This window comes from Pezoporus wallicus, unplaced genomic scaffold (assembly GCF_028554395.1).
Source record: "Pezoporus wallicus isolate ANWC-B61680 ecotype Strahan unplaced genomic scaffold, APGP_CSIRO_Pwel_v1 contig_5069, whole genome shotgun sequence".
NCBI classification, from domain to species: domain Eukaryota; kingdom Metazoa; phylum Chordata; class Aves; order Psittaciformes; family Psittacidae; genus Pezoporus; species Pezoporus wallicus.
In genome coordinates, this window is record NW_026642361.1 from 5,299,445 (window position 1) to 5,443,623 (window position 144,179).

A 144,179-nucleotide genomic window follows, 5' to 3' on the forward strand; every position below is an offset into this window, starting at 1 on the left:
AACTGTTCAGTTCAGGACCAATGCAGAAGTGCTTCTCAGGACCAGAGCACAGATGTGCACTGACGCATGCTCTGTCTGCTGCCTGCCCTGCCCTCTGATACAGCAAATGTAAAGCTTTGTTAACATGATTGTTCTTTTACATCTGTGCCACATGTGTGTACCTGTGTCAGTGAGGGCACTTTGCCTAAGTTGGAGAGTGCAACCCTGAGCTCCCAAGCCCATGGAAGAGCCTTAATCCTGCTGGATTTTTAATCTTTTCTAATGGCTATGCTTTTTCCTGCTTTTTTCAGGTTGCCTGGACTGTACAGACACCTATCCCAATACCTCAGCTGTTGTGACAACAACTCTCCAAGCCCAAATCAACAAGTAAACAATGTTTTACAGTATATAAGTCAGCTTCATTATTTTTCTTGCTGAGTAATTCATGAAGGTTCACAATCATTGATCACTGCCTCAGCTTCAGGTATTTTTTTCCAGAACACTCTGAAAGCAAAAAAGAAAGGATACAGTGATAAGTAAGCTACTGAGAGTATAGAAGATATTTATAAACACAGACAATGCAAACAGTTAATTAGCTGCAGCCACTGAATTAAAATTCAGCAGGCCACACACATTTTTAGTTCCTGAGAAGCTGACTTCCCATCTTAGTTAGGTCTAATGTGCCTTTTATTAAGGTACCAATGTTTGAACAGAAAATAGTTATTGTTTTAATGATTGGTAAAACTTTACATCTTTCCTGACAGAACCCTCAGGTCCCTGCAGATGCACTTTGTTGTATCTGCCTTCCCAGACACTGCCTAGCAGATGTTTTGAGTTCATTGGTAGGAATGTGAAAACAAATATGAGTAATGCTCATAAGACAGTCTGACCTTAAATAACAATTATCAATCACAGTAATTGATTACAGGGATTGAAGGCTGACACTGTTTGGAGCCAGGTGTGGAGAATGCAGAGCTGTAGTACAGCATCAAGTGAAGCCATGTGGGAGCAAGACTTGAGATGGCTTCGGGCCATGACATGCCAGACTAAAAAGCAAGGCAAGCCCATGGCCAGAAGGGCAATACATCAGTATTGCCCAGTTTGGCCCTGGAACAGGAGCTAGCAGGGCTGGGGTCAGACTGGTTATTTAGGAGCAGGAACATGGACAGAAGGCACAGAAGTATGGCTGGTATACGGTATACTCAGCACCTAAGGAGACCCTAAGAGACAAAAAAGCATCCAGGTAGTTGGCTACCACCATCTGCCTTGTGAGATCTGGGAGGAATAGTTGTAGATTTAAATATTTTTGGAGTAAGCAATAGCAGAATCAAAAGGAGGATTCCTCCAGTTCATTCGAACTCAAGAGCATATATTTGCAAAGCAGTATCTCATCAACTCATGTTTTATCATTTAAAAAAAACCTAGAGCTCTGAGCATGCTAGACATTCATAAATATTTGGAGCATCTATGAATATATATCCCATTTACAAATTACTTAATTAGTTTATCACTATCACTCTAATACAAATAATTCCAGCAATTCCACTTTAATGTTATAATTCATTCTGTAATGTGTACGGTATTAAAATGCCATGATATTCTAATGCAAATATTCATGTCTGAACATCTAATAGGGAAGGATGTAAAAGCTTTACTGTTAGATTGCATGATAAAATGTAGTCATTTATAGTAGTAAACATTAATACTAGTATTTTATAGTATCTAATATTTTGATATACAAAATGTCACCACTTAGATAGCTACAGATAATTTTAAAAATAATATGTTAATCTAAATGTAACACCGGCTAGGCAGAGAAATCACAAGAGCTCCAAGGTACAGTTTACTTAAGAAACAGGCAAAACTTCTCTTGAACTTTGTGAATTCTGGAACTCACTGAAGATTTGTCATAAAATATATTTATATAATCCTGAATTTTTATAGGACATCTCACTTTTACAGACCTAATTTCATTACTCCTGTCCCTTCTTAAATTGAAGGTAGGAATAATTTTTAACTACATCTGTATTGCCAGTGATGGCTGGCGCTTATAAATTATTTATGTTGAAATCACATTATTTTTCATTGCACATTAGCAGTGAACACATGACTGGCTGTCAGCTATTAAGGAGTAATCGGAGAATTGGTACTTGGGCCTTTGACACATGGGGAAAGTTTCTTCCAAAATCCCTTCAGTGATTTTGCAGAAAGCCACTTTTCACCACTTCTGAGTTCCTTGTTATTTTGTCTGCTATTAATTGTTCCCCTAGAGATGAAAAAAAGCTATTCCAAAGTGATGTTTTTTCAGGAAGTTGGTTATGTAACACATGCATATTTGGATTAACAAGTCTGCTTTCTGTCTTTTCTCTCTGCCTAGCTTCAGTGTTGGATGAGACTACCTCTTCACCTGTACGGTATCTTGTTTGGATGAATCCCCCCTGCTGAAATGCTACTTCATAACCAGGTACTTCTATCTCACTCCAGATTTGTTCTCCCAAGGGACACATACAGACTATAGCAGCTCTAGACTACCATTTAGACCTTTTAGGAATCTTGACCATCTTTCTCATCCTTCTGGCATTTGCAATAATCCTGAGAATTGTGGCTTCCTGGCACAGCAAATTCATGAGAAAAGGTATTCTGAGGTCAAGGATGATATCTGTCCCAAAACAGCAAAGCTGTGCTAATGGAAAGGAGCAACCCATGCGATAAGATCTGCACATCTGCCCACTCCTGGAATTTTGCAGCCACTATCAAGTCCCAGCAAGTAATTCCAGAGCATATGAGGAAGAAGGGACCTAGGCAGCCACTGAGGGCAGTCAGGTGACCATGGGAGGAGATATCACCCTTGCAGCCCCAAGCCAAGCAACCAGACCCTACGTATCTTCTCTGCATTTCGGACCCAGATACCACTATGGAAAGCAGAAAAGAAAACCAGCACTAAATATGCAAAATAAATATACTGAGCAATTCATGTTCCAGGTGCTCTATGGCACCACCAGCTTTGGCAGATACAAGGTGCATAAACCACTTCTGTTTCCTTTTCTTCACTTTAGGTGCTCAAAATAGTGCTAGAGAATTTAGGTTGATTCAGTAAATGCACCTGCTTACATTTGAGCTCATCCTCTAGGCTTTCTGTTGTCATTAGACAGAAAGAGGCATTTCTAGGGCACAATTCATCCCACCTTCAAGCAGACAATTAAATCAGCCCAGGTGAATGACACTGTACAACAGCTTATCTTTCTCCACTATTAAGACAACCCATGAAAGTGGAAATATTGAAGCTGAGAACATGTGGAATTAATTTCACCCCTTATTTTTATAGGCTTTTCTTACTTCATGTAGCAAATCACACTTCCTTTCCTTTGCTCTTCTCCTGTCCCTTGTAACTTCGCTTTATTGTTCTGCCTAGTTTCTGCCCTTCATCCTTTTTCAGCTAGTGTAGATGAAATGCCACAGAGTTCTTGAGAATGGCAGGTCTGTTTATTGCAGTGGGAGAGAGAAGAAGATGAAAAGTAAAAGCATCAAAATAAAGCAACAAAACAAAATGACAAGCAAAAACTCCAAAGCAGTTTTATCAGTATTTTCTGCTTTTTAAATAGTTATATTTCATAAGGAAACAGCCTAAATTAGGGTACAGATATGATTTGAAATACATAGAGATTATAAGACTAAATGATGCAGAAGCAGTCTGCTCTTCTGCAGAACACTAAAATGCTATATTTATAACCAGGACCCAGCATGGCCTTATAGAAAGAGACCCAATAAACAGCAGAGAACTTCCAGTTCTCCATGTAGGAAGGCTCTCTTTCCCTATGCGAATTGGTCATGTAAATCATGGAGAACAATTCTGATTTGCCTTCTACATGAATATTTTGGAATTAATCAGACAGACACGTCTGATGTCAGACAAAGTATTTTGTGTGTTAGATGTGCTACTCTTCTGGTGGTTTTAAGTTAATAGTATTGCATTGCATTTTTCATTATTTAGCTGAGGTTTATTTTCACAGCTTTTCAAACTCACATCCTTTAACATCATATGTCAACAAGGCTTTTATGTAAGTATCACAGGATCACAGAATAGTTGAGGCTGGAAGGCACCTCTGGTGATCACCTAGTCCAAACCCCTGCTCAAAGCAAGAACAACTAAAGCAGATTGCTGGGGACTATATCCAGTTGGGGTTTGAATATCTGCAAGGATTCAACCTGGCAAATTGTGCCAGCATTTGATCACCCTCAAAGTGAAAAAGGTTTTTCATATGTTTAAATGGAATTTCCCATATCTCAATTTGTGCCCATTGTGCACCAGCCACGTGAGCTAACGCTGTATGTCTCTGTGATGCCAATGAGATTGTAGCAGCACATAGAGCTCAAATTCCTTCTCCTTGCTCCCTGTACTGCATGTGTTAATGTACAGGCATTTTAAAAAGGCACACACTTGTGCTGATTTCCCAGGAAAAAAATGTGAGAGCTTCCCACATAATGTTGTGCTCTTTGGCACTTCCTTATTTGAGTCTATATGCTTGAGGTCCCCTTCAGTCCTGTACTACTGGTTTCAATGTCTCTCTTGTCCACCCTGTATCTTTTGCTTGCCAGTCCAGTCCACCACTTTCTCACTTGGCTGTAGGTTGCAATTTCCCCCTGCCCCCCATCATTCCCAGTTTCAGATTTTCTTTACCGGGTTGGCCAGCCTGTTGGCAAAGATGTTTTTGCCCTGCCTAGTCAGGTGGGATCCTGTCTTTTCCCTAACAGTCTTTGACCCTCACAAAAGACCTGTGATCATAAAAACCAAATCACTGTAATTGACACCAGCTGCACAAACAGTTGTTGATTCATAGCATTTATTCACCTCTTAGCAGCAGAATCAAGGACAAAACCATTTGGGCCCCCATGCCTTCACCCAGAGTCATGTAGCCATGTTCAATATGTTCCAGGTCTCCCCTGAGCAGCACTGGCATCCACCTGGAAGAGCAGCAGGGGTTAACAGTCCGAGGATGGGACAAGCCACATCAATGTCTCCACGGTGTCCCAGATCCAAGCCCACAGCAAGCAGCAAACCTCCCTAAACAGCAGTTCAGGTTGGTAGATAGAGGCCTTGCAGCAATATTAATATCCAGCATGATCTTCTGACCAAAAGTTTGCTTTGGTTATTGCAGTAAACAGGATTGGAACATCTTAGAATCCCATCAGGACAAACTCATCCAGAAGCCTTATGTGACAGAGCAGGTGTCAGTCCTTGACAGGCTGTCCTGAGAAAATGTGTCTGGGAATGTGCAGTGGTGATGTAAGATACCGCAGCCATTGAGCTAAACTCAACAGATCTTCAGCTGAATATCCTTTCCTTTCCTTTTTAAATCCTCTCAATTTAGCCCCAAGCCAAAGCTACAGAGGAAGCTATATAGGAGTAAAGAGAGAAAACAATCATTACAAAAAAGTTTCAAATATGCACCTTTTCTTACAAATTTAATAGAGCTTGTTCAGATCCATATGTTGACATTCTTCAGACAGCTTCTGCTATGCAGCTGATCAGCCTTTGAATGCCATCCACTTGACGTGCTGTGTTTTCAACTATAATTTTGAGACAGTTACATAAAGCCTTACATTACAACTGACTGAAGTTGGGTAGCTGGAGCTCTTTCCACCCATAATCTTCACTGCTATGTGATGCCAAGGCACCTGTCTTCAGCAAAAGTGTTGTCCATCCATGTTGCTGAAAAGAACAAAGTTTTAGAAAAATGTATGGAGAAAAGCAATTGGTTTGTATCTGTGTCTGTGCTTATTGAGGGTTTACAGTTTTCTGAGAAATGAGGCTGCAAGGGAGGAAGGAACAAGCTTTCCTGTGCCAGGTCATACTCCGACTAGAGCTGCTGAGAATTATTTTTAAAGGGCAAGGTCAGAGATGAAATTGATAATTGTCAATTCACTGAAAATTAAATTGCTCATCCGAAAGGGCTAGTCTTAGCAAATGTTTTGAGTCAAGAAGTATACGGGACAAAAAGTTCTAAAATCATTCGCGGTTCATTCTGACATTTTTTAATAATAGAATGTAAGATTTGAGATTTGTTGTGATTTTTAATTGGAAATATACTAGTAAGGACACAGAAATTGTAAATATAAAACAAAATGATTGAAGATGATCTAAATGGAATTTCTGGATTTGCTCCATCTGTGATTTTTGGGGTGAACAAGGAGGGAGGGATTACAGTCCATGAGAACGGGTTATTGTCTTTTCCTCCCTGTGTTTGGGATGCTATTTTTTTCATATGGCTCAGAACCTTTTCCTGCCCAGTTCTGGGGCTGAATATATTTCCTGTCCCTAAGAGGGGTGCTTCCGTGGGCATTTTTAGCAGTAGCAGGTATACTCTGTATATAATTTTACTGTAGTGTTAAGAGTTAGATACATTAGGACCAACCACAGGCACTACAAGAGATGTAGCTCCTTCTATTTAATGTCATTTTTTTTTCTTATGACTTAAGTAATTTATATGCATAATAAAAAGACTTGTTTTCATGTAATAAATTAATAATTTATCAGTTTCCACATCCAGCTTCTTTAAAAAATCTGTTCTACAGGGATACTTGTTAGCATAGTTGCTTTTTAGATAGATTTATTTCACAATAAGTGTAATATTTAAAAAAACAATCTGCAGTGAGTTCTAGCTCCCAGGAATGACCCTAAAAAACACTGACTGCAAGTACTTGAGATTTTAACTGCTGTACCACCTCTAAAGTACTTGCACATCCATTTCTTCAGCAATTTCAATGCACCTATATCATTTACCTTTCCCCCCCAGCTTACCACTCCACACTGTAACCCTGTTTTCTTCATCTCTTCCCTAAGTCAGGTTGTTTCGGGCTTTTTTTCTTGTTATTTTTGGTTTATACCTTCTGTATCTATGAGCAGTTCCTATAGTGGAAGAGAAGAGTCATGATTTAGTCCATGATTTAGTCCTCTGGAGAGTTAAAAATATTGAGAAATGAAAGAAGTTGAAGGTTTATTATGTCAAAAAGTGTATAATCACATTTCAGCACTTCACTTTTTCCAAGCCATGTCATTTTTCTTTGCCTTTTGTTACATTATCTCAAAGGTTACCCACACTGTATTCCCTTAGTTTGCTGCTACCCCTGACTACAAATGTGTTCCCTGAGGGAAAATTTGCTCTCATTGCACAAAAGCAAAAGCAAGTGCAAACCAGAAATCTGTGAGAAGTGTTCATTCAGCTCCACGCAGGGATTTGCATGATTTGCCATGTGATAGTTCAGCAGAACTTTCTGTGCTGTCTGTGGCTCTGTTTATAAACCATGACTTGTTTTCTGGGATGATGTACTTTCCTTTAGAAAACAAGTAGTTCCTCAAAAAGTAAACAATACGTGGAAGAACTAACAACAGCTCTGCACTGTATCATTCATTGGCTAGCCATGTAATTTGGAATAATCATTCAGTAAGAGCTGAAAGAATTGCTTTTTGCCACAGGAAAGCAATTCAGTCTTTTAAAAGGAATACTCTGGATTCACTGTTTTCATTGTGTACTGGTAAACCTAGTACTTCCGCACAGGAATTCATTGCAGTTTTAAACTGTACCAAGGAAAAGGCATCTCTTTGTGGCACTTGGGGAACCTTGGGGTTTTTTTACTCTGTAAATAGCTCAGTGAGGGTGCTCTCATTTTCGGTGACTGATGATAACTTCCATGGTGATTGTAACTCAGCCAGCTACCGCAGACAGAAGCAGACAAGGAGTGTTCATATCATCCCTCATTGTAACTCGGTGCTCACACAAGGAGCACTGCCAAGAGATTTCAGGAGAGGGTAACCTTGGGCAATCAGTACTTCGGAAAACAGTCAGGGGCAAGCTGATCTGAAACAGCTATGTGTAGAAAAGAACGTGTGGTCATAGTTTTTTGTACATTGCAGGTCTGCAGTGCTGAGCAGGTCCCAGAGATGAGTCCTGTAAAACTGAGCCTTTGGTAAGTGCCAAGCATGCCTAGTACTCTGAAGGGGTGTCTAGGTGTTCATGTAATCATATCCAGGTCCACATAAGGACCTTTTGCTTTTTTCTGTTAGTACAAAAGGGAAAAAGCAGCTTAAATCTTCAGTGAATCACCTGCCACAGAGGAGCTCTTGATCCAAAATAAGCATACAAACTCCATGACCAACACATTTCCCCAAGGTAAAGCACTGTCACTTTGGCTTAGCTGTAGTCTGAATGCAGCCCAAGCACACAGGGTGCATGCTGTGCTCAGGAAGATTCAGCCTGGATATGAGTACCAATGAGAGCCAACATGAGTGTAACAGGCTGTTACAGAAATACTGGCTTAACATTCTGCAACAGCTTCAGTGGTTGCCCTCTGTCAGGCCCTTGCATGCACGAAGCAAGGCCTGTGCTCCATCTCCGAGTACCCTCATGGTCTCTGCCTGGAGACAGCCCCTGCCTCAGCCTCTCTCTACAGTCAACGTGCCAGTCAGTTCTGCAGGCTGTGGGACTCAAAGGACTCAAAGGCGAGCATGGCTGATAAGGCCTGCACTCAGGGGGCGAGGTCAGATCCTCTGATAGTCCATAGTTCCCACTCAACTATCATGGGAGGGACCTGGTGCAAACTCTTCTGCTAATCTTGAGCAGCAATCTGACCTCAAGCCACCGTCCCCAGGAGACCTGCCCCTTCTATACCATACAGCAGTTCTTGTGTCTCTTACCAAAGCTCTTCCAGCTTGGAGAAAACTCTGTCTCTGCCCATTTAGTGATCACATCTCCACATTTCTTACATGCATGTTTTAAGGCTTTAAAAAAGCTTCAAGATGTGATATTTTGAAAAATAATGAGGAAAATATGTGAGGAAAATATATGAGATATGAGGAAAATAATCCCGAATATAAACTGACGCCAGTATCTAATGTGCTCTCAGGTGATCTGATTCCCATTATTGAAGAAATGTAACACCATTTTGACCATCTGCCATACCAAGGCAGTACTCCAACTATCCAGCCAGGTTGAAACTAAAAGTTGCAGAGGATGCTCCAGAGCATGGGAGACACACAGCAGATGAAAATTCAAAGCAAAGAAAAATATATAGGCCATTAAAACTCAAGTATAGGTTTAACTTCAACTCAAGTCTAACTTTAAAGTTTCTTTAGTCTCATTGTCACAACTGCACAGATGTCAAAACCAACCCAAACCAGAAAGCTTGCGTGTACGTACAATTCAGGTATTGTAAGAAGTAGGCTTGTCTTTTCCTCTTTCAATACAGGCGTGATGGCAGGTACCATGTGGAAGCAGGAGTGATGTCCGTATGTCCTCTCCCTTAGGACATACGGTTTTCCCGTATGTCCTAAGGGAGACATACTTAGTTTTCCCCCCAGTCTAGGGACACTCTTCCCACTTAGGCCTGCTTAGACGTGTCGGCACATCATGTCCCCTGCTGCTGGTGACCTTACTCTTTACTGCACTCTGCCAGCGTCTGCACATCTCACTGCTGCACACCGTTTCTCTACAGTGGTCACCAGGCCTCACCCTGGAGTTCTGCATGTCACGAGGCAGCAGGTCTCTCCAAGACAAGCAAGGCTAGCTGCTGCCTTGTGAATCACTTGTTTACAGAGGATTGCCACTTCAGCTGATTGAATAAAGGGAACGCCTGCAATAGCATGCAATTGGTGTTGCAATAAATACCAGTCCATTGTCTGTTTTTATCAAATGCCTTCTGTACACCTCTGCTTTCTTCATATTCCCAAGCACTGGACATCTCGGATAAATAAATAATCAGCACTTAGTACAATTTTAAGATCTGAAGGTTGCAAGGGGCCTACAGGCACTTTCATTTTAGAATCATGTAACATCTCCATCCTGTTTCTCTCTAATTCTTATGACTTGGACTATGCTGTGCAACCTTTTGCTGGGATCTTTTTTTTGCCTGCTTACCTTTCACCATTTCTAGCTATTTGAAATGGCAAGTTATAAAAAAGCCCACTTCCCAGAATTCATTGTGCTGGGAAACTGTGCATCCTTAAGCTCTCCATAAACTCCTGTCTTGCAGATGGGATTTCTTTACCACAAAAGACATCTGCCATATACTGGAATAAAACGTGTGGCACTGTAGTCAAGAATAAGGTCCTTTATCTTGTTCTTAATGTAGGTTGTGTTGCAGATACTAGACAGATCCACCACTTTTCCTTCCTCTTTTGCTTTCTGTGGTCATTTGCATTATATAAATAGCTACATTTGGACTGCAGATTGTTTTAGACAAGTAGATGCAAGAATTTAGCAAAATATAAAGAATACACGTTAAATAGGAGGTGATACAGCCCCAGCAAACAGCTCTTCTGCCATCCTGCCATATGTCTTGTCCATCCCAACTGTCTCTAATTGCATTTGAAATCACCGGCTCATTCCAGCCAAGAGGAGCTAAAAGTCTCAAAGACATTTATATTTATCTAAGTTTGCTGTGGATCACAGATGTCTTCTCCAAGTGTGCTCCGTGCTGTTACTCAAGACCACGTGCATGGGAGGGAAACCCTAGAAAGGAATCACTCTTAGGAAAGACTTCGCTTGGAGCTTGCAGACAGGCATGAGAGGTGTTTGCAGGAAACCAGGCTGCTTAGGTGACTGGCAGGCAAGCACAGCAGGTTAAAATGGGAGGGCTGAAGTTGTTGCTGCCTCAGGCTGTCCACCCTGGCTGAGGCAGGAACCATCGAAACTCACGAGACAGCGTTTGAACCACCATGGTTTTCAGCCTGGTCGTTTAAGGTAAGTAGTGCCGACTGTGGTTTTGTGGTAGCCTGTGTTAATGGGGTTTACCCGTTTCAGTAACTTCTGTTTTTGCTCAGGCCCCTTCAGAAACCCTCCCCGTTGAGGTTTACAGCAGCACTAAATGGCCGGGGCAGCACTGTACTTCGAGCGCTATGCCGTGGCCCACCATGCGGGGCAGCACCTCTGGGTGCCTCCGATCCGCGCGGGCCGGGCGGGCAGGGTGCCAGGCAGGCCAGGGGACCGGCGCGGCCGCCCGCTCCGCTCGGGTGCGTGGCGGGTACGTGCGAGGACACACGTCCCGCCCGGCGCGGCGGTTAGGGCCCGAACCGGCCCCGGCCAACGGCCGCCGCGCGCGCCCGAGGCGTGGCGGGAGGGCGGCGGGAGAGGGAGGGGAAAGCGCGCTCGCTCGCGCGTTGCCAGGAGACCCGTGGCGCGCGGGGGAGGGGGAGGGGGTTTGCGTGGTGACGTTAATTCTATATGAGCGCGAGCGGCGGGAGCTCGGGTCTTTTTACCGCCAGCCGCGCGGGCGCCTCCTCCTCGCTCCTGAGTCACCGCCAGACCCGGCCCGTGCAGGTATCGGGCGGGGCCCCGCCGCGGGGCCGTGGCCGCACCGGGCGCCGGGGGGTGTGCGCGGGCGGTGGGGGTGGCGAGGGCGGGTGGCTGGACCCTGCTCCCGCTCGGGGAGGCCGCGGGTGCCGGCCTGGCCTAGCACGGCCCCGCGGGCGGCGGTGCCCGAGCCTCCCCCCGGCGGCCCGCGGGGTGGCAGCGCGGGGGCTCGCCCGTCCCCTCGGCGGTGTGCGCTGCCCGCCGCGCCCTGCCCCCCTCTCGCGGGTCTCCCCGCCGCGCCCCGCGGAGGTGCCAGAACGGGCCGCGCGGCTCGGGCCGGCGCTGGGAAGCGGCGGGGGGGGGGGGGGGGGCAGGGTCAGCGCGGCAACACGTGGGGCCGGAGCGTGGCCGGCGTTGCCGAGGAGGGGGTGGGCAGCGAGGCCGGAAAGGGGCACAGGGAGAAGCGGGTGCGTGTCTGTGTGTGTCCGTCCGGCGGCAGGCAGGGACGCGGGAGGTGTTTTGGGGTGACGGTGGATGCGCACATGGCGGAGGGTTGGGGGGGCGATGGCAGCGCGCTGTGGCCTTGTGCTGGCTCCCGCGCCTTATTCGCGCTCCCGTGCGGGCAGCCGCGGCCGGGGCGTGCTGTGCTGTGCTGCTGCTGGCAGGGGGACCCAGAGATTCAGGCAGGGGACAGGCAACTCGTGCTTCCTGCTTCACGGTTTTTCTGGGTTCGACGCGCCTCTTCTTCGGTCTGCTAGCTGGTGTCATCCGAAATAAGGCATTTGCTTTCCGCCTTTGTAGGTGGTTGTAGATGTGTCTGTTGTCCACGGTTGCAAATGCAAGAGGTGCATGATGACTGTCACTAAGGAAGGCTAAGAAACTACCTGGCAGATCTAGTAACTACGACTTGCTTGCATTTAGCATTCATATAGATCTATCTACGTATAAAAACATATTCAGTCTACTCTGTCCTATGTGTGTAGGGGCCCTATGCTGCCAGTATTACAAGGCTTTCAATGTTTAATACAAAACCTTCCACATTTGCTTGCAGAAGGGGACACAAACCTTCCTGCAAGTGACTGTGCTATGGTACTAATGTGTTATCAGCTTCTAGAGTTTTAACTCCAAGCACACTTCAGTTTTGTGCATGTCCTCTTGTTTGAAGCCCCATGGAGATACACTTAGATTTCATGCTTTAACTCCTTTGAGGTAAGGTAAGAGAAGCAGGCATTGGGTGTTCAAGGTATGACAAATACTTTCCTCTCCTCCCCCTTTCTATTGGTATTTTGGTGTCTGCTGGTGGACGTTACACTGACAAGGCAGGAGAATAGTGCCTGGTTATTTTCAATCATGAAATAAAATTTGAGTGGAGAGCTAAGGCCTAAGGCTGTGTACAGCTGTAGGTAGTTCCTGACAAAAATGCTAGTGGTCATCCTGCTGTGCCCGTTTTCCACTGGTAAGCTCTTCAAAGAATGATAAAAGCACTGTGCTTGGACTGGAGAAAGATGAGTGGCTTCCAGTCTCTTGTAAATCCAGAAATTATCTGAATTCTTATGGCAAAACAGAGCTTGAAATCTTCATACACTGAAATATGAGTGGCTGAGGTGCTTCTCTACCAGGCAGAAGTTTAGGCTGCTCAGGCTTCAGGTATGTGAAACCTTGACGCAAGTGCTTAGAATAGGTCATCAATACCCAAACTTAAACTTGTGTGACCCACTTACTCCTGCAAGATACATATATTAGCAAGCTCCTCTCCATTTTTTCTGTATTTTCTGGCAGACCTTGCATATCATGTGTTTTGGTTTCTGAGGACAGAGGTTTGTAGAATGAGTGTCTTGTGCACAGGTGGTAGGTCTGGTGTTTTTCAGAGACCCTGGTCCTTCCCTGACATTCACAGGACTGGGAAGTGAGTGTTGGGATTGCTGGGAGTGCACAGAAGTACTGCCCTATACCTGTGCAGCCAGCACCGGAAGTGCCCAGAGTGCTGGATCTGCTGCAGCACTGTGTGTACAGTCTTGTGTTTCACCTAGCCCTGACCTCACTCAGAAACTGTTCTTGGGAGCAGGCAGAGGACTTGTTATGGTGGTCTGCTTTCTTAGCACCCTGGAAATGCTTGGTCTGTTTTTGTATGTTTGTTTGTTTGTTTTTTTTTTTGAAATTTTGCTGCTTTCATAATTGATAATCAACACGTGTGCACAAGTGAAACCGAAAGCAAGTTATTGTGGGCATGTATGTTATGAAGTTAACAGTCTTGAAGTTTAACAGAATTTTCACAACCCTGAGTGAGACCTGGGTCTTCCAGGCTGAGACCATGTACTTTAATACAGAACTCCAAATCTTCAAGGCTTACTGTATTGTTGCATTGCTATAAATCTGTTTATTCACTTAGCTTCTAGAAGTTGAAGTAATTGTAACATGGAGAGCTCAGTTTATTGGGGCAGAAGTTGTATTTCTCTGGGGAATAAAATAACTTCAGGATTTGAATTTCAGTAGTGAGAAATCTCAGGGGATGTAAGACAAATATCTGTTACGAATTTTTGATTGAATCCTTTGGTGAAAGCCAGTTTGTTCTAGTAGACCAGGGGGTGTAGTGATAATATCTGTAGTATCTACACTTTTTTGTTAATATGGTTGTAACCCAATTTGTCTTCAGGTTCTTGTGATGCAGCTGTAAAACATGCTGTATCAAACTGAATGTTTGTTTCTTATTTCTTTGGGCTGCTTTAGGAATTGGACAGATAGCAGAGAATGGAGATGCAGGTGTTCTTTCAATGCCTGCTTGGTTTTCTGTGTTTGTATACATATTCAGTGGGACTTCAGCTCTGGGTTTTTCCATGAGTTGATAGTGCTTTGGTATTTATGTGGTACAGAAGGTAGTACTTTGCAGACAGAAGTAAGACTTTTAATACCAGTTGCATTTTACTAGATTTGGGGTTTTTTCCAAGTTAGCTTCTCCTCTGGGCGACTGCATGCCATCTAACTTATTAGGAAAGCCGCTAGTAAATAATAGGGCAGAACTGAGTTGTACAAGTATTGTACGGTTGTGATGATGGGTTTAGTGCTTATGGGTCAATTTTAATTTGTAAATTACTTCGAGCTCAAAAGTGATTATAATTAAAGTTAATTCAATCTAGCTGATTCTCAATCATCTCTGAGGTTAGTGAAGTTCCTCATCACCTAGCATAGTTGATCTGGGGAGTAGGTCTGGTGTTATAATGTCATAATTTGTCTAGAAAACCAGATGTGCCTGGAAGGCATCACAGAAGTTGCTTGGGGATTCACGTCATGACCTTCTGAAAAATTAAGCTACTTAGAAACAATACATGAAGCTTCTGAGGACTTCCTACACTCAACAATGTTAATGCAAAGAAAAAATTTTCATGATGAATCTCACTTATCTAATGGTAACTTTGATCTTTTCAGGAAAGCTGCAGACTAAAACTTCTCTTGCATTAAAAAAAAACAAACAACAAAACTTTGCTAATTTACTTTTGTAACTTCATACTTAGTTTTAATATATACATAATGTAAGGTTTGAAATAATTTACGTTCTCCCTAAAGATTAATATTTTAAATGAATTTATGTATGACCAAAACACAGTCTGCATCTTAACTACTGTCAGACATTAGACGGAGATCCTTCTTGGACGCAGAGCTGTTAAGATTTTAGTATTGGAAAATACAGATGCTTTTGGGGGCTGGATGTTTGCTTAAATGTACATTTGCACAGATACACTTTAGCAGTGTCTCAGTTTAAAGCTTAACTTGTGCTAATGAGTAGGCAGTTGAACATCAGCAGTTTCAGCTGGTCTTTGTAGACTTCAGAATAAAATACCAGTTGATCCTTAGTAGTTTTTTATGATTAAAAGGTGAAAGCAACTTTTTAGAAGACTTCAGTTTCTAGGTGTACCTGCAGCTGTGAAGTATTCAGTTGCTGATTTGACATTTATTCTTTAAAAACATACCTAAATTGCAAACAGTTAGTCTTAGAGATAGTAGAATTATTTTAATTTTTAAAAGTTATAAATTCTGGTTAAGAGATTTGACTAAGCAGGTGCCTAAAATCTAGAATGGACCAAACACTCAGGCTTTGAAGACCCAGGTTAGAATCATAAATATTGGTGGCTTTTCTGACCATCTGTGGTAAGAGTAGTTCAGTCCACTACTTTATCATAGAATCATAGAGTAGTTAGGGTTCGAAAGGACCTTAAGATCATCTAGTGCCGTGAGGAGGGACACTTCCCACTAAACCATGTCACCCAAGGCTCTGTCCAACCTGGCCTTGAGCACTGCTGTATCTAGATATGTTGTTTCATATGAGATGTTTCAAAGGAAGGAGGGGTAGTTTTCACTTTTTTGTGGAATGACTTGCCCATGATGAAAAGTTTCCTGGCCTTTTAACTAGAGCCTAGTTCTAGCCTAGTTCTGGCTCTAGTTAAAAACCTGTCTTAAGCATTGTAAGGTTAGGCTGGAGGGAGGGGGAGCATGGAAGGGGACATGAAATGAAACAGTTGTTTACATACAAGCTAATTTTTAATTGGTTCTTCTTGAACTTCCTTTTAACTTGGGTATTTTTTTGTTACTTCTCATTGTTCACCTCTCAGATACTATTAATCTCAGATTTAAACTGCTCTTGTTCCTCAAGTATTCATGTTGCTAGGCCCCGAGTTGATCCGTTTCCTCTCTTCTTCAGTGTTCAGCAGTGAATACAGTATTTCTATTAAGGATATTTTACTGAAGTACAGAATGATCATGTTTTGCATTGTGCATTTTAGTCATCACATTCATTTCAGGTCCTGATTACTTATGCATGTTGAGTAGCAGTCTTCAGTGGACTGCATGCAGTTGTATCTGTGTCTTTACACAGTGATTTTTTGGCCTTTTAGCTTTAGTTGCTTCTTTTAATATATGTTACTTTAGATTTTAGTACTGTCTATTTTGCCTCATTTGGGTCACCTTTTTAAGCACTCCAGTTTTGGATGTTACTCGTCTTGACTTTGGATGGTTAAGTATAAGCTGGTATTAAGTGCTTTATTCTGTTCTTTGTGTGTGCAAGTGACATCATCAGAAATGAGATTGCTGTTTTTTAACTGATGAGATCTTCATGATATGGCCTCTTGATTCTCTCATCACCTTCACTGCCACAGAGGTATTGGGTACTTCTGCTGGTGCCAAAAACATGATTGATTGAAACTGAAAAAAAAAAATGTTTATGAAGATCAGTTTGAAGTAAAGCTCAATTTCCTTGGCTTAAGTTCTTCTCTATAGGTGTAGTATATGTTTACAGATGCTTTTTAAACTCTGCACCCGTGTTCATCTGAAAGTGAGTTACTGAAAACCATAACCATGCATATATGCATATACTTCTGTTCGGTCTTCCTACCAATTGTGACATCTCACCCCTGACAGACCCCAGAAGGTGTCAAAGTTAGGTTGTTGTGTTCTTTATGTAGCGACTGTTAGATTGTTAGTTGAAATCTGGATGTTTTAAGGTTTGCAGTTTAATAATAGCTTTGTTTCCATGGAAAAAATATTGAGCTGGATCTAACAAAGAAATTGCTAAATATATTTTAGGAATTTCAGTGGCTTCTTGGGGCACAAATGAATTTACAGTATTGCATTTATCAGATATTGCAGCAGAAACACACAGCTGAAACTTGTACAAATTTTTTAGTGGCTTTCTTTAACTTCCTTTTCAGGTAAGGATGTCTAGATGTCTTTAGTCAAATTGTATGAAAACTTTAATGCTGCAGTGTGAGCCTTGCAGGTAGTGTAACTGCCAACACGGTTGTATTTGATTATGTGGCAGTCTCAGTAGTTAACTGATACTCTCCTTCATTTAATATTGTGGCATGAACAAGGTGATCTTTTAAACTGTTAAAATGCACTGTGCTACCTGGAGTACTTCGTTAGAACACAATTTTTGTATTACTTGGACACTTTTTAACAAACTGAATACCTGTGCCAACATGAACTGCAAAGAGAAATACTATCTTACAAAGTTTTAAATATCTTTTGTATGAAGATTCTTATTTTGGCCCTTCAGGATGGCTGCTGTGCTCCCATTATCAGTGATAGAAAATGCAACGAGCTATACTGATTAGCTTTTTTTTTAATAATTCTTGTTTAGATTTTTCAGATTTGAATTTAAGCTTCTGTATTACTTATCTAATAGTGAAAGGTTGTTCTAAATAGAAATTGGTAGGTTTTCTGCTACAGAATCTTGGCATCCAGAACAAAGGCCACATTGTGTGTTAATTACCCTATTTTTAGAACATGATCAAGGAGCTCAGATCAGTATCAGACAAACATGCAGATACAATTCAGTCTAGATTTTAAATTATAGTTCTGTAGTCATTTTACTTATGGAGACTTCTTTGCTGCACAAGTGAACAGGCACTACCTTCAATTCAATGAAAATGTTACAAAAATAGAGGAGTTTAGCATTCATTGACTAAATCTTCATTGCCTGACTTAAAAACAAGTTAAGGGGAAAGCTCTAAGAAGTGTTTCCACATGAATGAAACCAAGCCCTGCAGTTACTAGTAACCGAGTTATATATATGTTTGTGTATATATACGTATCATAACAACTCTGTTTTGCCTTGAAGAATTTGCATTTTTCCCATCATGTAACTGGTGTTCCCATGCAAGTTGTAGAGCACTTCAAAGTTGAAATGTGAAAAAATCTGTGTTTTCATGCCATAACATGTATTTTGCAGAGGCCTGCAAGCACTGTTGTATTGGCAAATGGTTGACATTGGTGCCCTTACCTCAGGAGTAATTAGGAAAAGCAAAAAATACCACTTGAAGAGGAGAGAGCAGATAGTTTGTTTTGTTGCTTGGTTCAGCATTATCATGATTTAGTATTCTTATTCTCTACAGCCAGATTCTCTATTTTGTTACCACAAGATAAGATGTTATAGCATAAAGTAACTTCAAACTTGCCTAGCTCTATTCATGAGTTGTTATAAAAGCTACTTGCCTGTGGTGGCTTCTGCTTCTTTACCCTGCGCTGTACAGGTCCAGCCCTGTACAAAGAAACACCTAGCAATTTCTTTTTAAACTTCCCATCTGTTCAGACATTGTTGATGAAAGGAAGGGGCTACGTGTAATTAAGGAAGAACCATGATAAGCTTTTTTCAGCAGCATTTGCCAGCTATATTGACTTTCTCTACCACATGATGTTCCAGTCAGCTAAACTCTGTGTTCCCTTAATGAAGGAGGCGTTTCTCCCCTATGGTGATGTGAGTGCTTCCGATCTTGGACAGTTCAGCACTTCCATGTTGCTAAAAATTCTCAGTGTTTTCTGAAGCACCACTACTCGTCTGAAATTCTTACCCTTCTCTGCTTGGTTTAGATGACCTTACTTGAGCTTCTACTAAAAATTCCCATATATCCTTGTCCCAGTTAGCGTATCTGCTGTTGGTTTTCCTCTGGATGCATTGGTGCTTGCGCAATAAACTGCAACAAAACAGAGGGGTTTGAATTACTGCAAGGGTCCAATGGCACCTTCTTGTTACTGTGTTGAGGAACCTGGATTCTTTACTTCCACTGACCATTAGTTCCTTAGTCTCTTTATCAGACCTTGATAGTCTTTATTATGTCAACTCTTGTTTTCTGTGCTTGTGTTTGGACAATCTTAATTATCTACTCTGGAATTGAAAACGAATTAATTTTGTCACTTTTTGCTCTCCTACAATAATGGAAGTCTTTTGTTAATGAAAGAACTTTGAGGTGCTAATAAAAGGAAATTGTCTCCGGAGAGTGCAGTGGCTGATAATGTCTTTCATCAAATAAATGGGTATCTTGATGTGGTAGCATAGGAGTACCCTGCTCACTTAGAAACTGCTTTTTGGATATTTTTTGCTGACCTTCAGCTTTTTCAGAAGGCATTTTTTTTTCCATAGTATAAATGATAAAATCTGTTTGTAATGCATTGCCTGTCTGCCTGTGTTGGTGATAGGTGCAGTATCCCTTTGTTTCATTACTATTTCCATACTAATGATAATAGATGTTTCATGATTTTGTTCATGCAAGTAAAAGGGAAACACTTGGTCTTCTGCTTGATTCCTTTTTGAAATGGCGTCTTAAAATCTGATACATTATTCAGTTGCTTCTGTTTGAAGAGGAGATAAATGTTTTCCTAGTTACTGCTTAACTGTATGATCCTTTCACATGTAACAGTTTTCCTATCTGCTGGTTGGTACCATAGCTGCTTCTACCAGTTGTGAAATGATTGAGATGGATATTTTAGGTCTTGTTGCCAAAAAATTTGAAGTGTGTAACTTTATGCCATGTACTGTGCACTTTTGAAACAATTCAGCCAGTTCTGACATGAAACTGCTCTATGGAGAGCATCTGAGATTTTTAAAGCTACAAACCTCTTTTAGCAGTTTCAAGCAAACTAGCCCAATTATTTTGAACATCTACAGGCAAAGATTGTCTTTTGATGGATCTCTGTGTGACTTTTTTTTTCTCTTTTTTTTTTTTTCTTTTTTCTTTTGAGGTTTATTATATAAAGTAAAATGTTACAAGTTGAGCCTGTGGAATGCTAGGCAAGAACATCAGTTTGAAGTTGCTTCCAGTGAATATATTGCTCTTGAGTTTCCCAGTCTGTAGTGAGAGTTGAACTTGGGTGGTATGATGTAATTTGTCTGGCACTTTTGGTTTCTGCTTGCGTTGCAAATAGTTTATAGGACTTAATCCTGATAATTTTTTTTATACAACTAGCTGTCCTCTAGCTGGACCTCTCTCACTGACATCTTATTTAGTCCACTTAGTTTACTATCCTATGTTGCAGCTTATTAATACCATATAGGGGCCACTTGTTTTGGGCATCTTCTGTTAATATATTGCTTTCAGTTGCACAGGGCTTGCCAGAGACAGAGGCTGATACATGTATGTCTGTGAACAGGCTGACTTACTTGCAGTGCTCTGAATTACTGACTATTGAGGGAATTAGTTCAGGCAAGAGGGCAGATTGTTTTCTTTTTTTTTTTAAAGGTGCGTGTAAGAAAGGTTTGCCTGTAGTTTGGGTCAGATACCCTTAAAAAGCCCATCTCTGTCCCTTGAACTACTTGAGAAATTTCTTCTACGTGCTATTATTGCAAGCTAATTGTGTGAGCAGTTCCTCTAGAGAAGGGGAAAGGGTGCTTCCTGAAAGGAAGGGAATGGACACCCTTTGTGGTATCTGCAGTGATGCTGAACAGCTGAGATCTGTTGGCAGCCTTCCAGCCTTAGGGCTTGTGCAAAAACTGTTGTTTTGCTGGAGAAAGGCTGTCTCCGGAATGTCTTGCCTCAGCTGATTCTTGATTCACCTCTCTGACCTGTCTTCCTGAGGCTGGGCAGATGTCAGGGTAATCTAATACTGCCATGCTTACTTGGGACACTTAAAGCTGATCTTCAAAAAGAACAGGCCTCTCACCAGAGTGATTGCTTTCTAGCTGTAACACAGATAGTGCTGTTGTGCAAACTCTGACTGGTTTCTCTGTGGGTAAAGGAAAGGCTGAGGAGGGCTGAAGTTTTACAAGTTGTGCTTCTGTCTTCGCTTAAGCAAAATTACTTAGTGAAGAAACAATAACCCCTGAAAACCGGAAGCTTACTAATGGGTAACTTAAGGCAATAACATTAGTTTCTGCATGTTATTGAACTACATTTCTTAAAAACCAGGACGGGTTATGGAGGTGAACTGTCTTTTGAACATCATGATGATAGCAAATTTTCATACAGTTCTGGTAAAATTTCAGTTTTTAGGGAGTTACGCCAATATCCTCAATTGTGGCTAAGCTTGTGCTAGATTAACCGTCTCCTAACCTTTTTGTTTTGAAAAAGAACACATTTCTTGTGATGGCAGGCAGGCTTGTGATCAAGCTTAAGCTACCTGTATGAAAGAGGTTTTAAACTTTAGCCTCTGGAAAAGTTGCCAGTAGCCTGCTTTTCCGTGGCTTTGATTACTTTTTGTAGCACGAACTTCCTATGTACTCTCTTTAAATCTCTGCAAAGGCAACCATTTTTTTCCTCTGCCTGTTCTTTCAGAGTACACCAAAGCAGCATAAGTGAGGCCTCCGGGTACCTCTGTATTTGACCATAATGCAGTGCCTGCTGGTTGTAGCTGTTTTAAGTAACAGGAAAAGAAAATACTTTATGAATAAGGAGATTATTTATCTGCTGGCTTTTGAGCAGGGAGGGAGGCTACTTTTTATCGGCACTCATAAGCCTGTAATTGCAGTCAGAAGGCATAGATTCTAAGTAGTATCTCAGCCTAGAGCAATCAGACACTGAGGCTCACAGTAAAATACCATCCGTAGCCAGGTCTGTTATGATCCTGCATGGACAACTAGTGAGCTGGTATATCCAAGGAACTGCTTCAAGGACTGAAGCCAGTGAATGCTTCTTGCTGTTCACATGCCAAAGTGCAGCTGCTATTCCCAGTGCTAAATTTACCTCTGAAACAAACTGGCTGCATCTTTCTTGTGTGAAGCAGAGTACTACAAGTACTTGGTTTTGGGGAGCTACTGCAAAGTAAATCCTGCTGTGATATATTTTAGTGTTACTGATTATGGTACATACTGTATCCAAAGCTCTGGATAGTAGACTGGCACCTTGTATCAGGCATTGTGCAAAAATAGTAGATGGAGGCTGTTTGTTCTTAAGGAATGTATTTTCTCAGTGCTCTTAAGTCTACAGGGTTCTTCAGTTGAACTGTGTTTGCAGCGAAGCTTATGGTTGTTTAAGTATGTGACAATAAATTAAATGCGATGCAACTTACATATCCATGATAGTGGGTTGCACAGATTAGTTTAAGTGTCTGCCAACATAGTTTGGTTGGCATAATGCCTTGTATCCTCCTCATGAAAGAACTGTTGTCTAGAGCTGGCAGATGACAGTGTCATGACAGACAGTAGTATCTCCTCAGTTTGCAGAAGAACTTTTCCAACTGCAAACATTCTGATACCGAGTTGTGTAAAATGTAGAGGCAAGATTAAAGGATCAAACATGAAAAAGTGATGCAAGGAGAGCAAGAGAAATGGGATGAAGCAGATAGGAACACACCAGAGGGAGGTTCTGAAGTTGACAGCTGCTTGATAAGTCTGTTTTAATTAAAAAAAAAAATCTTTGAAGAATGTTATTCAAAGTCATTGAATAAATTGGACCATAGTTGGGAAACAGTGTTTTCATGGTTCATTTAAAAGTCAGGAAGCAGAGGATGAGCATCTGCCCTTTGCAGTGAGGAGAAAGCAGGGCAGGTGCTGGACTCCCACAGGAAAAGAGGGGGGAAAACAGTGAAAGGATGAACGTTGCTGATGACAGGTAGTTGTTCAGAATGGTGAAAACCAGGGTCCACTGAGGAATTCAAGAGCACAAAGACTGCTGGTGAGAATTTCTCTGCCACACTACTGCCCAGTGTAGAAAAATCTGACTTGGTTATGATCTCTGAGCTGAATGTTGCAACTCAGAAATAGGATTTTAGTGCTTTGGTGCTTGGGTGATAACATCAGCTTACCTGCATGCTTTCAGGGAAGCTGAGGACTACTTTATGGAGTAAAAAATTATTATGATGTTGTCAAATACCTGCACTTCCTGAGCCAGCATGTTTTTCCTGAATGTGAGTGACAGCTAAAAGTGTTTCTGTGGGAATTCTTGCCATGTCATTACTTTTTCTAATGCGCATCTGTTAATGGCAAGTGTTGGAGATGGGATGAATATTGCTTTTAAGTTTTTAGGGATGACTTGGTCATAGCCCATTTCATAATCTTATTTAGAAAAAAAAAAAGTTTAAATAAACTGGAGGAGTCAGTCTTTTTCAGGAAATACGTGTCTAAGGTGCTTCAGCTGCTGTTTCAAGTAGCCACTGGCTTGGTATGACTGTGGGGTTTGTGTTGTCACTGGTCACACTTTTGAAAGAACTGCCTCTAACTTTATGGAAAGTGAAAGCTGTATTTGCTGGGGAGAATGGAGAGAGGAAATGCTGGTCTCTACAAGGAGCAATAATAGTTACTGAATGTGATCACTGTCACATTTGCATAAAAATGTGTGAACATGGTTTTGAGGGTCAGGTGTCCTTGCCCATGGCAGGGGAGCTAGATGATCTTAACATCCTTTCCAACTCTTACTGTTCTGTGATGATTCTATGAGGATGAAAGACAGGTAAACTGTGCATCTTGTGTTCGTTTGTACAGTGATACTGTCAGTTGAAAAGGGCCTGTGTGAAGAACAAGTTAAAAGGAAATGTGTAAGGAAAAGATTGTGTATTTTGCATGGATAAGAACTTTTGCATATCAGAAATAATGCTAACTGTGTCACTCAAGAAATAGAAGTATCGAAGTTAAGAGTTTTAATTGTACCGTGTTTTCAGTTTCTTTAGGTCTTTGGTCTATGCTGTCTTTTGAGAATGGCATCCAAAGGACACTCTTTGGAATTTCTATATAGGAAGCTTGCATCTGTGTGTAAACCTTAAGTCCCTATACAGGCAAACATGATCTGAGTTTTGAGAAACTTAAAATGAGTAAAAAATATTACTGGAACTCCTCAATTTTTTACTGAATTATTAGATGTCCTTCTGTTTACAGCAGTGCTGCCATTCTATTTGATAGGAAATACTGTATTTTTCTGAAATAAATTGACCACTAGTTGGTTCTCTAATTTTCCTGCATACTGGGGAATTGAACTTTTCTGTTTCTGTGCAGTCTCCTAAAAATACTTCATTGGCAATGTAAAGCTGTGGTTCTAAATGAAGACATCATACTTCCTTCCCATGTAGTTGTTGGGCAGTAGTTATAACACCAGGATAATGTGGTGTTATTATATTCTATTTTATACATGGAATGTTGGTGTTAAATTCTGAAGTTTATATTGTAACATGTCCCTTCATGACTGTTAATGCACTGATCTTACTGGGGCAACACTGACTAAAATTCTCATTGGCATGCATTATAAGGAGTTAAACTTCATGAATTAAACTCAGATCTGTTTAGTCTGCTGGGCAGCAGCTAAAATGGGGATTTAAAGCAGTAATTTATGCTTTCTGGGCCATGGATTATTCTTGGTACTTGTTTTTCCTTGAACCATTAGACCTAAGACAGCATTAATAGGACAATGATTTCTTGTGCATAGTATTGTCTCTGATTTGCAGCTACCCAAAACATCTCTTTGGAGAATAGACTGAAGTATGGTTTTGCTGGTGGAAGATGTTTTTCACCTTGTAATACATTTGTGAACATAGCTACTTAGTAGTATGCAGGGTTTGCAGCAGTCTCAACTTATTTCTCGTTATTGTGTCTGGAATGTGTTTATGATGATACTGAGATACCTATGGAAATTCTGATCATTCAGGACATGGAAATTAGTCTTGTTAAATAGCTTGGCACCTGACATCAGTTCTTTACTTAAACTTTCTTATTATTCTCTGGGTATTCTGAGGAACCTCCTGGATTATGTTTGTGAAGTTGAGATTAAAAGTAAAGCCACAAAAGTCTTCTTTAGTATTAAAATAAACTGGTTTAGCTATATGTATCCTCTGTCTGCAATTACATGCTGGAGTAAACATTTACCAACATGGTTCTGGCACCCCTTTTGCTTCAGTTTTTCTTGGGTTATATTTTGATTTTATACTTGAACAAGACTAGTTTTCAATCTGTGGTACTAGTACAGTCCTATGATAAAAATGCAACGTGGAATTTTGCTGGTACTTAGATTTATATGAGCAGATGTACTGGTTCTAAACCAGAACAGTTTTTCAGTATTTTTGTGTGCTTTAAAGTGAGGGCTCAAAGCGTATAGGAGATAAGCCACTCTTCAGATTATAATATGTATTTATCCTATTTTTTAAAGCTGACATGGTTTGTTTGTTTCTTTTTTTTTTCTTTTTTAGGATTATGGTAGTTGCCTGTAGACCTTGTAAGTGAAGTCTAATGCTTCTGTTCTTTTTTTTTTTTAATCTCCTCTAGGGTTTGAAATCTAGGAGAATGGCAGACATAGACAAGTAAGTAACATCTGCAGGTTACTCTGGCTCTTACTATGTCCTTTGCTGTACTTCAGATGGCTGTGATCTCCAGATAGTGGATAGACAGGGTCTAGGTAATGATCTTCACACTGTGGCAAGATGTGAGGTTTATAATGTGTGGAAGTTTTAAGTTGGGTTTGGGATATTAATTGTAAGTAAATCCAAAACTAATACAAGACACTAGTCAATATACTATGTTAGTTGGAATTCTGGAGGGGAAGACAATGTTAGTACTGCTCATTATTATTGTTTCACTGTATGTAGATTTTTTCCTATACTTGACTCATTTTTTATGGCATTCAAAGTATAGTTGAGGTAAACCTACCCTCAGTTCTCAAGGCCTGCACATCATAACAAAGAGGATGTACAGGCATAAAAAGGCTTTGACTTGTTGGTATGATCAGGAGCTGAATGAATTCTTTCGTAAAAAGGATTCTTCAAAATTCTGGAAAGCTGCTAGCTCTTTAAACAGTTCTGAGATTGCTGATGTAAAACTTGAATCTATGAAGACAAATTTGGCTTTGGCTATTTAGACTTCTAGATTGTCATAGATCAAAACTGATGTAACAGTTTGCTTCTACCCACATGATCTCTAATTTGAGCTCTTTAAGCTCATTATAATATTTTATAAAATTAACTTGATCTGTTACTGAATATTCCCAATAGCAAAGAACAGTCTGAACTTGATCAACAGGATATGGAAGATGTTGAAGAAGTAGAAGAAGAAGAAACTGGTGAAGACGCCAATAGCAAAGGTAACTTTGAAAATTGTAAGCAGTTGCATACATGCTTTCTAATGAATGCGTTGGAAGGATTTTACTACTTAAAATGATAGGAAATGGTAAAACATAACTAGTGATGCACAACTGTATTGCTCTTATTTTTTGATCAGTTGCTCAGTAATTTGCTGATGAATTGACTGCGAACAGAAGAAAAATCATGCTTAATGTTACTCTTAAAATGAATAAAATCAATACATTTTTATTCTCTCTCTCTCCCCCCACTGCCCTCCCAGCAAAAAAACCTGAACATGCATTGGAATGCTTTTGTCTGTCTCAATGGTCTTATTCATGCTTTGTAGTTAATGACTGGGAGCACACATAGAATTTTGAAGAGCAAACAGCCAAAAGAGAAATAACTAATAATCTCTGCAATAAAATGATTTGGACTGCTGATAGTGCCCCATAATGTGATTGCCTGAACAGAATAACACCACTAAGGAAAAGTATGATAATTTTGCTCAAGGTGATGTTAGAGTCTTTGCTATATCTGTTGAAAGAAGTCTTTCCAAAATTGGATTGCAAAATTCTCAGGAACACATTGGTCAGCTGAAGAACAGCTTATAGTAATTAAATGGTAGGTATTCAGCTGTTGCAAAGGAACCTAGAGGTGAATAATGTGGGGTTTTCTAGTGATTATTTCCAGCTATTGTAATGGAATCTGAGGGGAAATTATACTATAGCAATCTTGGAGGGAAATTGGGTTTTGCAAGTCAGAAACGTGTTTCAGTAGCAGGGAAACTTGACACAGTGCTAAGCAGTTTTTGCATCTGTAATTCTTGCTTGTCTAGTTCACTAGTGTATCCTTCATGCGCAATTTTTCCTTAGGTTATACTGATTTACTTTTTTTTTAATCTAGATAATTCTGGTCAGGTATGTCAAAAGTCCTTCTCTGGGCACTAAGTAGTCACACTTTAAGGAGAAAGCTCTTTGAAGAAGTAGTATTCAGAAATCCAAGAACTTGCAAAACAGAATGTGTTTTGGATCTCAGTTTGAGGAGATATGGCTGTTTGCACAGGCATACCATGTGTGATGTGTATATTGATTTGGTAATAAAGAATACCTGGCAACAGACCCAAATGGCACAATTGGGTAGGTTTTCAAGTGTATGTGGAAGACTTACAAATAATAAGACCAGAGAAAATTAGATACCTTGACAAGGAGTGGTAATGACCAATGTGAGGTAGTACCTTTTTAATAAATAATTACAGCTATATATGGTAATGTAAACTCATTGCAATCATTCTGGAGAAACGGGGCTGCTCTTTTGGATGTCACTTGAAACATTTCAGCATGGAATTTCAGTGCTAGGACATAAAAGTGGTTAAAAGAGAATAGAGGTTACTGTAGTGAAGGGCATAGAAATAGAAAATGGTATGCTATTTCTAAAAGCTTTATGCATCAAGAAGGATTCAGAACCTTCACTCTAATTTGAATATGTCAGAAGAATGCTGTATAAACCTAGTATCTTATAAAGAATGCAACTTGCTTGTCTGCCTATCTGTAGATGTGGGGGATAGAGGGAGGAGGGCAAAACAGCATGAGAAGAACTGTCCATAAATTCTTATGATCAGTTATTAGTATTAAATCAGTCATAGATCAGTTATTAATCAATATTAAAAATACAGAGTTGTGAAATTCATTTCTGCAGATTGAGGCACAAATTTTGAGCAGAAGGGTTGATGTTAATATGGATAATGGAATCTTAGGCTAGGAATCCGTGTGTTTTTCATTGTTTGAAACAGTTTTCCCATTTGGACAAAGTGATTTCTAAAGGTGGTGAAGATGGTAGACTTCATGGACTTAGTAGTCAGTAATGTGTCAGACTAATGAATAATTTATTCTTTTGCAGAAAAAATTAGGCAAACATGGATTTACAGATCTAAGTCTGAAATAGTTTTGTTTCTTTCCGTTTACCTAAAATGGAATGAAAATCCCCATGCCAGTTTTTATTCCCTTCTTAAAGTAAAAGCAGTCAAGGCAAAACTGATGCCTTCAGAGGCATTGAGAAACATTCCCTTGTAACAAAAAAAAAAACAAACAAAAAAAACCAACAAAAAAGTCCCCCAAAAACTCATCTTGCTGAGTAGTGGCCATTTTAATCCAGGTGCTGTTTCAGTGTGCAGAATATGATGGATTTGATCCATGCTTCCCAAATGGAAAGGTGTTTGAAATACTACTTTGCCGATTTTCTTTTTACAAGTGTATATATATATAGTAAATGTGCTGCTCTTTTGTAGTATTTAAATATCTTTTCTTTCAAGATCAGTGTAAAAGAAGCACTTAATGTAATTTCTTTTTTATTTAGCTCGGCAGTTGACTGTACAGATGATGCAAAATCCTCAGATTCTCGCAGCCCTTCAGGAAAGACTTGATGGTCTGGTAGGCACATCTACAGGCTATATAGAAAGGTACAGTATTTGTTCAGTTTGAGTAGTGATACAAACAGTTTTGCTTTCTGAACAATATTGTCTGTTCAGTCATAAACTGCTGCTCAGATAGCAGGAAAACTGATATAGTCTGTCTGTAGAATTGTGGAATTTTTATTTGGGGTTTTAGGAACAAAAGAATGTTAATATTTACAATGGCTGACCTTGTCTCCTGCAGTTATGATATGGCACACTATTAAAAGGTATTTTGCTGCTACTTGGAATGTCTTTTGTAGCTTTGCCTTAATCATGAAAAATCAGTTAAGTACAGAAAAATACCTGGGGACCTGCTGTCTCTAATATAGTAATTTTTTTTGTTAGACTGTAACCATTAGCTAATAAAATTAGAAAAGTTGTTAGCAGTACATCATGTGATCTCCTTACTTGGTCTGCATTAGCAGATAGAATTTTTTGGTTCTCATGTGATTTCTGATTGTGTGTGAACATTTCACTACATCTACAGGAATTATAAACCATACAACTGTCTTGCTGTGATACAGTCCAACATTGCTATTGGCTTGAACTGAATAATAGGCCTTGCTTTTGCTGCTACTCCTACTAATACCATTTTTCTGTGATAGATGATAGTGTGGAAGAAAAGCCCGTTTAACTAACAGTCTTTCTTAATAAATACTGGCCAAGTAAGAGCATGGAGTCAAAGGGTACCCACATTCTCTCGCCCAGATACTACACACTACAGGCTTTCTATACACAGTGTTTTCCTTTTTTTTTTTCCTGATCTTAGTTAACGTCTACTAACTTTTCAGATCCTTGACCTAAGAAGTGAACAAAAGTGATAACATTGATTTGCATGGCATTCTTCTAGTCAGCTGCTCTCTGACATACTGTACCATTTTTTCATCAATTCCAAGTACAGTAGTGCATTTTTTAACACAAAAGCATTGCAACTTTGCCACTGTACCGAACACTTACCTAGCTTGCAATATGAAAAGAACTGGAAAATGTGTGTAAATTGATTCTGCTCTTTCTCAGCATATGTGTGCTTACTTAACCAGGCTTTACAGGTGGCTCTTAAATGTCTTCCCAAGTATTATTTTTAGTTTAGTCATCTACAGAGTCTAGACACTGAGATAGCACAGAAGTTGGCAGCAATCTGGGATCCTAAATGCCAGTTATGTGAGCTATTAAGGAACTAGATGCGTAAGCTGGTAGGAAACTAAACAGGTTCCAGGAAAACATCTGTCTGCTCAGGCTTAGAATTTGCTAATTGCTTGGCAGCTATCCAGTAACTTCTTCACCTGTGTCTGGCCACAATAATTCTAATGAAACATACTTTAATAGAGCAGAATTTCCATCAGCTGCTCACAGGAGGTTGTATTCTTGTGTGATGATAACCTTTTCTAGTGGCTTGTAGAGCAACAGCTTTTACTTGCCATTGTTGTACTTGTGAAGTCCTGTTCAGATATCATGGTCTGCTTTGGATTTACTTTAAGAGCCGTCTCTTTCATGAAACTGCCTTTCTTTTTTGTAAAAAAGTACAGTTTGTAAAGGTAGTTGATGTACAAATAGTGATGCACTGGTTGGCATGGAATGTAGCTTTGACACATGCAAAAGACTGTAGATTCTTTAGTAAAGGGGTTAAAATCTTTCCTCTGACATACCTGGAACTGAGCATTCTGAATGTATGGGGCACTACCTCTTAGGAATTTCATCGTTCTTTATATGCAGTTGTTAAGGCCAGTACTCATAGTGTAAATATATGCATGTGGCACTAAGTGGGCGATCATTGTATGACTCAACTGTGTGGTCATACTAATTTTCTTCTTTAGCACCTTTTTCTTGAACTGACAGAACTTTCTACTTAAGTTACTGTTGGATCTGATATTGTACTTGAAGATAAAATTACAGCAAGTGATTAACTTGACTAACTTCTTCAAACATGTCAGAGTAATGAGAATGGTATCAGCCCTTCATGAAAATACATGTCTAAATTTAAGCATTTTGGTAGTTAGTTTAACAGATGTACTTTTGCCCAAATCAGAAGGTTAAGGGAAATCTTGATATAATGCTTATATGCATATTATCTTAGCAACCAGAAATAGTATATTCATGTTGATTATAAAGGTATTGAGGAGGAAGGGTTCTGCGTTTTAACTGAACAAGTATATTGGAAGATGTGCCTGTTCTATCTGGTAGATGTAAAAGAGCTTTAATAATTAGTATGAACCCTCAGTGTGTAACTTAAGCTAATATGTTCTTGGTTACTTCCTCTAACCTGAAGCTGGTCCTAACAGTTAAAAGCAGGTGTTCACTACTGTGTTCTAAACAACACTGCACAACTGCTTAAATAAAACAAATATAGGAAATTAACATAATATTCTGTAACCAATTTGTTCCGCCTCCCAGGCAAGGGAGGCTGTCAGCAATCTACGCCATAAATCTCACTTGTCACCTTGATGTATGTAACTTTGTCCTAACACTGGATCTACATTACCATAGTTTGCTAAAGTGACATTAGTACTCAAAGAGTTGTAGCTGACAAGTATTTATGATGAAGATGGACTTAATTGCTTTGCTTTTACATATATATAATGTAGTGGCTCATTTAGCAAACCAGTTCTGGCTTGCTTTGGGAGTGACAGTTAATATGTTAGAAGGCAGTAGTACCAGCTGCTTGCCTTGGTGAAATAAAAATGTGAATTTTGAAGATCACCTTCTTTAGCAAAGAACAGCTTGATTGTCTTGAACATTCTTTCATAATACAAGCCAATTAGTGATGAGACCTTTTTTAGTCATGCTCAATCACATGGATTTACTGTGCTGTTTGTTGTTAATGTAAAACTTGGGTTTTAGTATGAAGTTATGTTGTACAAGTTTGTCTCATGATTGACAATGATTAAACCCAGGTGTTTGGGATACTCTGGTTCTAACTGAGGTTAAGTCTCAGTTTAAAAGCCTGTGCTAACAGTTTTAATCTGCATGGTTCAGTGGGTGATAGCTTTGATTTTTAGGTCACAGTTTTGATTTGTACAGCTTTCTAAAGCTTAAAATAGAGTGTCAAATCTGTTTTGATGCAAGTTGGTTAATTTGCAAGGGGACTGGGTAAGGAGGGGTCAGAATGTGCTTAGAATACAATGATAGTAACTGTTCTGTCACTGAAATTTTCAGCTTGCCTAAAGTTGTTAAAAGACGTGTGAATGCTCTCAAGAACCTTCAAGTTCAGTGTGCACAGATAGAAGCAAAGTTCTATGAGGAAGTTCATGAGCTGGAAAGAAAGTATGCTGCTCTCTATCAGCCCTTATTTGACAAGGTATTTTAATGCTAATCTGTTTTGTACTTAAAAGCTCTAGCTAAAACACAGGGGAATATAAACTGAAAGCTTACTCATGTTCTGAATTACTTTGGTCTTGTATGTGCCCATGTAATTCAGTTAATACAGCTTTACCATCCATGTGAATATCAGCTAAGATTAATGGGGAGAAAGGTTCAGTTTGTTCTGTGGTTACCAAAATCACCTCAACATGCTAGGTCTCATCTTGTTAATTGAGCAGATACCAGATGATGTGGTAACCTTTGTGGAACTTTGGTGTTTTAGTGCATTAAAAAGCTCTTAATTGCTGAGTTGTCTTCTAGCACTGGAAGAAAAGGTTTTGATACATAGTTAATGTATTGCTAATTCTGTAAGTTTAGGATTAGGAATTTATTGGTTAGGACATTATTGGTTACAGTAACTAGGGAATTTGAACATATTCTTGGTTTAATCTTCCAGCGAAGTGAAATCATCAATGCAATATATGAACCTACAGAGGAAGAATGTGAATGGAAAGCAGATGTTGAAGAGGAAATTTCAGTGAGTATCTTAATCTGTTCTCGTCAGTATTTCAACCTTTAGCATGAAATAAGATTTAATACAGTAACTAAAGTTAAAAATGAAATTGGGCGCATAATGATTACTGATAGTAATTATCATAATTCTTTGATTGCTTAAAGCATGCATGTGACAATATGCTCTGTATCAACATAAAACTGTTAATGAACCTTCTGGTCACTCTCTTAAAATTAAGAAAAACTAAAATTTTTATCAAGGAGGAAATGAAAGAGAAAGCCAAGCTTGAAGAGGAAAAAAAAGATGAGGAAAAAGAAGACCCTAAAGGAATTCCAGAGTTTTGGCTGACGGTATTCAAGAACGTGGACTTGCTAAGTGATATGGTTCAGGTAGGTGGTGGTCCAGGCTTGTTTAAAGTTGTGTTAATATTTAATCAAAGTGTCTTTAAGAAGGGAGTAGCAACAGTACATGATGTGTCTCTAGGAGAGCAAAAATGGAACAAGTACTTGGTTGTCAACTGAGAGCACAGAGCATTCTGAAATACCTTCTTATTGTGTTATTTGTTGAACTTATTTTACCTTACTAATATACCTTCTGTACTTATAAGATTGTGGACATCAAAAGCAGTATTAGATACAGCTAAAACCTGTATTTGGTATTTGCGCGGATTTAGGTTGTGTACTACAGTGTGAAATTTTTTCCATGCAGTCGTTGTTGCCATCTGCTGGTCAAGTTTGTGAAACTGTTTCGGTGCTTTAACAAGGTTCTTGTGCTATGTAAAACTCGTTCTAAAACTGGCTTTTCATCTCTGCAGGGTCTTAAATCTGTGTATAATTTAATATTATGAAAATTGAATAACCTGTATTTTTCTTTGCAGGAGCACGATGAACCTATCCTGAAACACTTAAAAGATATAAAAGTGAAGTTTTCAGAAGTTGGACAGCCTATGGTCAGTTTAACCTGTTAAACAAGATTACTTTTGTGTTATCTAAAGATTTATTTGTATATTAGTAGCATGGTCTGTGATAGCCAGTTGTCTTATGGCAATCATGAGAAATACGCAGCTACTTCTTGTCTTCTGAAGAACAGTACAAAGACTAGTACTAGTCTTGCAGTACCATAGGAATGAATTTATACTTAATTTAACCTTCAAATTCTGATGAGTTAATAACTAGGCCTTAATATCTTGTGACTAAGTTTCACATTTAAATTTTGATACCTTCAGGTACTTTCTGTATAGCTGCTGCATATAATTGGATATAATTCCCTTGCCAGAAATCAGATAGCTTGAGAAGTTTTAATATTTTAAATTTGGAAGTTCTCTCTATAGGTTAATGCCAAGAGAGCTGTACATTAGATCTTGTGTCATTACTGCAAGCAGTATGTGAACTAATAAGTACAAGTAAGCACAAAATCAATACGGTAAACAAAAACATTTGAAGATTTATTGTATAACTTGGGCAGCAAATTCTAGAACAAGTTATGTATATGCACTATTTCAGTATTGGAGGAGGTAGATATATTCCCTCCATGTGTATTTTTGGTTTTAGATTTTAGGTATTTAGAAATTAAAGGTATGTGTTGCTGAAGTTAATGCTCTGCAATTCTTTTTAAGAGTTTCACATTAGAATTTCATTTTGAACCAAATGACTACTTCACAAATGAAGTATTGACAAAGACATACAGAATGAGGTCAGAGCCAGACGATTCTGATCCCTTCTCCTTTGATGGACCAGAAATCATGGGTTGTACAGGGTAAGTGCTAATAAATAACACTAAGGCTATGTAGCATTTTTTTCCTTAGCGTTATCCAGCTGTAGACTTGCAGTTTGGAAAGGTGCTGGAAAGAGACTGTTAACTAATAACAGTTATTAGTTAACATAACTGTTATTATGGCTGGCTTCGACTTAAGTTTTTCAGTGTGGCTTCGACTTAAGTTTTTCAGTGTTTTTCAGTAGCTTCAATACAGTATATAAAATTAGATATTTTATATAATGCATATGTACTATATATGAATATAAATAAAAAGATCTAATCAGTATTTATTTAGAAATAGGCAGGTGCTAGAGCTGGATTGGAAGGGGTTATCTCTTTGTAGGCCTTTAGCTTTTTTCAAAATTTGTTTGATCACTTTTAATCTCTTTTGTGTTTGACACTCAGTGTTTTGGGAAGTCTGTTCCAGTTCTTCTTTCCATACCGCAGTTGTCCAGTTTGTTTTACAAGTGTTGAATGTTTGCCTCTGAGTCTCTTTTCAATTGATCCATTTGAGAAATGAAGAACTGTTATCCCGTTGGATCCAGCTTCCTTGTGATTTTAAAGAGCTGTCATACTCCTTTCTCAGTGATGCCTTTTGTTCCAAATTGGCTGTTACTCCTTACACTAAATAGTCTTTCTCTGTACATGTCCCTTTTCTTGTGAACAGAAGGGTGACAGAAAGCTGAGTTGTATATAATTAGCCTTATGGCTACATCAGGTCTCTGTATATAGCCTGTTAATGTGTCTTGAATGTTCTGACTCCTCTTCTGAGTGTTAGTAACTACTTTAAAGTCTATCGCTTCATACTCCTGGTTGTTTTTTTCTGTATATTATTCTGCAGTTGCTGATACTAACTTCCATTTACCACTGCATTTCTCGTCGCTTAATGTAACATTTCTGCAAATATCCTGTGAGATTTAGTCTTAAGTGCTTGAGTAGCTTTGGTCAAACTGTTTTGTCTTCCTCAGTTTGGACAGTTTTTGAAAAGCATAAATCCTGGCAGAGGTCACTGTAAGATGACACTCTGCTGCTGTGAAAAACACTTATTCTTAGTCCATGTTTTGTCTTTTAACTAAGAGCTTTTTTTTTTTATCCCAAAAGAGCTCACTCGCTTCGAGTCTTTAAAGGAATCTAATCAGGAACTTGCACAAATAAGGACAGTCATGGACATGACTTCATTTACATGTCCCCAGAATGATTTTTGATTGTGAGATGAGTCTGTGGGCATAATTTTGCATAAAGTAAGCAGGATGGAGTTAACAAAAAATGACCAAACAAAAAACCAAACTAAAACAAGGTGGCAAAACCCCAACAAACAGGCAGCTAAAACCAACGCAAAACTACACATCTGTTTCATGCATTATTTTAAGGACTTGTGGATTACAATGGTAGGTGTGGTAAACCTTGGCATATTACTAGTATGACCAAATATGACATTACTTTATAATTGATATGTAGCTCTAAAAATGGGAGTGATCTTCTTTGATAGGAAACTAGGCAGAACTTGGTAGCTAATGAAAATAGCATTTACTAGATTGTGTGGGGAAGGAGAAACTTTTGTATGAAAACACTTCAATCATAAAATGAAACTGTTAGTCTTGGGTTTGATGAATGAAGTAATGAAAATATAGCACTGAATAAATAAGTGGAATGATAATGAGCTGCAGCTGCTTTTTTTTTTCCTTCCCTCTTCAGTTGCCAAATAGACTGGAAAAAAGGAAAAAATGTTACTTTAAAAACCATTAAGAAGAAGCAGAAACATAAGGGTCGTGGAACAGTTAGAACAGTGACAAAAACTGTTTCCAATGATTCTTTCTTCAACTTCTTTAGTCCTCCTGAAGGTAAACTGAACATTAGTTTATCTGCATTAACTTCAGATGTAGTTTGAACTTCACTCACTTGTTTCTTCTCTTTTTTTTCTTATAGTTCCTGAAAGTGGAGACCTGGTAAGTTTGCTTATTTAAAATATGAGGGTGGGGGGCAAACACCAGTGAAAGCACTCATACCTTTATGTGCAAAATGTTTGTTGAAATTGTTTGGATATTTATTAAACAGTTTCAGCTCTAACTTTCTGTATTTAACTGAGAATACTTGTGATGAATAGTGTGCATTTGTTTTCTTTATTAAAATGAGTATTTGAGTTGGATCACAGAGTTTAGCTTAGTAAACTTCAACTTAAATTTCCTGTAAGCTACCTTGGGAGCTGTTAACAGTTGTGTAATTTTAGTGATCTTTGTTATTAGCCTTTGGTCTAATGGCTGGTGTAGGTCTGTTTCTTTGGGCATTATTTGGGTGAGCTTCTCTAATGGCTGCACGTATCCAGTTTGTATTTTATGCTGTTAAAAATTTCCCAAGCTGTTAACTCTTGGAGAAGGTAATAAAGCAAGAACAGAAAACTAAGAGCCCACTCTTCTGTGTGCTCACCAAGAGAAGACTCTGTAGCAATAAGCTATGTTATTGTAAACCACTTTAAAGTGCTGATTACATTGTGTAGCTTGAGTGAGAAATCTGGTTAAAGCTTTCGGAAGCATGCTGTTAAAACTCTTATGTGACATGGACATCAAAAGCTGTATGTTTGTAGTGTTAAAACAAATTAAAAAGAAGCCTTTTGACTTGAAGGTAACTTCTCAGATACAGAGGAACACTTGTGTGTAAACAAAAAGAATGAAAACCTGGAACTGCATCAGAGAGCATTTTTAGGTGTTCATGTGTTTCACAGTGTAATGGGAGTCATGGAGGAGATGCACTGTAATAATCAGAAGTACTTGTAAAATTTTTAATTAGATAGGCTTATCTGGCTAGTAGTTAGTTCTTATGGGTATTGTGCATAAAAAAGAAAGTCTGGGAGGTATCAAACAGTTTTTCTACTTAAAAGCATGTTGGGAGTGGGGAAGAATAAAACTTAAATTCCACAATTTTGTGTAATTAAGCTTACTGAAGAAGCAGTCCCCCCTGCATAATGCAGATAGGCTGTATATAGTATAAAACTTGGCTCCACAATTTAAATCTTATAAAGCAAGTCCTGAATAAAAAAAAAAAGCACAGGAGGTTCGTGTAAATTTGGCCACATCAAAGTCTGTGCAACTTGTGGTTTTGTGTCAAAAATGACTTAGGAAATAATGTTTTATGCAGGATGATGATGCTGAGGCAATCCTTGCTGCAGACTTTGAAATAGGTCATTTCTTGCGTGAACGTATAGTCCCCCGATCAGTATTGTACTTCACAGGAGAAGCTATTGAAGATGACGATGATGATGTAAGTATAGTGTTCTTTTAAAATGCTAAAAACTTTGAAATAAAGCTGCTTAAAGATTTTTGGTAATTTCTGACTTAAAATGTTGGTATCTTTAGAATGGGATGTATCAACATTAGTTTCAGCTGAACTTCCTAAAGAGCAGCACAAAACTAATTCATCCTTGAAGTAGTGACTCCAGAGTTTCATAGTAAAAGGAGTAGTAGAAGCTGAACATTTAGAGGATGTTTTAAGGAGGATTTTGTGTATAAGGCATTCATAGGGTGGCATACCCCATACTTTGGTAGAGCTATAATGAGCTGCCAGACAACAAATCAGTCTTATTTATCTACCTGCCCTTCCTGTTCTTTGTGCTTATAGTGATACTGTGCTACTAAGTTCCTTGAGATTCAAGCCTGATCCTTTTGGAGGGTATTCTTATTAAAAAATTGTAGATAAGCACATTCAGATCATGTGAAAATATTCAAAGTGAGCTTTGTAAAGGCTTGAATTAAGTGTTGTAAAAGAGCTAAGCTTGCAAACAAACCACAAACCCCCAGAACTTTAGGTGGGCAAAATATTTTCTTGCTACTGCACAAACAAGGACAGTTTGACAGTTAAGATAGCTTAAGTAAGTCCTGCCTTAAAATTTATTTTTAGAATGTAAAATGGTAGCTCTTAGTCCAAAGCGTTGGCCTGGGGGATGTAGAAGAGGGAAGTAACTGACTGTACAAATTGCCTTAGGCTTTGAGACACTCCACTGGCCAGAAGGCTTATCGTAGTCTAATAAGCTCTTCCAGTGTTGTATGTAAGGAACTTAAACTAGACGGTTTTCTCTGCTAGAGCATAGCTTAAAAGATTGAGCATTGCTCATGCTGATACAGAAAACACTTTAAAATCTGTCAATAAGAAATTATTTTGGAGAGCACAGTACCGTATGGTCTCTGGCATTTACTTGAGTTATCTGTCTGTACAGCTGCATTTATGACCCTATCAAAACCTTTTTATTTTCTAGTACGATGAAGAAGGTGAAGAGGCAGATGATGAAGTAAGTTGACAAGTAGCCTTGATTTAAATAATTTTCCTTTTGTAGTTTATCTGAAATAAGAGTTCCTTTAGTTTTTTAATACTCTGGACACTAAGTTTAAGCATTACTTAGGAATGTAAGACACAACGTGAAATTTTGTGGATCTAGGGTGAATACTTCAACCTAGCAAAAAGCCCAAACCAAATGAAGACCACCCTAAGTTATCTTACAAATTAAATTGCAACTGATGTCAAAAGATGTGTGCTTTGTGGAGGGCTAACTGATGCAATATGTATAACTTAAAGTGGTAATGTATTTAAGAGCATAATTTAATCTTAATTTTAATGAAAATGGCTCAGGAAGTTGAATGTGTATAAGCTAGAGTAACATAAACAAGTGTTTTCTTTCAGGAGGGGGAAGAAGAAGCAGATGAAGAAAATGATCCTGACTATGACCCCAAAGTAAGGAATTATAAAGACTGTTTGAATTTTGTGTATGCATACTTACACTTACAAATTTATGTAAGTTAAATCTTGATTATTTTTTTGATTAAATACTTAATCAGTAGTTCCAAAGGTGAGTATGTTTTGGCTAAGGCTATTTCTGCCCCAGTTCTGACAGGCTAATAATGATAGCGCGACTTTGAAGTTCTTTCTCCAAGAATCATTTTGTAGAAGTGACTTTGGCTTTGAGCACTGAAATTATTCAGGCTTGGTTTTCTTGCAGCAAGTTGCTGCTAATAGTGAAAATGTTCTGTAATTGTAACTCCACACAGAGAACTCCATGATGCAGGTTCAGTTTTGGGAACCTGTCCCAAGCTGACTCTGGCACAGATTTTTCCAGCAGAGCATAAAACTGAAGCTTCTTCAGGATAAATAATAGCAAGTCTTTCATTGCTTGAGGTAGAAGTGAAGGTTCAGGAATGTGTTTACAGCCAACTACTGAAATGTGAATAGCTGAGAATGACTATCTGCTTTCTTACTCCATGGGAAGGGCAAGTCGCTAGTCCAGCTCAGTTTGCTGGAAAAGTGACTGTGAGCCACTGGGTTCATAGATTCTTCCTAGCTGAAGAAAAGGTACATTTGGCCACCCAAAAGCATCTAATGGTGGTAGGTGAAAGTTGTAGTTGCGAAAATAAAGTCTGGGAATGAAGAATGTCTGCTATGAAATCTGCTTTCAATTTCTGATGAGGAGGCAGCATTTTTTTCAGTAGAAGTGGTTTGAGCCACAGTGAAAGTACTCTTGAAAGAATTACATAATCTCAGTGTTGTACCTAGAAAGATGTAGGGTGTAGAACTGCTAATCAAAGTGTACAGCCTGTTGGTTATGGTCCATCTGCTGTAGTGTATTCAGATTGCTTCCAATTGAAAAAGGTTTTGGAATCAAAATGAAGCTGCTGGAGGATGGGCTTCTTGTGTTATGTTGCCACAATCTGAAGACAGTGGTATTGCTAATACTATGCCATTAGTTTAAGGGAAAAGAGAAAAGAAGAACTTGAATACTGGAACTTAAGAAAGTAGGCTTAGTGGTATTAATAGTTCTTTTAAAACACTGATACCTGTAAACTGTTTTTTCCTTTTTTCTTAACAGAAGGATCAAAACCCAGCAGAATGCAAGCAGCAGTGAAGCAGTGTGTATGTGGCCTTGAGGATTACCTGCACTGTAATAGCCTAAACACAACTATTAGTTACTTACAGCCTTATGTTTTGTATCTTGGTAGAATTAAGTAACCAATTTGTTTAAAAAAAAAGAAATCAAACACATAAGAACCAGTTTAAAATGTAGGTTCAATCTACCTAGCATTTTAACAGTATAATTTTCTGCCAATACGTAGAATGCAGTAAATCCCCTAAAGCATGAATGTTAATTCATTGCTACATAGTTTGGTTCTTGTGAAGTCTTTGTCATGTAGCTATTAGACTGCAGCTGTGAAGATTATCAGAACTGTTAACTGAGACCAATATTTGTTTAGAGAAAACTTCTCTCCTGAAGAACCAACCAAAGTATTTTTCAGCCCAGTAGTCGGAACGGGTTTAAGTCTGCTTGCACTAGCTGTGCCTTCATTACTTTGTTATAGAACTGGCAGTGACTTGTACTAACTAGGAGATGATGCATTTTGAATTTGACTACTTCAGAAGATTGGTATAACTTGTTTAATTTCCAACGAGACCACATTAAACATTCATAACTGTCAGCTTGTTTATGCTATGGGTTTTGTATTTTATGTGACATAGTGATCTACAAAAGAAACCTAGTCATCATATTAAGGTTATTGTTTACCACTGGGGTGTGAATAAAACCTAGTATTTTCAGAAGCTAGTCTTGTTTTATTATGATGTGTGTATCTGCATGTAAGGCATATCTTTCATGCTGCAGTTCACTTTCACTAGAAAAAAATGTTGAGAGTTACTGAGAAGTAAATTATATAGCATTTTAAAACCAAGCACTATAGTTTGGAAAGTTTGAGCCATACTTTCCGCTTGCAGTGTGATACTTGTGAATCTGAGCTAGATGTTTCAGTGATTGGTCAACACTGCCATTTTGGAGAAGACAAGTCTTTTGAAGTGGGGCTAGATCTGATAAAGGACTTCAGTATTGCTGTGCCTGACTCTAGGGCACTGGTCATTAGTATGAATTCTGGAGCCAAGAAAGGTGCCTTGGATTTCTGTGTAGACAGAGCTGGGTTGTCCTGAACAAAACCTGCCCTGCAACCTAAGGGAGTGCTAGAACACTTAGCTGTATTCTACTTTGTACTCACTGTATCAAGCATCTACAGAGGAGAAAACAAATCCGAAGGGAATCAATCCCCTCTTCTCACCCAAAATTTTGTTCACTTTTATATCTGTGTGTTCTGGTTCATACTTTGTCTGTATTGATGTTCATTGTCAGTTAAAACATGGGCTAGATTTTTCTCATGCTAACCTTATCTGTAGTCTAGCAGTGGAGGTGCTGGTGTGATGTGGATTTGAATGCCTTCAGCTTGAAGAAACTATGACCCAATGACTTCCATTTGAGTTTTTCCAGTCAATAAGATGCTACTGTATTCTGTGTCGTCTTGTCATTCATGTAACTGTAGAAGTTCTGATCTTCTAAGCAAGTACCCAGATAACTTTCTGAGGGATGGGAAGGTCCTTGAAGGACTGGAAAGAAGGATCCAGCTAGCATGGATCCATTTTTGCAGTGACTGCTCTTTTCTTTTTCTTGCATTTCTTTTTGTTTGTTTCCTTCCTTGCCACTGGTACATGGACTTAGCTGTAAAGGATTAAAGGGCTGAAAAGAGTAGGGCAAGCAGGAGGCAACAGCTGCATGAGGATAAGGCTGGTGGAAGAGTTTCTTTAGTATGTCTCTTGGTTGGAGCGTAAGTAATGCAGAATAAAGCTTATCCCAAGTGCCCTTCTTGAATCCTCAGCCCCCGTGAAAGGAAGAGGGTTGAATATGCCCTGACTAAACTGATTTTTATCTTCGGTTTAATTCCTTGAAGGCTCAAATACCATACTGCTTCATTTCAGAATCCCTATCAGGCTTCATCTTTCTCCTGTCCATGGACTTGGGAGCAGGAGCTCTTGCCACCTATAGCTGTGTATAGAACAGTACTGTTGAAGTTCTGCTCTTAGGTGTTTGTTTTTTTTAGGTAACGCATAGATCATAGTGTTGAAAAATAGAGAAATGAAAAGTTAACTTCACACTCTATGGTAGTTGTGTTCTTATGGTACAGATCCTGATTCTGCCAGTTTGTGTTTCACTTGGTCTCTTCTCTAAATGTCTCCAGGGTTAAGCTTAATCTTAAAATTCAGGGCATGGGAAGACCAAACTGATGGTATGTTATGAGCTTGAACAGTCATTAATATGGGGCTTTGAGGTTCATACTTTTTGACATGAGAAGTCTCTGAAGTCCTTACTTAGATCTAGCCCATTTTTACTAACAGCATCTGGCAAATGTATCTTAAAAAGAGAAAGCACTGTTGAAAGTTATCCAATGAATTTCAAAAGTCACTGTTAGGAAATTTTCGATGGCTTTCTCATTTAATATCTTCATATCATACAATGGGATGCAGTATTTGAAAAGGGGAGTTTGTAGTTGTCAAAGGTCACCTGCAGCCTGCAAGATCCAGAGCCATGAATCCTTCTCTGTCAACAGATTTTTGGTAAGCTGCTCTCTAGATTGACTTGCTAGTTCTCAATCAGCAGGTCTTGTGCTCTGCAGACTGCAGCAAAAGGAAGGTTATAATCATACAAAATAAGGTGCCAGTTCTTACGGTGTCAGTTAAATAAAAACTGTTTTGGTGCTTAACGTAGTTTTGTGCTCAAAGACATTTGTTTAGCAATTCTGAAAGGCAGTATGTAGCAGGAACATTAAACTTTCAACATTGATTGGAGTATTGTGACTCATTCTTTTCACTTCTGGGGTTATACCAGCAGTAGAGAAACTCTTCATTTAGTATTTGAGGGGGATCAGTTACCTTGTTAACAAGTTCAGGCTAGGAAAATGTGTCAATGAAATAAGATTTCTTGGTCAGTTGTTGCAGTACTGCACCCAAATTTAAGATCTGGGTAAATGATGTCTTCTGTCTAGTTTTGGTCACTGTTTGAAGGGAGAATTAAGGAAAAATGGGGTGATGGTGAGGAAAACGGAGAATTAACGGGGACTTTGGATGACAGCAAAGGGTGCTCAGAGCTTATGCTTGATGGAGACAGATGCTTCTTGGGTAGTTATACACTTTCAGCAAATGTAGGTTAGCTTTCCTTAGCACTGTGTTCCTGCCTGGTATAACTTTGCTAATGTTAAATAATCTCAAAGTTGTCGTGAAATAAAGTAGACCAGACTTAAGCTTAGCATTCTCATGTTTTACTGTCTGGAGAAGGGTGATATCAAGTGTTGTTAGAAATGTTACCTTTGAGGTTTTTTTTTTTTAACAGTAGGCATAGCAATGCTTCTTACCATTGTCCAGTACAATTAACTAGCTTCATAAACTCAGTTTCTAGTTTTACTCATGGAACTGATGTGTCCCAAGCTGCTAGCAGAGATTGTAATTTTGACATGATTTTATTTGTTAAATGAAGACAAACAACAAAACACAAAACCAAAAAACCCACACCAAAAACACCCACAAACAGCAGAGGATTGCAAACTCTGGGAATCAAATGTGTTGATCTTTACCTTCAAACTGGTACTTAAACTTTTGCTGTGTTTTAAGACCTGTTGTAGACCTGATTCAGAAATTGATACAGAACTTGGATGCAAATGGATGATTATTAACTTCTCTACCAGGGATTTCCTTTTGCCTTGTGTTGGGCAGGCGGATTGTTCTGTGGAATTCATGTTAGCATAGAGGAAACAAAACGCTAAGCTCCTCTGTAGAAAGGGGACAGTCTGTTGAAGGCATTTCTCTGTGTAACAGCCTTGATGGCCTGCTGGGCTGGAGATAGAGACACAGATGTTGGCTGTATAGTGCTCCTTCATGCTGTGCAGATAAATCCAATCCAATACTTTCTTGTACAGGTCAGAGAAGTCATCATTACCTGATGCTTACCTAAACTGAACATAAATCTACTGGAAATAGTAAGTCTTACTTCTGTTACAGTATCAGGAGGAGTTGGAAATTTATGTGGCATGTTGGGCAAGACTGTTCATTACTCCTTAAATCCCCCTGTTAGGCCTCTGGTCAGACCTAGTAGCTTCCACGTTTGGACTGTGTCTCAGCTTTTATAGGAAAATTAGAGCAAGTAAAGCAGACAAGACACTACACCAAGCAAAAGATAAGCTACTCCACATTTTGATCTGCTTGGTGTATACCAGAAGTGGGTGCCCAGGGAGTGCGGGGTTGTGGCAGAAGGACAATTGTTCTCGCAAGTATCTACCTAAAGTGTGCAGGGTTGTCAAGAAGAGTTGTCTTTGCAGCTGCAGAGAGGGTGCAGCTCCTGAACTTGGCTGTCACGAGCTTTGCTTTTATAGGCTCAAATGTTGATTATCTGCCTAAGCTTCTGTTTACCCTGCAATTGATGAGAAATGGTATGTTCTGAACTCGGACCATGTGTTATTCTGCTGGTCGAATCTGAGAAACTTCTAAACCCCCTTAGAAACTGGCTTTTGGCTCTACATGTGTTTAAGTACATTTTAATGTTTTTGGAATACCTCTTAACTGAAGAGCAAGGGACTTTGGAAAAGCCAGGCTAGAGCAGCTGCAATGCTAATAGTCTGTGCATTGCACAGTTTCTTTGTTTGGTACTACCATGGGTTACAGGGCATGCTAAGGTCTGGGGCAGTATGGTTGATAGTTAAATCTTGCGTGCATCTCTGCCTGGTTTACTATGGGGTATATACAGGTGCCTGTGAGATTGAGTTCATGAAAGGAAAAATCTTCCCCCAGGATGACAGATTCATTCTTCGGTGTTCAGTCAGCAGCATGTTCCACTGAGATTAGATGGTAGAGGTCAAGAAAAATAAGTAATCACTTACTAATTGCTTTGATCATACATTGCAACACATTCATTTTGTCATGTATTTCTCAGCCCTTGACCCTTCCTTATATCTAGCAATGACCAGCTTGTACTTTCTTTAGGTTTCCCTTTTAACTGTTTTTCTGTTACAGCCAGTTCTCAGTAATGGGAGAAAGGATGATGCTTAAGGATTGTTGCCCAGAAGTTTAGCATCCCTTTGAAACTAATTGCTGATAGTTGGTGTCAAGCAAATTTGTTATCCAGGGAAACACTCGAAAAATTATGGGCTTTTTAGTCTTTCACGGTGGCTTCCCAAAACAGTGTTTAACTTGTCTCAGGATTTAAAAAGAACACTCATTACTTGTTCCGTAGCTACTCTTTCATTAAGGTTATGTGTAGAAAATTTCAGCTGCTTGAGCCTAAGTTAGAGAGCTTCTGATGTAGGAGACAAGTGTATCTAACAACCAAACATTTCTGTTACCAGTATGAACTTTGAACAGGGAGAAGAAAAAACTCTGTAAGGAATACATGCATCTTAGATGTATAGACTTTCAAGGATTAGGTTGTAGTATTTCAAGTTTGACAGTAGGAGGCATCTGCACATCAGATATTTCAGGAGGAACGGATGCAGAACCTGCAAGTCTTCAGTGGAATTTCAATAAAGGTAGCAGACATGGAAAATTTAATATAATTGCATTGGTTTAAATAGATATTTAAAGTCTCAGTGGGATAATGTAGTGTGTTTAACTATGGTGAATGTGGATTTTCAAATTACTAGTGTAAGAAGCATTTCTAGAAGTTTAGTGGTGACTTCCATCTGGGCAAATGAAGTTTATTATCCTTTACTGGCAAATTCTGCATGATTGATTTGGGTTATTTTGTTCTTTTAGCATGAAATCTTGCCCTAGTCTCCTAGCTTTTGACTGATTTGATGATTTTGGCCAAATATGTATTTTTAATGGCTGTTACTACTTGTTGGCTTATAGGGTACAAGTTCAAATAGATGTTTTGCATGCTTACTTCTGATCACATACTTAGGTGAATTTCACCAGGAATGGAGTTGTTGTTGTGGGTCTATACATTAGCAGAGTATGTCCATCAGTGTTTAGAGTTGGGTTAAAAATCTGACATTCAACACTTCTGGGAACTTTATGCCATGCAAGGCCAAAGTAAAATGAATTTATTCCCTTTCTCCTGTATATTTGGAAGTCTTTTGGCTTTCCACACTTATTTTACTTTTTTCCTTTGATTAATTACAAATTGCTGTTAGCACTGAGAACAAGCAAAAAAGCTCGTGTTAAAATATACAGATTATGTGTTAATGTCATTAAGTGTTACAGATCAGTGTTGCAGATGGGAAAAGGTTCTTGAATGCCTGTTACAGACTGATGTGTGGGACTCCTAAGCCTAGTGCAAGTTTTCAGACTGCTGGTTAGTGCGTGTTGAAAACAAACTGCTACTCACCTACTGCAATGGACATGCAACCAAAACTGCAGAATAAAGAGAAATTAAGTCTTCTGTAGGTTTAGTTCAATGCCCTGTGCCTTACATTAACTTTTTTTTTTTAAAAATGAAGTTGCTTAGTCTAGATGAATGCATATTAACCAGTTTGTGTTTTAGTTTGACAACTGCAAAATTAAGTCTCTGTTCATGTGACACAGTCAGGAGCAAAGAGGTAGATGTAAAGTACATTAGATGAAAAAGGCAAGGAGTTCTCCTGTCTTGTTCATGCTGTGCGTGAGGCTCCTATGTGCACCAGCAGCTGAAGGCACAGATATTTCCACTGGGGGATTTAGGCTCAAACGGTGAGGAGCTGCAGATCAAGACAATCATGAATGGTGTTCATATCTTTTGAAAATGAGCAGGGGCCTCTTAAAATAGGTGTAAGATGGTTGTGAAAATGGACTGGATGTCATAGTGTGTATAGTAAGCTTTAAGAATGACTTCTTCAGATAAATGGATGTTTCAGATATTAATCTTTTTTTTTTTTGTTCATCTTGTGGTTAGCAAGCTGTCTTTATTATGATTTGAGTGTCTTCCAGTTACCTCAGGAAAGGTAAACCAGCCAGATAAAATTAATTGCTGTTGCAGGCTTAATTGTTTGCCTCTCAACAACTTTTCAAAATTAACTTTGAACTTCAGGAGGAAAAGATTATAGGCGGAAACTCATTTTAGAATGTTATTGGAGATAAACTCCGTTAAAGCTATCATTAATACTGTTTGTTTTTTTTCTCCTAATGTGCTCCCACTGACCTATGCTGCATGACCTGCTTCTTTGCTGCCAAAGAGGGCTGTGAGGAGGGTTTTTATTTTCATGGCCATGTTAAATAGATGTTTAAAACAAACCAATGCTCTTGGAGTATGAAACTTTAGCCTTCAGTTTACATTGGCATTGCTAGCCAAATTCAGTTACGTAGGCTTTTTGATTTACATCGAATACATCAAAGGACTTAAATATCTTAATGTTAACCTGAAGTCACTTTTCTATTCAAATAAATGAATTCAAAAGCTAATCTCAGGGAAGAATCCAAACAATAATCAAATGTGTGGCAACAAAGCAGAGAGTAACAAGGCAAATTGTCCTAGTTCTTTGCCAGCTTGGTTTTAGTTGTTTGGCGTTTTTTTCCTAGTCGTAAAGCTTCCAAGTACTGAGGTTCTAGTGATTCCTCTGGGAAGTGGTATGGATACTTGCTTTCCTTGGATATTACTCAAACTGCTGCAGCGAGTAAAGATTTATATACAGTTAACGCTGCTTCTCCCCAGCACAGTCGGGAGCCCTGAAAGAATAGGGCTAAAGCTGTTGTGCCAGGTTCTGTGTCAGGCTGTTTCCTTTGTTTAATGGAGCGATGATGGTTTAAATATCAGGGTGCCGCTGGTAACTGGCAACACGGTTTTATTGGACTTGAGTCAAAAGCACCCAGAAGGGGGGGTTCTTGCTGTTGTTCCCCGCGCCGGGGAGGGGGCAGGCTGAGGACATCAGTTCCGAGCACATGCTACTGGCACACGCTGGGGGAAGCACATGAGCGCTGCAGCGCTTCTGAATGGTTACATTAATCCCACTTTGAAGCCACCGGTAGCTAAGTAGAGCGGAACAGCAGTTTCCGCAGCACCTCCGCGCTCTGTCCTAGCCACCGCCCGGGGGACAAAAGGGCGGCTGGGCCGGGACCGCAGCAGGGCAGGGGGCAGCCCCTTGGCTCCGCACCCCTCCGCGGCCGGGCCGGGCTTCCCCGGTGCCGACGGGAGGAGCCGCCTTTTCCGCTGGGTGTCACTCTGGGGAGGGGAAGGCGCGTTCAAAAGCGGCGGGGAGGGAAAAGCCGCTGCCAGAGCCGTCCGCCCGGCACCGCGTCCGCCACGCCGCGGTACGGGCGGCAGCCGCTCCGCTCCCTGCGGGCCGGGGCGCTCCCGGCCCTCCGGCGCGGCGCCGGTGCGGGGCGGCGGGTCATCGGCTGGTGCCGGCTGCCCCCAGAGCACAGCCCCTGCGGGCGGAGGCCCTCGGCCCCGCCGGCTTATGCGAGGAGGATGCTGGAGAGCGGCTGCAAGGCGGTGAAGGAGGGCGTGCTGGAGAAGAGGAGCGACGGGCTCCTGCAGCTCTGGAAGAAGAAGCGCTGCATCCTCACCGAGGAGGGGCTACTCCTCACCCCCCCCAAGCAGCAGCCGCAGCAGCAGCCGCAGCAGCAACAGCCGCCGCTGCCGGCCGAGCCGACGGCCAAGATCAAGGAGCTGCACTTCTCCAACATGAAGACGGTGGACTGCGTGGAGCGGAAAGGCAAGTACGTGTACTTCACGGTGGTGATGGCCGAGGGGAAGGAGATCGACTTTCGGTGCGCGCAGGAGCAGGGCTGGAACGCGGCGATCACGCTGCAGATGGTGCAGTACAAGAACCGCCAGGCCATCCTCGCCGTCCGCTCCACCCGGCAGAAGCAGCAGCACCTGGCGCAGCCCCACGGACCGCGCCTCCGCAGCGCCTCCAACTCCGCCTAGACCAGGTACGGACCCGCAGCCTGCCACCCCTCCGAGCCCCGTGCCCCAGCGCGGTCGCAGCCCCGGCCCTGCAGAGCGGCCCCTGGGGCGGGGGGAGAGACCCAGCTCCCGGCGCCGGTTTTCCTCGGCTGACGGGCTGCCCTTTGCGCTGTGCTGTCTTATTGCAGGTGAAGTTAACGGAGCGCTTCGGGGAAGCGGGGCTGACCGCGTTCGCCGCGGCCATACTTCAGGTGGTCGGAGACTGGGCACACGCCGGAGGTGCAGGTAGACTGGAGAGAGATGAGGCTCAACAACCTGGACCCCAGCTGCTGCTGTGCTGCTGCTTTGCCGCCCTCGGTGCCCAGAAGCATTTCAAATCTATTATTTATGAACCTTGAAAGGGATCCTTCGGTGCGATGGGATTTCTAGGAGACAGGATGTACTGTAACTTTATTTTAATGTATTTTTATTTTATTTATTAGGTTGTTTGGTTTTATTTCTTTTATTTTGTTGTTGTTGTTTCTAAAGGCTTATATTTGCAAGACATTTCTGAATGTAGGCTGTATCTGAAAAGCAAAGGAAAAAAAAATGTGTACGTTAGCACCATAAAAAGTTATGGCTGGTTTGGCCATGTGTAATTTGACAAAAGTTTTTCATTTTTACCTAAAATCCACTGTGTTATGCTAAGGTGGAAAATATGATGTGCGGTTTGGAATTTGGCTGAAACCCACACTGCGTACAGAAACTGTTTTCTGTAATGCAATTAGAGTCTGGGTTTAAAATTATTTTCTTTTAATACACTATGTGTGGCAGAAGATAACATTTATTCACGTTTGGTTATTAAAGAAAAATCATTGCTTGTCATCCCGAGATTAAAACCAATCTGTTTATAACGTATGAGCGGAGAGGAACCTGACCGTCTTCTTTTGTGGTACAGGAATCCCGGTTGGATTCCAGTTACCTGTTCCCTCCTAGGCAGGAGGGCAGGACCCGAGTGACATTTATGAACGTTTCATAGTGTCCATGGCTCTCTTTGCATGGTCGATGTGTAAGCGACCCAAGCTCTTGACCTGTGTTGAATTTTCATGGCGGTTTTTAAGCGTCTTGCATTAAAGTAGCCCCTAGTTTAAACCCCATTTTATGTATGCCTTAGTGTGCAAATGGATTCTTTTGGTCATGGTTTTCACAAGCTGGAAGTTGCTCTGTAGCTGAGATGAACCAGATGAGTTGTAGTGTTTAATGCTGTAGGATGTTGAGAGAGGTGTGCCGTCTTGCCTTGGAAAGTAGTGACGAAGCCATGAAGTTGGAAAACAAAAGGCTAATTGCACAGCTGGTGTGGCTTCCTCCTAACAGTCACTGGGAGCTTGGCTGTGGTGCTGGTGAGACTGGGTTGGTGCTGTTTGCCCAGTGCAGAGGAAGGAGCGGTTGCAGGTCTCTGTGCGTTCCAGGGCCTTCCAGGTGATGATGAGTGGCTTCATGCTGCTGTGTGCTGCTACAGCCCCGGTCCTCAGGAGGTTGGAAGCAGGACAGATCAATGTGGCCCGTTATATCTGGTTCAAGTTGCAGCCATGGGGCTATTTATTTTAACTAGTGTGGTGAGGAAAATGGCTTTTGGCCGCTTTACATGAATGTAAACAAAGTCTTCTGAAGCCACACATCCAGGAGTTTTCTGTTTGTGTAACTGAGGTGTAGCTTGACTGTAAAAGCCCCATATTCTTGGTTCAAGCTGTTTCTGTAAGTGTTTAAAGCAAAAGACTGGAGTGATGCTCAAAGGATGGTATTAGAATTGACTACAGCACGTAACAGTCCCTTCTTCTGCACTCTAAGCTGAAGCTCAGACCTGTAAGGAGGAAGTTGGGATCTCTTTTAGCCCTCTTCTTGTGTTCCTTGTCCCACGTGACCTAGACATGCAGAACACATTACAGTGCAGAATTAAAGCCCAACCTTGGTGGTTCTCAATGGTTGCTCCTAAGCTCTGGTTTTGATATGGCCCACAACAAGGTTGTGTGATGAGCTTGGGGTGGTAGATTACAGCTGTGCTAATGAAGTTGTTATTTTGAGACTAATTGAAATCGAAGGTGCCCCAGCATCCTTCTAGGATTACATTTGCTGTCTTGGCAATCATAATAGCCAATTTCCACGTCTCTGTACATCTGCCATTATCATTCTGCTAATGCTTGGATGTTAGAGCTGCAAGGGGATTCTCTAATGAGCTAGTCAAAGACTCACAAAATAGACTGTAATTTGTAATTTGGCTCCTCTCTTTAGAATCATTAATTACAGTTTGCTGAGTAACTAATCCACCTTTTCAGATACACAGACGTATTGCTGATATCTCACCTACTAAAATGCATTTTAGGCTACTGAAGGATAAATGTAGTTGATGAAAATTAGTTCCTATGTGATCAGGCGGATGTATTTCTCTAAAAGAGGAGGGTATTCCTCTCCTCAGTGGATGCAAGGCCCTGTATGCCACAAAAGTCTATGGGTCTAGTCTAAAGGTGAAATTTTACTGCTCTTCTGGAAGTATTTGTACTTTGAAAGATGACAATTTTCGTGTTATAACTGCCATTAAGGTTTGAGGAAACAGCTTTCACTTTGAGTTTACTGCTCTCTTTCACTGGTTCAAGGTCAATGTCCCACTTTTACCTTATGTTTTGTAAGTTGGTCTGAAGGATGCTCTCAAGACCACTTGGACTGATGTAGTTCAGCAGTATTTTGCTGGAAGTCCTTACCTGCTGTGTTACCTATTTAAAAACATTGGTGTCAGCCATCTGAGAGATGGTCCTGTCACGAAATCCACCTTGAACTGTTCCTATGCCTGCAGCCCAAGTGGAGGGATGGGTGTAAGAATCAACCCACCCTATCTTGTGCCTCCAGACTGTCTCCTGGAAACTGAATGGGAATAAATTGGTTGGGGTGCCCTGGGGACAGCTGGAATGTATGGCTCACGCTGTGTCTGTATAAAGAAGGCTGAATTGTCTGACATGGACAATCTGACAACTCTAAATCCCACCTTTTTTTTTTTTTCTTTTGACTTATAGTAATTTCAGACCACGAAATTGATGTTATAAATGAGGCAACTTTGGGCTTTTTTTTTGGCTTGCCTCTCTACTACGGCATAGTTTTCATTGGAACTACTGGGTTAAATACTGTATGTTACTGCCTTGTAAGCAATGGCTGTGAAAGAAGGTCTAGCAAATCACACTCCACCTTACTGGAGCTTTGCAAGTAGAGAAATCAGGTTGTCCTTCACCTTACAAAAAAAAAAGGGGGGGGGGGGGGAAGAAAAAGCCAACAGCAGGTGATAAATTCATCAGAGAATAAACAAAAATGCCAGCAAAACACACACAGGCAAATGCTTGGTATAAGATAGCACAAAAGTGTGGACATTCAGCTCATAAAGAGGTCAAAATTACATGTCTTAATTAAAAACAAAGTGTTTAAGGGACAAACTCAATAAGGAAATTCAAGCTGTGGTGACCAAGAACATTTCGAAACTGGGGGGAAAGGAAGATTGGGTGGATGTTGTCTCTGTGACATCCTGAAGTAATTCCTCTTTGTATTTAAGTTTCATGATATCAAATGCCAGCTTCTGAATTATAGCTGCAGTGATGTACCAAATGTTTTCTAGCACATCCTATTGTGAGCAGAAATACCAGTGTCGTCAAAAAAAAAAAGTGTGTAAATATGACTCATAAATGATTTCTGAGAGATGTGATTTATTTTTCATATTTTTCAAGATGCATTCCATTTCAAATAAAGAGGTATCTATTGAAAGAGCTCTCGATATGTTGGAGGAATGGTTTTTGGTGGGCTACCTGTTAAAGCCTTATCTAAGCTTTTCCAATGTCTTAAGCTCAATCTAAGAGCCTGAGAGGAACACTTTGAACCTACGTAGATTCCTTCTCAAGGAAAGATCCACTTAGATGCCCCATTAGTCTTTATACATAGCACAACCACGAGGCTCAGAGTCCTCAGTTTGGCTTCTGTGTGTGATGCATGAGCACCCACAGAGTCCTGCTAATGTCAGTAATACTGTGCTTGGCTTCACAGTCCACATACAAAACAGATCACTGGGACACAGACTTCAGGCTCACAATCTTTACCCATGAAGTCTTCCTCTGTGTCACATTAGGAACCTAAAATGAAGCATTAAGTGTGCTCTGTTGCTCTTTTTTTATGTATCTGAAGCACTGTGATTGAATTTCAAGTAACCTGAAAGTAATCCAGAATGAACACTTCCACCATTCAGTGTATCCTCCAACCTGTTCTCTTCTAGCATTGTGGGAAAAGAAATGAGGTATGACAAGAAAACTGTGTGATGACTTCTGCTGCTTTGGGGTCTCTGCAGAACTGCAGCCATTCAATTGCCTTGAACTCCCCTGGGATGAATTTTCATTGCAGCAGGTCCTCATTTTTAAGCATCTTCCAAATGTGTATTAACTTCAGCAGCACAGTGTGCATTGACCTAGACTTACTGGTGCTGCCTGCCTGTGCTGGAGGGATGTCAGTAACCTCTTCCATCAGAAAGCTATTGCTGTGCAAGTTTTCTTTTCAATAGTAAACATGCAAAATGTAGACATTTGAACTTAATATTTGATATGCAAATGATGACTTAAAGAGCTGACCTCTCAGAAGTGCTAGTTCTCAGCAGCTTTGAAAAGCCAATTGAGCATCTGTGGATTTGTCTGTTCAAGGGCCCAATGGTGCTTACAGCTTTTGGAGATGTCCCTTATGAGCTTTTAGTGACAGTGATAAATAACTGTCTCTTTAAGGGCATAAATATAATAGAGCACGAATTAAATAATTTGCAATGTCTGCTCCTGCGTCAATGGTGATATCTTCATAAAGGTGCATTAAAAACATGTTTCTCTGCTTTAATGGCCTTGAATGTCTCCAGGGATGGCGCATCTATCACCTGCCTGGGCAACCCATTCCAGTATTTTGCCACCCTTGTTGTATGAAAGAAGACCAATCTAAATGTCATCTTTCCCCTCTGAAATGAAGTCCAGACCAGAACAGATTCTTTCAGTTTCATGGAATCCACAGCATAGCTGAAATGGAACGATTTTCTTTACAATTGCACCCAAATTGTAACTAAACCAAAGCCTTCGACTGCCTGTTTCTAGCCCAGGAACATCTCAGTCCTTCCTAGAAAACACCTAAATGACTTTCCTCACCTTCCTTTATTTATTTTAAATCAACTGTTAAGTCACTTATAAAAAGCTTATTTCCAGTTTATGAAGTTACAAACTACTGTGGGTGTTTGTGATGATGTTTGTTCTGTCTTTCCACGGGGGGATTGTTGATGTGTGAGGCGTAGGGACCCTGGAAACACCACACTGCTGTTACACATTGCTCACAGTGTTGCTTTGCACCTTGCCTGCTGAAGATGCACAGAGGAAAAGGCGGTGCCTTTGGTCCTGCTAAGAGCTGAACACCCTCAAGGTGTCCTGACACCCAAAGGACCTGGGAGCTGATTGGGACCTCACGATGAGGCTCAGCAACTTGTGGAATCCTGGCCTACTGGTACACACTGAACGTACAAGGAAAGGGGCAGCAGCTCCTGGGAAATGAGGTTGTGTTGCTGGCTAGCGTCCACATGAAGCTTCTGCTCTGTGTCAACAGCCTGGTTTGACTGCAACACCTACAGGTTTTCCTTAGGATACTTGAAGGGAAAGCCAGAGGTGAGGCTTCTGTGCTTAAGTGCTTGGGATTATTTTATGTTAGGTTTTTAGGACAAAGCAGAGGCATTTACCCCAGTATAGACTCATCAAAGTCACTTTAAATAACCCAGTTTTACAGCTCTGCCAAGTAATTCTGTTAGACGTCTCTAGCAATGCCAGCCACCACTGACGGGAAAATGGTTGTTTGGATGGGAGCTTGATTTACCTTTTGTGTGAAATTGTGGTATGACAACAGTGTATTTTGCATAAACAAAGTTTTTATTGACCCTACTTCATAATATTTCTCTTGCAATAGTTTGTAGCCAGTCATAGTAGATTAACCAAGACAGTAAATGCATATAGAATGACTGTTACAGTGAAACATACAGTGCTCTGTGGTCAGCACAGTATTTTACACAAAACAATTTTCCCCATGTTTTGTAAAGCTTCCAGCAAGATGAGGAAATCACTGCTTTTGTTTTTAAGATCTTGTCAGTGTTTTGTAAATAATTCTGATATTTATGACTATACATATGGTTTTGATTATACCTTGCAGAGGCTCAAGGATTGGGTCATAACTCTTAAGGAGGGGATTATTTCATTAACGGTAATTTGTGTTGGGTTTTGTTGCTCAGCCTTCAGGATCTTTTGAACCTACTGCCATTTACAAAGGTAAAAGTACAGCACGTAGTAACAGCAGTGAGCCTGCAACTCAGAGAACAAATCCAGCCTGTTGGCTTGGGTGCCAGTGCCAGGGTCCTTTGAGGGAACGGCTCTCTGTGTTGCTGTGTGCTTTGGACCCAGGCCTGGGGATGATAACTGCCTGTACTGGCGATAGCACCTCTCTACAAGGCTCTCAGCCCACTTGTATATCATATCACTGTTTTGGAGAAGAGGAAACTCAGGAACAGAGAGCCCATGTTGCCTGCCCAAGGTCATGCCCTGGGAGAGGGACAGCAGCATTCCATCCATAGGCAGGGTCCCTGTTCCTGCATGAGAACACTGCCTCTTGCAGGAAAGGCTACTTCATTTTCTGGGTTTGGTACGGACCTCCCTTAGAGCCAACTGCAAATGCAGTGCCCAAGCCCCCTGCCTGTGCCACAGGTCCTTGGATGGAAACCCAAATGAGTGATTGTCCTGCCAGCTAAGTTCCAGCCTTAGATCATCATCATGGTGCAGCTACTTGCCTGGTGGAGATAAGACCAAGAAAAACCGTTTAGGTTTAATGTGCAATTTAGCAGAGTTTTGGGATGATTTAGGATTATTGAAACAGCTTCTGGTTTTTCCCAGCAGTAGGTGTTGTGCAAACAGCATACTAGAAGTGGAGGGATCTGTGAGTTGTCACCCATTTCTGGAACAATTAATCTCCTCTATTTACTGCGGATTACAAGGACAAAGAGAGGTTATCAGCTCTATAGTAACTTGAAAGGACTGTATAGATGTGAATGCGATGTTAATGCAGCTTTTCCAGCCTGCTAACTGCCTTACATGAAACTAAGGGGGAAGAAAAAGGGGAAGGGGGAATAATTTTCATCTACCATTCTGCTACCACTTGAGCAGTTCAGTCAGAAAGAAGGAGTTTTGAGAGAAATCCTTTTAGCCAGAAACACTTATCCCAATCATGGGGTTTTCTACCAGCAGAAAGACATGACTGATTCACAGAGCTTTAGCAGCTCATAGACAACTGGTTTATCCTAACCCGCTGCTGAAAGGAGATGGAGCTGTGTGAGTGTATCACTGTGGGCTTTTGCAACAGCCCCTCTGTGGAGCTGGAAACCCCTCCGTGCTCTTTTCTGTGCCAGCAGTTACTGCAATATGCAGATGACCTTGCTTAGGGGCTTTTCTTGTGCAGAGATGAACAGGAGAAAAATTACTCTGTTGTTTTAGAAGTCAGCCTTGAAGTGGAAAAGCTATTTCTTTATTGTCTTTGTGGGGGCTGCCATTACTCTGAGCCTACTGTAGAGTGTGCTTCCAGCTGAGTTGGACGTGTACTGGCCACTTTTTTCGCTTTTATCATGATTGTTAATGTTTCCTGTTCCACTAAGCCACGTTTCCCTGGTACTCGTCCCGAGTGCTTGGCTCCTAAACAAAGTCACAGCTCTTGTCACAAGGCAGCAGGCTGCATGCTTATCCTTCACGCAAGTGATGACTGAGGGCTCAGCAGTAGGGAAGTAACGCTGACAGCTCTGCTCTTGGAAGGCAGATTGTCAGCATTCCTCACCAGGGCACCCGGCCGGCCTGGGAAAAGGCTATTGTTTGTGGGGGGAGGCTCTAAATTAGACTGACTGTCCTTCCAGAGCCAAGGAAGATGAAGACGGATGGTTGGCCAATATCCTTCTGAGCACAGGTAGAGTCTGCTCAGAAGCTGCAAAGCCTGAAGCAAGTGCTATGCTTCTCCATGTGCAAGCTGAGTGGCTGGGTGCAAAGAGAGAGGGGAATCTAATGGCTGAGAGGGCAGCAAGACATTATAAAATGCTGGTAATTATCAACAACAAGCCATTTCCTCCCCCCATTATTGCTGTTAGAGAAAAGGCAGTAGCTTACATCGAAGGGAGGAAGATGGCTCACTGGGTGGATATGTCTGGGATGAAACTGAGATCATTCCTGCAGCTAGTCTGTGGGCCCACTCCTGTGTTTAAGAATCAGCCCAGGGAGCAGCAGCTGCAGAGCAGCATTGAGCTGCCGCCCCAGGGAAGCTGCTGCAATCACTCCCAAACAATCTGGAAACTGTTCCCCCGTGTTTTCCTGAGGGCTTAAGCAGCTCGCAGTCATGGCCCACTGACATCTCCTGTTGTGAAACTGCAGCCATGGGGCGATCTGTTCCCTGCCATCCTCCCCATCATCCTTACTCACCAGGAGGGAGGCCAAGGAGGTGCCTCTGGAGTGACTCAGGGCAGGCATCAGGGAGGGCTCTGGGCTCGCCTCCCTGCTGCTGGTGCTGGCTATGTCTCTTGGAGAGGCCTTCATGCTCTGAAGGCCTCTGGGCATGCCAAGGAGGAAAGGGCTGTCTCTCATGAACTTGAAGGTGCTTGATAGACCTCCTGAGACGGCACATCCTGGGATATGCCATGCCACTGCCTTGCTGGTGGCTTCACCAGTGCTGCTGTTCCTCTCCACAGTTGTGGAGTGGTAACACCGAGCAGCTGAAGGAAACAGTGGTCTCCAGAACACCTGCAACCCTGCAGTTTTGCTGCTAATAACCTCAGGAATAGCTCTGCTGGCTTGCCTTGAAATGGGGAAGGTGCAGTAAGCTGAACGTGTGAAATAAGCATATCTTGAGAATGGAGGTCCCCTTGCCCTGTGAGCAGGGTGCTAGCAGTGCCAGGTGTGGGAGCACAGCACCCATGCTTGGCACCTTCATTTGCAGGCTGGGGGTCTTCTTTCTTCCTAGGTTTTCCCTAATTCATCTTGTCTCAGCTGCAGAGCCACCTCCCAAAGGGCATTGTCTTTCTCAAAGGAAGTTATAAATGGTTTGGTCGTTTTCCCTGTTAGCCGAAAATCTGCAGCAAACTCTTTTGCTGCCACAGCTCTGTGAGGAACGATAAGTGCTTTACGCAGGTAGCCTGGATGTAGTACTTAATTTTCGTTTGGGACAATGGCAGGGCTCTAACACAATGCAAAGCTTGCATAAAAGTAAAGATTATATGTATCTGCAAAGCTACAGATAATCATGGCTACATAGCTCATTTTGCTGGCTTTGATTTGCTAATGTTTTAATTTAACTGAATCTGGGCAGATTTAAAGTGGCAATTTTCAGAGCATTCACGTAAGGATTTTTTTTATTTTTTTTTATTTTTCCAATGCGTTCACTCAAAATGAAGTTGAAACCTTAAATCAAGCTGAGTTTGGGAGAAGTAATTCAGTTTTGCTGAGCTCTGGATATGTTTAGTCTTTCTCCAGCCCTCTTTTCTTTCCCTCATCTCTGAGTTTAGCATACAGCATTTAGCGGGAGAGTTTTGCAAAGCATAGCAGCTGTTTCACGGTCCATTCTCTGTGCCCTACTGATGAGGCTAGTGCCTTGTAAAGATATGGTAGCCCTGGAGTAGCCACAGCTATGTCCTCTATTCAGTCTATTCCCAGCCATCATCTATTAGGTTTGCCCTTGTAAAATGAAACTGGCATAGCTGGGGCTTGCTCTTAGTTCAGCTGTCACAGCCCTCCCTGAGCTGGCCCAGGGGTTCTTGGTAGGCAAAGCCCTACCATGGCAATCCTGCATAGATGTCCTTCAGCAGGGGCTTTTTCATTGCCACACCTTTATTGCAATCACAGGAAAGTATTCCCAGACATGAAGGAGATGGGATTGTGCTTCCCCTCACAGCTGCTAACGCTGGTCCTGTGTGTGATTGATTAAGGTAAAATCTGGTTTGCCTTTGCTGCTGTCATTGCTGTCTTGCTGCTGCAGGCAAGAGTTAAGGTGAACTGAAAGCAAGGACAGATCTAAAAGCAGGGTTTATTTATGTGATACTTCTAGCAGGTCTTCCACTCCTGTGCCTCGTGGCCTTTCTTTAACCTTGACTTTATGCAGCTGCTGCAAAATCCAGTGGATCCCTGACTTGCAGCCTGGGAGGCAGGATCAGAGTGCCATGGTTTGTATGTACCATTCAGAAAAGGAAAATATTTTAGAACCTTAAGAATTCCTGGTTCTTGGAGAAATGCATGTCAGGAGACCAGGACCTCATTCAGCATGGTCCTTATGCAGGTCCCTAACTCCTAATAGCACGGCTTTCTCTGGAGCTGGCAGGGTTAGCCCAGATTTAGGGGTCCTCATGAGACACCCCTGTTGCTGTGTTCGAAGGCACAAGTATACAGCTGTTTTCAGCTCCCAGCTGTTGACTACATGACACTAGAAAGCTGTATCTGCAATTTACTGCAGTTGGTCTATTTAACAGTGTATCTATAGCTGCTACAATGTCACTGGGTGAGTAGCTCAGAGCTGCTATTTTAATTGCTGTGCTCACTCCCATCCCATAAAAATCCTCTGTTTTTACTAACCCTGTTGCTGTTCTCCCTTCACATCCTTTTTAATGGCTGACTGAAGAGGAAAGCTCAATTTATGTATACTTCCTCTCCTTCCTCCAAGAAACCTTGATCTTAAAGTTTGTCAGCAGCTTCAAAGAGCTCTCCAGCCCCAGGTTTGCACGCCACCTACTCAGGGTGTTCAGATCCTTCATCTTCACAGATATGTGCGCAAGTAAAGTGCCAGGAACGAGGTAAAATAAGTCTTCTGAGCAGCCAGAGATGTTCAATAGCTACCCAGCCTCCAGAAGCTGTCATATTCCTACGCCTTGCAGCTCAGGACATGAGGAGTGTTTGTTAGTAGAATTGCTCATGTTTGAGGATTGCAAAGCCCTGGGGTCTGTTCTGCTTGTGTAATTATGTCTGCGTGCAGTGGAAATGTGTGCAGCCCCAGCACGGTGCATGGAGATGGTGATAGAGACATTGGGGGCTCCCTGGCAGGTAGCAGAGCCCACGAAGGAGGCAAGTCCCTGATGGAGACATCAAGAAGTAGCTCAGATTCCTCCTGTGTGGTGCCCTGGCACCCTGCAAAGGTTTTCAGAGGATAGATTTGCTGTGGGTGGTCATTAGGCATGTCAATGGGAAGAAAGCAAACAGTGGAGAGGGTTGCATAATTCACACTTCTCCCTCTGGTTAACTACGTGACCCCCTTGGCAATATGATCTCCTAATCATGCATGCTACCCCAGAGGGCAGGGCACGACATACCTTAACACTTGCCCTTCAGCCTGAGGGTTACCCAGCAGCATATGGAGAGCCTTCAGTGGGAGCGACACATTGGTGAGATGTCTTGAGGAGCACAGTGACCTCGAAAGCAGCGGCTCCATGGAAAGGTCTCGCGAATATGGGACACGAGGGCCAGTCCCTGCCTCTCCCTGATCTTGCAATCAGATACTGCACCCGTAACTGTGGGAATCTTTCTAATAGGCTTCAAACAGGAATGACTATTGGCCCCGTCTCAGAAACAGTCCAGAAATGACCAAGTTTTAAGAGTATCTTATGATACTGGTAACAAAAATGTGAGGAAAGCAAGCGTGGCAGCACTAGATAGCATGCTAGAAGAGGGCATGTGCTGAAGGGGATGGACAGTCTGCAGCAACAGTCCTAGGCTGCTCCTTCTCAAATGAAACCTGTGCAAATCCTGATGTGCCACCACCTTGCTCGGAATCTGTCCTGAGGGTGGGAATCACTCCCCAGGCTCCTGGCTGCAGCACAGCTTCTTTCCTGCTCAAGCCTATTGGCTTCTGTGTTGCAAAGCTGCCATGTACCTGCACAATGGCATGCATGTATAGGTGAAGCCCAGAGTTGCCCTCGTCATCCCTTCAGGGAAACGTGCTCATGGCTGCCCCAGGCACCATTCCCAAAGGGACTTGTTTGTGCACATCTGGGCTTCCCTGGCTGCTGGTACCCCAGATCCATCCCTGCTGGCCTCCCTCACCCAGCAGGCGCTGGTGGTGCTGCTCTGCCAATGGGATGCTGCAGTTGAGAACATGGTTCTTGAGGGCAGTGGAGGGGAAGGTGAACCACTGCCATGCTGGTGGAGCTGGGTGCTGTATGGCACCCACTGGCTGAAATGCTGCTCTTGGTGGCTGGTTTCCCAGAGCTGCTCTTAAACTGCAAGGTCTGGCTCGTCTTTGTAACTCTGCCTGCCTGCCAGCAGCTGCCTAATAAGTCTTTTATGTGCTCAGTGTAAATAATTACTGAGCTGCCTTCTTCTCTGTAGCTCACTCTGCCTCTAGCCAGCCCCCACTACTAGGGTCATGTTTATGCCATCTATCCCTGAGGCTGCCTGCAAGCCCAGACACACCACTTCCCAGGGAGTGGGGACATGGAGGAGGCAGCACCACACCTCACATGGCTCCCCCAGGAATGCTCTGCCTGGCAGACTGATGCTTTCCCTGTGAGTGCATGTTGGCTGCTATACCTTCCATCTGCAACCACTGTATTCAGCGGTGGAGAGTCTATTATATTGGGTATGTGAGGAGCAACTTGTACCTAGACACTTAGTCATTTGAAGCAACCCTCACTGAAGGAGAGTGAACGGCCTGCCATTACTGTCTTCCTGTGTGGCAGCTTCTCATAGAAGTACAGACTTAGAACTAAGGAACAAGTCTTGTTTGCCAGGTCCTGGTGACATTCCTGCCAGTTTAATTAGCCATTTCTAGTTATAGTTGTATGAGGTGTGCTGCAAGCCCTGGGAGTACCTCTCTGTTGAGCGGTGGTCAAGCCCAACAGGGTGTGTTAAAGAAATAGAAAGCTTGGTTCATTTTGGTTGTCTTTGTATTCAGACTGAAACGAATTCTTGGATGTTTAAAATCGGAGGTTTTGATGAGAGGTTGCCTTGAAGTGGTAAGGACCTCCTAAGTCATACGGGTGGTTCACAAGGGAGACAAAGAGGAATATGTCCTTCTTCTTTGTGTTTGCTTCCATCTGTTGCATCCACCCCTGATGACATGAGTGCAGTGCCCCTTGTCACCTTGTGTCTGTGCAGCATGTCGACAGCAGGCCAGTCACCCAGGACTAGGCATCCCATGTCCTGAGGGTGTTGCTAGTAATAACGGAGCTATATTATTCTTTAATGACTGCTGATCTGCCACTGTGAATCCCACAGACTGAGTATGGCAGGAAGGATATCGGGTTTATTTTAACTCTTAGGCATGTAAAGTTTTCTATGAGATGTTGGCTTCATACTGTCTGCAAAGAGGGGACCAAGGAGTTTCATCCTTCTCTGACACTTCCTTCTTAGTCTTCCCTGGTCTGACTTACCTTCTCGTTGACTCATTTTTCTGTTTTGCCCCAAATCTGTTCTTCTGTGAGTGTACCCGGCTCACAGCAAACATCACCACCACTAGGACAGACAGGGAAGCGATTACGTGATGTTGTTGTCCATGGATGGTTTATCTAGTTGCAATTCCCATGGCTCCAGCTCTATGAGTGCTTATACACAGACCTCGTTTTGCAGGGGTGGCAAGGGGAAAGGTCAGTCTTTATGAATCATTTCCTCCTGGCTGTGGCAATGAGGTTGGTTTGTGGAGTGAGTCATGGAAGAGCAGCTTGGGAGGTGACAATCTCCAAGCCAAAGATCTTCAGGTCCTAAGTGACCTTTGGACATTGCAGCCAAATTATTATCACCATCTCACATCCCTGGTCGCAAACATCTTTGTTTACTTAAAATTGTAGGTTCTGTAGGTATCATATGCCATGTATGTGAGAAACCCTGCTTCTCCTGGAAGTATTGCAAGCTTTCATGAGTATGACTGCCTGAATAGCAAATCAAGTATTGCATAGCAAGGAGGCGGAGGGAAACCTAGCACACCTTCCTCTGTTAGGAAGATGGGCCTGGTTTTGAAATGCCTGTTTGTTATGGAAGGGGAAGGGTTTTCTGAGGAGGTGTAACCTGATATCTGAAGGGGGCCTACACGGATCCTTCATCAGGGACTGTAGCTATAGGACAACGAGTAGTGGGTTCAAACTGAAATAGGTGAAGTTTAGGCTAGATGTAAGGAAGAGGTTCTTTACCGTGAGAATGGTGAGGCACTGGAATGGGTTGCCGAAGGAGGTTGCTGATGTTCCATCCCTGGCTGTGTTCAAGGCCAGGTTGGACAGAGCCTTGGGTGACATGGTTTAGTGTGAGGTGTCCCTGCCCATGGCAGGGGGGTTGGAACTTGATGATCTTAAGGTCCTTTCCAACCCTAACTATTCTATGATAAAATAGAGTAGTTGAGGCTAGACTTAGCGTGTTATTGCAGAGGTGATGCTGCTGTGCTATTTTATCTAAGTATTAACACCAAGGAGCCAATACGGTGCCACTGCGTTATGAGCAGCACGATCATGGAGTAGGCCCATCCCCACAGTACAGAGCATAAAAACTGGAAGGACTAAAATGCTGAGAGAGGTTGTACGTGATCCACCTCAACACTTTCGAAATAGCATCAGCAAATTACCACCCAAAGGGTGCATTCTCTCAAGAGATCCCATTTTAGTGCAAGCTTTCAGGGAAAACATTTAATTCCCTGTATTAAGATATTTCCCAGAAGAGAAAGCTCGCCCAGCTGCAAGCTCTAAAATGTTCAAGACTTCCTCAGAGTAGAGCTATTTATTTTTGCTGCCCTGTTTCCCCCATGCTCTCTGTTACTGCCATTAGGACTATTAGGAGCTATGGTGGTGAATCAGGCTCCTTCTTCACGGGACCCCTTTGAGGTTTCCTGCATGCCCCTTCACCCCAGCACATGTGTGGCTGGCAGCACTGGGATAGGTGGGGAGAGCGGGGCTGGGTTTTCATGGGCACTTGGCAGGATCTGGCCACATGGGCTGAGCAGAACCTGGCCAGCCCTGGCACTGCCATCTTGTGATGCCTGGTCTCTCTCAGCTGTCTGACATCTGCCAGGGAAACAAGCCCCTTCCATCCCATCGGATCCCATCCCCACCATGGTGGGGGAGCTCTCCCTCAGAAGCTGGAGGCACATCTCTCTGCTTGTCGGGAAGGAGGATAGAGGCTTGAGGGGCTAAAAGTAGAAGGGGAATGTGTCAACTGATGATGGTTCCTGGGTAAGTTGCTTCCAAATAGTATTCCTAGCTGTTTCCCTGACAGGGCATCATTTGAGCATCATCCCAGAGCTCAGCCATTTGTGCTACCGCCATGAGGCCACAGCCCTGCAGCAGTAATTGTCAGTGTAAGACAGGAAATCTAATTAAAAGGGAGATGAGCTACAAGGGGATAACATATGGTGCGTTCACTCTGAGGAGGCAGAAAAGGCAGGCAAGGGGAGAGCTCGCTCTGAGTTATGGTAGTGTCTGGAGGCTCAGACCTCCTGCCAAGGCTCCTTCCAAATGTGCTGTGCCTGCTGCAGGGGGCACGGACACTGGCAACCCCCTCTTCTCAGCAGAGGTAGTGACAGCTGAACTGTGCTCTGCCACTGACAAAATGCACCCCCGGATGCCTTAGCATTGCGTAGGAACATTCTCTGTAGGAATAACTAATCTTTGGCCAAAAGCAGCTCCATTTACAGTGACCCTGAAGGCTGCTGGCCAGGGAGAGGACGCAGGAAACAGCAGCCTAGGGATCCCACCTGCCTTAGCAGCCGGTGATGCTGGGCGCTGTATAGGAAAGCATTGTGCTTTCCCACTGTAGCGGGGCTCAGCTGGGCATCTTCTGTGGCATCTCCACACGTGGGGACAGTGCTCACTGATGCAGTGTGGATGCAGAGGCAGCTTGGCTGCTGGCTGGTGTGCAGTTGGTGGTGCAGTCCTAGCTGTGGTTGAGATCAGAGAGGCTGATTATGTAACAGGAAGATGAGGCTTTATTTAACGACAGAAAGCATGAAATGAACTCTCCACCTGTGGCCTCCTGCTAGTGCAGTGGGTGATGCAAGAGTGTCTGAGCGCGTCTCACTGCTGCCCTGTCAATGGTGACTGACACTGCCTTGATTTTAAAATAACCTGCAGCATCAAGCCTCAGTATTTCACACATCTGAAGGCCAGATCGTTTCCACTGAGAGTAATGCACAGCCAGCTCCAACCACTGCAGAAAGACAGAGGTTGTCTTAATGTAACGTCCTGTGCTGGATGCTTTTCGCGCCGAAGGTTGCATCGTGATTAGCAAAGAGAAACCCCAAATTGCAATGGCAGTTGTCACATATGCGAGAAGGTATTGTTCATCCTAAGGGACTTAGAGCTCTGTGGCATGGCATTAACAAATATAATCCCTCCAGTCAGTTTATGACTTTCAGACTTTCTCATATATCTTCAGTATCCTCAGAACAGCTAACTCATTCACAGGAAAAGCTTGAATGTGAAACACATGTTTCAGGAGTTTTAAATCCTCACAGTTGACATTTGGCTGGAGGCGCTTGTTTTTATTTCCCTCAGGAGCTTACCGATACTGTTGTTCATGTGCACCTCTTGGACGTTTTGCTTCCTTTGTGCCTACTGAAAAGCAATGGCTTTATCTTATTGATCAGCAAAACATGAGGAAGGGATATAAGATAATTCCAAAGTTGTACAATGCTTTTCCAGGTTGGACTGTGCCCAGTTTCTCAATGCTCCAATTTTGCACTGGGTACCCACAAATCAGTAACACGAAGTGACAACATATCAGAAATCCTTCCACATTGTAATGTTTTCCCTAGTCACAGCTGTTTGGCATGTTTTAATTCACATGGCTCAAAGGTGAATCCTCTGATTTGGACACAACATTCAAGACTTTGTACTCTAAATATGTTACTAGCATTGCGAACACATATATATGGTCAAGGTCAGCACTGGCTCGTCTTTCCTGCATGATCACTTTTTGGGTCAGCTGCCTTGTGTGTAAGCCAACAGTGATTTTTTTCAGCATTCCTTTTCAGCTTGTCTTCTTCCTTTGCTTGAAATCTCTTGTCATATATCTCTTTGGAGAAGGCAGGGTGAAATGCTCCACCTGTCTTTAAAACCACACAGCTCCCGCAGGACCACGCTCCCACTCCGGAGCGTGAATTAAAGCAATTCAAGCACTTGGCATTAGCTGTGAGGAGAGGCAGAAGATAGGGAGATATGCCCAGGGTGAAAATCCTCTTTGCAAAGGGTTTTGAGCCTTCAAATCTGGTTTTCGTTTAAGTCTGAAAAGCAGGACTCCCTCCCCTCCCCTCATAATTTATGTGCCATTTACTGTACCCTGAGTTTCCCCCATGAAATGGCTGGTTTTGTTGCTGTCCCCACTTTCTGCCTCCCAACACATTGTCAGAGGAAAGCATGCAGATAAGTGCTCAAGCATTTCCTGAGCTCATAACCCTGCCTTCTGAGGGACAGTTAATCTGATCCAGTCAAAAGCTTGAGTACCAAGTGTCAATGTGTCTCTTCTATACATACTGTGTGTCATTTTGAATGCACTAAATAAAACACTGACAGTGCTCCTCTCTCTGCAGCTGCCTGGCAGCAGGGGCATTTTTGCTATAATATTATGTATCACGTGTCTAAATATAATAGCATTCTACATTATATGTAGACTCTGTATATATACATATACTGCATACACACAGCATGTCTTTTAAAACTATTGGTTGCTGTTTTCAGCTTTTGGGGGATGTGAGGAGCTCTCATCACCAATGAGGGTTGCTTGGCTGGAGCACTGGTTTAAACTTGTGGCCTGAAGGTTCTTCAAAAAGGGTCTACAAGACAAAACAAAAGCCAGTAAGTTTAAAAACCTCTACCCAGGGCTCTGCACAATCATGGGCTGGAAAAACCTGACAGGACTGCAAGTTGCAAGAGGAGGAACTGCACTAGTCTTTAGTCTCGTTTCTGTTGCTTTGTAGGTGTCCCTGGACTATTCAATGAAGTGGCATCAGGACAATGGACATGCATATATTTTAAAAGACAATTCTTCCCAATCATCCTCCTTCTCCTAAGCCTTGTCCTGGGGTTGTCACTCCTTTATGCATATTCTGCCTTACCAATTTCACCCAATCACTTCTATGGGAGCTAATTAGGTTTCCTGTAAGAGAAAAAACAAGACTGAGCACTTAAGCTGAAGTTGCTCCAAAACTAATTTCCAGCCAGAAAATGTTTTCTTCTTCTTTTAATTTGATTTATTTTTTTATCCCAGCCCCACGTACTGTTTCATTGCATGGAGAAAACATTAGCACAGAGGGCTGGTAGGACACCTGTTGTGTAAATCTCAGTGATTTTTATAATGTGAACTCCTGCTGGCGCAGACAGCTGTGTCTCACATTTAAACACAGAGTGTAAGGTATCCTAGGAGGAAGGAGAGAAAAAAAAGCCTTAGCATAAGAAAACAATACATCAGTGGCCAGAATCTGTTGTCAAGTGTCAAGATTTATAAGCTAAATGAGTTACAGTTGAAGGGGTTATTAAAAGAAAACCATCCTGTTCCTAGAAGACAAAGCTTGTTTTCTCCTAGGGATTCCCAGAGGACTTTGCATTTCTGACAGAGGACAGAATAGACAGCTGGTCCACATAAAAATGTACGTGCTAATTAACATATCCCTTGCGTTACACCCGGAGGGTATTTAACAAGCGGGGATGCTGCTGAGGAATACTGGCAAAATTTGGGGGCTTCCTTGCATAGCGCCAAATTCTTTTAACTTGTATGCTAGGCCTTCGGTCTTGATAGTTCATCAAGATCCTTAGCACAAGGAAGGAAAGCAAGGACTGTTGTCTTTATCAGTAGAACTTGGCAAAACTTGGGGTATTTTCCACTGCTGTTCAGCTTCTTCCTTCTTCTCTCCACCACAAATGCCACTGCCTGGTGGCAAGAGCGCAGCCACCAAGCCAGATGTCTGCTAGCCCTCCAGAAAACCTCATTCTGCATGAGTTATCCGCCCAACAAGGGTGCTCTTGGTGGCAGTACCTCACCTCACAGCCAGCAATGGTGGAGGTGCTGATGTTGGTCATGTGTTAGTCCTCTCTGGTGGAAGTGGTACATGAAAGCTCTTTTCACCCACATGTTGGTTCATACCTTGCAAGCCCATGGGGCTGCCACCTTGCCTGGACTCTGGGTTGGAGATAAGGACAAGATGCTGAGGAGCAGGTATTTTCCTCCCCGTGCACAGCAGTATGGTGTGACCCCCATGGGGCATCGAAAGCTGAGGAACCAAATTTAAGTTGAAAGAGTTAACCCAGCACAGCGAGCTGCTGTCAGAAACAAACATGTTATAGTAAAAACCAACTCTCTGAGCCACAGTGGAAATTCTGTCTACGCACAAAGGGGAATTGGGCCTTCGGGGAGCTGCCTTACAAACAAATTAGAATAACACTGTTGGAAGGGTGATGTATGAGAGAGGTCAGCCTTTGCAGCCAGATCAGAGTGGACTTTTTCCTCCAGTGTTTGATTATTTGTGCTATTGCTTAGATCATGTCAAGTTTACTCAAACATAGCCATATAGTGTTCTCCAAAAGCTTATCCCAAATATTTTAATTAATTTCTTTCTCTCATCCGCTTCCCTTTCCTCTTCCATTTCACTATTACAGATGTCAGTTCAACAAATAAAGTATGTGGGCAGAACAATGAAACTATTCTCTTGTAAAAAAGAAGAGATTATTTCATTCTCCTGCTATTAAGTTTAAAAGAAAAGGCCTTTTGTACCTTTTATACAAGTGTATGCAGTGATACGATTGTGTACCTCATCTCCTTAACTTCAGAGGAAATGATTCATCAAAGAGAGTACATGGTTGGAAAGACTGTCAGTATACCCTGGAATTCCTTTTACCTAGAAACTTCTTTCAAGTAAGAAAAAGTGGTTCCTGAGCATAATGCAACACAGGTAACCTGGACTGAGCTACTTCTCTTCCCTCTACTCCAAAATCCTAGCTGGCTGTGAAAGGGTCCAAGGAGTTCTCAATATATTTAGATAAATAATCTGATTTTCCTTATTTTCCACATTAAAATTTTTATTATGAGGGTAGGAGAATGCGAGGAAAATGGGGGAAGAAAAAGCTAAGATCAAGTGAAGAAAACAAATAATTTGTTTTTGGAAAAAATTTGTATGATTTTAAGGCTTTGTTGACATGTACCATATATCCAGAGAAATGAGTAAGAATGAATATCCATAGAAATTAATAGGAAAAGAAATAACTTTTTGATGTAAACTATTATTTTTGTTTGACAAAAACATTTCTATTGCTGCTGTCCATGTTGGCTATAAGAACGTGTACTGGAAACATGGATTGTGTCCTTCTATTCAGAGGATGTTGTGGTTTTCTTCATGCCTTGAATTATTTTCTTTCCATAGCATGGGAATTCCATAGCTGCTACAAGTATTTCAGCATCACCCTGACTTCTGTGAAGACATATGTCACATGAGGCCATCTGGGTTTAGTGCCAGACCTTTCAGGTATCTTACCTGGACAAGGACAACAAAACCCTGTTGGATATGGCTTTCACCCTTCCAGCTGTGCTCCCTTTCTCCATATGCCTCTTTCCTCTGACTTCTTTCCCAGCAGCAGCTCATACCGTCTGCTTGGCCACCTTGGCAATGTGGAAGAGCTGACATGTCTCCAAGAGGAAGGGAATTCTGATTTATCACAGAAGTGCCCTCCTGGATCCTGTGCTGATGCCAGCAATAGCTTCTGTGGGGGGACACAGGTTGGGTGCCAGGGGAGCTGGCCCCATGTCTGGGCTGGCAGCACCCCCAGAAGATGTTTGCACCCCAAAACCCTCTTTCCCATGGTGCTTTGCTCAGGGAGAGTTATGAAAACAAGGCCAACATTTAGTTTTCATTCTCAAGGGAGCCAATTCGGGTTTGCATCAGCTAGTGACGGCTGCTCCGTGTAACAGGGCAGGCGCAGCGGCATTGACTGGCATTTGGACACCACTAATGGCTGTGCGACTCCTGGGCATGAATCACCCGGTGCATTGATAAGGATGGACATTACTCATCAGAATGCCATGGACCCGATAGAGCGCCCAAAAGTGTCATGGTCTATTTTGAAAATGTTATCTCACACTCATTTCCTTGTACATCAGGCACTGGGCTCAACAATAGCCCACTAAAATAGTGCATTCATTTTTTCCAGGAAATATCTGCTACTTGCTGCCTTTCAGCTGGTTGGTTGGGGTTTCTTTGTTGTTCATGGGCACCCGTAATAGGGATTGAATTGAATTCAGGGATTGAATAGGGATTGATTGATTGATTGATTGGCTGGTAGGTAGCCAGCCTCTAAAAGTAGAGCTGCTCACTGTATCCAGTGACAAGAGCTTGGTCTGCCCTGCACCCAGCTTTCAAGGGGGTTTAACGTTTCTGCCCAGCTTTTATTCAAAGGATGATCTAACTTGTCACAGTTCTTTTCTTATTTCAGATCTTCGTACCATCCAGGTAATGACTGGTATTCGTATTAGCACAATACTTGGGTTCTAATTAAAAACTGGCCTGTGTGACTGATCATAGCTTTGCAAATAATATCCTAAGATGAGTAAGGGGAAGGAACAGAACCTGCTTTATTTGACATCCTTCTGGTGAACAATAGTGAAGCCTTTGAATAGTCTTGTTACTTTCATTTTATTTATTTCTGTGGATCTAGTTCCAGGTCAAGACTCAGCGCTGCACAATCTGGGCCTTTATGATATGATTTAACATCTTTTGCTGACAAGGAAGCTTTACTGCTTCAGCCCTCCAAGTATTTTGAATATTTCATAGCTTGTCTCTGTCCTGACCTCTCTATCTTCCCTTACAATGTGGCTAGAACAAAATAAAGTTGAATCTATAATTTTTAAGCTTTCTTATGAGTTCTTGAGGAGGTCACTGATCATGTATGATGCATCCTCCAGAGACATTCAGTTTTCGGCCATATGTGCCAATCTTTAAGCATATTCATTGCAGTCTGACGATGAGTTAGTGTTTAGCTTAGAGTTATGATCATATTTGAATTTATTCTGGCCTTTTTTTTTAACTCAGGAAGACATTATCAATGCATTAAACACCACTGCCCATGGGGAAATACTGTGCGGTTTCTGTTGTGTTGAGTAACTGTGAGCCGAATTTAAAGTGAATCTGGTATGGCCAAGAATGTCATCATAGCATTTGGCATGGTCTGTGAGAACCATTTTATGTTCACTTCTCCTGTGTGTATGTGTGTGCAGCCCATGGGGTGCCTTCTGCAAAGAGGGAGAAGGGTGTCAGCACTTCCAAATACCCCAACTTTTAATTTTGCTTGTTAGGTTATTGAGCATAGAATTACCTGGACATGCACATACGTGACTTCCAGAGTCACTTGCTCACTCCTTAAATAATACTGTAAGATCTGAGACAACTGCAGGAATAAGGTGCTAAAGGAAGCGTAAAAGAAACAAGCCCATTTATTATGCAGTCAGGCTAGAAAGACTTGTGGCATAGCAGTATTTTGTAGTATCAGCTACTTTAATATCTTTAGTGCCTCTTATGTTCATCCATGTTTTGTTTCCAAAGAGTGTTGATGAAACCCCATAATCAAGGGTGAAAACCGTACAACCTTCAGGGTTTGTCTGTAGATAAAACTCAAGCAATCTCATGGCAGAGGTGCAAACATGACCCCTCCAGCCCCAGGTATCCTACATCTCTGTGATGGCACCGTGTGACAAAACCTTTCCTGAGAGGCTCCAGCATGCACCATGGTACAGGAGGATTTACAAGTGCCTGAGATCTGACCAGCAGCCAAAGGGGAAAGCAGAGCACACCTGAGTGGGCTGGTGAGGTGTGGGCAGAACAAACAGCAAATACCCAGAAGGAGAAATACAAATGCAAGGAGCTGGAACAGAAGAAATAGAGCTTAGACCCTTGAATACAAACACAGACATATGCTTACATGAACATTGCTGACAGTTTTACCCATATTTTATCTCACAGCTTATGAAGAAGAATTTCCTCAGCTTTTCAAATCCAAATTCTCTGAGAATGATACAAAATGCTGAAGTCTTGCAATAAAATGTATTAGCATTGAAAAAAGGTGCTGGTCAAACCACACGGGAAACATAATTCTGTATCAGCATCCGAAACAGCTGAAAAGCTGTAGTCTTAAGAGCTGACCTCAAAAATTATGTGTGGATGTTTGAAAACAAGCGCCAATTCAGTCCTTGCAAGCAGGGATTTTGCAGGAGAAACTCTTGGCTGTACTTGAGACTGCTCTGTGTATTTGGGAACCTGACTCTTCTGATGTCTTTAAGTAAATTCCCCTTTCCCTTGCTTCCTTATAGGAAGGGGATGAAGCCAAGGAATGATCTGTTGGAAGGTCTGGCTAAGGCAGGGGAGGGGTAAGGGGGGCTTCTATTTCTATTATTCTGTGGAAATACTGTGAATTCAGATTCAGATTGAAATCAGCAGTATTTATCTTTACTCTTCAGATTTCATTTTGTTTTTCCTTTGATCTTCCTTCTCTATCAAATTCCATGATGGGGTAGTGGTGGGAGGGAGTCATCTGTACAAAAAAAAAGCTAAGGGAAATACTTTTTCACCCATGTTTATAAACAAGAAGTTTGCTGTTTTAAATCTACTTCCCCTTAAACAATGCATTTCTGACCATATTCTTCTGAGGCAGAGCGATCAGGGCAGGATTTGATTCAAAATAGACATATGAAGGAAAATTGTTCTTTTGTTTTTCCCAGATGAAGAGCTGGTCATTCTCATTGTCCCTTGGCATCTTTTCACCTCTGTTCTTGCAGATACACCCTGCTTCTTTCCCTCTCTTGTTCTCATTTCACATTCCATGCCCATAGCAGAAGCACTCGGCAGGCTGCAGAGCATTCAGACAATGTGGGCAGATTTGATGCTTTCTTAGCCCAAAGAGACACATTCACCCTTGACTGAATCCCATTAGCTTAATGCGTTATGCCCATTAACTTTTGCTATGCTGTCCTGGGTACTTGACACAGTCCATGACATCAAATCCTATTTCTAGAGCTGTAAATGTAAATCAGTGCTCCTGATGGTAATGTTCCAGTGATATTTGTATAGTTGGACACTACAGTCTGATTTGTGTATCTGCTACTGTAAGCTCTTGAATTTTCCAACACAGGAGTTTGCTGGGCCTGAAAATCAGGTTTACTGGGAATTTAAGAAAACAAGAAAATTGTAGAACGGGCTTATGAAGGAATTAATGCAGTTAATTTTATTCTGTAAGGCAACATATATGTATAGCTTGTCTATATATTTTTCTATTGTAAGCAATACAAAATCTATGCACACATTTCATAGCCACATTTGCCGTGACTTTGCAGCAGCCACCTTGATCATCACAGGAAGATGGTATCTAGCACTCAGCCCATAGCCTGCTTTCTCTTACAGGCAGAAACCAGTATTTCAGAACTTTTACTACTATAAAAGCTGTCAGGCATATGTGAATTGATAAACCACCACTTGGTTTTGGTGACAGGGCAAAGCTGAGCTGCAAAGCAGCGGCTGTTGTGTGCTTTCAGGTGGCAATCCAGCCTTGTTTCTTTGCTCAGTTTCCTGAGTCTGGTAGCCCTTTCCTGCTGTGTCCCAGTGCTATTTCTTCTCTCTCTAGCCTCACTCTTCTGCTGGATTCTCCTGTCCCTGCCACTCTTCTTTGTTTTCAAAATGAGATAATATTTTGTCAGCAATCTTAAACTGGAAGTAATTGCCAAGCAGGTCTTTAATCTAGGAAGAGAGGGCACAGTGAGATGCAGTGGATGAAGGCTGGAGGACCCTTTCAGAGTAGAAATATGGCACACTTGTAACATTTATGGCCCAGGGACAGGAGCCAGGCATGGGGGAGCAAAGCACCCCAGGGTGCTGCAAGACTGCATCATAGGTTCGTGTTGGTGGCCCTGAGATGGGTGCCATGCCCATGTAAAGCTGAAGTGTGTTTACTACCCTATACCGAGAACCAGTTGTGAGTTGCTGAGTGCTGCCCTGATTCTGCAGCAGGAAGCGTTGGAAACAAATCCTTTCTATTTTTTACTAAATAAGCAATACCAAAGAAGAGAAAGCATGTACCAGGTTGCATAAGCAGTCTGTGTAGCAAATGGATACACTTGTATGACAGTGCTGTGTCTCTCTCACACACACACGCTCATCAGCAGAGTCATTCCTAATGCATTACAGAATGTGTTTATATGTCAGCTCTTGTATTTTTAGCATTTATGTTTGCAATACTGATTTTTTGCCCTGCTGTGCAGAGGCGACATTACAACAGCAGCAGCCTTTTGGGGGTGCAGAACTATTTCCCTCTCTTCCTTCTCACATGATAGATACTCTCTTTTGAAAATAATAGCAAACAGATATTTCTTACCTCTCAAACCTACAGCTTGGGTTTCACTGTACACAGGTAACTTACAGGGAACAGAGCTAGGACTCCATACACTCCTCCAGGCTGCAATTATTTCTTTATAATTAAAAAATCACCCCCTTGCTGTTTCTCTCCTTCAGGATAATTATTTAATGTAAATGAGTCCTTTTTGCACAGACACTGCCTCTCTTTCTCAGGCTTTTCATCTTTGCCAGGGCTGATTAAAAAGCCTGTCTATGACTGAGAGCTCAGCTCATGTTTGGGAATAAAACTGAAATCTAATGTTGCAATTGCAGCGGCATAAAGGGCTTCTTTGTGCTCCTCCGCACATGTTTGAATGCCAAAACCTGGCTGCCCTGGAGGCTCACCCCCTCCCGGGTCAGGAGGCCAGGACGTGCCCCTCTCCTGTGGCAGACACAGTCTCTGCTGGGCACCAGCCCTACCCCATGGCACTGAGAGGAAAACCTGGTCCAGCCTGGAGCATCTGCCTGAGCTGACCACCATGTGTCTTATCTACTTTTCCCACTTAAACCAGAGGCTGGAGGAGCCGTTACCTGCTTAACTGTAAGGTTTGGTTTATTTGTTTTCCTTGTCTTGATAGCAGATTGGTGTTACAAGGGAAATCAGAGAGCTACCCTCAGGCAACATTCGATAGACATAGTGTTCACTTTAAAACACAGATTGTGTAGGAGAGGAGGTTAAATAGCAGAGCATCCCCACACCCTCATGTGTGCTGGATAATAGTAGGTATGATCATGTTTTCACAAAACCCATCGTTACCTTCTTACCACATTTCCTCCTGTGCATTGACCCCACTCCTGCGGCACTTCTGGGTTGCCTGTCTTGTAGGCAAGGAACTTTCTGATTCCCACCCTCCTTCCATGGTTTCCATTGAGTTTCCTGTAGATTGCACCAGTATTGCCAGGAGCTTGTGAGAGCTGGTTCCCTGGCTTGATTCCATCTTTGTTTTGGAAGCTCTCCATGTGGGACTGTGCCCCTGGGGACTCAGATCCCCACGACTGTGGGTGATGAAGAGATGTAAGGGAGGGGGAAGGAATGAGGTTTCCTCTGAACCAAGATCTCCCAGATTTGGAGACGAACTCTTCATGCCACTGTACTTCAGGTAGTTCATCACAGGGTAGCCAGACACCAGACTAGTGTGTCAGTAAGGACCTTTGTGCTGCTTTCACAGGGACACTGTCCTGGTGATGCCAACAGAAGGCTGGACCACAGAGATGTAAGACCCGGAATGACAGAAATGCAGAGGCAGAAAGACTTAAAGGGATGTTACCCTTGTCTCAACTGGAGTCAAGCCTAGGTTCATAATTTGGGTTGTTTTGTTTAAATGGGATTATAGTATTAAGAGGTGACTTGTCTCATTCACCCTGATGTCCTCATCATGTACCAAGTTTCCTGTGGACACTTTGAACGGCTGTCTGTGTAAACACAAGTAACAGCATACATCAGTCTCATGTGGGAAAGTAGCCCTGTAAAAAAAGAGGAACAAAAGGATACTATTTCCATTTCTCAATGCTCAGACAACAGTTGCTATGTAGGGACTTCCACGATTAGATTTTGTAGGCAAAAAACCCAAGAGAAGATAAGAGCTTTTCCTTTTTTTTCCGGAATTCCATGTCACAAGACTTTCTTACCAGGAAACAGATTTTAACTGTCCTGTGCCAGAGGAGGGTCTCAGAGGGAGGCTGTAACCAGAGATCTTGTCTGTGAGCAAATGGATGCATTTGGGAAACCTGAGCTGTCCTTATGTTGGGACACTTTTACCACGGAGATGAAATTTCTGAACTTATTGAATTTATGATGGGGCATACACATGTAATTCAGTGAGCATTTGAACAAAAATTCATTATGCAGGGACCATTTGTAATCCAGTTAACTTTTGGAAGTCTTTTGCATTTTACATATCCTGTACTCTGGATGAACTCTAATTCAAGTTAATGAAGGTGAAACTACCATAATTACTTCAAATTGGGCCACAGGTATTAACTAATTAGTTGGTATGATTGCTCAAATTCAAAGGCTTTTAAGGACTATGGAATTTGAAAAGGGCTTTAGCAAAATTTAACCATGTGTTAAGTGCACAAACAATAAGGGACACTTTACAGGAGTCCACAGACTAAGGTTAAGAGCAAATGCTCACACATAACCTAGGAAAAGTGCTTAGCACCTCAAAATGGGATCCTAGGCAGACAACATAGACTTCTTGCAATTTCACTAGGCACATTTTCTCAGCGTGGGGTTCAGGCAGACAAGCGAACAGGAACCTCTTCAGTACCACTGTAGCATCATCAGCCGAGAAGTACAGTCTTCAAAGCCCTTGCTAAAATGTTAATTGATCATAGAGGTGCCTATAATTACAAGGTACTCAGTGGAGTGCCTGCATGGATGTGTGCCAGCAGTGGCATGTCCCCAGCCAGCTGGACCCAAGCCAGCTCTGACCCATGACCTGCCCAGCCGTATGAGTACAATCCTGTGCTGGAACCAGTGGTGCTTCTCATGTCCCTGTGTAACAACAGCTGATGCTGGTCCCTGGAAGGGATGGGGTAAAGAGCTGCCCACTGTTGGGCCATGGTCTTGCTGGGGAATCTAGCTTGTACTGTCCTACCGTACATCCTAGGTACTTCTCCACCTATATATTCCTTAAAGATCCTGCTTGCTGTTTAGGCTTATGACATTGCCTGGTAAAATGAACATCTTCAATTTATGGAAATACATTAGTCTTTCTGTAAAATTTACTGCGCCCATTAAATTATCCTTGGACTTCTCAGCTGTGTTCTACTTCATTAGTGAGTATGTATGGCATTCAGTTGACTCCTGACTGTCAAAGTGTAGGCTGCATAATGCAAAAATTGGTGGTGACCTATTTGCGATCTGCTTTTTACTAATGTTCTTGAAGAATTTCCTAAAACGTGAATGTCTAGGGAATGTTCCCAGCAGAAAGCGAATTCACTGAGTATTTGGGGAAGAGAAGACGAAGAAGACATAACAACAAAAATGATTCCAGCTGCTAGCCTGAGTGAAACATTTAATGCTTTAAAACACTTTGTGTTTTAATTATCTGCCTGGCTTTTAAACTCTTTTCAGGAGATGACTGGAATTGTAGCACACCAGCAGATGGGGATTAACTAATTCTGTATGCAGAAGAGAGCGTCACCTTCTTGCAACTTAAGCTGTCATGCTGTGAACAGTTAGGGTCCAGTTTCTCAAGCTGGTATACAAGTCAATATGCACATATGCTATTGAGTGAGTTTCTAAAACACCTTGGTACGCACACTGTTAAAATCCTTTTGGATTCAGCAGGAGAAAAATCTTATGTTCACAAAAGGACTCGTGTATCTGTGACTATCTTCACAAGGGGACTGTCTTCTTTATGGTCTATACACAGTAATTTTCACTTTACACAATCAAGTTATTTTCTTGCTTTTTTTGTGCCTTGCTTCGTCACCTTCCTGGACCCATCTGCCCAGCGCTCTTGCTTCACAGGAAGGGATGGGAAGGAGTGTTTTCCCCAGGGTCTATGAATATTCTAGCTCCAAGGCCAAAAGCTAGAGGTTACCACATCTTTTGACGTTGATTTCTGAGGCAGCATTTTTATTAGTCATTTGGTCCTACACTTGATTTCCATAGAAGTTCTTTTATAAACAAATAGACAAAATATGTTGTAGAAACATTGCTGAAAGATTGCTGTTTTTATTAATTTGTTTTCCCCTTTGTCTTTCTAACACACTTTAAATCACTCTGAGTTCAACAAGACTGCTAATGTGCTCTGTTTACAGATGAAACGGAGACTTGGCCTTCCATACCCCATGGGACAGCACGTTCCTCCTCAGAAAGGGGTTGTCATTGTGGCTCAGTGGCTCATGGGGTGCTACACCAGCGAAAGCGGAAGGAGGCACCCCTTGCCTTTTAGCATCTTTGCAGGTAGTTATATGTTGTCTGCCTAGGATACCATTTTGAGGTGCTAAACACTTTTCCTAGGTTATGTGTGAGCATTTGCTCTTAACCTTAGTCTGTGGACTCCTGTAAAGCTGAGCATTTCCTTGCTTGGCACAGGGATACAACATTTAAGTTTGTGAGAGTCTGGCAGGAGTCTTAGTAACAACGAAACTGCGTGGAAAATCCCACAAGGCTTTTCCATGGCTTTAGGTCCTTAATTCCCTAGCTATAGCTTTTCCTCAGGTACAATGACAGCTTTGTGTATCTTCTCCAAGCTCAGTGACACAAATGCTTAATACAATGCAGCTTCCTAAGTCTAGAGGACTTAAAGTATTTCATGCTGATATTTTGTCTATGGAGGCTGGCACTTGGCAAACAGGATAGCTGGTGTGTATATACATATATAGGATGTGCTTTGGCAATCCTCCTCATCCATCGTCTTTCCTTGATACTCGGAAACTCTTATGACTCATATTAGTTAGATCCATGAAAAACAACATATGTACTCCTTACTGTGATTTTTTCAAGCATGGCTTTTGTCTGTCCATTACAGTTAACTTTTCCTGTTTGGCTGACTTCTTCTATAAAAATAGATCTGAGGCACAGCTGATCAGATGAAAGCTGTTGGAAATGATCCCCTTTGATTAATTAGTTGGCCGTTTTTTAGCAGTGTTTTTAATCTTACATAGTCAGTGGCAGAACAAATTGTGGTGTAACTTAATACATGTAATTATATTCTGCATAGATTGTGCTTCTTCAAACAGGCTCATATTGAAAAACAAAGGTATGTCATAATTGATCATGTTTTAAGCCTTCTACACTGTGACCTTGTAAATAGACTGTTAGTATACATTTATTACAACATCTGAGAATGCTTCACAAAATTTTAATATTAATTATTTAGGTGGCTCACTAGAAGGAAATCTTCAGGGGGTGATGAATAACATTAATGCAGTCATCAGTTCTGATCGATTTCTTCTCAGCTGACAAAAATGAACTTTAATTGCTAGTAGCCCCAAGCAAAGTGTTCCCAAAACAGTTAATTTGAGCTGAGTACTCAGTGATGGATGTTTAGCAAGAGTACAGATGTGGCCTTATTTTGTGCTGGTGTAGCCAGAGAGAGCAAAATGGAAGATTTTATGGATGTTATTGCACCTCCTGAAGAGGTGTCAGCTCTATCAGCTTCAAATGATCTTTCACTTAACACACTCTCCTCGTTTCCCTTTGCCAAACCTGAGCTGCGTAAATGCTTCCATAACAGTATGTGCCTCTGTCCCTTTCTAGTTCTCCATTACTACCAAGTGCAACCCCTGTGCACAGAATGAGACCTTGCAGTTCTGCATCCTTCCTGAGCCCTGTGCTGGCAGCTCAAATAACAAGGAAGCTATAGAAATGTCTCTGTTCAGTCTTCCCATCCTAAAGGCTTCCTTCAGACAAGTTGCAGAGAATTACACAGGCGAGCAAGTTTTCTTCATGAAGCCTGGGTGATGAGAAAGGAGGAGCATGCTACTCTTTTCCTCTGGGGCAAGGTTAGCATTTACAGTGGAGGATGCCATTTACTCATGAAGAGAGTGCAGAGCAGATCAACCTTTAATAAAGACCGATGTGTAGGAGGGAGCTCTCGGCAGGGCAGATCTATCTGAAAATAGGTTTCTGTCCCTCCCCAGCGAGCTTCAGTTGCAAAAAGCCAGTCTGCTGTTTCTCTGCAGGTACCGTGTGTTGAACAGGGACCCCTTCCAACTGGACCTCAGCCTATGCAAGGGATGCGCCTCTCTGGGATTTGGATTGGGTTCCACAGTGCTAAATTCAGACTTTGCTCTGCTTTCCCACACTTGATTTTATAGCCCTGCAGACATGATTCTCCAAAGTGCAGTTACTGTCAAGAAAGGACACATCCGCTCATTCAGATGTCTTTACTGCAGAGCTCATGGATGCCTATCCCAGCCTGGATGAGCATTTACCAGGGGAAGCAGGTGAGGGAGCTGAAAAATTGCAGCTGTTCCTTCTCGCTCTTGTAAGCAACCCCAGTGCTAATTGGCATCCCTGTCTTTGCTGGTGAGTGATGCAATGTGCACCCCAAGAACAGAAGCCTCTGCTTCCGTTCCAGGCAACAAGGTCTTCTGCACAGGAGAACATGGTAATAATTTATGTGCATATAAATGAAATGATGCACTTCAAGATCTACCAAAATAAGTGGAGTTTTCTTTTTTTCTTCTTAAAAAAAACCCGAAACATTGTAGATCAAAGCTTAATTAATTTGTGAAATCCTGTGGCTTGCATGTGTAGACTCATTTCGATGATCATATTATTCCCTTCTGGCCATATAATCTATGAGTGAGGTTTTCTGCAACGTGCTCCCCTTTCTTGATTACGCAGCTCTTTCAGAAAAGCCCTATTATTTTTTTTTCCATGTAAATAGGACTGGAGGAAGATGGCTTTTGATTTATACACAAATCTATACTCCCTTCTGATTGAACTCAGTGCTATGCTGCTGTAATTATATTCACGGGTTTTGTGTAGGTGTAAGACAGGAAGCAATTATCAGCTGCAGCCATGAACGATTATAAAAGACATTTCACTTTTCTTTGGAACCATAACATTAACAACATTCTCTGTCTAACGTAAGCCCTTTTTCTCGTGACTTCTGCTAACTGCACTGTTGTTCAGCTGAGGAAAAAGTCATGGCAGATAGCTGTGATTAAATAACATCTGCATGAGTTTAGGGTGCTGCAGTGTTTGGAGCTTTGCCTTACTGAAAATCCCAATGCTTTTAATTTGTATCAAAACAGGTGATTGGTTCAAGCATCTTTTTCTATTTAGCTGAAAGTTAATCATGGTTGTAATTCATTCCTTAGTGATTCTCTGCAGTGGCAGGTGTCGCAGGAGCATGTCATCAAGGCAGTTTAACTGGGAAAAGACATGGTAAAATAAATCTGTATTTAAGGATGGTCTGAATCGTTTTAATTACCAGCACTCCATCACCAGTGGGCTCTGGAGGGTATCAGAGTGACAGAGGCATTGCTACTGTCGCCTAGACGCTAATATGTGATGTCTGACATTGAAATGTATAAAAGTCACCAGGAGGCAGTTGTGTGTGCCCAGTTGAGGTCTTAACTTTGTCCCCAAAGTTTATCCACCAATAAGAGTTTTCCCCTTGGATACTCAGTCACAGCTATCCACCTAACAAGGACTATAAGGAAGTAGTTCTTTACAGTGTGGGTGGTGAGGCACTGGCACAAATTGTCCAGAGAAGCTGTGGTTGCCCCATCCCTGGCAGTGTTCAAGGCCAGGCTGTGTAAGGCTTGGAGCAGCCTGGTCTAGTGGAAGGTGTCCCTGCTCATGACAGGGGGTTTGGAACTGGGTAAGCTTTAATGTCCCTTCCAACCCAAACCTTTCTGTGACTCCATGATACTATGATGACTAGCAAAGGCCAACTTGAGGACTAGAAAGATGGTGTTGGATGATGAAAGGACAAAAAGCCACCGGGGGGACTTTGGGGAAACATCATTCCCTTTCAGCTCATGCCTGGAAAACAGGAGGAGAGAAAACTGTGTCAGCCCTCAAGCTGCAGAGGGTTTGTACATGCTTCAGGGAGTTTTCTGTAGTGGCAAAGTTAGACTCACCTATTACTGTTGACTGGAGTCTTGGCGTAGATCAGGCCAGCTTACTGGTCACAGCTTCAGACTTGCACCAGGCCAGGGAGAAAATACCTTAGGTATCAGTGAGAGATCCTGTTGGGTATAGGGGGCCTCGGAGTTCATTGAACTGATTTGCCCCTTCTCTTGTTTTGTAAGGCGCTTTAACAGTGAAATTTTATCACAGACTTTGTATCACATCACACTTATTATATCATAGACTGAAGAGCTTCTATTTATGGCTGTCTGCTGCTTCCACCTCTTAGAGGGCCACTTCCAATCAGCTTTAAAGCTGATGTGCCTGAAGTGGGATTTTTTCTTAATGATAGTAATTAACCTCTGAATTGCCAACTTCACCCTTGCTTATTCCTTTCTGCAAATGCATTTTTGTGTGTGTGCGTAGAAATGCTGTAGAAAATGGGTACCTGTTAATCCATGCATTTGCACTTACTGCATAGCTCATTTAGGGTGTAAAGCTAGGTATATGCTTGCACTAAGGTCACACAAATATTTTTTTTTCCACTCAATCTGAGCTTTTTGCATTAAAATCCCAATTCCATATTTAGGTGTCAAAGTAGGTTGTCAAAATCTTTATTATAATGATAACTATAATGTTCACAGATTGAAAAGCCAATAATTGACTTAGGGCTTAAATAAAGGCTCAGAAGGTTAACTTCTCCCCTTTTTATAAACAGCTGGGAAGAGTGATCTCTGTAGCACGTACTTTAATGTTTTCTGCAGAGGTTCTATATACGTCTCTGCGCCTAAGGGGCAGATCTAACTTAACCTAAAGTCAGAGGTCACCAGTACTGTATCTGCTCACTGGAGTGCCCCATTGTATGAGCATGTTCAGCTCAGAGACGTGCATGTGCGTGCGCTGTCTTTGGCTGTTAAATTTTACAAAACACACGATATGGAGCATATGCAGAGGACGTGGCTTGGTGCTGGCAGAGGGGACTACATCTGACACCTAAGATAACATAAAGCTCATTCAAAAAAAGTTAACAAGATGAATTGTTTTATGGACAGAAACGAAAATAGTGTGTTCGTGTTGACTTGGTGCTTGGCATCTCACAAGCAGACCAGGAATGCTGTCAGTGTGCCAGGAAGCCAAGACCAGAGTGAATGTGATCTGCAGCATTCCTAAATCCCAGAAGAGCTGAGCTGGTCTTGGGGACATAAGAATCATAGAATCATAGAATAGTTAGGGTTGGAAAGGACCTTAAGATCATCTAGTTCCAACCCCCCTGCCATGGGCAGGGACACCTCACACTAAACCATATCACTCAAGGCTACGTCCAACCTGGTCTTGAACACCGCCAGGGATGGAGCATTCACAACCTCCCTGGGCAACCCATTCCAGTGCCTCACCACCCTAACAGGAAAGAATTTCCTCCTTATATCCAATCTAAACTTCCCCTGTTTAAGTTTTAACCCGTTACCCCTTGTCCTGTCACTACAGTCCCCAATGAAGAGTCCCTCCCCAGCATCCTTATAGGCCCCCTTCAGATACTGGAAGGCTGCTATGAGGTCCCCACGCAGCCTTCTCTTCTCCAGGCTGAACAGCCCCAACTTCCTCAGCCTGTCTTCATACGGGAGGTGCTCCAGTCCCCTGATCATCCTCGTGGCCCTTCTCTGGACTTGTTCCAACAGTTCCATGTCCTTTTTATGTTGAGGACACCAGAACTGCACACAATACTCCAGGTGAGGTCTCACAAGAGCAGAGTAGAGGGGCAGGATCACCTCCTTTGACCTGCTGGTCAGGCTCCTTTTGATGCAGCCCAGGATACAGTTGGCTTTCTGGGCTGCAAGTGCACACTGAAGCCGCCTCATGTTCATTTTCTCATCAACCAACCCCAAGTCCTTCTCCGCAGGGCTGCTCTGAATCTCTTCTCTGCCCAACCTGTAGCTGTGCCTGGGATTGCTCCGACCCAGGTGTAGGACCTTGCACTTGGCATGGTTAAACCTCATGAGGTTGGCATCAGCCCACCTCACAAGTGTGTCAAGGTCCCTCTGGACGGCATTCCTTCCCTCCAGCATATCAACCGAACCACACAGCTTGGTGTCATCGGCAGACTTGCTGAGGGTGCACTCAATCCCACTGTCCATGTCAGCAACGAAGATGTTGAACAAGACCTGTCCCAACACTGATCCCTGAGGGACACCACTCGTTACTGGTCTCCAGCTGGACACTGAGCCATTGACCACAACTCTTTGTGTGTGGCCATGCAGCCAGTTCTTTATCCACCGAGTGGTCCATCCATCAAATTGATGTCTCTCCGATTTAGAGACAAGGATGTTGTGTGGGACAGTGTCGAACGCTTTACACAAGTCCAGGTAGATGACATTGAGCCATGTCCAGAGGGGAGGAGGAATCCCCTGGTCTTCTAGCAGATTTGCAGTGGCTGAGCTGATCAGCACTGCCAAGATAAATATGATGCTGCTGAATCCAGGTCAGCCAGCCTGTCACTGTAATAAAACACCTTGCATCTGTGCTGCTTCCACTTGGTCTGAGCGCAGCAGAGGTCATGCCTGGGAATCACTGTGAGCAGATGCTGAGGGACGCTTTGCATTGCTGTGTATTCCAAAATAACCACCATCTTTTCTTTGTACTGCAGAGCAGGCAGCAACGTTAAGAAAATAAATAAATACAGCAGAAGATAGGGTCCTGTTCTGTGAGAGCTAATCCCCCTCACCCCTCCTTTGGCTAGCTGGGCTCTTTGCCTCCTTACACTTTGGATTTACGCTGCTGGCAGGAATGTGCATTCTTCATGATTTCAAACAGCTGGATTCTGTGTTTGAGAGCTCAGGCTCTCAAAGTTCAACCCAGATTCAGGGGAAATTTACATAAACGTCAACACAAATAAATAAATAAATACATAAATAGCATGGCTTTGAAGCACACCCCATTGCTTCCCATCCCTTTCTCCTTGGAGGGACTTGCATTGCTCTCAGTGTCTGGGTATCCCCAGATTAACTACTGAAAGGCCAGAAAAGCTTCAATGCTGCACTGTTTGATTTCTGGGAAGGATCCCAACAGCTGGACTCTCCTCTGCGGGATACCGTGCCTGGCTTTGGAAAGAGCCCCCGGCATTAGGATCCAAAGTGGGCCGGTCAGGGCTTTGTGGGTGTGAGATGCGCATGCACAAACACAGAGGGGTATATCAGCTTGTGAGTGCACAGCTTAATAACCGGGGGTTTGCTGGTGGGTTTTTCCTTCTGTGTTTTGAGAAAGGGGAGGGGGAAGGACATATTTCTCCCCCTCACCCTTAGTTCATGCCTTTCGTCATTCATTGCAATCTTGAGCTTCCTGTATTTGGGTAAATAATGTTATCATCTGTTTCCAGAAATGGTCTGGGACAAATTCTTCTTGGAAGCCCTTCCCACGCAGTTATATTTTGGTGTCCTTTATTTCCCAGGCAGGCAGTGAGACCTCATGGTCAGGCTATATCAGTTTCCCCTCCCCACCCATCAGCTGTCTACCGCACTGAGATAGGACCACCTAATGTGATGTGTTGTAACTGCGGGATAATCGTCAGCAGTGTTTCCCATGCCATGGTTAGGAGGACACGGGTTTTCACTGACAAAGCAGGCTTTGAAAGTGGAAAACAACAGCTAAAATAAAGGTTTCTGAACTAACATCATCAAAAGCAGAGCAAAGTTAACATAAAAGCCCTCAGAATATGCTTTAAGTTGTCCCTCTGTGATACATGGGCAGTCAGTCACATGCCAAGGGCCTGACAAGTTTCTGTGCCACTGCATGAGAAACCATAACGCACTGGAGATGTTTTGCTGCAAGGAGAGGCTGCTGTCTTCGGAGGGCAAGCCTCCTCCCATCCATCTAAACACAGGTGTCTGGCAGGGGCCTGGCTGACCAGAGGGAGAGCGTAAACCCCAGCCTGAAGGGTGTAAGCATGGTAAGAAGGATCGCTGTGAGTCAAACAGATGATTCACTCGCCTCAACCTGTGGTCACTGCCCTGGGGAGCAAGGCTGACTGCCTCCTTTGGGCAGACCATGGCACAAGGATTGGAGACACCTCGCCCACTCTTGCAATACAACATATAGGCATCGGCTCTGGCCAGGGAGAGTGTGGAACTGGTTCATGGCCGAGGCCAAAGAGCAGCTTCTCATCATGGTGGTGTCAAAATGGGCCACCAGTCCATGGGCCATTCCCACCTCCTTCTGCTGGGCTCTGGCCCATCCTGCCAGGCACTGTGTTCACCTCTTCATACTCACCAGTTCCTCTCCACACAGATGACCGTAACACTGCCTGGGAAGCTGTTTGTGCTGTTCCAGTAGTAGTAATTTTCCTCTGAGGTGTTGTTAAATGAGTCACTGAAAAGAAAGCACGCATGCTGCTGTGTTTCTGAGCCAGATGTGTCATAGCATCATAGAATTGCTTAGGTTGGAAAAGACCCTTAAGATCATGGAGTTCAATCATTAACCCAGCACTGCCAAGTCCACCACTAAACCATGCCCCTCAGTGCCACATCTACATGTCTTTTGAACACCTCCAGGGATGCTGACTCAACCACTTCCTTGGGCAGCCTGTTCTAGTGCTTAGCAACATTTTGGAGAAGAAATTTTTCCCAATATCCAATCTAACCCCCCATCCTGGCACAACTCTGAGGCAATTTCCTCTCATCCTATCACCCTGAGCCTTCTCTTCTCCAGACTAAACACCCCCAGTCCCCTCAGCTGCTCCCCATCACACTTGTGCTCCAGACCCTTTACCAGCTTTGCTGCCCTTCTCTGGACCCGCTCCAGCACCTCAATGTGTGTCTTGTAGTGCAGGGCCCAGAACTGAATACAGGATTCAAGGTGTAGTATTCAGGTCACTTGAAACCAGGGACTCTGAGCAGTTGCCTTGCATAGCAGACTGCAAGTCTTACCATTCTAATGTTCTTCCGTTTGATCCAAGCAGAAAAGCTCTGGAATGCAAGTGTGAGGTGCTTAAATGTTTTAGCTTAATTAGTTTAGCCAGGCTATGGGGGAAGTCCAAGAACAAGTAAAGTATTAAAAATATTTTTCTCTAATTTTCTGTGCTGGCTGTTGCCTTCTTGTCATAGCCACAAGAAGGACACCTGCTAAAGGCCTTGGCTTTGTAATGATGATGAACAGACATTGGTCATGGATGAGCAAAGCTCCCTGGTTGAGAGTGCATGAGATCGCACACTTCACACTCATCCTCCTTTGGAAGTCATGAAGAGTTGTGTATGGAGAGCTGGCCTTAGTTGTTTTGGCCACAATCATCTATGGAAGCTTCTATTCACAGTGAACTCTATAATAGGTCCTTAATGACTGTAATTATCACCATTAACAGGATTGCAGGTGATCTTAAGCTCTGTGTCTGCACAAATTGCAGGTACATTGGGAATAGAGGAAATACTTAGATTGATGAACATAGCACACATTGGAAGTGTCAGAATGTGGGGTCGCACAACAGAGAGAAGGAGAAGAGCCTTCAAGACAGGAGAAATATTACTGAAAAAAAAAATTGGTTTTGGTTAGTTTTTGCTAAAAAAAAAACCCAAACAACCCAACCTTAAAAGAGCAGTGGAGAAATCAGTGAGCTGATGCTGTGATTGTGGGCTAGGAAGGATCCTCAAGCTTGTTTTGCAGCAGGATTTTACCATGCAAAGGAGCAGCTTCTCTGTTGCACAGGAACGTTTCTTTCCGGCAGGGATGTTTCTGCTGCCTCTTAGTCAGAAAGGCAGAAGAGAAGGAAGAAGGCTTGGAGAAGAGACATCTCTGCCAACTTGAATCTGCTTTTGATGAGGGTCATACCTCAGTTGGTGTGTTTCAAATCTCCAATAGAAGTGTCCCACTGGTCTCAATACGTGAAGCAGCTATGCCCTCCCAAGGTGCTTCAGCCACAAGCTGTGCAAGATGTGTGTCAATAGGCATGAATGAAAGTTACTTGTCCTTATTTCCTCTCTTTCCTGCCTGTCTGTAATTTTGATTGGATGGCAGTGCTTAGAGAAAGCAACAGCCTCTGCGAGGGATGGGAAGCTTCCGAATAGGGCATAAAACCAGCTGATATTTTAAGACAGATGATTAAAATAGACATCTGCAGGGCTCGAAGAGTACAGCTGCTTAATGCAGCTTTGGGAGTTGAATCAGCAGATTCAGGTACAGACGCTGTCCTAATGCATTTCAACTCTCCATGTTAGTTTGATGCACGCATGGCAATGTGCACTGAGATAGGGTACCGGGGATCACATAAATAACACTGTTGACCAAAGGATACTCAGTGCTTCTTTCAGATATAGATTGTGGAGTCAGAAGTCTGGTGTCATATGCCAGGGGTCTGTCATGCTTTATTTTCATGTCAGAGGAGCTAAAGACACGCATTGGATCCCAGAGTGCCCTCCAGCTCCCAGTGAAGAAGACACCTAGCCTGCCAGGGTGGAAGAGTTTGAATCCTGCCAAGCTGTATTTTTCAAGAGAGGAGTAATGCAAAGTTTTGAAACCAAATGGGAAATGTTAAGGTGTGGAAGCATATGAGAGCGTGATGTTAGCCAGGAGGGGTCCTTTCGTTTGGAGATTTTTGTACCATAAAAGACGAGCAGACTCCTCAGTAGTATCCAGGACTAAATTCATCATCCCCAGAGAGCCATATCCCATGGCTTTTCTCATGTCTATTGACAGAAGACAGGATAATTATTTCTCATATCTTCAGAGAGCTGCAGTGGATTTGTACTGAGGGTTGCCTGGGAGCACCTGTGTCGGGGATATGGTGTTACACTGCACAGAAGTGCTGTGCCTTCAGGCCTTGTAAAACCAGCTCTTTGTTCTGCCCTGGCTGATTGTGGTGGCAGTAGAAAAGGGGACTTAATACATTGTAATGTGAATTCCTAACTCTCTGCTTTGAATCCCTATCAAAGTCAGCATGAAGACTGCCTCCTGTGTCCATTATCTGTGAGGAAGTCCCTCTATTGAGAGCCTCATGCTTTGACCCACATTGTGAAAAGGTAAATTAGGTTCCCTTAAAGTACCATCTTGATAAGCTGGCTGAAAGAAGCCATGTGTATGCTTTGTAAGCCATGCTTATTAGCTTTCCTTTTAAAGTGGAGCCGAGTCCCGAGGGTTGGTCCTATCTAAAATAGGTGGTTATTCAATATGCTAGAAAGTGATTGTCCTGTAATTAAAGTAATTTCAGGGTGTACAGTTACTGACCTCTGCCTGGACATTTGAGTATGGAACTGCCTGCCTGTAGGCTGACTGAATAATTGGAGCTGCCTCTCCATGCTGAAGCATGCAAACCTGCCTGCTGCCTAAGGCAGCATGACTTCATGCTGTCCAACTGCATTATGTCTCGGCAAATCCTTCCTAACAGGATCCTGTCAAGCAGGGTCCTTTCTGCATTGTCCCCTACTCCTTTTGCTTCAGCTTGCTCCAAAGACTGGCTAAAAAGCAATTTATTTCTTTAATAAAGAAAGGTGGTGCAAACCGCTGTTGGTGGAAGTGCAGTGGCTCCAGGATCCTTCACCAAGCAGCTAGAGATGGCTGCAACTCCTATGGACACAGCTGAACTGATTTTTAATCATGCATCATGGGTGCTGCTCACAGCATGGCCACAGCAGCCGGGATTGGGAAGCCTTCCCGGGAGAGGTGAGAAAAAAAACATGCAACTATGGCCACCACCAAGCCCCTGGTGATCTGAAGCTAAGTCCAGCATCCCTGTTGCCAAAAGATGTCTTTTGTCTCCTCAAAGCACCATGATTCCTTGCCAACACTTTGAGTCATATCTTGGCCTCTCTTTAATCTTCAGACATGGTAAAAATCTTTGGGAATTGGCAATTTCCTCCTAAAAATCTGGACTTCACAACCCTGCTGTCTGGTGTCAACAGCTGTATTTGCTCTGGTTTGGAGACCTCTGCCCCACTGGTGACTGCTCTCATGGCTTGCTGACTCCCTTGGATATAACATGTTGGGCATGGGCACTGGCCCCTTGTGGGTAGGGGTATAGCAGCAGGAGCAGGGTGGGTAAACGCCCAGGGCATTGGGATCAGAAGAAGCACATCCACGCACAAGGCAGACCTGGGACATGTGCCACTACAGAAGTTTTCCATGCGTGACCTGGCCTTCTGTGCCACATGTTAAAGGCAGCCTCTCCTCATCTGTCATCTTTTGAAGGTTACCATGCAATATTCTGTCTTGGGTATTCATTTTCACTGCCTTATTTTCGAACTCTACTCTTTTTCCTTTAGAAACAGGCCTTCCGTTAGAGCTTCAGCCACGAGGACTTGAAGGAACTGTTGGACTTTGCCATAACAAATTCCCCCCTTCCCCCCACCCCTTTCTCACTTAAGATCGCTTGCCTTTACCCCAATGAGTATTAACTACAGATTGTACTATAATTGTGCCTATGTCTGTAAATGGCTTTGAACAAAGGGGAATGGTATTCAGTGCTGCAGTTTTATAGGAACATGTATTTCTAAATATTTACTAAATTAGAAAACTAGCCAAAAAAGAAAAAGTCCCCAAGAGAGACAGATTGGCAATAATATCAGCTAAAGCTAGATGTTTTGCTGGAGCAAATGCACTCAGGTGTCCCTGGGGGTAAATCAGCATTTGCAGCAATGTCTGACAAATGCAGTGCTGACATCAGAGGTACCCTAGTTTATATCAGCTACTGCCCAAAACACCAACTTGGGACAGAGCTGAGATCACTGTCATGCAGAAATGCCTGGTAAGGCCTTCTTGCAAGGCAGCTGCAGAGCACTCTACAAATGATAATTGAAGTTAGTTCAGGCCTCCAAAAGATATTGATTTATTCACCCTGATTTGCAGAGGGTAGGCTGGGTAGCTGCTTGGCATTGTTGAGCCAGAAAGACAAAGGAAGCTGCAGGAAGGTCTCCCAGCCCTGGCTGATAGTGCCCTGCAGTAACCATCAGATCAGAGTTTCCTTTCTCTGAAATCTTTACATTTTCCTAACTTACTACCTTATAAACAGGAGCTTTTGTGTAAAATTGAAAAGAGACTGAGCTCACAATAACTGAAATCAAGGTAGCAAACGAAAAACCCAGGAGAAGTGAAAAATGCAATAACGATAAATCAAATCTGTAACAAAAGTCAGTTTTATAACGCTCCAAAGGGAGACAGAGCTGCATGGTTTGATCAAGGTGGTGCAATACATCATCAGCATGGAGGGAAACTCCAGTGAAAAGCTAATGTTATCCACACGTCCTATCCCTTTCCTCCTTCATTGTGATTCCCCAGAGGGAAAGTCCATCCTGCTCTAATGCCAGGGTTGCACAGTGGAATCTGTGGCTAGGGGCTCATGACGGGAATTAGCTGCTCCTGGATATTTCTTAGTTTCTGTTTTACTGTTGCATTGTGTCAGGGGAGGAAGGAGCTCACTCTTTCCTTCTGTCTGGCTCAGAAGAGTCCTGATCTTGGGGCTTATTGCTTGAGAAAGAAAAAATTCAGTGGGAACTGTTGGACCTTGAAATGAACTCGTGCGTGTCCACTCCAGGCAGTGGGTGATGATATCCGGTTTGTAAAAACAGCATTACATGGCATTGCAATGTACTGGGAAAAATCTGACTGTGACCTGCCACTTACAGATTGTCCAACATCAACAGTTACTCTGCCCCATTGCCTCTATTTAGTTGCAGTTGTCACTATATATATATATATAAAATCCAGGATCACAACCTTGCTTTGCTGAAGTCCCAAGAGCTGTAGGAACAACAGCCGTGTTTCCTGAAACTGTGTACATCTGGGGGGAAACTGGTTGATGTCAGGATCTTCTGATGTATTGAACTTTGAAATTTTGCAGACTGACTCTGCCTTCGATCCTTGGATCCATCTTGTACCCTGGCTCCTGCCCCTCTTTGGTGCTAGGCTGCCTGGGGGTTACAAGACTTGGTTCCTTAACTTCATGGGTAAGGGCTGGTGGCTTTGTAGATTGCTTGGACAGTGGCCTTGGTAAAGCGCTGGTTTAGTAGCAAAGCTGGAGGGATGGGTTCACAGCACAGTCATGAGCAAAACAACTCAGTTGAGGTCTACAGTGAACATCTGTACAGGGGAGGGATATTAAATTTCCTTGCTCACCATCTTTTTCCATCTCGTCAGGTGTCTGTGGTTTTGACCACAGTTATGCTTGGAAAATATAGGAAAATATGGCTATATGGTTCATGAGGGTTAGGATAGTCTCTTGAGAAACCACCACGGAAAAGACAGACACAGTGATGGTGCCTGCCTTCTCAGTCCAGGCTAGGCTAGTCAGTCCTCACCCTCCTCACCCTCTCCCAAAATATCCCAAGTCCACAGAGACAATCCCTGCATCTCCGAGACTCATACTTCTTCTGAAGAGTCATTCTTATGTCAGTGAAGTTAATCCTGTAATTATGCTCCTAACCACTTCTGGTATTCCCCTCTTGGCTTTATTGCTTCTTTCTTTTCCAGGAGTTGAGTTTAATCAGTGACCTAAAATGAACTGTACCTATGGTATTATCTCACTTCCTAATCAACAGTAGCAGGCACCACAACATCCTGACAGAGTCTCCTAGTGGGACAGCCTCTGCTCTCATGCAGGATGCCAGCAGAACCCAGTTTTAAAGCAGAGGTGCCAAAAGATTGGGTGCTATGGGGAGGAAAATGAAATACTGCTTGCCTCTGCCTTTGCACAGCTGCTGTTTTCTAGGATGTGTTGACTTAGGAAAGTCTTTCTTTGTGTAGTCCTCTTTCAGATGTTGCTTAAGTGCAAATATGGGCTGCTAGTTCAAATTTAGTAACAATCAGGATTGATGGAAAATCTCATACTAGGATGCAACAAAGAAATTCAATTACATACATACACTTGATTTCTATGCTAATAAGACTTACAGTAGTGCTAAAGAAACTGCATTCTTGACTACAGTGGCAGCTGGGTTTTGTCACTGAATACTGTGTTGGCAGCATACTAATGACTCATTTCTGACTGCCGACAGCTTCTCAAGTGACTGTGTACGGTGATTTAAGCCCTGGTGCCAAGCCCACGGGAGTCATTGAGCCAGACCAGGGGGACCGGTTTGAAGTCAGTGGGAATTATGCCTGGGAGTGCAACAGGGCCAGGCTTTGGGCTAGCAAGCACTGTGATCAACTTCAGCAAGGCTGGGATCAGGCAGCTAGGCTGAGTTTGCTTTCTCACCTGATAAATAGGTGATACAAATAGGCTGCATTCGTGTTTGCAGTTGGGTTGAAAATTATGCCTTTTTGTGTGCGAAGGCAGGAAAGGGGAAATTGAGGCAGGTTATTGTATTTGAGTTACAAACAGTGAATACAGCTACAACTCTCAGAAAACTTCTCTTTCTCCCAAGAAGATGTGAAGGTGGTGACGTGGGTGGCCATAGAGTCCTCCTCATCCTGGACTTGCCATTTTATCCAATGTAGGAGGGATGTGCAAGTGTGGTAAGGTGCAGATGAGATGGTAATAGTGTCTTAAATTTTACCTTATTTGTGCTCATAAGGAGTCACTATAAGTACAAGGGTTGAAGGCATACCAACAACTGCTACTTGTTAGGATTTTCCATCCTGGCCCCTTCCTGGGGCCAATGTCTCTGTCCTCTCAATACTCACAGTTCCTAACTGCACCTTCTCATCCTCAAAAGGACAAAATGAATCCCTGATATGAGTAGATACAACTTACTGGAAGCCAGCTTGCACCTCAAAGGGATCCAAACATGAGATAGGAACAAAATGTTCAAGCAACTGTGAGTGTGCTTCTTATTTAAAGGGTAGTTAATACACCAGTCTCTCTCTGCATCCAGCTGCCTTGGTGGTACAAAGCACCAATAACAACAAAATGAGGCCAGCAGTACCTGCAATTCTGAGTAGTGTGTAATCTGAAGAAGAGACATCCTTGTATATTGCTTTTCTTGGCATATTCCTTATGCATCTCTTTTAAGGGGAGAAAGAATCCAGGTGTAAACGCCTGTGAGGCAGTGGGTAACTTGACTTCTCTTGCATTTTCAAAAGGGATTAGATTTGGATCCCAAAAGTTTAGAGTTTGGTAATAATGTGATTTTCAGGGGTGGTGGTGTTTTCTTGTACCTTAACATGGATATTCATTCTCTATCTTGAGGATTCCAGAAAAAACTACAAAGCATATTTATTTCCTATGGGTATATATACTGAGAAGTCATTTATTCAAGATCTGGACTCGGATTCGTAGTGCTTGTGGTTTAAGCCCAGCTGGTAACTCAGTACCACACAGCCATTGGATCACCCCCTTTTTCCTCCCCCTCTGGGTGAGATGGGGAGGAGAATTGAAAGAATGTAAGCCCCACAGGTTGAGATAAGAACAGTCCAATAACTGAAGTATAATACGAAACTACTACTACTACTAAGGGAAATAACAAGGAGAGAGAATATAAAGCTAAAAAGGGAAAGGAAAAAACACCAATTAAAAGAAGTGATGCACAATACAATTGCTCACCACCCACTGACTGTTATCCAGCCCTACCCAAGCAGCAATCTGCCCTTCAAGGTGACTTCCCCCTCCAGTTTATATACTGGGCATGATGTGCTGTGGTATGGAATACCCCTTTGGCTAGTTAAGATCAGGTGTCCTGTCTCTGCTTTCTCCTGCCTTCTTGTGCCCCTCCTCACTGGCAAACCATGAGAGACTGCAAAGTCCTTGATCGGAGTAAACATTACTTAGCAACAACTGAAAACATCGGTGTGTTATCAGCATTGTTCTCAGGCCAAAGCCAAAACACAGCACTGCACCAGCTGCTAAGAAGGAGAAAATAAACTGTTTCAGCTGAACCCAGGACAATGGTACTTTTGAGGCTTACTGCTAGTTATTGCATCTGATTCTCACCTCATGTAAATACAACAGCCTAGAGCTGAACTGATGTAAACTAGTGAGCACCCTGGCCCATTGGAATCTGTTCCTGAGGTATGCATCACCTCTTTAGCATGATGTGTGTTGTGCAGGGGAATACACTGGCACACAACCATGCTGGTGAGGACAGTCGCCTGGCTCTCAGGGGGTGTGGGTAGGTCGTGAACGCACCCTGCTCTCCAGTGGGATCTGGGAATACACTCACTGCACACAGAAGTGAAGGCCTGCAGTGTACAGTGATTTCAGAGGGACCAGTCGGCCCACATCAAAGCTGTGCTGGGGAGCACCAACTGCCATCTGCTTCCTCCGGGGCTGTGGCATCAGCTGCCCTGGAAACAGCGTCGGCACTCATGCTTAAGGCAAAACCAGGCTTTTGTTTCCAAAAGCAAATAGCCTTATCTTGGGGAAGCTCTGTTTCACACAGTTATTCAAACCGAACAGGAAGTCTGTGGGATTTGCACTTTGGTTTTGAAATGAGCATGTTGTCTGGTTTTCCATACGCTCAATGCATTAGTGAAACCTAGAAGCTTAATATTTTTTTTAAAAGAAATTTTCAAATAGGTTCATACTGTTTCATTATATTTGCATACTTGTAATTATGTGTACTTATATTGCTCTCCCTCTTTCTCTATACATATAATTATATTGGTGTGTAGATATAGATACACACACACTTCTGCTTATTCATACTAATAGACAGACCTGCAGTATTTACCCCTTTGCATTAAAGCTACTCACATAGCAATTCTGTAAGCAAAGAACATCTTTGCAGGTTCATAACTCACACTGATAGAGACAAAAGGGAAGGGAGAAGGAAAAAGGAAGGAAAAAGAACCCTCCAGAAATTTCTGCATGAAATCTGTTGCCTTCAACAAAAAGCACCAGTGCTGCAAAGGTGACTCAGAGGAGAGCTGCAGAAGACAAGACTTTGGCTCAGAGCGGGTAACCAAGTTGAGACAGGAGGGAGCAGACTGGAAACGTCCGGAGGCAAGATGAATGCAGTGCTACAGCAAGAGCTGGCTCCCCTGCATGGGGGGGGGGCATTGGGATGTACCCTTAGTGGGGCCTGGGGCAACAGGAAATAAATCTCACATGTTGGAAAGGAGGAATTTCCAAAGAATGGTTGTAGGGTAACTACAAGCTTAGGAAGCCACTTCTGATGGGCAGTGTTTAGTGTGAGGTGTCCCTGACCATGGCAGGGGAGCTGGAACTTGATGATCTTAAGGTCCTTTCCAAACCTAACTATTCTATGATTCTATGATTCTATGATCTCAGTAGATTAGAAAGATGTCTTCTTTTCTGGTGTTTCTCTGCTGAAAGCTTTGGGAGTGATTATAATTCAACAACAATTGCTCTTCCTTCTCCAACACATCTGGACATCAATCATGGCCTCTGAGCACCTGTATTCCATGAAAACAACAGTGAAATCATGGCTTCTCAATCCAAACATTAGTGTTTTAGGGCAGGGCTAGTAACATATTTGCTCAATGTTCCTGTTACAAATCTTTGTTATAAACTGCTGATGGCTGTGCCAGACATGAAATTTGTCATGTTGAGTGTCTGTCTGAAGCTGACTTTTCAATTTTAAATTGCTGCCAAGCAGCTCTGCTGTTTTCAAGAATGGAGACAGAGAGGAATGTATTATTGAACCTGTGCTAAAACATCCTGGCAGAATTGTGTACTTGTGCAAGTGAGGCACAAGGGGACCCACCACTGACCTCACCAGTGTAGCCAGGCAGCCACACCAGTGTCTGGCACTTCAGGGTCCTTTTACTGCTGGCAAATGAAGGAGAAACACAGATATGTGCCAGCACAAAGTGCCTCTCCCCAGCACTGTGTATGAGAGAGAGGATGTCAAACATGCCACTGCCAGCTCTCCTGTTGGCTCAAATGGCAGAGGTCTCTTCATATGGACACTCAACTCCCCTCTGGAAAGTGTCCCTGGAACCACACACAGCACAGTTTGTGGCCTGGGGGTGTGGGGATTCCTGTTTCTTGACCCCCAATAGTGACAAGCAGTTGCATTTTAAGAGTGCCAGGTTTGCAAAGCCAGGGTAGCCTTGCTGCAGCCTCTGCAACAGTCTGATAGAACCCTTAATTACATGGTCATGCAGTCCCCCACAGGACTCCCACATCTTTCAGGGCTCAGGATGGCTGGTGCTTTTCTGAGCAGCTGTTCAATGTTTGGTTTTCTCCTCCTTTCGCAGCATGTGGTTCTAGGGACATTATTCAAGCCCTGCTATGAATACAGAATTATTTATTTCTTTATAAGCTTTTCTTTTCACACTGTTCCTTGCTTAATACTTATGTGCTTCACAAATGTAATTTTGCAAGACTCAGGTGAAGGGGGGAGAGGCGAAATAGAGTAAGGCAAAAAAAGCCATTCCACTAATATACAGGGAATTGATTTCAGATGTATGCCTTGCAAAGCGAATATACAAATAAATCTAAATGTTTAGCTGTTTATCTAATTGTAAGTCGTGGGAGAAGCAGGAGGGTTGCATGGGACCATGGCATGGATGAGTGAGTAGGTGATGGATGTGCAGCTCCTGCCCTTCCCCTTGGACAGTGTGCCTGCTGCTCAGCGAGGTGATGATGAGTGGTTTCCAATCCCCCTACTTCCTCTCTTCCCAAACATAAACCTGACATGTTTTAGCCAATTCCAGATCATCATAAAGGTGAGAAGCAAGGAGGTGACAAGAGCAGCCATAAATTACTGCAATACACTCAGTAATTCATGGCTGCTCTTACAGTGCATGCTAATAAAGTCAGTGGTATTTGTGTGCAGGGAACGCTTGGATTAGGCTGTTCAAAACAGGCTCTTCAACCTAATCTCCTCATTGTCACTGAGTTTTAGAATTAACAAGTTCTCGCAGTTTGCAGAACTGAATTGGAAGTGTTTTAATTTTGTTTTGGCTGGGGCCCAAGGGCTGTTTGAAGGGTGGAGCTGCAGAGAGCAATACTGACTGACTCCAGGTGACTGCGGTGCAAATTAAGCTCCTGAAGGTAGATCAGGTCACCAGCAGTAGCTGGCAATTGCCCTGATTACGATTTAGGTCTGGTTTTCAGAGTTTCAGCAAACAGTGCGAACACATACCAGTTCAAGCAAGTTTGCAGTGCGAGGCTGCAGACACACACAGGTGTTCACACATCCACTCAGTTGGTCTTCACAGAATTTTTTTGCCTTCAAGAATTCCATGTGCCTAAAACCCAGGGGAAAGTCTAGAGCAAGAAAGACCTTTGGTGGAGGAGGATCAGATTAGGGAACATTTAAACCAGCTGGACACACAGAAGTCCATAGGACCTGACAGGATGCAGCCATGAGAGCTGTGAGAGCAGCTAATGTCATTGCAATGGTCTTTGAAGGGTCGGGGCAGCTGGGCGAGGTTACTGAAGACTGGAAGAAAGCAAATGTCCCATCTTCTTCAAGAAGGTCAAGGAAGAAGATGCAGGGAATAACAGGCCAGTCAGCCTCACCTTAATCTCTGGGAAAGAGATGGAGCAAATCCTCCTGGGAATCATTTCCAAATGTATAAAGGACAAGAAAGTAACTAGGAGTTGTGAGCATGGATTTACAAAGGGAAGATTGTGTCAAACTGTTCCAGTAGCCTTCTACAGTGAATTGACTGGCTCAGTGGATGAACAGAGAGCAGTATGTTGTTTATCTTGACTTTAACAAAGCTTTCAACATTGTCTCCTGTAATATCCTCAGAGACAAATTGAAGCTACATAAAGGGACAGTGATGAGGGGATGGGACTAAGCAATCCCCAGAGCCTGGTTCCACCCTCAAATAAGCCATGGTTCTGAAACAGGTGCAGGCTTTGGTCACACAATACAAATGATTATATTTGCTTTTCAGCAGGCATGTTTTAACATTTAAAATTCCCTTCTGAGTTCATGCAGGGCAGTTAGATGTGTTACCTTGTGTACCACCAAATTTTGCTTTGAGAAGAAGCTTGCCCTTAATGGAGATGAGAGTGGATGACACCATCAGTCATTGGCAGAGCAGCCTTCTCATGCATCCAAGCCTAGCAGCTGCCTTTCAGGCTGCAGCACCCTGGGTCGTTATCCCCTCTGAAAAGCCAGGGTGATGTGTGCATGGGAGCATCCTCCAGCCAGCTCCCATGGGGATGGATACAGCAAAAAGCTGCTTGTAGCTCTGTGCTCCTCTATGAATGCTGGCTGACAGGCTGCACACAGGCTGGGAATGGCGTCAACCCTGATCTATCTTCATGTGCCATGCAGTACTCTAGGTGAGTTCAAGAGAGATGGAGGTGTTTGCCCAGCCTGGGGAGGCTGAGGGGCTTTCTGCTCCTTGTGAGGGGAAGAAAGCTGCTATCACACATCTACCCACCACAGGGGCTGCAGCAGCTGGGAAGTTGCTTGCTCAAGGGATCTTTCCCTGGGATGGGATTTTACTCACGATCCATAAATACAGACAAGCAAGGTATGATTAGAAAATTGCTGAAGAGAAATAGAAACCCCAGCTAGAGCTGGAAAGAGAAGGTCTGACCGGATATTTCCACCCCAGCAGTGAGCTGTTGGCTTTTCTCTCCAGTTGTGATAGATAGAGGGATGTGAGCAGGAGCTTCACAGGATGATGGTTACTATGGCTACCCCCACACTGTCCATCCAGGCATCCATCTGCTTGGCTCACAGGGCTGGAAAAGATACACTGCTGCTTTTGAAAGCTGCTGGTAATCTATCCCCGCCGGCTGGACACGGATGATATCCTCCTCTGAGATCAATTTTACTCAGGGTTTTTTAAGCTATGAAAACCATTCTAACAGCAAAGACATGTTGACAAAGAGGGTGTTGTTTCCTTTCAATAGTTGTCTTATTGTTACCAAAGAAGGGGTACAATGATAATGGAGAGGTACCAGTAGGTCCACAGCACACTGAAACACCCACCAACTTCACTGGGAATTTAACCCTTCAGATTTACCTGGGAGATTGAGTACTCCTGCCAGCAATGCTGTGGTGCTGGTTTGACACATTCACAGAGAACGGGGAATGGAAATTGAAAATGCAGAAGGTAATGTCTGTAATTGCTTGTTAATGAGCTTTTTGAATGGTCACAGGAGGAAAATGAGATAAGCGCATAGGTATTGTGTAATAGACTGGGTTTCTTCCTGCTGTAAAGTACATGCTGCTCTTCATAGGGATTTTTTTTTGCTGGCAAGTGGGATGCATGGGAAAACGTACCACATAGTCTGAATAACAGAATCAAGCACTGTTCTTGCAATAGATGTTTTAGAAAAGCTGAGCTAGGAAAATGTATTTGAAAAGTGTTTGTTTAAATATAAAAAAAGAAAGAAAAATCTCTTTGCTTGAGAGATGATCAGATAGAGTTTACATACTCTTCCGCTCCAGTGGTCCTCTCTGTGAAGACAGTCTTTCATTTAGAGTCTGGTCTGGGATGAATAAGATTCTGCCAAATGTTAATTCTCTTGCTCCTGGGCAGTTTCTTTGTTCTCATCATTCGATACTACTGCTTTATATGGCTATTTGTCTTTGGAAAAGTCCTGCAAAACCAGAATCCCTGATGGATACAGTTGACATCATTGGTCTGTGTGGGAAATACATTGTGCTATTCAAGTAAACATGAAAAGCATAAATACATACACAGTGCAGGCTTATCATGTGCATATTCTATACATCCTTCTGAGTTGTTTTCCTTGAATGCAGAGTGCACTTTTGTTTACCTCTCAGAACATCACTACTGGTAAACACAACAGTGACTTCCTCTTCCCTTTGTTGCTGTGCACTGGGGATGGCTGGGAGCTCCAGGAATCTGAAACCAGGTTCTCTGTTTCCTCTGTCAGCTGTGCCATGTGGAAGAAGCAATCATTTCACAAGTCAGTAATTTGTCATATCATTCTCCTTCCTGCCAGCTTTATCTAAGCTTTCTGTCTTCCAGGAAGCCAGAGTCTGTTACAGTAGTAAGACAAGCTCTCCAACCCTGACTGATAAAAATGTCTTACACCTTATAGGTCTTACAAATGATTTTAACTAGAAAAGCTTTGTTACCAAGGCAAGTAGGATGTAATGTGATGATAGCAAACAACAATCCATATCCCGAACATAGAAATGTGTGTATGAATGTGTATATTTATACATGCGTATTCATTTCTGCTTGTCAGCATAAACCCATGAAAAAACCCACAGATCTCACACCTGATCTTTGGTATAGCAGATGCTGGGTGGCAGGCAGTATTGTCTTTCTAGGGGAGGATAGATTTGAGTTTCTAATTTTGTAGCCTTATTCTGATTGTCTGGGGATGCTGAAGGGCAAGGTGAACAGCATGCCTTTCCTGCAGCCTGTTCTCCATATTCCAGCTTGCCCATTGACTTGTTCAGTAGATACAAAGAGGTTAGAATACATTAACATTATTTTCAGATGTCTGATTTTTGACTTGGAAAATTGTTGGTTTCAGCTTCTCTGCCAGATGGCTGAGGAAAGAGCAGTCTGTGCTTTGTGCTAAATGTTTGTGTGAGAATCTGAGGAAGCGGAGTCCAATTAGCATAAAAAGCCATTGTGGTCTTCCAAAATCTGGGAATGACAAGGCAGTGAAACAGAATGAGCAATCACCTGCCTGAAATAAAATTAACTGCAGCTGTAAATCAGAACAGCTTAGCTAATTGTACCTAGCTGAAGCAATGAGCCTCAGAAGCAATATTCATCATGGATGATGGAAATGAAGCACCATTCTGTCTCCAATGTTAGGCATCTCGGCTTTACTGTCTATATGGGAAAGATTATAGTGTGCCTTCAGGAAACCCACCATCTACTGCTTATATCCAGCTTTTGACCTGTAAACTGTTGGGAAAAGTCAGCAGGAAAAGGCATCCTGGACTGCAGATTCACATCCACTTTAATCTAATCTACTCAGGATATAAGTGCATGCTTTTGATCTGAAAATATGATGCCCTTGACCAAAGTTTGTTCCACTTTGTATGACGTCCCAGAAAATTAATGTGTGATAGCCAGGAGTGGATTTACTGGAGGGAAGATGGGGAATTGCATCCCATATATTGCAACCCTGTATACTGTGTGCAGTCTGGGCTCGTGTGTGGAGGGATGGGCTGTGTAAGGGGCTGTTGGGGGAGGACTTCGCACTTAGCTCTTACTGCTCCCCATGACTCCCAAAGAAGGACTTTCATCACTGCTTTGCCTCCTGAGGGCAGGCAGATGTGGCAGAGGCTGCAGGGGCTGAGCTTTTGGAGAGATCCAACATGGAAAGAGACACTGAGCAGAGGATGCCTCCAAGGAGAGTGTGATGCTGCTGAGGGGTAGGTGTAGCCCCTCTGTGCTAAGGGGTAGGCAGGTAAGAGGCTGTTGTCTCTCTACAGCTATCGGAACAGCATACCATGCAGCTTAGAGACACAGCCAGCTGTGCAATAATGTTTGTTTTTTTTATAGGTGAACAAAATTTGTGTGCAGTGTCCCCCAGGCCTCCTTTTACTGTTTTAGCTCAGACGATACAAAATCTGTTTCTCTCCATCTATTCCAGTTTTGCTTTCCACAGCACCAGTGTCACCTTGTCCCTTTGCTCCTCCCAAAATGTGATGGCTTTTGCCAGCCTTCTTCTGAACACTCGCATACAAACCAGACTCCAAAGCTTCACCACAAACATTTCAATGGAGACACTGTTCTAGGGGTATCCCATGGGGAATACATTTTTGTTGACCTTTAGCGTATCTCACAAGATTTCCCGGGTTTTGAAAAACTATTAAGGGAATGTGCTGCGCACAGGGCAATTTGAAACAGTGCAGTTGCCTCCTTTTTAAAGGCAGGAAGTGAAAATGCAACATTAGCTCCCCTGCAATTGCCAGGGAAGGTAGGGATCGTGTAACTGTGTTAGCTGGAATGTAACCACCATTAATGAAAACACGTCCGTGCACTAGAAAAAATGCACTCATTTTACTCAGAAGTTACTCTTGAGATTAACAGTATCCTGCAAATGTGAGTTGTGGAGGAAATGGGCAGTAAACTTCTTAGCTTTAATGCTCAATACAGAAAGAGAAAGCAACTTTCCTATGGCATTGCAGAGTGTTGTGGAATGGCCATCTACTACTGCCGTCAACCAGGCAAAATGCTCTGTTTGGTGAAGCTGTTAGATGGGTAAGTTGGTGTAAGGTACAAAGGCCAGAAGAGGCTTCTTCACAGCCACAGCTAGCAGGAAAACCGGAAAAGAGAAAGGGCTGCAGTTCCTATAGAATAGGAACAAGTCAGCTGCATCTTCAGACATATAACTTGGTGGAGCGATGTTCTCTCATCAGGAGCCACACTTCACCACCCTTTAGCTCTAGCTGCATCAGCTGAAGGTTTGGGTCACTTCCCAGCGCTGGTTACCTTTATGAATGAATGCTGAAACTTCTGAAACTCTGTTCCTGTGCGTTGGTGCTTATATAAAAATCAGACCTAACTTTATATCTCAAAAATAAATTCATAAATGTCTGTAATCTTTATTCTGCTAACATGGGTCATTTTGGGGGAGGAAAGAAAGAAAGTTAACATCCTTTTCAAATATTCCTTTGCTCCTTTAAATTTATTCTCTGAAATACAAAATCAATAAGGAAAGCACAAGGCAAAGCCTTTGGGGGAAAGAATTAAATATTTTGCATCATTTTTTAGGATGCTGGAAATCCCTGGATGCCCAAACACTGCTGTTTGTAGGAGGAGTCCAAGAGAGTGCATTTTATCAAGCACATGTTTTTCTGGGATTGAATTCATCACTTAACTCCCTGAGACTCGCCTTCTGACCTGTGGTTTATGCCCTCATACATCACTCTGAAACTTGGCATAGTGCTTCTTTTTCTCCTGTGCAACTTTTAGTCTCTTCTTTTATAAAAGTGATCTTCTGTTATATAAAAATCAGTTTTCAAATAGACTTTGGGCCCTGGTTTTAGGCATTTCAAGGTCAGATGTTTAATCCCCTTGGAAGCAGAGGGGATTACACATGAACGGAGACATCTGCTCATGTGTGAGCAGCCACACCTGGCGTCTTCATGCTGCCTCATGCCCAGGCCCCCATAGAGTTCTCGGATCATCTTCTCCATGGCGTCTCTCATGTTCCAGGGCTGCCAGGTCAGGTCTCAGGGAGGAGACAGCTGGAATGAGACTGGCTGTGTCTCCCCACTTTGCCCATTATATCAGTTAAAGCAGCGTACTGAGGCATGTGAAGCTAAGGTATTCTGCCCTGTTTGAAACACAAGTCATCATGCAGTTGGCAGTCAGCCGTACACAAGGCTTCGGTGTAATTTTGAAGTGTATTGTCTTGAACACAGCTGATCAGATCCCTTTTATTTTGAATGATTCACTGTATCATGGGCTTGGGGCTGCATTTCTCCTTCAGGTACCAGCTGAGCCTCCCTGCATCACTGTGGTGAGGGATGCTGCTCAGGGCTTTCACTGCACAGCACTGGTGAAGCTTAATCATGTATTTCCAGAAATGCCAGCTCTCCCTGTAGCCTCTGGCAGCCTGCCTGGCTTGAGTGTCTTCTGCAGATCTCACTTATAGGTACTTCAGTTATGCTGCATGTTGTCAAGGAATACTGCACATCTTAGGGCTTTGATGATGCCTGCCGGGCAGTTGAGTACCTTGGAATTAGGAATTGCAGTACTGTAAATGGCAACACTTAACCCCCCCCCCCCCATGAGACCTGTTTCTGGACTTTTAATCCCTTTGAAAAACATTCCTGTTGATGAGTCCTTTTTCAGCATCCTACTGACATCTTGTCTCTGAAGTCCCATACCATAACTGTACAATCTGTAATGTGAGGAAACTCTGAATCAGCCTCCTCAATTGATGAGCTTATGTTCTGGAATATGATGAACACAGAGTGCTGTTTGCTTGAATAACTGCTAAAGTTATTAATAGTCTTAAAAAACATCCTGGAAATTCTTTTCAGTCCATTCTTAGTACTCCTTGACCTCCGACTGCAGCCACATGAAAAAATGTTGGGAGGGGAAGCACGGATTAATGCAAGAAAATAGAAACCACATGGAGGGAGGGAAGATCAACAAGGCAGTATTACTGAAACAGAGGGCTCCTTCTGATGTCTCATCCCACCTCTTCTCCTCCTCAGCATTTTTGATCAGGAATTACACTTTTCTAACTGTTGTTCTTTCATATTCCTGTAAAAGGGTGAGTCTGTAATGTTGGCTTATCTTTCTTCAAGCAACAATCCAGCAGAGATAATATTTTTAACTCTTATTAATTATTGCCATTGTTTATCAGAAGGAAGGCATGTCAGATGCTTTGTGCTGTTCACAGACATCTCATCACCCCTGTTTTTCCCTATCAATAGGTTTCAGGGGGACTTGGGGCCATGCTGGTATCTTGAAGTGCTGGGCCTGACTAGAGAGAGGCCTATTGCATCTAATCCTGTCAAAAGACTTTGAAATGGTATTTTACATTATGAAAGCTGCACATTTGTACTATAATTGAATAGTAATAATGATAGTTTAACTAATAAAGATGGGATTTCAAAACACATTTTTTTTTGCTGCTCAGCCTATAATTCTTAAATGGCTCCTTGCCAAAGCTTTGAAAGCCAAAGATTATTATTTGTCAGCTACTAGAAATTGTGTGTTAGAAGTCTAATCTCCTGTGTTTTGTGCTGTCTGTACTACAGAGCTACGGAAATATTGCTACAGAAATACTGCTTTGGAGGCTTTGTACATGTCATATAATTGCTGGGAATTTGTTGGCCCTGGCCATAAAAAGGCTGAAAATGATTATTTTAGCATGTATTTAGAATATGGTTTTCTGGCTGGGCAGTAGAGAGGCGGGTATAGCCCTTATCTAGCGCAAGGCTGAGCAGCTGAGCTGCTACCACCGCATTATGTGATGTTAGCATATAGCCCCTAGTGGGAAATGACAGAACTTCCTCATCCCCTGTGCAATCCTCTTCCTTTCAGTACTGTTGCCTCGTATTAGTGAATGGATCAGGCTAGTGTTAGTGATTTCCTCATATTACTTTGTAGGTGCATCTTTAAACAAATGATGGACTGATGATATCAGTCAAACAAATGATATCGACTTCAGCTTCTCACAACAGCTTCCTTGCTTGTTTTTATGAGTCTGCTGATGCAGTAGGCTGGCAATGGATGTTTTGATACTGCACTTGGTTCCTCACCTATTTCAACAATTACATATTTGATAGCTTTCCTTCACAGAAGTAAGATTCTTGCAGACTGAAAATCCTCTTTTATCCTGTGTTGTCTTCATTTTGCCTCTCCAGAGAAGCACAACATGCACACCCTGCCACCTTTTTCAGCTTTTCTTCAGTGTTTTATAGTAATACATGTGTCATTTCTGTGCCTACTTTCATTATACTTAATAGCAGGATGCAGTCAGGGTACTTTTGTAAATTCCTGACTTACAGGAAAGCTTTATCATAATGATGTCATTTGTTTTGTCATGTGACCAAAAGAGGAACCTTTTGAGGTGTTAACTGATGAGAATTGGTAGACTGGTATTTCTGGAAAAATATTGCTCTGAGTTGACTCACTTGAGAACAAAGCAATTGAAACAAGCAGGTGAGGGATAATTTACCCTGTCAGATTAATTTCATGTTTTTCTTCCACAATCCAACTTGCTGTTTGCACTGCCTTAAAAATGTGAAAATGAAACATCCTTTTATCTGTCAGTGACTTCCCATTTTGCCAGGAAGTACGGTCTTTATAAGGCATTCTTGATCTTTTCTATGTTTTCTAACAAATCAAACAGGGAAAAGAAAGAAATAAAATAATCAGTTCAGTCCTCAAGTGATCCCAGCTGCACAAAGTTTGAACTACAGGTTAATATGAAGAGGATAGCGAGGTCTTGCTCATCTAGCTCCTTTCTCTGAATTTAGAGTAAAGAAATTTGTACCCTGTTAGTTTTGGGGTCTGTTTAGTACTCCACCTTAAGACTGAACATAAGGGAAGCGAGGAATCCTCAATCTCTATACAGATACTGGGACATATTCTATCAGGACTTGCTTCACTTCTGAATCATGGATGTTTCTGGAGCAGATGCAAGCAGCAAGGACTCAGGACATGAACCTGACCAAAGAAGAGGCAGAAGAACATACAGATTGCTTCCTGAGAATTGGCTTTGTTTTCACAGAAGCTCACATTACTGACCTTGATCAACTGAGCTTGTGCTAGCAACTCCAGACAGATGATTAGAGAATGCATTTTATTCTTTTCGCTAAGCAAACAGCTCTACTCAGGATCAATTTTCTTTGCTGAAGAGAAGTATTTGATATTTAATGCTGGATGTTCAGTGCCATCAGCATAGTCAAACTTTCGCCAACATTGTGAGCAGAGTTCTTAATAAATCATCCCCCCCCCAAAAGTTGTCATCAGAAAAAAGTGGAGATGGAAGGGGAATGTCTGAGTTTACATGGGCTTTGCATTGCTGTGGATGGTCTGACTTCATTTGATCTGATCTTCCCCTGAATGATGGTGGTTGATAGATGTTGCATTTGGGATCACGAGGAACAGTTGACGGCAGTGGGTCTCCAAACCTTAGCGTTGGTTTGCTTTGGATCTAGACACTCCTTCTATTTCTAAGTAGGTGCTAGTTTACAGTGCTGAGGTTTGTTATTTTACTTAGAAAAAAAAATATTTGGCAATAACTTTTATCCTTATGGGTTTCCTCTAGGTTAGGCTCTCCACTGAAGCACAATAAATGATTACAGTTCTACACAGCAGAAGTTTCACAACACATAAACTGTCTATGCATAACTGTGAGATGGTTTGGATTCCCTGGTTAGGAATTTCAGAACTGATGGACACAGAGGTCATGGACTTGTTGGCTAATTGAGAACTAGATGTCTCAGTGCTATAACTAGCCTGGAAACAAAATACTGAAGATAAGTGCTAAAAGGCCTATCCATGTAAATTTCATTTTAAAAAGTTGGAAGAATGCATTAGATCCCATCAATTTAATGAAATGTTTACAAAACCTCTGGATGTATAAACAGTTATCAGTTGCTTCATTTATTTAGACTGTTTGCTTTTACTTCTACAAATAAACTGTTACCCTCATTCCATTACTCTTCTTGCTACACATGTAAGACTTTCATGTCGTTGGCTCATTAATTTTTGTTGAATCTTGGCTCCTGAGACACAGATCTGGAACACATTAGCAGTGAGGAAATCCAGCAGGGAAAAATCTGCTGGCTCCACTGGAGCTACAGAGATCTGAAACTTCTTCAAGGAGACCCCTTTGCACATAAATGCAGTTTGAATAAAGCCACATACGGGTAAATGTGCAGAGAATGCAGAGAATTTCACCTTCTAGCACTTTTGAAGTAGAAAATACTTTCAACAAATGGACCCCTTCAATCAGCTTTCATTACAAAAACTAGTTACCTGTATATTTTAAGTAATTTAAAATATGGCAATTTAAAATTTAGGGGGGGTTGGAACTGATCTTAAGGTCCTTTCCAATCCTAACTATTCTGTGATTCTATGATTCTAAGAAAGCATGAAGATCATGACTCAATAGGACTCCTAAGGATGGCACTGATCACAGGTGTGACCAGTGCTTCTCTATTTGAGGGGTTTATTTCATGTCTTTAAACCCACTATTGCTTGGGCAAGGAGCTCCTACCTAGTACAAGAGTGTGAGTTTTGGGTCTGTATTATATACTCTGCACAGGCAAACAGCATGCACTCACCCAGTTGCACATCTTTAGAGAATGATCACAAGGGACAGTGTGGCACAGTGTGTGTGTATTTTGTAATCCATAATGTTCTGCTAACTCATAGTGGAGTTGGAAGAGGCAAGGGTTTTTTTCTGAGGTCTGATATGAAAATTCAGCCTCTGGTTTTGTTTTTTTTTTTTCTCATTCTTCTCTTGTTCTTACCAAAGAGGATTTTGGAGGCCAAATTATGCTCATGCGTACATCTGGCATTGAGGATGCTGAATCTTAAGTGAGACAAGCTGTTAAATCAGGGAGTTCTCTAAATGTACATTCCCATCTGAGCAATGTAAGGGGTGCCTAAAGTTAGCATAAATATTTCAGACATCAGTCCCAATTCAGTTGTGATAACAATCTGTCAGATGACCTTGACCTTCTGGTGGAGGCCCAATTTAGCTGTGTGGCTCTCTGCAGCCTCGTATGAAGCCTGGAGTGCCAAAAATCATGGGCAGGTTCCTGGCTGTAAAGTTTATTTGAAATTACATTTTCTTTCTTCTCTTGCTGATTTCAAATATCCTTCAAGTGCAGTGTTTAAACTGTTGTTTTCTGTGAATCCATCTCATTCTGATTAAATTGGGTTAGGAGCCCTCAAACTGGTCACAGAAGGAACAATGACCTTGGGCAAGAGGGCAATAGTGACCATCTGGGCCAGACTGGGAAAGACACAGCTGGACATGGGAAAGGACATCTGTGCAGTAACCCAGCTAGCACTTCTGCTGCACACTAATGAGCTCGAGGTAATTAGGGTGCTGTCACTAAAGACCTCTTAATCTGAGAGGGGAGCCAGCTTGTTTGTGAACAGATGAGGTCAGTGTGGCTTTGACCTGAAATACCATGTGATGTACCAAGACCTGCAGGTCATGTCCAGTGTGCACTGGAATCATCCCTAGCTGCTTTTACTCTTCCTCAGTTACTCTGATTGCATATTTGCAGAACATTTAGGGATGGTTTCATGCAATGACATCTCACAGTTTATGCATAATACTAACTTAGTTTTTCTTCTGGAATTTTTAAATTGTGCAATCAAAATACTCTTCTCCTTGTAAAAGCCATACGAAAGCCTGTGGGGAGAATTGGTATTCACTTTGCAAACGCTGGTGTTCAATTTAAATAGGTGTCAGGCAAATTCATCTTAAGAAATTATAAAGTGTAATGGTGTCTTCACTCGTCACCCCTTATCTATGTCATCCTATGCAACGAAAAGGCATAGCTGACTCTTAACTGTCCTCAGGAACGTTCTCCATTTGCAATTGCTTCAGAGACGACTGAATTTTACTTAACCAGAAATTTAAAAGCAATAAATAGTGCATTTTAGAGACTCCTGGTAAGATTCATGGGGAAAGATCTTGTTTTCTTTCAGACTGAAAACAAGAAACTATAAATTAGCTGGACTGATCTCAGCAATAAGCGATAGATTACACAATGACACTCAATCAGAATAAGTCTTGCTCTTATATGTGACTCTTCTCTGAAAGAATGCGCATGTTTAAAAACAAACAAAAAAGAGTCTGATGCCTGTGGAAAAGTCTATGTATTTCCACTTAAAATATGCACAAAAAATTGGTAAAGGCAGTAAATATGTAAGGCAAAAGATCTGAGGAGAGGTAAATGGTGTCAGAGAGGCTCTTAGATTAATTAAAAACTTTCAAAACTGCTCACACCAAGAATGATATACTAAATAAGAAGCTTGAATTAAAAAATATACAAAGACAGACAAGTTGTTACCCGTAAAAGTAATGGCCCAAAGAAAGGAGTTAAACCAGCCTAGCCAAACAGGCAGCATAATGAACCTTTATTGTTGCTAATGAAGAACAGAGAAAAATTACCAAGTAACTGATAGATAGTAAACAAGGCTCTCCAAACTGAGAACTGCCAAGAAAATAACACACTTCTATTTTTGCTCATCTGAAGCATTGAAAAATGCTGAATTGGGTGATTCAAGCCCATGAGATCTTACAAGATAATAAGAACTCTAATTGCTTTCTGGTATTTGAGGTCTTCTGTATAGTCCATGATTTTGTAGCCAAAAGTTTTGAAGCTTACTTTAGAAAGGGTTAGGAAAATGCAAAGGAAAGGGGAAAGGAAAGAGGAAAGGAAATTTTCTCCTGTAAACTCTGGTGTCTAAAGCTGAGTCTTCAGGATAGTCACTAAAACATGTGAAGCTTCTGACAAAAAATACAAGCGCTAGCTGAAGGGAGCTGTTATAATGGCAACCCAGCTTATGTGAAGGATGTATTAGATGTCTAAAGCAGCAGCACAGGAATCACCATAAACATTGATAGTTGAGTAGAAGGCAAGTCTGTGCGCTTGCCTCCTCTATCTATAGATAAGTATGCATATAGCCATGTGCTATATATAGATGCATAAACAGTATATATAGACATGCACACATATAGCATTGCATGCATGAGATAAAATAACCTGAAGAACAGCACAGTCACACTATGAGGCAACAAGGGCAAGAGCTTCAGTGGAAGGGGAAGAAGAAAATGAGAAGACGTCTCATAGGAGAGAAAGAGAACCACAGTTTCTTTTTTAAGCATGGACCTGAAATATCTACATTACATTTATAGTGCCAACCACATTACCAACTCCCATCTTCACAAATTTGAATTTTTCAATGCTTTGAGTGAAATTTTTCCTGGCTGTAAAATTACAGTTAAAAAGAAAGCCAGAAAACCAGTTTAAGTGAGATCCACTGGTTCACAGTTGTGAGTCTGCTTCTTTGTCTGCCCTCTGGAACAGCCTAGGGCTGTTAACTATATCACCATCAGGTACCACATTCACCCATGGTCTGACAGCACCCTTCGAGAAGCCATCCACACCAACACATTCTACTCTTGTGCATGAAGCCACCTAGAGCAACCCCAGGCATGTTGGCACTTCATGGATTAGAGGAGAGCAAAAGGGAGAAATGAGGAAATCTGTTTCATCCTGAGAAACACACAGCCCTTTCCAGTCTCCTCTTTTTAGTTCCAGGAAAAGACAGCTCTTGCACTAGTCACAGCAGGTATGTCACCAGACACTTGAGGACTGCCGTTCCTGAACCGTGAATGCTGTGTCTGGTCCCTGTTAAAACGCATAAACATGAAACCCAAGTCTCTGATTGCGCAAAGCAGCCATGCAGATCCATGACTCACCACAGTCACAAAACACAGCACCCCATCTCCGGGTGGCAGCAGCACATGGCTTCCTTCAGCCTAAAGGCAGTACTGAGTGATGGGGGAACAGAGGCAAAGATGAAATCAGCTCTGTTGACTTGCAACAACAGTGTGAGACAACACCTGTGCGGTGCAGGAGGTGACTCTACCTGTCCATAAAGCTCCCAGCACCCAGAGAATGGACAGAGGGAAGGTTGTATTTGACTCTTCTTGCATGACTCACCGTGCCCCACCTTCACTGCGGCTCTGGAGCAGGTTTCCGTGGCTGGATGCACCTCTATGGCTGGGTGCACATCTTCACAGGACACATTTTGTTTTGTTGTGCTGCCAGTAGTGGCAGGTAACTGTGGATATTTTACTGCTGCCATCACCTGGCAAGTGCCTCCTTCCCTCAGCTTTCTTCTCTCTGGCCAAGCAGATGCGAGGCAATAGGCAAAATATGACTTTTTCTCTCTCTTTCTCCAGATGCTTTGCATTCAGATGGCTGTTTCCCTCTGCAGCCCCTCCTCTCCCACATCTGAGTGCATGCCTACATGCAGCTATGCTAGCCTGATGCAGCAAGGTCAACAGTGGCAGATGTAATAACAGCAAATTGCCCTGTTTAGTTCAGAGTCGGTGGAGAGAGGATTGAGTGATTTAGCTGGCATAGGTGTAATGGTGCTGAACCACATATTTTTTCCCTATTCCCCCACCCACACACACTTAAATCACCTATAAGGTTCACAGTGTGGCCAAACTCGAATGTGTTTTCACAGCTTTAGCCCCTAAAACCCAAGGTTATTGCCTCCCCTCTCTATCGCCAGTCATAGTTCGAGTCCATGCAGCACAGCAGGGAGATGATGCAGCTGTTCAAACAAACCATTTCTGGAAACACTAACACAAGCAGGCAAGGGGAGAGCAGGCTTTGGGAATGGCCAAACCGTTTGGCTGCATTTTTCCACTGAATTTCAGCTGGAGGTAGTACCACCCCCTTCTCTTTCAGAATAAAAGATTTCTACCCTTGCTGTTACAGACTGGTAAGGATCTGAGGGCATTTGTTTGAAGTCTGTATAATTGGATAAGGAAGGCTGCCATTGGCCCTACCTAAAGTGATGAACTCTAAGATCCCACCTAACTCCCTGATTGTACAGCATGCACAATTTCTGTCCTGTGAGTTTACAGACTCAGTTGTTTTGTATTTGTCTCAGTGAAGTGCTCAGGACTTCTTACCATGTAAGTGATATCCAAAAATGGAGTACATCAGCAATCCCAGAATCTAAGAAATAATAAGTGAATCAGGAATGGTACTGTTAAAAAATCTCTGTAATTAACTGTCACGGTTAAACCCCAGCAAGACAACTCGTTCACTCACTCTTCCCCTTCTTTCCCTCCCCCTACTCCCAGAGGGACAGAGAGGAGAATCAAAAAGAATGCAACTCTCACAGGCTGAGATAAGAACAGTTTAGTAACTAAGGTATAACACAGATCACTACTGCTACCACCAATAATAACAATGATAAAGGAAATGACAAGGGAAGAGAATACGACATCTCACCACCAGCTGACTGATAACTCACCCCCTCAGCCCAACCAAGCTCTGACCGATAACTCCTCCAACCCAGCAGTCCCGGCCCTTCTGGCTAACTCCCAGTTACATCCTGGGCATGACGTGCTGTGGTATGGAATACCTCTTTGGCTAGCTTGGGTCAGGTGTCCTGTCTCTGCTTCCTCCCAGCTTCCCCTCCTCCCTGGCAGAGCATGAGGCTCACAAAGTCCTTGGCCAAACCAAAACATCATTGTTATCAGCTCTGTTCCCAGGCTGAAAGTCAAAACACTGCACTGCACCAGCTACCAAGAAGGAGAAAAATGACTGCTACTGCTGAACCCAGGACATGAACTTGTACATTTTAAGACTGGACCCTGGAAATCCTGTTGTGTTGACTGTAATGGTTTAAAAAAGTTTATTGTTACCAAAACTACAGGCTTATTTATGCAAATTTTATAGCATTGGTGGTGCTGGGCTGCCCTGTGTTTGTTGTGCTTGAACTACTTGTACCAAGTGGCTGTAAAATTGTGTTTTCCCAATATGGTAAAAAATTGCCATCTTTTTAAGCCAAGGTGAAATGTTTGCCTTGAGGCACATTGCTAGAAATTTTGGCCTGTAACTTACATGGCCAGTTGCAGTATTAAGAAGTATTAAGAGATACCAGCAGCTCTGTATGGCTTCAGGCTTGTTCAGAGACTTCGGGAGGTGAAAAATCTTCCTCCCTCACTCACAAAGTGGGTTTTTTTGACCTTTGTCAGAAAAATACCAAGCTTCACAGGTCACTGGTTCAGGGATAAGACTTTCATCTCTTCAGCAGGTTTTGAATCTTCCAGTATCTGAAGAGGCCTATAAGGATGGTGGTGAGGGACTTTTCATTAGGGACTGTAGTGATAGGACATGGGGTAACGGGTTAAAACTTAAACAGGGGAAGTGTAGGTTGGATATAAGGAAGAAGTTCCTTATTGTGAGGGTGGTGAGGCACTGGAATGGGCTGCCCAGGGAGGTTGTGAATGCTCCATCCCTGGTGGTGTTCAAGGCCAGGTTGGACAAAGCCTTGGGTGAGACGGTTTAGTGTGAGGTGTCCCTGTCCATGGCAGGGAGGTTGGAACTAGATGATCTTAAGGTCCTTTCCAACACTAGCTATTCTATGATTCTAATCATCCAGTAAGTTTTAAATGCTGTAGAGGGAAGGAAACAAGCAGGCTTTATATTGTTAGCAGGCTGCTTCCCACTTTTTAATGTTATTTGTTGCTTCTGCATCCAGTTTTCCTCTGCTGGATGAGAGCAACTGTGACTGATGACAGGTTGTGACACACAGGAAGACCAGCAGAGCCCTCTGGGTTAGCAGGCAAGTTTAATCACTAAAGCAGATGAAAATCAGAATGAAAACTTTTTGCTGGGAGTAAAAAAAGATTTGTTTTGCAAAGAATACTAGAGGAAGGAAAGGATGTCTTAATATATTTGGCTGTGTCGGTTGCAGCATTAGGTAGCTCGCTGTCTTTTTCCAGATGACTTGAGATACAAAGGTCAGCTGTCTGTGCTGTCTGCATAGAAGAAGTACTTACAGCAAGGCAATTCTAAGTTTTCTAAGTCATTCAATATCTCTTGACACGTTACTTAATAATTGCTTCAGATGACCCAAGGGTGAAGTCACTTCTAGCATTGCTACAACAGCTATAATGGCATACTATTGTCACCTTAATGACTTTATGTACTGCTAAGTTTAATGAAAAATGTGCCACTTCAGTGAGGCCAAAGATACCAGAAAATAGGGTTTGGGAAATAACGGCATTGCTGTGGAAATGTCATTTCCTTGGTGGTTGAAGAAATTCATTTAATAAAGTTATAAAAATCCTCATAAATTTTCTACAGCTTTATGTAAATGCAATAAACCAAAGGCGTAGGGAGAAGAAATGAAACTCATTTTGCATTTATGATGCACAACAGAATTATAAAGCAGATGAGGACAAAATGACCTATAAATGTTAAACACATGATTTAATATATAATATGACATCAGCGGCCCTGCTCAGCTGGCATGTGCAGAACTGTGACGTTACAGGCAGGTTGGCATCATCAGTGCTGGGATGGGCAGTGAAAGAGCAATGCACAGCTCTACTTCCACCAAAGCAAGTGTCGGACTTTGTGGGCTCAGTCAGAAAAAATATGAGAAAATGGGGAATATTTTATAAGTGCATTTACCTCTATTGAAAGGTTTTCTTTCTTAAAGCTCCTAAGTTCACCTGTGCTGAAAGCCAGTGCAAGGTCTCTTTGGACCATAGATGCTTTCACTGTGAAAGCTGCAGACATCTTGTATTTGACCTAATTTAAGTTTAGAATCTCACCTTCAGGGGTCTTCTCATCCCACTAAGAGCAGAAGGACAGAAAGTTGCACAATGTCCCACTGAGGGCCCTTCATCACAGCCAGATAGGTGGCTGTTGCCCCCCTCATTCACTGTCTGTCCCTCCCTGTCCCCTCACCTCCTTTGCTCATGATTCTGGGCACACGCAGGACTTGGTGCATCCAGACCATGTTCAGTTAAATCTGCAGATTTCTGCAAGCTCCAATATGCATGTACATTGCACACTGCTGGGGAAAAAGTCTTCCCTTTAAAATATGATGATGGTAAAGGAGATCACTGGTGCTGTTCTGGAACATACGTTAATGAAAGCCATGAAGCAAAAAATATAGTAATTGCATTATATTGTATAAAATATAATGTATAACAATTATAATAATTATAATAAAATATATAAAAACATCCTCTCTTGATGAGTTTTCTCATCTTGTTGACCCTTAAGCACACGTTTATTTTGGCATATACATGACATATGTGCCTCAATCTCCTTCAACAGTCCATGGCCAGTGCTCCTCAAGACAGTGCTGCTGGAGGTCAATTTACAGCAGGTTTTATTTCTGCCTGTAGCAGACACCTATGTGCAGAGAAGCTCCTGGTGTAAACCCTGCTCTCCCTGGACTCCTGATTTCCATGGCAAACTGGGACCTTTGCCTTGCTTCCTTGGCCTGCTGGCAGGAGGAGCTGAGCCGGAGGCTGCTCTGGGTAACCCACCACAGGGGGTCTGGCCAAGATGCAGGAGCCTGTGGCTTTGACAGTGCTGCCACCCCAGCTGTCCACCCTCGGACATGAGCTGCCTGAGACCTGCTGAGGGATTACTGGCTGCTCTCTCTAAGCCACAGCAGTCAGGAAGCTGCTGGATGAGCAGCTCCGGGTGGCCATGCTGGGGCTGGCACAGAAGTCAGCTCCAGCGGCCCTGCAGCTGTAGCTGCCCATGGGTCACAGCCCTTGCAAACCTCCTCTGTGTATTAAAGCTGACCCATCAGCACAGGTCATATTTGGGCTTTTCTATTTGATTTGCTTCCTTGCCTTCTTACTACAACCCTTCTCTGTCATTTCCGCTATTGCAAATCATTTATGAGCAGTAATTTCTGTGTAAATCAGAGCAAAATCAGGCCTTGGCAACAACAAGCTAAAGGAAGCCAAAGAAAGATAGCAGAAACTGATTTGATGCTGTAACATCAGCGAGCCTGCCAGATTTCCAGGCAAAGAGCTGGAGACTGTGTTAGACTGACTCATCACTATGTTTGCTACTCTGGGGAGGTTTGCAGCTGGTTGGGTAAGTACGCTGAGCAGAGAAAAAATGTTGAGCAAAGAAGAAAAGAAATCCATGGCAAAGGCATACTGGCTTTGATACCTCATTCCCATGCTGAAATTTAGACAAAGAGCTGTTATGGAGCTGTGTTTTCTTAACGTCTACGGCCTGTTTCAGAGCACGTTCAATTAGATTTGCAGATTGCTGCAAGCTCCAATGTGCTTGATAATGAGTTCCTCATCCTGCTGACCCTTGAGCCCAGGTTTATTTTGACATACGTGTGAGCTTTCTCTAAAATCCATACGTGGCCTGGTGATTAGAGTACCCTTTGGGGAAGATAGAGGTGCAAAGACTGCATATCCATCTGCTAGGGTTATCATAGCTCCCAAGCATCTCTGGCTGTGACACTGCTGCAAACACAGCTGTCATCCCGTTTACAAATGCACATCCCATCAGGAGTCTGAGCCATGCGTTGTACCTAAGGTGCCTTGAGGTGTCCGGATAGAGCTCGGCATTCAGTCAAAGTACCATCTTCACTGAGCCTGGCCTCAGGGAGATCTTTGCAGGGGTTGTTTTAGGCACAGAAGCATCCATAGGGTGACTGAGGAGCCCAGGTCTGGGTCAGCATTTCATCAAACTTTAGTTTTCTACTATTTAATATTCTTTTATTTTAGTGTTGTATTAGTTAATGTGGGACACACAATTTCCTCTGCACTATGTAGGTGACAGGGTTATACATTTGGGCACATGTCTGGTGTAAGTAAGTCCTCTGCCGTCAGTCTTATAATGCCCATACACAGGTGTAAGGCCACACAGCCCACATCAGGAAGCAGGTTGCAGCTCAAGCAGAGGAGCAGAGCTGCGCTGTGTTCAGCAAGAGGCTGAAATAGGTAGAACGGCTCATGCTGGGTGTGCACAACTCACTACACATGTCCCTAACCCAGCCTGTTGGGCGGGTGCTTGGAGCTCTGGTCACAGGCTCCTATCTCACCTACCAGGTAGACAGACACACCTCTGTTTCCTGGGGTCACTGTCGTCTCATTTGGCACTCAAACTTCTGTGTTGCAAAGCCAGTGCTGGAGGACACTGCATGCAATCTTAGTATCTCATCTCTTCTCCTTTCTTTGTACATATCATATTTAAAGATATGAAACAAGCTGCGACCAGCAGTTTCCTCAGTCTGTGGGAGACTGTGGTACAAGGATATAAGAATTGCTTTCCTTTCAAGGAGACTTTTTCTTCTCTTTTTTTATTGAATTTTATCCAGCTGTCAATTGACCAGGAAACTGAATGTAAACACACCAGAATTTCAGAGCACGAAATGATTGCGTTTATTTATTGCATTTCCCTACAGTTTGATTCAGCTTCATCTCTGACCTAAAGCAGAAAGCACAGGAGGAATTGCTTGACGTGATTACGGGTTTCTAGGCCAAACAGACCTTAGGGGCTGAAATTACATGTATGCATCTCATTTGTCCCAGCTGTTGAGGTTTATGTTTGTTTTGTAAGGACTATTTGTGTTCTGGTGGTTCCCATTAGGCAAGAAGACACTGAAGGATAGGAAGTGCTGAAGAATTTATAGTCTACTCGTGGCTGAGGTGCAATAAGCCAATGACACAAGCAATAGGAAGGAAGGTGGGAGGAAACAAAAAGTAGGGGTAACAAAAACAGGATTGTGCGGTTATATAGATGATGTCTGTGGGTTGACTGTTGTTCTGAATCACATGCAGAATGGACACAGCTAAAATCCAAAGAGCTGACACAGCGTTGCTCACCCTTGTACGCAAAAGCTCATGTGGACAACAGGGTTGGACACTGGGGGCATGGACTGATAACACAACTCAGGAGAGCTGTAGGAAGCTGACAATGGCTCCCTTCATTGTAATGATGTTCTGATAGACCTGGGAGCAAGGGAACACTTCCAAATCAAATGATAGTTTTCCATTAAATCTTTTGGGAGGGCCACTGCTGGCATGAGAGGGAAAGGAGGCAGGCTTCCAAACGACCTTCAGTTTTTGACTTACAAGACTTTCTTTCCTCTTGCTGTGTTTACCAGTATGAAGTCAATCTTGCCTTTGATGTCTAGCAAGATGTTATCAATGGTGTACACGGTAATTCATTCGGGTGGGAGTAGGTAATAGTCTAGGAACAATTTTATCTGTCTGTGCTGTAGTCTATAAAATGGCTGATGATGATTCATATTGCTGATGTTTGTCTTACAGTGTTTAGCCAACATTTGCCTATATAGCACCTGCCTAAAGCTGGACTCATCTTGACGTATGAAGCCATATGAAAGTCTAATCGGGAAGTTTTGTATCCTTACATAATCTCTGATGTCCATGGCAATCTTTGTTACCGAAACTCTTGCATGTAAGAGCTGTAGCTAGTCACAGTCCATTAGAAGGAGCATAAAGGCACAGAATCAGTTCAGAGGAGTGTTGTCAGATTATATTTGACTTGAAATAATGCACAGAGATGTTCTGCCAAACAAAGAAGAAGCAGAGGTAGTTCTTTATATAAACCAGTAAGTTTATGGCTTGCTTGTTTTTAGAAAGTGCACATCACATTTGTCGGTATAGTTCCTGAAGCGACTTCTGCAGGTTTTTGCAGAACTTCTCTAGCTGGAGGCCCATTGAGAAGGAGCTGGTACTGATGGTCCTGAGTTTTATCTCTCTCCTTGGCAAAGTATCCTTCTGTTTCCTTGTCCTTATCTATCTATCAATCCATCAATCTATCTATCATCTATCCATCTGGGTGAAACAGTGTTTGTGTAATAGCGACTTCTTGCTAAACTTTAAACCCCACATACTGCCTTTTCTTCTCTCTGGTCAGAGAGAGAAGTGTGAGGATAGGAGCACAGTATGCACTGTTCAGATTAGCCCTCTATAGAATGTATTTCCCTTCTGGGCTTGAGGGCAGGGAGAAGTTGCTGGTCTTTTTCTTGCAGATGTATGGAGCATGTTCCAAAGGTGCTTGCATGCTTGACAGATGCATTCCTTTCTTCTTTTCTCTTATTATTAAAAAAAAATAGCAGTGAAACACCAAGGGCCTGAGCACCTGTTTACATTTCAAAATTCAAATATACAAATGTGATTTCTTCACACTTACAAGGGAGTTCATCTGTGTTCAGTTCTGGCCTCCCAACACAAGGACATGGACCTGCTGGAGTGAGGCCAGAGGAGGGTCACAAGGATGATCAGGAGCTGGAGCACTTTTCCTATGAAGACAAGCTGAGAGAGTTGGGCTTCTTGGAGAAGAGAAGGCTCTGGGGAGACCTTACAGCAGCCTTTCAGTACCTACAGTGGGTGACAAGAAAGCTGGAGAAGGACGTTTTACAAGGACACGTAGTGACAGGACAAGGGGGAATAACTTCAAACTGACAGAGTCTAGATTTAGACTAGATAGTAGGAAGAAATTCTTCACTATGAGGGTGGTGAGGCGCTGGCACAGGTTGTCCCCAGAAGCTGTGGCTGCCCCATCCCTGGTCTATTGGGAAGTGTCCAAAGCCAGGCTGGGTGGTGCTTTGATCAGCCTGGTCTATGGGAAAGTGACCCTGCTTGTGGCTATGGTTGGAACTGGATGATCTCTAAGGTCCCAAACCATTATATAGTTCTACAATTCTATGCATTATGAAAAATGTACTCATTTTGCATATTTTCAAAATATGTTAGATGTGAATTCAGTAGTTATTTTCTCCATCTTCAATTTAAAGCATCGAAGTGAATCCATCACAATACCCAGTGCAGCAGAGTTAAAGTAAAAAATAGATAATCAGGAAAGGGGGTGCCATGTCTTACCATCAACGCTGTGCCACTCTGGCAGGCTGAGCTGCAGCTCTAGCTGCAGGCTGAGCCCCATTCCATTCCCATCAAGTATTGCTTCCTGGGCCCAGATTTTATTTCCATGCCTGAGTAACCTACCTGCGTGACAGACTAAGTCCCACTGTGTCTGACATTTCTGTTCCGAGCAGGCTCCGGCATTCAGGAGCTGCCTGGGATAATACAGAGATGCAATTCAGCCATGCAGATCTGCTTCCTCACCTCTTGAGTTAGCAGAAGAGAAAGACAGAGGGGAATTCTAAGGCAGTCCCCGCTGTGCTGAAACACACTTGGAGAGATCAAGAGTTGCAGCCTTGTAGCTGGACACAGTCAGTTGAAAGCATTTTATTTGCAAGGAATCACACCAGAAGCTGAAATAGTTCATTAACAATAAAAATACGTGCTAATCGCTGCTCAGATTTCCATGCTGCAAAGAGCATGGCAGTAGCTACTCAGGGGTTGGCCCATGAGTAGTTTTGACCCCTGTCTGAAATAACACCACCTTCTTAGAGAGTTTGCAGGAATGGATGTTAACTGACCTTGATGTCTTTTGGTCATGTCCAGAACCTGTAAGATAAAGCCAGAGCCAAAGACTCAAGTATCTGGATAACGGCACAGAAATCCCCCTGGTGCTGCTGCCTCTGGGAGGCAGGTATTTAGGAGCTGATACGCTGCAGCTGGGGTCTTAGAGGTATGGCTGCTTCGGGGCATTAATTATAATGGATAAAATCTCTAGCGTAATAGACAGCCAGATTAAAGTGTTCACTTACAAAGGGAAGTTAGGATAGTGTAGGCCATTTTAAAGTCTCTCAGCAGCCTCAGAGGGTTTTCAATTTAGGATTGCCTGCAGTTAAACCACCAGCTGAACAGAAGGCATGAAATACAGTCTGTTTTCTTATTTAAAAATCCAGACTGTTGCACAGATTGTGAGGGTAATTGCAAATGCTGCTTCATTTTTCATAAGGGGAAAAAAAAATCTGATGTAGTTGCTGCCTGTAATGTAGTTGCTACTACTATAATAGTTTTCTATTATACCATTAAGGTACCAGACAGGCAGATGAGCAATTAACCCTTTTCCCTTGTTCCACAAGTACAGTCTGTGTCTCCGAGCAAGTCAGATCACCCCTCCAGCCCTTTGTGTGTTTAGCCTGAAATTTTCCAGAGAACAGTTGATGCAAAGCAAGTGCTGAAGTCCTCTTCAGGCCTCCGACATCTTTCTCTGGGGAAAAGGACAGTAAATGTCCTGGGCAGGGACTGTGTACCACTGTGTATGCAAGGCTGCAGCACAAAGAGGCTCAGGTTTCCAGCAGGCTTTCAGGTGTTAGTGCAAGACTATGGAGTCATTGTGGTAATCCTCCTTTTATGTGCTCAAATGGAAAGAATAGCAGGGATCAACAATGAAAATGGGAAGAGCAAGGGGTAAAAGGGGGAGAGGTATGCTGAAAGGAAAGAGAGGTTACAGAAGAATGGACTGGGATGGAAACATCAAATAGAAAAAAAGGGCTTTGCATGCAGGAAGGAGAGAAAATGAAACAACAGCACAGTGTGCAAAATAAATATAAAAAGATTAGAAAGATTACTACTAACAGGTGGAATAGAGCAGATGAACCAAAAGGACAGTGGAACGGTTCATGAAGGAACAGGAAAAAGAGAAAGCGAAGGGTACAGTGTGTACTGATAGCTGAGCACACAGGAAAATGCAAATGATGGTGTTTAAGAAATCTTCCTGTGTTGCTTGGAATTAGGATGCTTCTGGTTTTGCCGCAGGATTGAGAGTGAAAACCAATCTTCTTTGATCTGCTCTAGTGGTGCAGAGGGACTCTAAGGGCACGTATCAATTAAGAAAATATTGAAATGGCTAGCACAGCATTTTACATATCTTAGGTTCCACCAAAAGCTGGGTGCATTGGAAAATAAATGAGCCGTGATACTGGCACTGCGACAATCCACTGAGTTCTTTGTGGAAAAGGGTAGGAAAAGGTACAGTTGTGCATATTCTGTGGATCTTGATGATGACCACTGTGTTATAAAATTGCTGTGCTTTGGTTGCCAGGGTTGCCTCCCACAGTAGCAGTGTAAAACAGTGCTTCATGGATTTGGTAACCTTTTTCCCCATGAAAATATATGCCAAACTCCTACTAGTTAATTTCCTTAAGGCATAAGCAAAAAGCCAGAACCCCTGGTGTGAAATGTTAAATATCAGACAAGAAGAGCTGTAGGAGGAAAACTGCATTGTTTACAGGCTGGTGATGACACAGACTTTAAAGGAGGACAGAAAGAGATGTAGGAAAGGAGTTTACCTTGTCACTGTCATGACTGGAGATTATTCACCAGATTCCTCAGGTCCACGGTTACTCTATTATCTGGCTTCACCAATAAAGAAATCATTCAATCTTCCTGCGTCTTTGTCCTGTCACAAGGCTGATGATCCCAACTTCTGCCATTCATACAGGATATAAGGAGCACCATGTATAATGCAGATCATTGAGCACCATGTATACTGCAGAGCATTAGGTCATTGGGAGCAGAGAACAGTTAATGTTATGAGTCTTGTACTAAGGCTGCAGCCTATCTTAGCTGTGATACTGCATCTAGCCACATACACATCACTTGCATTTCCTGGCACTCCATAAAGTAGGAAGATCTTGTCAAATAGCTTGATTAATATTTCCTTCATCTTTGAGACAGATAAGAACAGGATATGGGGATCCATGTGTTCTTTCTTTTCTACCATAGCCAAGAAATGACTGTAGATACAGCTTTTATTATGTGATTTTCGCCTGATTCAAAAGTGAATAGAGAAAATGTCAGGTTTTGCAATATGCAGTAGCATACCCAGATTCATTCTGCTGTGGAAGTAAAATAGGGAAATAACATTCTTAGGGCAGTGTGTTATCAGCTTTCAAAATTCCCATGAGGGAATTATGTAAATCTCTGTTCAGTCAAAGTCAACAGACTTGTAGGAGAGTCAAACAAGGGTAATTCCAGATGAATCAAAAAGGGTAGTATGTGAGTACCATGGCTGGAGAAACAGTCTGTCTGCCTTCCTGGTTGCATGCCTAGTTCACTGCAGAGGCAGTTTAAGAGCAAGGGGAGGAAGAGCTGCATGGATAACCAGTGCAGCTGGGAAACAGTTCCAGAAAGCTGGAAAAGAGCTGTGGTTAATTGTGGGTTTGAGTTATCATTTCTGTATTTTTAACTATATGTTTGTTAATTAAATGTCATTTTAATCCAAAAATTAAACCAAATTTCCCTCCCTCCCCTGGCCAAAAAAAAAAAAAAAAGTAAAAATAAATGAAGTTGAGGAGCATTTAGAGGGACAACTGTGTTACAGTTTTACTTCTCCGAACTAATAGGATTTGATAAAATTGAAATCATTAAACGTATGTGAGCACTCAAACTGGTGGTTTTGTACAGAGAAGTTTCAGTCAAAGCCTCTCCCCAGTTCAGCAGATGGTTTATTAACAGAAGGGTGTTTTCATGCCTGGCTGGAAGTTATGAAAGGGACTCACAGGGCACAGGATGGAGACTGTGGAGGGAGGTTTCCCAACAGTTCATTGAGAGCAGTGACCCAACATGGGCTGGAGAAAGGTGCAAACAAGCAACAACAATAGAGCTGAGGATTAGGATCTCTTGGCCCATCCGTTTCCTGTAGGTGGATGCAAGAGCTGAGCAGCTCTGCTCAGTTAGCCACCTGTTTACTCAGCATTGCAGAGGGCAGCCAGCTTTCCAGCACTGATTAGATAACCAGAAATGTGGCCAACACCTAACCACGTGCTAATGTCATGCTGACAGGGTGCAGTGCACGACTCCTCTCAAAAAAGGGTCACTGCCATCAGTGGTGCCCAACATCCCTGTGTGAAATGTTCCTCTATCCCTCCGCATAGCTCTCAGCTCCAGGCCACAGGTCTCTCCACATATGTGCATGGTGAATGGCAGACAGTTCCTTCTATTCTTTAGATCATTGTCTCAGACCAACCCTCTCTCCCCATCATGGTTTCTAAGGAAATTTTGCAATTCATTCGGAAAACGGTGGCCTAATGATGACCACATTGTCTTAACTGTGAGAAGGTATAAGCAGGATCACACTCTTCTTTGGTGATCGCCCCTAAACCCCTGCCTCCTTGTGATTTCTGCCCAGGAGAGATGAAATTCCCCTTCTGGAGCCAAAGCCAAAACTGGAGGGGAAAGGCTGCTTTGGTCCTACCCATGCAATGAAGAAACAAGAGGTAGAGTTATATACTGAAAAAGCTATCTATTCTGCATTAACACATGTATCCATAGGCACTTTCATTCCTTCACTGTATTTATAGATCCCCAGGCTTGGAAATATTGGCCTATATGAGGCAAATGGTAACAGTTGAAGCTAAATCCCAACACCTGCTCTCATAAGCTGTAGCTGTCATCTCTGTTTAGCTGTTCTCCATCCTCCTTTACAACAGGCCTGTCCATTGTAATCAATACACAAATTCCTTATTGGCTTCATTGGCCAGGTCCAGTCTCCTTGGAAAACCTCAGGGCTAGGAAATCTGCACTGCTGACCACAGGGCCATGGACAAAACATTAATGTTTATGCATGCTGTTGGGCATTATTGCACAACGTTTGCCCTTTTTATCTTCTTTTGATTTCCACTGTAGGTGGAGGTGTGGCCAGCATTTCTTGAAGGTAATATTTTACTTGAGCTTCTTGTACCCATAGGAGGGAATGACCTTTTAGCAATGTCTCTGATCTGATTTCATTCTTATGGTCAATGAATCACACCACAAGCTTTGATTGCCTGAGTGTGAAAATTACACCATAAGGTCCTCTCTCTCTTTGAAAAAGCAGCTGTTCCATTTTTTCTGTCTAATTGAGTTTGTCCTGCTGAGAAGGACATGGAGTTTCTTTCATATTTCAAAGTGATGAGTTCTTTGCATAATTCCAGTGAATTTTGGGTAGAAGAGGGACTGCTTCTGCTTATTGCTGCTTCATCCTCAGAGGAAATGTAGTTGGCTGATTTCATTATCTATGAAATGTAACTCACACCAGGCTGCTTAATGACATTCCTGCACCAACGTGATGTGCGGTGCTGAGAGTCTTCTATATTTCACCTATTGCTGTCAGGTTGGCATTAGCTTGGACTGCTGCAGAGGCAGCATTTAAATTCCCCTGAAGGAAAGAGCACCTGTACAAGAGATAATTTTCCTGCTCCTGTTTGGTTTGGCTGAGTAAATGGCAAACTGCTGCCTAGTTCTCACATTTACCTGCAGTACCATTCTGGGGAGAATGGAAAAGAAATAAATGTAAACATAATAATAATAATAGCTGCAATGCAAAACCAAAAAACCCCAATCAAGCAAAAAACCTAATGCCTCTAAATCAAATTGTTGCTAGAACACCCTCTCCTTGCCTACATGTTAAGCACAGATTGAACATCCAATTTGTAGCAGAAATCACAGAAATTTATAGCTGCATCACAGAAACTTGTGACCACTTTGCCTATGCTTAGGCAAGCACACATCTACAAGTGGTGTTAAGACGAGGTTAGGACTGTGACTCAAGACATTTGAGATAAGGAAGCAAAACTGTTTCTTCTGGAGTCATAAAAGCAAAACAAGGTCAAATCTAGGAAACTTATATAGCTCATTAAAAGCAATACAAATTAATCAAAGCACTGCAGCTTCTTTACAGAAGTGAAGTTTCTTTTTGCTGAAGCTAATCAGCCACAGTTCCAATGACACACAGGCAAGGTTTCAGACAGGTAAAATGACCCTCTGTGCAGACGAGAAAGTGAACAGTCCCTTGACTAGAGAAGTACAGGTTCATGTATATGTGTGCAATCGTATTGTGCCTGCCCAGAAAAAGAGCTATTGTTATTCAGAACAATCTTTTTCACAGTCAGTAATAGTCACTATTCTGGTTAGTGTTATAATTTAGCAGTGATGGATATGAGGGAGAGTACTGCAAACGTTTTGGACCATCTTGCTTTTAACCAACATATTTCTTTTATTATCAACTTCATTGTAAAAATAATTTAGTTCCTGATCCCAACCTTACTGCTTATTCCAGCAAATCTCCCAGCTTCAGTAAGGAGGCAGTTCAGGGCCTGGTCTACATTTGAAGTTGAGGGGTGCCAGGTCCTATTATAGTTTTATACTCTTATAATAAACCTACACCGGTTTATTATTGTCCTTAGCTTAGATATTTCATCTGTGCTCAGGTGTAATGCAAGTATGAGATTGTTGCAGGGAAGTGAAATAGGCTACTAATTCCACTCTGATGCCTTTAGCTACATCATCATTATTAAATTGTCTATAAATTTTCTAGAAGAACTGATTGTTGTTGGATTTTTTTTTGGCTAAAATAATACAAACTGTCTTCCAAAGTCACTGTGCTCTTGGGTAGCCAATAAGCTCTGATTCTCATTTATAGCAAAAACTAGCCTGAGCTTTAATCAAAGGTTCATTAACTCACATCCTGTTGTTTGGCTCTATGATTGCAAAACTAAAATGATTGAACACAATGTGGCAACATACATGCTTTACTAGCTCTGCTGCCAACCGTTCTTGGCATAAAATTAGTTGACTCATCTTGAAAATAGGCCTCTGTTACTTAAAACTGGGGCAGAATGCAAATGCCTGCCTTACTGACCATCACTGACATCGTTACTGGTGTTATTTGTGGAGCATCAGTGCATGCTCTCAGAAGGGATCTGAAAAAGATGTGTCCCATTAAGCTGGTGTATTACAGTAAGATGAAATCACTTGTATGATCAGATAAACCTGTAGACTACGGGTAAACCAAATGCAGACTACGAGTGTTTTGGGAGGTCTGTCTGTGTATACAGTCTGTCTGAGCTGAGCTCATTCTTCTTGGCAAGAGAAATGCTACATACCCACTTTGCTGGTTCCTTGGGGATGCACTCTCCATTATCCTCACCTTGGAAATAACAGGTGTGAGGAGACAGAACAGGTGTAAGGGAGAAGGGCAGTCTGTATGGGAAGAAGTAGTACTAATGAAAGGAGTCCTCCTGAAAAGGCTCACTCTGGACACTAGATACACTGCTTTTCATTTCTTTGTAATCTTAGCTAAGTTATATTATGTGAGAAAATAGATTTACATTTTCCCACACGGTTTTATGCAAAGAGGATGGTAGCTATTTAGTTTTTAACTGATTTTCCTTCATTATTTCATGTCACAAAAGCCTACAAATGTAAGATGATAACATAGAAGGTCTGTAATTGGACCTCTGCTAAGTGCTAGGTTGAGCTGGATATGACACGCATTACCTCCCCAGGCATGGAAGTCCTGCAAAAACTTTTCTGGAGGTGTACAGCATCCTTTTCTTCCACAGCAAAGCCATACTTCTTAATACCTGTAATTCTGATTAATGCAATCCTGAGGGAGCTGGAAATGACTCTGCATGGTTATTCTGTCGACTTGCACTGAAATCACTGTCTCAGACACTGGAAGAGATGTGGTCTTAATTGTGACCAAATCCTCCTGGCACTGTCTGAAAATCCATTATCCCGCATAATTGTAATGGCAGTAGTAATAGCATAGTAATAGCAGACAAATGCCTATTTCTGTAGGAGAGAGTAAAAAAAAAAAAAAAAAAAAGAAAGGGGAAAAAAAAGGTGGAAGGATGAAATAAGGATCCAAGGTTCCAAATATAATTTGGTTAAAATAAGAATTGCCTTCCTCAACCTAAGCATCCCCTTCATTTCAAGGCAGCTTTTTCCCACAGCTGGAATTAGGGGACTCAGTAAATCCTTGCTAGCCTTTCCCCTCCTTCTCCGTTTCCCACCCTGATCTGTCCTCCCAGTAGGAGGAAGCCTTCGTAGCACTGGCTTGATGCAAACTGTTGTTCACACAGAAAGGGTCTGAGACTGGGAAGTGGCAAATAGCTGGGCACTCATCCCGCTGGCTGGAGCAATTGTGTGCTGCAGGAGCTCAGATAACAAGTGACTGCCTTTAAAGGCACTCATTTCCTAGACAGTTTTTGGTTAGTGCTCCTCGTTCAGCTGGCAATAAAGGGAGAGATTGTTGAATGAGTCCCTAGGAGCTGGAGTGTTACTCAGCCCTGCTCTTTCTGGGAAACCCGGGTTTTCTTTGCCTTTTGAGCTCATTTTTTGTGCACTGCCATGTATTTTGAAGCCATACCTGCAACTGTGAATCTTTTTGAACTGTGGCAGGGCCAGGCTGAACTCTGTAGATCAGGATGTTTTGTTTCAGTCTCCCCTTCCCATTATGCAAAAGTGACTGTGGCAACAAACAAGGAAAGGGAGAACGGAAAGAGAACTACAGGCATCAGGATGTTGGGCGATCCCTCTGGCTTATCTGTGCTTTTATGCAATTTATAGAAAGGTTTTGGCTTCCGACTCACAGCTAGCGAGGAGGCTAAGCATGTTGCTTTTTTAACATTAGAATGTTAGACTGTGTTTTCACACTCGTGGCATCCCACTGCCTGGAGATCTGGCAAGTGTATGTTCTGCATTGGTGACCCAGGCCAGGCAAGCATTGCTTTTCTAACAAGGAGTAAAGTCTTGAACACGGATATTTATACTGCATGCCATCATGCACGTGGCTGGGCAGTGTGAGCACAGCTATACAAGCTCCTGGAGAACTTTGTCTAATCTGAATTAGATCACAGGCAGCTTTTAACTACTGTTGGAGAACGGTCTACCTTGGCCACCTTGCTAAGGCCCCACCAGTAATGCACTGAGGCTTGGTATGGGTCTCCTGGAAGAGTCCTCTGTGCTGCGTCTGGGTGACTCCTGAAAGGTGCTGAGTGCCCTGTTCCTAGCCATGTGTGGATACAGTCACCTAGCAGTGTTTAGGGAGTGCAAGTGTAGGTTGCTAGATGATTCAGAGGTGTTGACACACCATGGCGGCAGGTTAAGTTTGATCGCTGTAGCTGTTTGCCCCGTCTTCTTTCAGGGAGTCATGTCCCCAAAGCAGGGTGACAGGAAGGTTCATGAGTCAGCGCCTAAACCACCAGAGTCTGCAGCTGATCATGCTGTGGGAAACTGCCCTTGACCTGGGGTCATGCTGTTAAGCCGTACTGTAAACTGCAACTGCTTAGGAGCTGATTCACATCCCTTTGATCTCTTTCTGCTGAAACCTGCAGGGACACTTTTGGTATCCTTGCTTCATCTGCCATTGCCTGTGGGTCAACCCAAAACAAGGAATGAAGTACTCCTGCAGAAGCAGGAGAGGGTGCTCCAGTTCATTCACTTGAGCAAAAGCATCTCTTTTCCTTGGTCTAGTTGTGTTTATGACTGTCAGTATGACTGCTGGGTTGTGACCTAAAATGTGGGCTAATGGATAAACTTTGAAGAATTTGTGTGTGCTTTAGAGTCTTTCTCCTAAATAGAAACATAACAGATGTCTAGTCCATCATTTGAAATTACAGTCCAAGATTTGTTTTTATTGCGCCTCTCTCTGCACCTTGATGGATGGGCCTAGGGAAAAGAAATGGTCTGCTTCTTTTCAAACACAATAAATTTCTAGTCACTGTGGTGTAGCAGAGAGCATGAAACCCAATGTTTTTCTGTATTCTTGATACTAATATTATTCATGTTGGACAGGACTTTGAGAAACCTGGTCTAGTAGAAGGTGTCCCTGCCCATGGCAGGTGGGTTTGAAGTAGGTGATCTTTAAGGTCCTTTCCAACTCAAACTATTCCATGATTCTATGATTCAATGGTATTCAAAGACCTCAGCTGACAAGAGCCGTTGCCCAAGTACATAGTGGAAACCCGTGTCTCTTGCCAAGAGCTTCAAGCTTATGGTCAGTGAGAGCGTTAATATTTCACATGAAATTCTGCAGAAGGAAGGATCCAAAGGAGGGAATTACCTTGCCTCATATGAACTACCTAGTTTGGCTAGTCAAAGAAATTGACATTTTTTGATGTTGATTTCCTTAAAATTTTAGACCAGTGTTGAAGTGCTTGTGCCTCTCCATTGGCAGGGAAGGAGAGCCTGCTTGACCGGCATAGACCAGGTGCCTGATTTTTGGGTGTATAAATTTAAGTGTGAATCCCTGTCATGATATACTCTTGCACTCTCATCTGTTAGCCCTTGGTTCCTTCAGTAACCTTTGCATGGTGTTCAGGTGTTTCCAAGAAAACATTTTTGTCCTGTCCATCAAAAGCAGCACCAGAAAATTTTAGTCATGTAACTTGATGTTGGTAATGCTCTTGACATGATCTTCCATTAAAGGGCAGTGAAATATTGTGCAGATGAAGCTATGGCAAGATGGGCACAAGTATACCTTAGGAAGGTGAAGTCAGATGGTAGTTACCAATGGTTTACTGTCTTACTAAGGACAACTTTGTGTGAGATTTGGCAAGGGCCTGTCCTAGTGGTCTCTATGATGGAATAGACTCCGTATTTATGGGATGAGAGCATGGAAGGGACTGTAACCACACTGGTGAGATAACTGCAATTTCCAGAGATCTTGACAAACTGGAAGAATAGTCTTAAATAGCCAGTATGGAGTTCAGTGAGGACATAGGCTTAAGATCAATCTGGTTTTGGGTAGGAAATGAGTATGTAGGCATCAGTTCTGCTGAAAAATGTATTAAGGTCTTGATAATGTATCACAAACTGAAATAAATGCTATACTGATGAGAAAAAAAGATCACCAAGTGAGGATGCTTAAATGGGAGGTTTTTAATGTAACCCAGCTAATGTTGTTGTTCCATTTCACTGGAATACTGTGAAAGATACCATCTTGAAGAGAGGTGGAAGGAGCCTAAAGGAAGGAAAGCAACAAAGATATCCTAGAAATTATAATCCATTAAAAAAATTGAAAGAACTGGGACTGCATAGTCCAAACGAGAAAAATCTGAAGGAAATGTAGGCTGCAGTCTTCAAACCTGTAAAAGATCATCATAAAGAGAGCGGTGGTTGATTTCCTTCCCCGCCCATATTCTTCCTTAGGTTAATGATGAGCAAGAGGATGAGATTACGGTAGAGGAAATACAGCATAGAAATTTGGGCTGCAAGGGCAGCAGAGCAACAGAGTACTTCAAGAGACTGAGGAGCATTGATCACTGGCAATTCTGAACAACAACCATATGTTCTAGGAATCTGTGATCTCACCCACTTTATGGTGACCCAGCACACTTGACCAAGTGCCTGGAATAATTGCCAGAAAACAGCAATTTTCCAGCAATGGCAGCTCCTCTTGCTGGTGGCTCCAATCTTTGCCAGAACTTGTATCCTTATCCTCCCTACTCCCACATTCTTCTCTGGTTGCCAGAAAGAGTGATTTGCCCCAGCTTGCAGCCTGCCTTTTAGATTAAAGTGGTTAAACAGCTGCTCATGCTACCCGTGTGCACAGGCTGGCCTCAGAGATCTGCTGGCAGAGCACTCAACAGACAGTGTAGCCCCTCTCCGTCATAGAGCACAACTTCTCCAGGATCATTTCATCATCTCTTCAAGCAGTTCTGGGGGTGGGGCCGAGGGGTGGTTGTTCAATCTCTCTTTCCTCAGTGTAAGCAGCATCTTTATGAGGACAGCGAAGTACTACCAGCTGGAGAATTAATTTAGGATATTTCCTTTTGTGGGAGAAGTCTTTTTCTAACACTACCAAATAGAAGCTTTTAAAGACCAGCACTAATTTGAAAAGCTTACTGTTTCCTTCTAGGCTGTGGGTTCAGTCTAAATAAAGTGCATCTTCTCATTGCAGTGCAGACATTTTCAAGTGCATTGACAGCAACAGGGAGATTTTGGTTATCAGTGAATCTGTGCTTTATTCGCCTAACAAAATAATTTTGTTGTTCAACACTAAACATCCGTATCAGATGGGAGGAATCTGAGTCTCCTCATCAGGGACTGATCCAGCTGTGCCAGTGGATGGAAGAAAAGGGAAGAGAGAAGCAGGGTGAGCTGTGTAACTGAATGGCCAAGGGGGGCTGTTCAGGCAGCATTAGCACTGCTAATGGGAGAAGGAGAGACTCCAACCACCTTTACTCCTTCCCCCTTCAGTACACACATACCTGGCTGGTCCACGTGGGCCTCCAGACAAGCACCTTGCTGTTCACATGCCATTCACTCTGTGCACTCGTATGCTGATGCAGGAGTCCTGATTCACAGGATTATATGTGTATGTTTCACACACATATAATCATAGACAGTAGATTTTATTTTGGGTTCTCATTTTTCCAAGCATGGATGCTTTGCTTTTGATTTTTCTTTGGGTATTTTAATGCCAAATCATTTCAGCCTGCATTTTCTCTTTATTCTAGGTCCTTTCTTGTATTTGACATTTAGGCTGGTGTTTCCACAAACATTGCTGAGCTGGGATATAGAGATAATTTTAGCACCCAGAACTCTGGCTGAAGTCAGCTGTGAGTGGAGCAGAAATTGGGGCTAATCCATACAAGAAGCTTACAGACTGTCAGGCATCCTCAATGTACTGTGTCTCTCCAGCCCTAAATGATGCTGTCACCTTCTTCCTAGTTGATAGAAGACCTGGATTCAGACAGACAGAACATTTCTTTCTGATTGATCAAAAGGATTTCTTGGGCACTTGGGCAGTGCTAAGCCTTAGCCTGATGCTGTAGACATTTTCAACTAAAGCAACAACCTGCTTCAGAGGAGCACTTGAGTGCTGGGGTTGGACTCGTTAATCAGCGCAGAGGAGCAGTGCCCAATTTCCATTCTCCTAAGGAAGGTTTTTTGCTTTTTTCTCATTATGTCAACAAACCATGAACCTGTCAAATTCCACTGCTTCATTTTAATTACAGCGTGGGCATGAGGAATCATCCAAGGATTCAAAGGCAGAGATGTGGCTCCATAAATACATTTGTCAAACTGACCTCAAGCTGGCAGGCAGCACCAGCACCAAAAAATATTTAGCAGGTACAAGCATGCAAGCCACTTGTGGTATGCAGTATGTTTCTTTAGCAAGTAAATGTCTCTATGTGCTGTTTTAATACCTGTGGACAGTTCTCATGTGCTTCTATTTATTTACCATGGTATTTTGAGTGATGCTATGCAGAGCTGCATTTGACAGCCAGGCACCTCACAAACCTATTCTCTCTTCCATTTCTCACTTGTATTCCAACTGTAATGTTTGTATGGTTTTTCTTTTTCCAAATGATTGGGATCCATTCAAACTTCAGAGAACTGAATATATGACGTAAAGAGGATTGAGTTCATGCTGAAATGCAGCGTACAAATGAGTGAACAGGCCCACCTGCCAGACCTGATGGAGACTGCTCAGGGAGAAAAAAAGAGCAAGGATAAGAAATACATGAAGTGTAATAGATTGCAGCAGTACATCTTCTAATGTGTAAAAAAAAAAAAAATCACTCTTGACTGTAAGGGGGAAGCTTGATTAAATTTCAGGGAAAAAAAACTAGAAAAAGAGAAAAGAAATCAAGACTATTTAACAAGAAACACAAAGCCATGTATGTGAGGCTGGCTTACCTGTATTCTTTGTATGTCAGCAGCTTTATATAAGTTGGTTGTGTTTCTCTTTTTTTTTTTCAGCTTGGAAGAAGGACAGAGGGGTATTAAGGCACAGGACAACTCGGGTAGGAAGAGGGGTATGGAACCTGCAGAGCACCAGCTGTAAGTATACTTAAGCCTCTGAAGGTTTCACATACACAGAATCATAGAATCATAAAATGGCTTGGGTTGGAAGGGACCTTAAAGCTCATCCAGTTCCAACCCCGGTGCCATGGCAGGGACACCTTCCACTAGACCAGGTTGCTCAAAGCCCCATCCAACCTGACCTTGAACACTGCCAGGGAGGAGGCATCCACAACTTCTTTGGGCAACCCCTTCCAGTGTCTCACCTTCATAATGAAGACTTTTTTACTAGCGTTATTTCCTAGTGCTCTCTTTAAGTTTAAAGCCATTCTGCCTTGTCCTATTCCTTCTTGTCCTAGTAAGAAGTCCCTCTCCACCTTTCTTGTCACACCCTTTAGGTGCTGGAAGCTGCTCTAAGTTCTCTCTGGAGCCTTCTCTTCTCCTGGCTGAACAACCCCAAATCTCAATAAGCAATAATGAAATCCACCTTAAAAGTATTGGTTTGGTTTGTTTTTTTTTTTCTGGTGTTAACACAAGTGACTTCCCTCGAGTTTCTCGTCTGCTTGCAAGCCTAAAGGATATTTGACACCCATATACCAGGTTTGTTGTTACTATGAAGGAGAAAAATGTCAGGAAATCCAGGAAGCTAATGGCAGAGCGCTAGTCATGGACCCAAAACAAAAGCCCTAAAAGCAAAACATGACTGTAGGCAACACCAAATCAAACTCATCTTCAATGTCAACAAGGTGCCTCCCAGTAGTTTAATGCCTAGCATGATGGAGACTGAAATTCTTTGGGCACTTTAACCTGGTATAAGATGACATTCATGCTGAAAGAAGCTGGTTTTGTGCTTGTTGGAAGGTGTAGTTTCCTTCCTCATGTGCAGCCAGCAAGAATGTAAAAGTGGGAACAGAAGAGGAATATCTGGAAAACATGAAAGGTACTTTGCTCAAAATCAATATCCAATTCTGACTAACTTGGAAATGAGAAAAATGCTTCTTCTACATGTCTCTCACTCAATAAAAATGGGGCATAAGACCTGGCTTGACAAATTTTGTTTACTTTTTCATTATACAATCATTTGAAAGAAGCTTTCCTCATAGTTCCCCTGTGTGAAAAGTGCATAGGAGTGATAGGCAGACTTGTACCACTGGATCTAAAACTGGAGTCAATGGTCCTCACATAAATAACACTGCAAGCAAGAATGAATGAACATGATTGCAATGAACTTGCGAACAATGGAAGAGCAGAGTTCTTATTGTTGCTTAGACCAGCTTGCAGAAGCCTGGCTTACGTCAGCTTTCCACTCCTGGCTGCATCTCACTCACCTCCTCCCCCCTTCTTCTTGCAACAACAAAACCATCTCCAAAGCTTAGAGGACAGCACACTAGGGGAGATCTATCAGACACCACACTCAAGCTTCCATGGATAAATGTCAGATGGATAAGGTTAGTCACAGACAGTGAAAATGCATGGAAGGTAATTCAATCAGTTCATGGAAAGAAAGAAAGAACAAAGCTTTCCCACCAGAGATGTAACCCACTTAACCTACATGCAAAGTGCTCTTTGATCCTGTTCTTATTATCTGCATGGCTTTGATAACATCAGTGGGCTTATGCCCACTTAGCTTTGCCTTTTATGAACACCTAAGACGTAGAAGATATTTTTATGGAGTATAATTAATGTCATCCATGCCAGAAAGTGTAGTGCCATAATTACTGTAATAAAAATCTCATACTTGCTTCTAATTCTCATTTGCCTGATCTCTGACTTTAAAATTGGTATTATGATGTGTGGAGCACACATCACATTTTCTAAAACAGATTGGTGTTCACCATTGGTATTTATAAAGTGCTCCTATACACTCACCTGGTTTTTGCCCTACTCTGAAGGCTGCCCGGGAGCTGCATATTCTGCTGTCAGCAGTTCTGGAGAAAATGTGCTCCTCTATTTCTCAATTCCCTGTAACGCCTGTTTGAGAAAGTCGGTATGTGGAATCTGGTGACTTGCACAGATGTGGAGCAGGACCTCCCCATCAGCCATCAGATCTGACCAGATGAAATTCATAGCATCTGCTGTTCCTAGTCAGACACAGCTTTCTGTTATTCCAGCTGTTGCTGAGCATGCATTAAGCAGTTCCAATTAGTTAAACCTCCTCCGAATGTTACAGCAACTTGTTTTTTGCTGCAACTGAAGAAATATTTTTCAAACCTTAAATTTGTAGCTGTGGTGTTGATATACACCCTCTAATGGGCTTTCAGTTTTCAGGCCATAAATACCAGGAGACACCGTCAGTAAGAATAACTGATTGCATAGCATCACCCCTCTCCAGAATTCAAATGGTGCTAGAAATGAGTACTGAATTCCCTCTTCTGTACTTAGGAAGAATGAATAATGGAAGGCTTCAGACTGGAAAAAGGCTGCCATAAATTAAGACAGAGAAACCCAAACCTTTTGCCTTGAGATCTACTAGATAATGTTGCTTACTATTGGCTACTTTTAGCTGATGCTCCTTTTACTTCAGCTACATTCAGTTCCTACCATTGCTCATTGCTGCAAAGCACATGCAAGGCTTATGTTAGGCATGCTGCAGTACTTTAATTCAGAGGGTTGTGGACTGGTGTGTGTTGAAAGCAATGACTGCTGGAACACACCTTTCAGCGATGTCCCCCAGCTCTAATTCAGCATGACACTACCGCCCAGTGCTTCATGGGTCTGCAGCAAGTGTCTCCTGGAAGTTTTGCTGGTTAGAACCTGCAGCCAACAGTGCCATAAAAATTGTACCTCTGATTTACAAGAACAATGAAGACTTTTAGTAAGGTCATTTTTCCTTGTTAGTGGCTCTGTCGAGAGAATGAGGCATCATATTTTAATGGCCAATATATTTTGTTAATTATGGCATTTCATTATTTTTCTTTGACCTTGTCAACAGTCAGCATTCTGGTCATGTATATACATTAAATCATTAATGTCCCTCTTCCTAATGATGCAAGGTGTCAAGCAGCGGTTGAGTAGTCAGGGGATGAATCTGTGGAATAATGAAAAGATCAAAGCAGCACCATGAACTTCCCCAGTTTTGCAGTATATGAGGCATTCACTTTCTGGCAATTCATTCCTATGACAACAGCTGGAGGAGGGCCCCAGCCTTCTCTCTGCACAGAGACCCCAACGCCAGCAGGGTAAACTCAAATGGTTGTCACTGGCACTGTAGTAAACAAAAGCAGCCAGCAATAAATGACACAGAGGAGTAAGGTTGGAGGATATGGCCTTCTGTGCATTGTCAGGGAAATGGGAACCCTCTCCCTAATGTGGGAGTGTGCCACGTGCCCTGCAGGGGCCTCTTACAACCAAGCTGAGGGTCTAAAATAGTTTTGATACAGTCGTTTACCTTGTGCCCCTCTCCCTTTCTGTGGCCAGATCCTCCCTTCCTTTGTGAAGACCTGAAGCAAAGAAAATCCCTGAAATGTCTCAATAAGCGCTGTACTTTTTTTAACAGTACTCTTCTGAAAGCACACTGATTTGTGCACTTTGTGCCTGAGAATATTTTCTCCTGACGGTTCTTCTTCATCTTACCCTTTAAATTTTTTTTCCTTAACCTAGGAAAATCAGTGCCCCTTCGATACAGTGTGAAGTGGTAGTGGTTTGTCAGCAATTTGTCATTTGAACCTTTGGTTGATGTGGCTCACTATCTGTGTGAGAGAGGTGGTGTCTTCTGCCTTGAGTTACTTAGGGAAAAAAGCCAAGCACATCTAGCATCTGTTATGATTTCCCTTCCCAGTGTCTGGGATTCTAAACAGCTATTAGCCACATTTTTTCTGCATTTTTTCACTAAGTATAAACAGGCAAATAAACACTTAAACCTGACTGTTGGGTTCACTTACTGCAGTCTTGCTGAGCTAATTAAAAATGGAACAACGGAATAATGCAATGATAAGGCTATAATTAAAGCAGAACCTACAAATCGATGGGTTCAAATTATGCAGCCAGTAAATTCATCAAGCATGTAATGAAATCAAATTGTGAAGTTAACAGTAGAAGCAGTGGGATTATATAAGTTTGTCTTCAGAGGGTTTAAGGTGGAGTGAGCTTAAGTTCAATGCAAGCCCACTGGCAGTGACACCCAGCATGGTGAGTGCTCTGAGCCCACTCATGGAGAGGAACCACTGACATGAAATGTGCTGAGCAGCGCAGCATTTGCACCAGTTTCCTTACACCCTGGGGAAGATTTGGTGCCCAGATAGTCTTTGGTTTTAATTTAAAATGCACCATGATTTAGTTTTAGGTAGTTCTGTGAGGAGCAGGGAGTTTGACTTGATGATCCCTATGGGTCCCTTCCAACTTGAGATATTCTATGATTGTGATAAACCCGTGTTGCTTTGGAGTCAGCAATTCAACTTCAACGGTCTCTGTTACATAGTTTTGTCCTGATTTCTCCCTTTTTACAGTAGTACAAGTTTTCCTCAGCAGTGAATCAATCAATGTTTGTGGTAGCCTCTGAATAATATTACATTTTTTTAATCCAGAAGCTAATGACTAGTTTGATGGCAACTTAGTGTTTATTTCTGGGGCCCTATCCTCGTGTAATGCATACCCACATGTGCTCTTAACAAAGATGTCTCTTCATTAAACAAAGGTAAAGTGGTGAGTCTGTATTCCTCCTGCTTGGAGGCTTGGGACTGATGAGCTCTCCCATGGCAGTCACTGGTTGCTGTCTGGAACTGGGAGACAGAGTCTCTGCTAAGGTTAATTCCTCAGTGAACTGGCTACACCAGAGGACAAGGTCATTCTGCCTAGGGAAGGGATGGGGTGCTCAGCTGTAGGTGTTGTTGGTTGATGATATAAGCAATTGAGACAACTGTTTCTCTTCTACTTCACCTTTACTTTTTAGGGATTGATTGTAGTTAAGCCCACTTTTAGAGACACTTCCTATTTTCAGCTCTGTCCTCTATGATCAAGTCATGCCTGGTCACAGGCTCTTCTTAGGTGTCACTCATCCCAGTAGTACATCTCTTGTCCGTAGCCAAAGCACGGATTTCTTGGCCTGTGGGGCACTTCAGTGACTGGGCCAGGCTGAGAGTGGGTGCCTGGTGTTGGTGGTGACCCCTCTAGCTACCTGGCTCTGCCTGCTGCACCGTGGCTGGGAGAGGCATGGCAGTAGCCACAGGAAACAGGAAAACCTGCAGCAGGCAGGCGATTGGCCAAGGCCATGCTGGGCAGTGATGGGGAGGAAGGAGCTGTACCTGCAGGGCTGGGTAGCACATCAAAAGGAGAGCATGCAGGAGAGCATTTGTATTGCCCACGTTGTACACTGGAAAGAACAGCTTCCAAGGAGGAAAAAAAACATGAGCAGAGGTGAAAACTCTCCCTCCTAACCCAGGTGAGAGGGGGAGGAGAGAAGCTCTTCTGGGGCCCTCACAGCTTCTCTCTGCATGAGGTGAACAGCCTTTTGTCCGATATGCTGCACCACCTGTCCTGTTCTTTATCATGGTCTGACTCATGTTTTATATTCAGTGACTATCCCTTTAGTTCTCTCTATTTTTAGTTTGGCTTATTTTGGTTTGAACCATGATGCAGAAGGATATTTGTCTTGGGAGTGTCCTTCTTCCATCCCATCATCACCACCACTCCCCCAGCAGCTGTTTTCTAATCTCTCTGTTTTGTTTTTAATCTCCTTTTGGGGGTACAGTGATACTATTTACCAGCCTCTCAACAAGGCAGCTCTTGTCAATGCAGGGGTACGTGTTGTTTGCATTCATCATGAGGAAGAGCTATGCAAAGCTAAATCCAGGCTTGGGAGAGGCAGACATAATTCCAGACCAACATATGATTCAGATTATTGCCAGGGAAAATGACACTTTTGATGACAACAGCACGTGAAAAATACTCTAGAAATACAACCACAGTATATCCCCTGTGCGTACCGGTAAATGTCGGGGGAGCTGTATGCAAAAGTTATTTCTTCAACAAGGGAACATGCCAAGTCCTGCACCTATGGAAGAACAACCCCATGCAGCAATATATGCTGGGGGGCCAGTCAGACTGAAAGCAGCTTTGTTAAGAAGGTCCTTAAGGTCCTGGTGGGTGACGCAAGCCATCAACACATCCTCACAGCAAAAAAAAGGCCAATGGTACACTGGGATGCATTAGGAAAAACATTGCTAACAGGTTAGGGGAGGTGATTGCTCCCCTCTGCTCTGCATTGATGAGGCCACACCTGGAGTGCTGGGCACTCCTACATGTCCCCCAGGAGAGACATGGACATACTGGATGGAGTCCAGAGCGGTGCCACTAAGACAATTATAATAGACTGCAACATCTCTCCTATGAATAGAGTCTGTGAGAACTGGGACTGCTCAGTGAGGAGAAGAGAATGCTCAGGGGGGATCTCATCAATGTGCATAAACATATAGTGGAAGAAAACGAAGATGAAGGAGTCAAACTCTTCCCAGCAGTGCCCAGTAACAGGGCAAGAGGCAATAGGCTCAAATTACATGAAAATTCCATATGAACACAAGAAGACACTTTTTTCACTGACAAAGGTTCCCATGGAGGTTATGTAGTCTTTATTCTTGGAGAAATTCAAAACCCAGCTAGGCACGTCTCAGCAAGTTGTTCCTGCTCCTGCTTGAGCAAGGGGCTTGGACCAGGTGACCTCCAGAGGCCCTTACAATGGCCCTCAATCATTCTGTGATGCTCTGATTCTACATGGTTACCACAAGCATCCTCTGTCACGGGCTCTAGAAAGAGGTTTCACTTTTTTAGACAGATTACTTCTTTCCTTATGTTCTTGTAATCAATCCCTTTTATATTTTCTCTAATCGTACAATTGGCTTGGCTGGCAGCAAGGTGCTTTAAAAAAGCTTTCTACTGATTAAGGTTAAAAAGTACACATCTCTGCATGTATTGTTTCTCTCACAAGATAACGAAAAATGGCAGGTTCTGAGGGCATGCTTAGAAAATGTAAGAGCGTAAAGCGCTGTTGCACAAATTGCACAGAGCAAATACTCTTCACTGACAGCCAGCACATCTGCTTTGCTGAGCCATGTCCAAATCAGTGGCATTTTGCTAGAATAAGGAGCAGATCCCTGCAGTTACTTTTTAGCATAGTCTGACACTAAATCTTGCTCATGAAGCCAGTCTGGGCTGCCATGTCAAAAGGTACTGTGAACCAAAGAAGTGGCTTTCACGTAATCAAATCCCACTGACCTCAATGGCTTGGAAAAAAAAACAAAACAAAACAGAAAAGCCTGTTTCAGGGGCTTTGACTTCTCTTTCAGTCTGGAAGAACACAAGCACTGGTGTTTTCTCCATGTCAGGTGCATGTTAGAGAATGGACAGTGGTAGGATCTACCCTGAAAATGTAATTTCTCCTGGTGCAACAGAAACACACCAAGCAGCAGCAGTGACTGCCTTGTTTAGCTTTGTGCTTGTGTGTGCTGTCGTTCTGTCCACCCTCTACACAACTTGTTTAATTGATTTGCAGGAGAAATTACCCTTTAAGTGGGAGTATAAATTACCCTTGGGAAGGGAAGGGAAGGGAAGGGAAAAAGAAGAAGGATCTCTTGAACCTCAGAAGAATAGCGAGGTAGGAAAAAATCTTAAATGACTAATAGTATAAACTAAGGCAGATTCATAGTTGAAATTACTCTGGCAGTATGATGAAAAAATTGTGAGTAAACTAGTAAAGACAATCTAGGGCCCCTACTGGGTCTTGTCCTGAGTTTATTCTCAAACGTGTCAAATTATACCCTTAGTAAAGGTTTGAAATTAAAAAATAATCAATAACTCAGTTTATTCTCAAAGCTAAACAGCATTCTCTACCGAGAAAGGTAAATAAGTGTATACGTTAAAGGGCATGTGTCTGGTGTGTCTGAGGTTTGACAAAATGTAAGATTTTCTATGCTAGAGTCATTAAGGAGGAATATTTTTACATAATACATTAAAATAGTTTATTCTTTTAAAGAATATCCTTTTTTAGGAAGATATTATATCCTCTGGCATCCTCATTATGTCTTTTAGAATAAAACAAACAAGCAATTAAAAAAGGGTATGTGTACATGAAGTTAGCTAATGGCTTCTGTTAATCAATATAAACATCCAGAAGTTTGAATATTCATCAGACTCTTCTTAGTCTGGGAAAAGGGACAAGAACCTGTAGAAGAAATATTTTCCAGACTCCATATTTAAATTAAATTTCTTGGCTGGAGCTGTGGCTGTTACTTGCTGCTGTATATAAGGAAGTTCATTGCTTCACTGTTACCAAGGCTTTTTGTCAGAGACATAAATGCACCATCTATGAAACAAGGTAAAGCCAGAGGAGAGGTTGAGCTAAATCAGCAGCCCCTCTCCTTCAGGAGTCTGATTTATGTTGGCGGCTGGGAGCTCCTGCCGCTGTGTCAAAGCCCTCTCCATGCTGGCTCTGCATAATGCAGGATTCATTCCCAGAAGGGCAGGGCAGTCCAGGCAGATGGCTCAGAGGTCAGCTGTGCTGTGAGCTGTTAGGGTTAGGAGCGCACAGGCGAGGAAGAGCTGGAATCCCTCTTTTTCAGTGGACACAAAGCGTTAGCAGCTATAGCCTATTATCTAGCAGTTATAAAATATTAATCAGAATACCTATATTAAAAGAAGCTGAAAGATAGGATATAGGGTTCTGTAATCCACCAGCTTTAGCTGCTTTAAATCAGCAAGCATCTCCCCCCCATTTTCCTCTGTCACTGGTGATATACAGCCTTCACTGCAGCCGTTGCTAATGGTGACTGCTGTAGTGGGGGAAGATCAAGGCACCTCTAAGAGCTCTATCACTGCTGTACTCGTTCATCTGCTTCAGGGCTCACAGGTCACTATCTGCTGGCTTTGAGGTCACTGAGAGAAATATTTGCTTTTCTTCCTTTGTTCTATCAAGATTATTTTCTGGCTCTTCCAGATGATTGTTGTGTCTTACAGTGGAGCAGAACAACATAAATCTGTGACTTCAAGTGACTTCAGAGCTGTCTGTATTCCTCCAGGGTGATTTAATAAAGGGCAGGAGCTCGAAATAGCATGCAAAAGAATCATTTTTGAGATGCAGGAAAAGGCTGATGGTAGTGTTCCAGGGCAGTCTTACTTCCCAGGGAAAGAGAAGTCTTTTCTCAACCCTGTCACCAGTTCCCTGCTTGATCATTGCCCTATATTCAGAGCTGCTATCAGACTAATACTTGTAAAACTGCTTTGGGTCCTTAAATTTATTCCACAAGTATAAAGTAATATTACCTCTGTGTCATATATACAGAAAAACATAATGAAAGGAGAAGGTGGATGATGCATCCTACAGCATAAATACCTTACTGAGCAGAACACTCTCAGTTCTGTGATCTTATTTTTTATAGTAGGTTTCTAAACGCTACTGATGAAAAAAAAATTAACTTTTTTTGCACATACAGGACAAAGTTCAAGACGTGCTTTCACTCAACCTTCCTTTCACATACACAGAGACAGGCATACAACAGCCTGGGGGCTGAGGGAGGAGGCGTTCGGTGTTAATTAGATGTGCTATGTTTCACAGTATTGGTGTAGTCTAAGAACAGGTACAGATGTGCTTTATTGACAGGAGAGATTTTTCTTACTTTGCATCAAAGACATTTACACTGGGGTTTACAAAAGGATTTAAGAGGTTTAGGTGCCCAAATCCCATTTCAGCTTAGGTAGAATTAGGGCTCTTGCTACCTCTGGTTCTGTTGCATATGATGGTACACGCACGAGTGCACTGTACTGGTGTTACCAGCCATAATGTGTCCCTGGGATTAATGACAGCACTTGAAATAGTGGACTGACCTCTTCTCGATGCAGAGCTTTTTTGCTCCAGTGAGTTTTTCTGATGTGCCCAACCAGACACAAATCATCTGTAGAGCCTTTGCACTACTGCTTTCAGCTTTCTTTTTTCCATTGTACATGTATGTGAGAGGAGGAGAGACAGGGAGACTAAAGGATTCATGGAGGGTGACTGCCTGAGCTGAGGATATGCAGAACATGGAGAAGCTCTGCAGGGCAGATCGGGGAAGGCTGGGGGAAAACATGATTTCAGAGCCAGGTAAATGAGTATTTTATGAAGGCACTGGTCCTTCCACTTCAGGGATAGGGATTTCATAACACATCAAGGTACAGTTCACTCTCCACACACCAGCAGGCTCCTGCATGAGAGAGCAACCCCCTTCACTGTGCTTAATAAATTAAGGGAGGTGCTTGAGAGAGAATGAAGAACACTTTTAAACTGATACAGTCTGAAAGACACATCCAGTTGACGCTAACTTATGCATCTTCTGCCTCAAATTGCTTAAAATTTAGTAAAGGAAAAGCA

The 144,179-nt window shown here is 42.5% G+C and overlaps 2 protein-coding genes and 1 long non-coding RNA gene across 4 annotated transcripts; all 3 read left to right on the forward strand.

Moving 5' to 3' along the window:
- Positions 1-11,215: 11,215 nt before the first annotated feature.
- On the forward strand, positions 11,216-40,591 carry NAP1L1 (nucleosome assembly protein 1 like 1). 2 transcript variants are annotated; one of them, XM_057429417.1, is made up of 15 exons: positions 11,216-11,291; positions 25,213-25,247; positions 25,935-26,023; positions 28,356-28,458; positions 31,606-31,747; positions 32,207-32,287; positions 32,527-32,652; positions 33,141-33,212; positions 33,879-34,018; positions 35,714-35,859; positions 35,945-35,964; positions 37,151-37,273; positions 38,265-38,297; positions 38,687-38,737; positions 39,867-40,591. In XM_057429417.1, exons 2-15 carry the CDS (start codon positions 25,231-25,233, stop codon positions 39,900-39,902), a joined length of 1,179 nt encoding a protein of 392 aa, XP_057285400.1. In that variant the 5' UTR covers positions 11,216-11,291; positions 25,213-25,230; the 3' UTR covers positions 39,903-40,591. The 2 variants fall into 2 exon arrangements, with proteins under 2 accessions (XP_057285400.1, XP_057285399.1); XM_057429416.1 differs by having other exon boundaries at positions 11,217-11,291; positions 32,524-32,652.
- Positions 40,592-48,097: 7,506 nt separating this feature from the next.
- Positions 48,098-49,370, forward strand: PHLDA1 (pleckstrin homology like domain family A member 1). The gene is made up of 2 exons (XM_057429463.1): positions 48,098-48,700; positions 48,863-49,370. The coding sequence occupies exon 1, from the start codon at positions 48,234-48,236 to the stop codon at positions 48,693-48,695; it is 462 nt and encodes a 153-aa protein (XP_057285446.1). The 5' UTR covers positions 48,098-48,233; the 3' UTR covers positions 48,696-48,700; positions 48,863-49,370.
- Positions 49,371-94,499: 45,129 nt separating this feature from the next.
- On the forward strand, positions 94,500-115,171 carry LOC130609908 (uncharacterized). Its single transcript, XR_008974914.1, has 3 exons — positions 94,500-94,552; positions 114,398-114,446; positions 115,120-115,171. It is a non-coding gene; the product is annotated as an uncharacterized LOC130609908 (long non-coding RNA).
- Positions 115,172-144,179: the final 29,008 nt, after the last annotated feature.

Bases quoted from the DNA above. Each gene is read 5' to 3' on its own strand.
- NAP1L1 (XM_057429416.1), top strand. The intron at 31,748-32,206 runs GTATTTTAATGC...TTAATCTTCCAG, and splicing joins ATCAGCCCTTATTTGACAAG to CGAAGTGAAATCATCAATGC. The intron at 35,965-37,150 runs GTAAGTTTGCTT...TGTTTTATGCAG, and splicing joins TTCCTGAAAGTGGAGACCTG to GATGATGATGCTGAGGCAAT.
- PHLDA1 (XM_057429463.1), top strand. From the start codon at position 48,234: ATGCTGGAGAGCGGCTGCAAGGCGGTGAAGGAGGGCGTGCTGGAGAAG.